Below are 131,701 nucleotides of genomic sequence, written 5' to 3'. Positions count from 1 at the left end.
GTTTCCCTCTCTGGGGTTGCTGTACAAATGGGGTTTGCAGCCTGCTGGGAGGAACAGGATGACTGGACAGAAGAAGAAAGAAGAAAGTTTCGTTCAGGAATGCCGTCCCTCCTCTGCTGCCAGCTTACAGGGCCAGCCAAGGGAGACACCCATGCTCCCAGGCACAGCAGCTTGGCAGGTTCCCCAAAGGAAATGACCTACATGCACCTTCCTCCCTGCACGAGAGGAGCCTCTCTCAGGGGCTGGTTTGAAGGCAGCCACACTCCCCACCTTTGCAACCTCCCCAGAAGACTGCGTAGGGGATGGCTTCCACTTCACGTGTGCTTGCAGGCAGCTGTACTGATTAACCGGGTGAGCAAATAAGAGGCAAGCCTGGAAACAGGAACCTAGTGCAGGGTGGGTCTGCAAAAACAACAAGACTGGGTGAATAAATCAGGTCTGGCTGTTGGCTTCCCTGCAAGAAACCTTTCATTAAGGCTCCACTGGATATTTTTGGACCACACCTGTCTATTTTTAGGAGGGATAATTAATGCTGAAAGAAATAAGGAAAAAAGTCAAGTTTTAATTCTAGGAACGAGAAATTTGTTATTCTCCACAAAATCACTGTGATTAAGGAGATCTAAAATGGAAGGGCTGTACTTCAGAAGTAAAAATATGCTCCCAGTCACTGTAAAAGTTGCGTGTTATGTGGTGTTTGCTAAGAGAGGGGGAGCTTTTCAAGGAGACAGCACTTCACCACTTAACTACTATTAAATAGGAGTAAAGGCACAGCTGAATGGCTGAATGGCCAGCCTTAAATCACAGCTGTGCTGTGGCTGTGTTTTTGGCTAAGTCTGTACTGTGCTTAGGCTCCCTCTTCTGTGGGTGTTGTGATCTGGCTTTGGGAGGGCCAGCTGGGACCTGAGAACATGCCCAGGCCTGTACATAAAGTTACACAGTGAAAGAAAAATCACAGTTAAGCTATGCAGCACCCTCACCAGGTCCTTCAAATAATCTGCCTGAAGTACAGAACAATTATAAGGCCAGAAAAGTGGTTTTGTGGCCTGAGATAAGAGATTCTTAGGAAAAACATCGGTATTTTCCTCCATAGCTACATTCTGCTCCACAGAAAGGATCTGGATGCTGTAGCAGAAACAGCAGATGAGCACAGCCCTGCTTAAAAACCATCTTCCTTCTTGGATGTGTCCTGTTCTCTCAACCGCGCAAATTCTTTAGCTCTAATGGCAAATGTATAACACACTTGGTAACACAGTAGCCAGCCTTGTGGACAGTGTTTGTTACTGTATTCAAACTCAGCTAGCACACAGAAATTCTGGAAAATTATCAGAACAAGGTATGTGTCACCTTGGTTTTTTACCTTCTAATTGAAATGTATTAATAGCTGAGTCCTTCACTAGTCACTGCCACTTTTTTTTTGTCTTAGATTCACAGCACTTTGTGAGTTTTGATTAGCTGTTCAGTAGTTCTGTAACCATTATTATCAGGTGCTAGTGTAGCCCTCTAAGTCCTTGAAGCAGCCTTCATCATCCCTCCTCAGAGGCACATGGCTGGCACGTCAACCACAGCCTCTACTTCCATTTCAGATTCCTTTTGCTGCTTTAAATTGTTCACTCAAGCTAACCTTGGTATTTTTCTTTTTCCTTCATTTATTTCCCTCAAGGGGCAGCCCCTGTAATGCCTTCTTCATTTCCAGTGTGTCCCTGACCTGAGTAACTGTGACACAGACGTTTTTCAATGGTGCAATTCCATTGTCACCATTTCTGATGTACACTTGTCATCGTATTGCAAAAGCTCCAAACCTTCTTGGTGATTTCTCATGGGCAACTCTTTGCAGCACTGACTCCTTCTTCCTCACAGCACAGCAACAAACTCCAGTTCCCTTCTCACCCAGCTACCCCACTCTTGTACAGCACTCATCCTTATTGGACACAGCTGTGGCCTGTTGAGGGCAGGCCTGTTCCTAATCTTTGGTGATTAGTGCAGCTGCACCTCCTCAGGCATGAGATTACCTTTGGCACTGTCTTTATTTTCTTACATTCTATCCCCCCACATACACTGAAATTAGATAACAGAGAATTAGCCCCTACAACAGGCAAGAGAAATGAAATCTTTCCCACAGGACTTATACTTGCTCCTGATCTGGGGTTTATAGCAATGTTAGGCTGCTTGAACTAGATTCATTTTGTTTCCTCTGAGGTAACAGAATTAACAGCTTGATTTCAGCAAGGTATCCAGGCTAGATGGAGTTTTGGGAAAGGGACTCAATTTGTTATTTAAATGCACTTTATGGCAGCAGCACACAAGGTTGTGCTGAGCCAATTGCCCTCACAAATTGCAGCAGCCCCTTACCCTTGTCCCTGCTTCTTCCCTGGGTCTGTCCAGCATCACCCTGAGAGAGCACAGAGAAAGCACAAACAAGAATTCAAGCAAACAGGTACTTTAGAAATAAGTTAATTTTATTGAATAGGCATCATAGCTTCTCTCAGATTCAAATAATGGAGAAGCCAATTCACACAGATTACAGAGCTATCAGTTACTTTGAGTAATCTTTCATAAAAGAAAGAAATTAAATACAGTTCTGCTATAAAAAGTGCAACAGTTATAACTGGAAGTTTTTCAAAACAAAAGCAAGTTTTACTACCTATTGCAAAAATTGGTTTAGTGCTTTAATACTTTACAAAGTAACAATCCAACTGCTAAAAACAGCTCTTACACATCATCTTTGTCAAAGTATGGATCAGATTAAAAATGACATTTAACTTGAATGAAAACTGTATGTAGAAAAGGTTCTCAAGAACTCACATTTTTCACAACAAGAAATATTTCTTATTCTTGAATGTTAATTAATGCTCCTGTTTCTTTTTAACAGTGGATTCAAACAATATGGCAGTCAGCTTAAAAATGATCAACTGTTTTCTTTTGCAGAGAAAGGTGACTGCAACCAAGTGTGTTTTGAAATTATAAATATGGAGGGGAAATGGGAAAAGAAAAATTCATTCATTTTTGCATGAAAATGATCAAACAAAAAACCTGAAGAGTAATTTCAGCTATAAATAAATTTCTGTAATTTCTATTACATAGTTTATTGAAAGCCTAAGTCAATATTTGCTAAAAGAGTATAAACTTATAGAAGGCAACAAGAAACTCAGACTCTGAAAAATGAGAAGAGTGGTAAGACTATGAAGAAGTTGAATTCTCAGCCAACCAAAGTCAATGAGACTTACTTTATTCTTTGTTAACATTTTCTTAAGCCCCAGTGAGAGCCAACTACTTTCTTTGAAATAGACTTCAAATACAAATACATTTATTGTACATTTCTATGGGTTAAAAATGCTGAGTTGGTCAGGTTATTAGATAGAGTCACATTACCAGTCCTGACACTTTATATAATTAGCTTTGGTTATAATTGAACAGAGACTCTCAGTTAATGAGTAAAAGTACTTTTTTAAGCCAAGGGTGCAACATCTGTTACCTTAATTCTTGTTTGGGAGACAAGCCACTCTATATGCAACCTGAACTGCAAAACCAAATCTTTACTGGAAAATCTATCACAGGCTTTAAGGACAAAGAGCTTTAGAATTTGTCTAAGAAAACACAAGATTAAACAAAAGTTAACAATAGGAAAAAAGATGTACAAACAATTGGGGGGGGGCATATTCTATAATAGCAACAGTGGAGTTTTGATGAATTAACTACATATACCTTTTGCATCTAGTACTTCAGACTGTCCTTCAAGGTTTGCCCATGCCTGAGAGGCACTGGGTTTTAACAACACAATGTGTACCAAATGGCAGAAGTACATGTAAACAGCAGAGATACTTTCAATGGTTCATTCAACTTTTTCCATACAAAAGTGTTAGTCACAAGACTCAATGAAGAAGAACAAGGCCTCCCAAGGAGAACAAAGTCTTTCAGCCCCACAAGAGACAAATTCAAGGCATTATGAAAAGTTCATAATATTTTATGTCTTAAAATTAAATGCAAAGTAAAACTCGAGATGGATTCCAAAAAGAAAACAAACGCTCTATGGAGATTCTAAAAACTGCTTCCTAGCTGAATCATGCTAAGCCTGGCACACTACAAACACAGGAGTTAGAGACTAAGAGCAATGGGCTTGGAAAAGACACAGAAGTAATTGCTCCTCCCCAGGAAAGAGCACAAACCTAATCTCAGTCATTGGGATGGAGTTTTGTACAAAGTTGTCAAAGCTGGCCTAGAACATTTCGGTTGGGAACTCGCAGCTGTTTAGGTCTATGTGGCTAATTTCATCCATTATTTAGTCTAGGCCTAAATCCTGTTTGTTCCCCTTGGTTAGGGTGAGTGGGCAGAGTTGGGCACCGTGTGCATGCAAAACTCTCCGGTGGCTCTGAGGGAAAAGCACTTCTGGACTGTACACACACTGTGCATTATACAAAGACTGTATTTACACTACTCAGAATCTTGAGCAAATAAACAATAAAACCATTGCTCCATTTTTGTTAGTATTTAAAGTGCACACAATTTTCAAAGTTGAGAGATGAGAGCGCTTCTGTGACGCCCACATGGCTGTGTTTCAATTCATACCTGATTGCAAAGCCCATTTAAAGGAGATGTGGGGCATTCTCTGAGCGTGAGATGCCACATTCTGCTGTTGCATCTCCTGCATATTTTAACCAAAAGCATGGGGAAGAGGCTTTTTGTTACTCAAACCTGGAAGCAAATGGCAGCAAGGCAGTGTTTCACTTCATCTTTACTACAAAGATACTGTTCAGACACCGTGGGCCAGAGTGAACTGCACCTGTGTTAAAGGCAAGAATGACCAAGAGCTGCTGTTTCAGCTACGGCAGCCATGGCTCTCAGGCTGCTGACATGCTGTCAGCCTTCATCAGGCAAAGGTTCCATTTTACTCTGTGGCAACGCAATTTCATGGAATTTACCTATTTGGTGGCTTTTACCTCTCAGCAGGGTAAGTGCAACTCTAGTGTAACTCTTCTCATGTTTATATAGATTCCACATGCGAAAGAAGGAAGAACTGGATCATTAACATACAAGCTTAGTCTCTTAACTTCCCCATCCTTCTTTTACTAAAGAAATGGTGTTTGAAAGGGGCAAAATGGAGATTAAATACAGAATGCACGTAAGAGTTAGACACTATTCAGTTCCAACACTGGATCATATTTTTGCAATCTCAGATGATTCTGCCTCTAGAATTTCCTTTAAGAAGGGAAGACTACTTCCTTTTCTCTTGTCTTTCCCAAGAGCAAACCTCTGCAACAAAGTAAGAGGCTCCATTAGATGCAGAGATGAATGGCAAAAACATTTCTCTGTTTTCCCAGAATACAGGAAGATCTACAAAACATACAATGTTGACAGGAAATAGGCTTTGATACATCTTAATAATTTCCCCCTTTTTAGTATTTTGGTGCCCTGGTTCCTCCACTAGCCACGGTAATTTCTCTGGTTTTACTCCATCTCCTCTTTTGACTAAGGTTTCCTAATACATTAACACTCATCAAAGAAGAACAATATTTTAAAGAAAATTTTCTGTTAAGATTACAGGGTATTCAGATAAATGTCTAGAGACACACAGACTACAGCAGGCTTGAAAGTTATACAGTCATGGTTAAATGAGGAAGTAGGACAGAGGCTGCATCCAGTTAAGTGACTCTCAGTCCCCAGAGAGTCATAACTTTAAGGCTGTTTGGAACACGGTGGCTTTAACCCACATGGCCTGTTCCACAGTGCAAATGTGCATCAGCCATTTCAATTCTCTTGGTACAGTACAGGCATTCAGGTAATGGGAGACAAACCATCAGAAAACAGCAATCAGAACAGCATATTCACTTCAGAGGAATAACCCAACCAGACAAAGAACAGGATCATGATACCCAAGGAAAAAATAAGGTCTTATTTCCCCACCCCAGCAGTGGAATACAAGAGCCCCATTAAGAATGCAACAGTTAAACAATTATGTGGTGTTTTGGTACAAGGCAAGTCTCCCCATACTCAAACAATCATTTTATGAATAAGCCCAACTATTTGTTCCCACATGGAAGAACGCTAAAGATAAAATGTAAATTCCACTGACTGAAAAGAAGTGTAGAGCGCTAATAAGGAAAAGACGTGAATATGTGTTTGAGTAACACTCAACTGGTTTTCTGAAACCAAGAGGGAGCTTTTCTTCCTACACAAACTGATACTCAGTACACCTTAAAACCAGTCTACTGATCAGGAGAAACCCAGATGCACAGTCATTAGGTATCCAGGTTTGAAAATTTTGGTTGCAGTAAATACCTTAATAGTAATTCTTAAACAAACAAATCCCAACAAACTAAACCAAAAAAGTTAGGGAATTTTAAAAACTACACAGACTTCTAGTTTAACATAGGCATTAGTTTGTGAAGTCTTTTTCTTTGCACAGTTCATCAGTAATTAATATGTACAGTAAAAAGAACTATGAAGAAATAAAATCTGAACACTTCAATCTGCAAGAAGCTAATGCCTACTTGATACATATTAAGAGGATGTACCTGCCAGTTAGGGATGACATTTCCATGATCTAGAGTGACTTTTTTATTCCAGATGCTAAATGGTTGCATTCATTCTTGACTTTCATTCTGAAGGAATAATAAGTAGCTGATTCTCTTTAAAAAAACCCCAAACAAATCCTACTCCAATGGGTTCAGGGTGTATTATGAATGTCCCAAGTCAATCAATACCTGTGCAGAAATGTTTCACTTGGTAAGGAAATTTTCCAGATGCATGTTATTCAGAAGCTGCTTATAAAAGTGGCTATTGGCTAGGGTTGGAAGAGAATTAAATAGAGAGGAACAGTGTTGTACCAAAATATGTAAAGAAAAATTTAAAGCTTTTCAATTGAAAAAAAAATGTATATTCAACTCATATTAGATACAATGTGCACAACAGACAGAGCAGTTAAAAACAAGTACATTTACAAAGCTTTCTTTTCATGGTTAATTTCTACCAGCATTTCTGAAAGTAACCCACTAAAATGATGACCCTGTTTATAATAAAGGCGCAAAATATTGCTCTGTAGCGTATTTTGAAAATAATATAAAAATAATTTCTATATTACAATTTAAACTTGGCTTGTAGAATTCCAATATAATACAGCCTTAAGTCTAGAAATAGAACATACTTACAAACACCTTTGTGTTGTTTTCCTCTCATTTTTAACAATATAACATTTTAGTCATATACATTGGAAATCCATGTGCAAATTAAAGTAGATATTAGTGTCTGTTACTGAAATAATTTAATTTCTATGCCATAGTTTGGTGATCCTCCACATAAGCTGCCATTCCCTAAAACAAACACTCTTCAAATACACTGACAGAGACTTAAAATACACTAAGCTAAAATGCCATCTACAATCAGCATCAGTTATTTTGCCTCTCTGGACTTAAGTTTATTTGAGATCATTGTGGTTTCTATGAACATATGGGTTTTCACCTGTGCAAAACACTCACAGTGCTATGAAGACCGTATTCTCTTACTAGCTAGTTTGCAATGTTTTACATGTCAATGAAGCACCTGGTTTAAGGCCCCCACTGCTAATGGGATTCTGTCCACACACTGCAGAGGACAGCAAAGGTAGCCCAAACAGACCTAAGGCTTCTCTCTACTCCTCAGGCAGAATTCTCATCCACTGTCTCCTTGGAAGAGGAAGGTAGGCAGCCTGTGGGGAGCAGGCACTGCCAAAGGCTCAGGCCTCCATCAAAAACATTTCTTGTGTAACCCTTGGTGAGAGTTTCTGAAGAGAAGCAGTCTGCTCGCTGTCAGGGAGAGCAGTCCCATTGGTGAAGGTGAGCACCAGTGTGGCTGTGTCAGAGAGGGGAGGTGGAGGGCAGTGTTTGCCAGCTCTGTGCTGGGTTTTGATACCTGCACGTTCACCACCCCAGCAGATGAGGAGCAGCCCTCCGGGCCCTGCACCGGCTGTGACAGGTCCTGGGCAGCGTGCTCAGCGCCCTCTGGGCCGCGCTGCACTGCTCACACCTCAGCTCCCAGCCCCACTAACACCCTGAACGCTCCGCTTGGCCTGCTTAGACTTCTAGGATACCAGCAACACAAAGCTTTTCAAGTACAGCACCTTTCTTTTACTCATGCTCCTCATGTTACTTTTGATTCAGGAAGAAGCAACTAATTGCTAAAGAAAGCTGGGACAATATTGCCATTGTATTTATAGAACAAAAGGTTCACCAATTGCTTCAAAATCCAAAATCTGAAGTTACTTTTGATAATCTACAAAATCTTCTTCTGAATGAGCTGCTTGTTAGCCATATGCTACAACTGACACCCACCTCTAAAAATATATTAGTAAACTCTAACAGTGGTTTATTAACTCTGTATTAATAATTTAAAATGAAACTTTAATATAAAGCATGACTGAAACCCATTATGTATCACAGGTATCCTCTGTTACAAACCAACATTTGCATCAGAGTTTAGAACAAAGGAAAAAAAAATTGCATAATAGGTTTAAGCCTTTTTTAAATTAGAAAAATTGCACATTCACACTTTAAAAGAATTCCAGTTTCCTCCAACCTAAATATTTCCTGGTGATCCATCTGGGAAGGTGTAGCCTCCCCAGTATTTACTCTGTACTTCCGAAATCTGGACTGCAGTGACAAATGCTGAATCAATATCAAGAAGAGAGGGGGGGAAAAGCACATACACATGCAAAAATACATGTGTGCATTGCAGCCAGTCGGGCTAACAGAAGGAATGAGTAGGATCCCTCCAAAGCAAAGCTGATTTCTCCATATCTGGGACTATGTGGGAACTCTACAGCTCTGGAGGGTGTAGGGAGAGCAGTTCAGGCACAGGGCTGGCTGGTCTGTGGGCTGCAAACACTTCCAATTGTCAGGAAAAATAATGCAAAAGAGCGCTCAGAGGTTAGCATACAGTACAACAGAAAACTGCATCCAAAGATAATTACCTCTAGCATGTAGCTAAGGAATGGCACAATGTCTTTCAGCCCTGGTGAATGCAACTCACAAGCAATTGAGAATTCTCTCTAAAAAAATAGGTAGAAAATTTTCTTCTATAGTTACAGTCTTCTTTTCATTGAACAACACTTCTTCAGGAGGAGGGCACAGTTTCTGCATGTTTGGTCTGTTTAATGACAGCTATGGCACAGCTGCCACAAGTAGCCCAGAAACAATGTTTGAAGAGAATTCTAAAAGAAAACAGCAATTAGAAAATTATTCAAAGATATCCCAACAAAAAGATTCTAAGGAAATAGGTGCAACTAAAAAGGGTTCTGTCAGTATTTCATACAACAGATATTTTAAAGTGAGCAATCCTGTAGAGGTAAATAGTTATTGAAATATCTGAGTGTCCTAAGGATGATAATGAACACTCAGGTTTGGTATTCCACACAGACAAGACCGACTAACTTTTCAAAATAATCTAACACACAAGAACAATGTACTAAATAATTCAGAACAGAGTAAATTATACCTAAATGCTGACCAGTTGTAAATCTCTTTCTTTTATGAGAAGATCTTAAAAACATACTATAGAAACAAGTCCTGTGAAAATGGGAAACAGCAAAATCTTACGGTAATTGCTTATTTTTACACATGTACTGCTTTTTTCCTCATTCAGAACAGATGTAACTGGCTTAAGCACATGGGCTGGTGTGGTTTGCTGCTAATGTAATATTTCTTAAGGACAACTTTACACAGAAATTATTCTTAGAGTTATCACACAGTTCTGCTACTCTAATGCCCTAAGAATTTTTAAATATTTCTGTTTTTCTTGAAGTCTTATCCTGCCAGTTTTCTCAGTCTCAGCAGCAAATACAATCAGGTATAATACTGAATTTCTTTTAACATGGTCTGGCTTGTTTTAGAATAATTTGCAATCCCAGTTTTCTTTGACAATTAGAACTTAAATGTAATAATCACAACAGCAAAGCAAAACAGGACACTGCTTACCAGTGTATGCAACAGGAGACATGGGATTTGGAAGGTGCTTATCTCAAGGACAGAAGTCACATGGAGCTTTAACAAATACCACTATTTCCCTTTCATGAAGGAATGCAAGTTCAGTAAGATTCAGTGTATGCTTAGTATACAGTAAGAAGTACAAAGTACAGGTCTGGATTCATGGAACAGCTAACATGGCAAAGACCCTAACTTTTTATACAAGGGATCAAGGGACTTATTTTGAAAACTCCCATTCAGCAGAAAACCTAAAAATATGGTCAATTTTAAGTATGTTCTCAGTTCTACCAGTCTGGGAGACTGGAAAAGCTCACATGCTTTTTCTGAAAGCCAGGACACAGCAGCAGAAGTTTGTGCATCTTGTTTCACAGGGGACTTGGTTTCAGGGTTAATTTGGATTAACTGTATGCAACGGTGCCACCGTTGTCAAGAATTAAAATTGGGTTGCAACAAGCAAATAATCAGAAATGGAGACTCTTTGGCAAAGAATCTTTCCTGTGTGGGTCAGAAAAGTGTTATTCCCTAATGAGGAGGGCAGAACTCCTGTTCTGCACCTTGAGGTGGCAGAGTCAGCAGCCCTGAAGGCAGTACTTTCACCTGTTATGCAAAATTGGCTCTTAAAATGAGCCATTGTTCACAAGGGTAACAACACCAAAGAGCTCCTGTTCTGCATTCTGCCAGCTGATGGTGGAGGGGTGCAAACCCAGAGCTGTATCCTAGAAAACTTCCTCATGGCATCCATCTACTTCAACAGTATCTGCAGTGTCTGCTTTGCAGATATGCTTCTGTGAGCAAAGTTTTATTTTCAGAAGTATTGCAAACATGTAAATATTTGGATCTCAGACTTGTGCAAATCTGTGCAAGGAGCTGCCATTCCTGCTGGAGGCATTTTACAGCCATCTGGGAGCCTCCTGGTGGGGGAGATGACTCACTCTAGGAGACTTGAAAAGAGGAGGAGCCAACAGTCTTCAAGAAAGGCTCAAGTAGTTACACTTGCAATAATTATCACTCAATAATGTTCAGAAGGAGTAAGTAAATAATGATTAGGTTCATGCACTAACTAAGGCAATAACTTGATGCATTGCATTGGTTTTGGCAAGCAGTTGGAGTCTAAAATGATCCTAAATTTCCTAGCTGGTCATCAAATTTTCCATACCTAGTAATTTTTAAAAATATTTTATTGTAATATTTTTCTGTATTTTAACATCAACAGAAATACTTCTGAAATTCAGGTGTGCAGAACTATATGGTGTGGGGGCTTGGGGACATGAAGTCATATTGAATTTTCTTATAAAACCTCTTTAAAAACTCAGTGCAAACAAAAGTGGCTCAAATCTACTTTTTTTTTTTCAATGAAAATTTAGAAATAATTGGTAAGAACTGAAAATTAAGATGACCTACAGCCCTCATGAATTCAGACCTTTCACTCCCATTTTTCTCAAATCACTCAATTTCAGACTGAAATATACAAACATTAGTAGCAATGCAATATGCTGCCATGTTAAAAATGTGCAGTATGCAAAGTCACTACCCTCCTAAAAAAAAAGGCTATGAAAAATTTAGGTTTTACTAAGGAAAAAATACTCTATACCTATATAAGTTCAAATGTCTGCAAGGCAGATACTACCCTACTACAACACCACATCTTCACTAGTATGACGTTCCCCTATCATTCTACTACCTGAGTGATGTCAGTGTAAATTCAGGCACCATTAGTAAACTTTTGACCAAACATATACACTGCACTGACAAAGGAGTAAACAACCCTTCAGCTTACCAGTACATGTAAAAAAGACACTGACAAAATGGAAAATAATATTTTTATGATAAATTATTCCTATTATTTCCTCATTGCCCCAGAAAAGCGAAGAGCTAGACACTATTTACTCATCAATCCTTTATTCTTTAAGGATTCCTTTTACTGCAATCCAACACTGTTTACTTTGTAAGTAAGAAAATGGTAAAACTAAGTAGTCATGGAAGAATCCTCAATGCCTGTGTCCCTTGCTGTCCCTCTCCCTGCGCTTTAACTCCTCTTTGTAGCAGTAGGAACAGTAATTTTCAGTCTCAGGACGACCATAAAAGGAACAGTTCTCCTTCTTACAGCGGTTCTGCTGGATGGAATATATTGGGCAAACTGTGCTTCTGCCTTGGTTTTTGTCGTTGTTCAGCCAGCTCTGAGGAGCGTCCTCGTCAGCGTACTCCAAGCAGTCTCTGACGTCCCCGGTGTTGAAGCCATTGGTGTAGGTCTGGGACTTGTGTTCGGCCGGCCTGGCGTAGCTCAGCGACTCTACCGTGTTCACCGTGCGCATCCCGGGCAGCCGTGCGGGGCTGTAGCTCTGCGAGGACAGCGACCTGTTCTGCTGGGGGTAGGTGGCACAGGTTTTCAGGGTGCCAACCACTGGCTTGTAGGTATCATCCTGGAAGCTCGATGGCTTGGAGTTGACGTCATGCAAATGGATGACACTTTGCCTTTGAACGGGGGGGGTATGGCTATAGTGGGCAGACACCGGGATGGGGCCGCTTCTCTTGGCACCGTTGCTGGGTGAAGAAAAGGACCCGGGAGTGGGACTAGTGCGGTCTTTAAACTTTAAAACCAGTTGGGTCGTATGGCTTTGAGGTAAGACGGGTGATGCCCTATCCTGAGGAGATGGTTCTAATTTTTCTTTTGAAAATGCCTCTGGCTCCAGTTTCCTACTAGAGGAGCCATTCAGCACAGCCTTTTTCTCAGCTTCCTTTCTTTTCTGTTCCTGTTCTGCATTGAAGCGCTCCTGGGCACTGGTCAGGTAATAGCCGATCATCTCCTCGTGGAACTGATGCCTGTGACTGGTCAAAAGAAGGCCAGCAAAAATAAACTTTCGTTCACCCTGCATGGCAGCTCTCAAAATATTTAGGCTGAGTTTCACGTCTGTGCTGTACTTCCATGGGTCAGACTGCTTGTCAGAAAAGGGTTTAGTGTTCACCTTTTCAGTGGGGGAGCTGCTGGCTCTGTCAGTCGGAGATGGAGTGGTCTTCTCTGACGGAGACGTGCTCGCAGACTGTCCAGATTCCTCTTTGCTCCCTTTGCGAGACTTGGACTTCTTCTCTTTGACTTTCTCTACTGTGTCACCATTTTTTCCATTCCCTGAATTGGCTCTGCTCATCTTCCCGTGCACCAGACCTCCAAGACCACCCATGTTCTTTTTCAGTTTAATTCCCAGGGTTTTACTGAGGCTTCCTATTTTATTGGCAACTGAATCCGTCCTGGTTTTGTCTTTATCTTTCCTTTGTTTGTCCTTTTCTTTTTCTTTACCGTTTTTGCCGTTATTGCCATTGGAATTACTACAGATGGACTCTCGGTCTGAGTCCATGGAGTCAGCCAGAGACTGCACGTCTTCTCCAGCAGAAGCTGTAGGGGATTCTGGTTGAGCCAAAGGGGCCTGCTATGGAAAAGGAATTATAATTAGATACAGCAAAATCCATTTCATACAGGAGTTGGTGCAAAAATACCTACCCCAAATTCAATACAGATTTTGACACTGATTTTAAATACACTTTTTAATTTATGCACTGACATTTTTGACTGGTTCCATCACTAAATAAAGCTTTTCTAACTGTGCTTACTATGTATTTTGCTTGTTCCTAAGTAGCTTTTGGCTCATTTCAGACACATTTGTAGAACAGAGGTCAGTCACTCAGATGCTCTGTGAAAGTCAGTGCCTGAGTCATGGGGGAAAGCGAGTTCCCTCCTGCCCCAGAGAGCCAGGACAGGGAGGATCAGCAGTGTAGGCTGTCCCTCAGGCCACGGGAAAGGAGCTGGGAAAGATGCAATGGAAGGGGAATGAGCTGCTGCTGAAAGCTCTGAGGGGCATACAGCACACAAACCTGTGTGCAGCAGTATTTCAAAATTGATTATGTTCAAAACCCAGCTTATTTAAATTGACTTTTTATTTATTTAGGTCTCTGGTGCATGAAAATTAAAGGGAGGATGCACCAGACCTAAACATCTCATATGAAATATCAAACATTAAACTCAAGCAAGTAGGCTGAGGAATACAAAGATGTGTATTCATGTTTATTGGAAAGGCAATGCAGATAAAACTGGTCATAAGGCTGAGATCCACTTTATATTTTAAGTTACATGATAAAACACCTTCCTTGAAAATGCAATAACATTAATCCTAGAGTACTTTAAAACAGGACTCTGTTCATGTACTGCTGCAGAACAGTCTTGCTTTCAGGCACCATGAACCTAAAATCTGCTAGAGATAAATCTGAAATATTCAACTGGCTACAAGGACATGGGGAGGGTAAGCTCTGTACTTGTGTATACTTCTGGTATAGAAATACCTGCCATCATTGTCCCTGGGTACTTACATGTCCTCTCTCCCAGGAAACCCTGAGCACCCCAACACTCAGTTGGGAGCAGAGGTGTTATTCCCACAGAGCAGAGGGGAAAGTGCTGCAGTGACCTGACCATGATCATGCAGCAAATGTACCTCTCCAAAGGGAGAGGTACCCCAGGTTCCACAAGGCTCTCCACTTACAAGTGCAGGACCATTTTTGTTGTTATCATATTGTTGTTATCATATTTTTAGAGTTTTATAATTTTCTGGGTGGTTTTCTTACAAGCAGCTTTTCACAGCAGTGTTGTTTTTGCTTCTTTGTCAGGGCTCTTCTAAGGTTCTCTTTGACTGGCTAACTTACTTCTTTTTATTTCAGTTATTTTCATTATCTACAGCTGCTGCTCAATTAAGGATATCACAGCTGCAGCTCATTTAGAACAACTAGGATCGGGACAAGGCTACTTATACAATACACATATTTTACTGAGACTCATAGGCCACTTATACAATACAGATATTTTACTATGGCTCAAAGGCCACTTATACAATACACACTAAGATTCAATGGCCACCTATACATTTTGACTCTCCTTTTTCTGATATGGTAGCTACTACTGTAGAAACTGTAGAAAAATGTTTTTTTTCCTCTCTTACAGCTTGTTAAAATACTTTCTCCTTTTGTGTTCTGTTTCTCTGTTCAAACTCCATCTGTGTAGGCTGTCTAAATCACCTCCATCCTCTCCTAGCAACCTTTTGCTTCCAGCCTAACCCCTCCACCTATTCAATGCAATTTGCAGAGAAATTTCAGTGTCAGCTGGGCATAGTTCTAAAACAGCTCTCTGGAAGAGGCAGGCTACAGTTTAGTGCCAGTCTATGGCCTTTTGTCAGCCACTCCAAACTGGGAGTTGTCCACAAGTGCAAATGCACTCTCAGAAAGAAATTGGTGACCTAACAGTGGCATCAGGAGAGCAATACAAAGTTCTGAGAAAACAGTGGTGAGAAAAGGTTTCTTTAACTTACACAAATGACTGAAATTTATACCAGAAAAAGTAAGCTAGAAGACACATTTCAGCAAAAAATATACAAGCAACAGTGCTATTAAAACAAATAACCAGAAAAATTTGTAAGCCTGATTGGTGTCAGTGAGCCATGAGTGGCTGTCCCTGCTGCCAGGGCACTGAACTGTTTGCAGGCAGCCTATCCTTGTATCTTCCATGCTGTGGGAGCAAGGGGGAAGTTTACCTTACCCGTGTCTCAGAGGGGATGCGGATCCAGGTTACATTCATGTAGCTGTGCAGAAGATTAAGCTTTGCCTCAAGAGACAGAATCAAACTAAAGATAAAAAAAGAAGGGAACAAGCAGTCAAAAAGCTTGAAAGAAAAAGCAATACTTCATAACAGGGGGAGATGCAACAGCAGCCTGATTGTGACTGTCAGCTGAAGAACACCTCCCCCCATGTCTCCTACCATGTAAGCAGAGCACATGAACCAAGCCCTCACTGTCAGCAGTTCTCCCAGTACTGCCACCAGGTACAGCTCAAGACATTTTACTGCTTAACACCAAAGTTACAGAAAGGTCTTACTTGGCCAGTCTGGTGTTATCATTGTCATCTTTTCCCCACTCCCAGTCTTTGCCAGGATCGACCGCAAAGTGCAAAGGCAGTAACTTGTGTTCAGAGTCAGTCAGGGGGATCACCGCTGAAGCAGAGAAGAAACAAGGATTGGAGTGGGGGAAACAAAAATTATGAAAAGAAGAAAAGATTCAGCTGTAAAAAGCAGAATCACTGCTTCAAGAAGAGCAGAATTTGTGCTGCAGAACTGCCTCATTCAGAGCACCACAAATGATTTATACCGGGCTCCATTTGCCTCTTTTCATGTTTGTGCAATAAAAGAGGGAGAGGTTAATACACTGATTGCTCCTGGAGTGAATGATAGTCACCTGTGGAGGAGGGGAGACCTCTGGAGAGAACCACATGGCCATTTGGACTGTACAATCAACATTTCCTGGAGACAGAGCCATTAGAATAGCAGAAAGTAATAAAATGTTGCAATATTCCTGCCTATCGCTCAGAATCAGAGATTAACATGTTTGTTATTTTGCCTTTTTAGTTTACTACCTTTGTACTTTCAAAGAAATAAAAATATATTGATATCAGCATTAAGAAAGAAAACAAGAGGAAGCTACCGTGATTTTGGATTCAAACTAAATTAACATAATTGAAGAGCAGAGATCAACATGTATATGGGTTAAGAGGTCAGCTTGAGGCCTCTGGGTGCAGTGCAAAGGCCATTATTGTCCTTACAGCCCAACACTGCTGCCAGCAGTTTTGCTCTTCTGCTCTTTCCCCTCTCTGCTCAGGCTCTGTCCTAATGACTCTGCCTCTTCTTTATACTCAGCATGCAGGGACCACACTCGGATGTCAGAGTGTCTATCATTCATCACCAGCAAGCGACTAAGAAATAAAGCAATGCCAGTTTTAATTAAAGCTACCAATTCACTTCTATTTGATTAGGAAAACAAGTAAAAGCTGTTGAGGGTCTGGATAGGATCCTCAGCATGGTACAGGTCACTGCTGCTCCTCTGACAGCTAATCAAGGCATTTACCTTTCTGCACTAGAGCTCTTCAGGACTTGCCCTGAGTATTCATTCCAGACAATCCAAGGCCAAAGAAACCTAGAGAAGCCACCCAAACATCGTGGCACTCAGTTATTGAAACCCGACTTCACATGGGACTCTGTGCTGTTTGTGACCCTTTCTGCGGCGCAGCACACACGCGCGGCCAGAGCGGAGGCGCAGCGCTCCGGGCACGCGGCTCGCTCGCCCCCGCAGCGGCTCCGCGGCCCCGGCGCTGCCCGGACAGGCCCGAGGCGGCCCAAATCCCGCGGGGCGGCGCCCCCTGCCGGCCGCGCCGGGAACCGCCGCGCTCTGCCCCGCAGAGCCGGCCCGGGAGCGCCGCTCCCCGAAGGCTCCGCACGGACACAGCGGGACCGGAGCTCCCCAGGCAAACTCCGGGCACACGCGGGGAGCCCAAGTCTGCCGTTCCGAATACACTGCACTGCACCGGAACAGCACAAATGTACAGCAGCTGTGACAGATGAATGCACTTCTAACACTTCCTGGTGTAATATGAGGTCTTATCCTAACGCATTCAATGAAATTATTGCAACCAAGAGGCTGGAATAACTGAGAATACCATTAACTGAACGTGTTTCACAAGGAAAATGCATATTCTGCCAATTAACTGAGTTACCAGCAGGCACTGACTGGACTGACATCTGACCTCAACCATTTAAAGGAAGAAGGCAACTTAGGAAAGAGCAATGTTGTAAGTTTACAACACAGCCGTTCCCTTCTGGTAGCACCTGGTCTTACAGGCACAGCGTGGTAAAAAACTGTGACTGTAATCCTAGGACAGGTGATGATGGAAAGCTTGGAGCAAAGAACCACCAGAGAGTTGAAGCACTTTATTCTTGGGATAGAAACTTCAATGGGTAAATGTGACTTTCTTCTCTATGGGCAGCTTGAAACTAACTAATTTTCACATAGTTAAATAAATATTTGGCGTATAAACAAATTTTTTAAAAATCCTTTTAAAAGCTTGCTACTTCTACTGATACTGAAAATACCTACTAAAAATGCTTAGCAGTACTCCATTTTATTAAAAGACAAATTAAGTAAAAAACAAAGCTTAGAGCTGATTGTCTGTTGCATGACACTGTTGTCTTAAGTCCTGTACACATTCTGAGTGTCAGAAATGTGTTCACTGAGTTGAGTGCTGATTGTATCCTCGTTCTAAGGTATAGTCTTATAGGCTGGTGTGAAGCACTGCTGTTTTCATGGAAAACAAATCTTCTAAAGTGAAGGACTTTGAAAATTCTGTCTTCACTGCAAGAGCATTTCTCTCTCAGGGAATTTTGTTTGATAGTTGGAGTTTAATGTAAGATTTCCCCAAGTTCCTGATAGAAAAGTATTTTTTTGTCACAGCTGCAAGCAGAGTCCACCCCATTCATTTCTAAAGCAAACCCCACAGACTGCAGCACCTACCTGACACCCAGCAGGGTCTGCAGCTTTGGCTGGCGCTGGCCCCACTTGGCTGTGGCTCTCTAGATGGAACTGCACTTCTCCAAGCACAGCCTACCAGCCCTAACTCCAACAGATGGGATAAGTGACAAGCAACAGCTGCTGGCTGGTCCATGGCAGCGTGACACACACAGTGAGGACTCTGCTGCCATTCCCTAGCTGGGTGTGCTGCCTCCTGTGCTGTGAAAGAAGTCACAGCACTTCCCAGCTCTCATCCTCATGCCTCAAGTGCCACTATTCATCTAAAAAGAACAGCACTTTAACTCTTTCTGAGCATGCCAGTACAATAAAAGGCTGGCACAGAAACTGCCATGGTGCTGTTCAAGACCCACTGCCACACCTCTCACAGTGTTACTTGGCCTGAGCACGGCAGCATGGAAAGCTCCACTACCAAGGGAGCAATCCCAGGGACAGTTGAGACCTCGTCTGTGTTTTCTATAAACAAAGACACAAAAGACCTGCATCAGTAGAGCCTGCATTAATATAAAAGTATTTACCCGTTTTTAATCAGACACTGGATTTCAAAGAGGGCCCCTGGTGACCATCAGAATGCCAGGGACTCTGTGTAATAAGTAGTGTCAAAATGTGTCTTAAATCCTCTCCAGACAAGGGGATATTAGCATGTTTTCCCTTTATGTGTATTTATAGTAGTGTTCTGTAACAGGACTCTATGCCAAAGCAGAACTTAAAGCATTGACATCAGTATTTCAGTGACCACACATACTTCTCAAATGCAGACATAACTGTCTCCTCCACTAGAGAGCTCAGCAGCTGCTTAAATGTGTGTATGTACCTGCAGTAGTTCAGACACCTTCAGATGCTGCCCCTGACACTTGGTGAGAGCATAAATACTACAAGTTATGAATGGCCTGGATCTCCAGGATGCTATTTTTAAGAAGGTGCAGCTCTAAGTTGCATTCTGATAGCTCAAAATCTGCCCTTGTGCTGAGGCCCCTGTGCCATTGCTGCTGACACTTGACAATGGTGGCTGCCCCTTGCCATGTGCCAAAGCTGCCAGAGCTGCTCTGCTGACAAGGTACAAGCCCCAGGCACTGCTGGAGCATCCCTGTGCCCATTTCCCTCCTGTCACAGCACATAGAGGACAACAGCAATGCTGTGGCTGCTGCTGGACTGCTGCAGTCTCCAACAGCAACTAGCTTGGCAGCTACAGCATTCCCTTCATCCCAAAATAAATGCCAAATGCTCTCAGCTGCTCTACACAACTGAAGCCTGTGCATTTAAGGCCCTGAAGTAAGAGGGGTACAATCAGGTCACGCAAAACAAACACCACTTTGATTCACTGACCCTTGTAATTAACCTGTATGAACTTGTACATGAAAGTTAGTAGTTAATGTTTCTGAGGCTGTGCTGGATATCTGGCAGGAGCTTCTTTCCCAGCACCTTTCCTGTGGAAGTATAGGAAGATCCTACAAAAAAGCAGTTGCTAACCTCAAGAAGGACATTTAACATTACTGCTCTTGTAGGACCTGAGGTACTGAAGGCAGAGAGATGTGCCTGAGATAAATGAGGCTCCCGTCTGCTGATATTATTCCAGCTGTTTGAAAGGAAGAAATGGACTGTGCCATTGTCTTGTGATTGAGCCACTCAGATTCCTAAACATGCAGCAATAAAATTTAGTGAGTATTGTTTCCTTTCTGTCAGATAAATACATCTACAGGTAAAAGAAAGTACTGTGTGCACTGTATTCAATATATATGCTAGTGTTGCTGTGTTTAAAGCATACCTTGTTCTCTCTGTTGGTCTTTTTGTTCCATGGAGACAAGAGCAGAGAAATGGGCCTGATCATAGGCCAGGACAAGAGGTGAGCAATGGCATCTGTTTGGCAGAACTTCAAGTGGCAAATAAATTCCTCCAAATGGTATCGGTGCAAATGCTGCAGAGAATAAGGAGATTTGTACAACTATGTGAAAGAACAGATGAGTTGTATAAACAATTGTGCTGCAGTATCATCAGAGCTCCAGGAGAGCAGCTTAAAGTGGGGTAATCAATGCAGAAAACAGTCACAACAACAGGTAAAATTTCATTATAAAATGTCAGGAAATATACAAAGAACCATAAGGAAGATCTTCCAGGCTTACATAATTTTTCTTGCTCTAACTGTTTATTGGTAAAGGTATTATGGTCTTATAATAAAATCTTGATGATTCTCACACATATAAGCAGAGTTGTACCTTCCTGTAATGCTTCTAGGCAGAATTATTTTCTAATAATCATCAGTAAATACACTGTCAGGTCTTTTGGTAACATACTCTGCTTGTACCTTCCATTAACAGATATCCATAAGAAACATTACAAACATGTTTATAGTCCACACGTTGTATATATCTGAATGCACACACACATGTATGTATGATAAAGTTAAGGAAGGACTCAAAAGATCCTACAAGTAGAATTTTAATGGAATGTTCCATCTGGAAGGGCACAATTTTCCTTTGAAAGATTCTACACTTGTTTATGCATATTATTATGGGAAAGAGCAAGTTTGGCCAGGAAAACTCTCTCACTGTTTTTGCTTCCAACCAATTATTTTTCCTTTTGCTACAAAAATATGAGACTTTATTGTTGAAATATTTGCAAGATGAGTTCCCCTCATGAATCCCTCGTTCTGCACTGTCTTTCATGTGTGTTTCTCAATAGCCTACAGAATAATCTACAACCCTTACTTGTAGTTCATGATTTGCAATGGAAACTGAAATTATGCAGTATTTTCTTGTGGAAGTAAATTTCTGTAAACTCCATCACCTGCTGAACATCCTCTTTTAATCAGCCAAACATCCCCCTTAAATTAAGTAACACCCCATCATGAATTAGAATTCTGTTATTCATGGTAGAGAGTGACCTGAATTTAATGCTCTGAGTCCTGCTCCGATAGGTTTGACCTGGCTCCACATATGGATCTAACATTTCTGTGCTCACATGTGCAAACTGAATAAAACATTCTGTAAACTTCTGAATGAGAAGATGCAGAGGAGTCATTAAAAACAAAAATCCAAGATACACACATTTAAAATTCAAAATTTCAAAGTCAGATTATATTGATTTCTGCAGAGTTTTAAGGGGCAACTAAATAACATGGCAAAATTAGAGCATTGCTCACTTAGACCAGTCAGAAATTGTGTTCTGTAATTTGGTGGTTATTTAAGTTAATGGGGAATATCTAGGATAACGAGATTCTCAGCAAGGGTTGTATAATTATCCTGTATGTTTTTACTTTTATCTAATAGAAATGGATTGAGTATCTGTCTGTGTTTTCCTTTTTTTTTTCCTTCCTTTCAGAAAAAGGCAGCAGCTCTGCCATGAACACTGGTGTGTTACAGCTGGGTCCTTTGCTGGTATCAGGTTACAATTGATTCAATTTACAGAGGTGCATGGATCTCTAATTACAGCTCTTACCTTCTCCCCCCGAGTCTCGTAACATTGTGTCTGCTACTACAACAATCGGTCTTCTCAAGATGTGGGCTAAGACAAAAACATGGAATTCTTCCAAGCTCTCATACACTGGATCTTCTGCATTGTCCACCCTGCAACACACAGCATTGAGACTTTATGAACCAGCTTGAACAAACCATGAGACTTTGCTGGATCAACACACCCCAGCAGCTATTTCTTCTTCACTGTACCTTATATCCCCACTCCTCTGAAACCCATATTTCAGTCATTGAAGTAGATAAAAAGAAATGGAAAGGATAATGCACTTCTGTAAATAAAATAATAGCAGCATTAAAAAAAAAAATTCCAGGTAGTATCACTATGCTTTAGATCTGCCTCACAATCTTCCAGGAGATGGAAATGCCCAGCACCTTTAGAAACCAACCTAGAAAGTTAATTTTCTACCAAAGAGATCATTCTTTTACCTGGACTGCAAGAATAAATCTGGTAAAGTCTCCACTTCTCTAGGTGACCATTACCAAGCCCTTCTATGACTCCATAAACAAAACAATTTAATGAATTTTTGGTTTCAGTTATTCCCTTTCTGTTTTCCCAGTTTAATGTCATTAATGTCAGTACCACATTTCAAAGCTTTTCCTTTGCCTGGAAAACAAAAACAAACTAGATGAAAGAAGACTGAAAAATGGGAGGGTTGTGGGAAGCAGACAAAAGTGAAAATGATAATTCACTGCTGAGTGCAACTTCACAATATAATACACCCAGAGGCCAGCTTTCGTGAGCCCTGACAAATGAAGGGAGGCAAGGTGACACAGGGACACTCTTAAATGGAGGCAGCGCCTGTCCTCTTCCTGCCAGCTGTGCAGGGAACCTCCAGAACTGACCACTGTTAATTTTCTGTGCATGTGAAGAACAGTAACAGAGCAGAAGTGCCTGGACACTGCTCCAGAGTGTGTGGAACAAACACAGCAACCTCTCAGAGGTCTCACAGCATCCAGCCCCTCCCTGGAGCATCACTTGAAAATCCTTCATCCCAGCCTAGGAGCACTGCAGGGTGGAAATGATCCTGGTGCAGGACATTCACTGGTCAATGAATGTCTCCTTCTCTGGATCCCTCCTCCCACTACCCACACTCATCAGGAAATGTTTCCTGATGTTCAAACCAAAGCCCCTGTTTTGCAATTTCTTCCCCTTTTCCTTACTGAACTCTTCTCCACAGCTGGCTGCAACAGCTTTTCAGCATTTGCAGTCCATTCTGTCACCTCAAAGTAAGCTGTCAGCCAAAAGCAACTCGGGGGAATCATGTTATTGGCAAGACAATATGCCAGAAAGATTTCCAGCTATCTTCTCACATTAGTATTTCCAGCCTATCAGTCCTAATTTTTTCCTTCAAATCCTCTAATTATTCCTCATCTCCTAGTTAATGAGGTTTCTAGAAGTGAAAGGCATATTCCATCCACAGCTGTTATCAGAGGGATCTCTATCCCTTTGATCAGCTGATGCCATGCCTGACTGCACAAACTCCAAAATTCCACTGGGCTTTTTCTCCTCCTCAGTATCGCATCCCCATGCTGCTTGATTCACTGTCTCTGATCATATTCACACATTTCAAACCCTTCTCTGCTATTACACATCCCACTGCTCACTGCCACAGGATCAGTGTGTCTGGGGTCATAAGGGAGCTCTAGGGAACCCCTTATTCAGCCCCTGCTCCATCAGGGCCACCCAAAGCCCGGGATTGTGTCCAGACAGCCTTTGGGTGCCTCCAAGGAGGGAGAGTCCACAGCCTCGCTGGGAAACCTCCTCAATGCTCAATTTTCCACCATCACTGACAGTAATTCATGTGGCCTGTTTTATATTATTTCAGTGCCACTTGCTGAGGATTCAGTATGAATTTTCCTAAAGATTAATGAGAATGAAAAATCATCATTAACAAGTATCCATAGCAACCTGCCACATCCTTTGATCCAATGATCATTCTGCTTTTTTTCAGATATTTTTATGTATGCTGGCTACATGACCACGAAAATTGTGGTCAGAGTAATTTTGTCAATAAAATATAGAGCCAAAGAAAATTTAAGAAACTGAAATTAATTCCTCTATTCATGTAAAGCTAACTTTAAACAATGAAATCCACTTATATAAGAGTATGTAAATCTGCATTGCAGAATCTTGCTCAACCAGAGCACTGACTAAATAAATTATTTTTATTCTAAGAGCAAATTACTAATAAAAAGAAAAGCAAATAAAAATCTCAGTCTGACCTACAGGTCCACTAGCACCTCCAGTTCAAACATGGGAGACACAGTCTCAGCAACCCAAAGAGATTCCCTCTCTTATGGAAAATCCAATTTGTACTGCAGCCAGGAATGAAAGAAAGCCTCTTTCAAAAAGCTGGAAGGGAAAAGTCACCTACCCTGCTGTTCTACCTGGCTGGCTGCTGCTCTCTCACCTGTAAATTCTGAGCAAGATCTGTCCTTGGATTTCCTTCTAACAGCTCCCTACGGTAACATTGCTTTCCTTCCCCACACACAGCTCCAGACTTTCAGTCCAACAGACTCTAACAGCTATTCTGAGTTTAGGACTCATTTTGGGATTCACACAGAGCAAGAGACCAATGCCCTCAGACAGCTGAGATGCACTGAAATAACATGACAGGGATAAAGTTCTCCAACCTGGTGATTTGCCAGAAGCAGGAGATCAGAATGATATCTGAGTTCTGGGTTCTGCATCCATTCCTTTCTGACACTTTTCTTTTCCTGCTTAACAATCCCCAAATGAAAACCAGCACAAACCACAGCTGTAGGTATAGGAACCTCTCCTTTGATTTCCTTACAGTGTTTGTCAGCAATGGGCTTCAATTCAAACACAGGAAATTGCACAGTAGTGGACCATTCTCTTTCATTCTTCAAGGAAAAAAGGTATATTGAATTGACTAAAGGAAAAGAAACACAGAATGTGAATGCTTTGGGTTCCATATTTGAACCACCACAGCAATTTGGCTGTGCTTGGCTTCAGTACTTTATGTGAACTGAAAATAGGCCAGATAAAAAGAGGTATTAGCCTTTAGAAACTACAGCTAATAATCAATAAATATGTTATAAAGAACCATTTCTATCTGCACCCTACAATAGCTGCATATGCTGAACATTTTAAAAGAAATAGCACTCCTGTAACAGATGCCAGATCAAATAAAATCATTTTAGTGCAATGTCTTGTTAAATGGTCTAAACTACATTCTGTACAAGGTGAGGGTCTTGCATGGCTGCAGGAGTTGTGTATGAAGAGCTGTTTGTTGAAGCACTCTGAATACCAAGCCAAGTCCAAAACCTCAGAGGACACTTGCATTTGAGAGGTACTTCCTGTTTAAATGTTCTGGGTTTCCGCCTCAAACTCAATTCCAATGACATACACGAAGACTACAGCAGTATTCCCTCCCTGCTTCCCCATTTTAAGTCCCTTGAACTTATTAAATAAGATAATGCCAACAGCACAGGGACAGCTGGGAGGTGACAATAAGTACAAATACCATCCACTTCCAGGGTCTGCATGAGCTCAAAGCACAACAGCACCTGGGTTTTCAACAGTGAATAACAACAGTGATACTCACTCTCACATGAGAACAGGCTCTGACTGATAGTTGCACAGTGAAGGATGGGGTTGGAATTTTCTTTTGAGCAGGACAGCAATAGTTAGGTTCTTAACAAAAAACAGGGTACCAGACATTTTCCTTTTTTCACTGCAGTTCCTTCAATTCAGTGCCCCTACTTTTGCTTGTAAATGGAGATAAATGAAGCAATTATGTTAATCTAGAATTCATTTTTTACATTTACGGGAAGATGTGCAAATCTGTTTCAAAACAAGAATCTGCTTCATAAGTTTGCTTTGCTTTACATGCTGGAAACAAGAACTTAAGAACCAGGTTTTTCTGTGCTTCCTTTTTCTCTTTTTCCAACTTCCAGCCTCAGAATGAGAGTGTCTCAAAGGAGAAATCTTTAGAAATTTAGCGACAATTGCTGATCTCCTTTGCACATAGCTCACTCTGAAAAATAACTAAAATAAGTTTGCAGGTGAATGAGGCAGCACAATTCCAGCCTTAGGTTTGTCACTGAATTCTTTTGAAGCAAATACAACTTCTGATGCTTTAGCTAATTCTGACACCAAAGGAAAACGTCTCATCTACAGTTCAAAGACTGATGTGCAAGCTTGCTTAATATAGCAACTAACTAGGGGACATAATATACCCCATCTCAAAAATACTATTTTGATATTCCTTTTCCTTGTCAAGGGCCCTGCTTTGAACATGGGCTCATTAAACTGAAAAAATAATTCATTCTGCCACATTCATTCTGTCTTTGGAATGAATGCAAAGAGAAGTATACATTCAAATCTTTAACAGGATAAAGATTTCTTGCCTGATCCATCTTTCACTATTTCAAAGGAAAAATTAACTGTTGGCTATTTGTATTTACTTTATTTTGATTGAAAAAAAAGATAAGTGCAAACCATAATGAGAAGGTTATTTATGTACTACCTATACTCCCCATGTAGGTACCTGGGAACTGAAGGTTGACTGCCTGGCAAAGATAACATTTGAGAGCATCTCTGACTAAAAGCTACTGAAAATATGTGGTACATGGAACATAAGAATGAAATGGAACAAGTCAGAGAAAACTGGGGCTGAATGACCAGATTTAATAGAAATATGAACTGAACTGCCTTAGAAAACTGAAACGTATCAACAGGAAAATATCTACAAACATAAGAAACAAACTAGAGATTAAAATAATTTATTTTTTTTCACTTCAGAATAGAAGAAAAGGAGACACACTGTGGCTGACAATTTTCTAAGCAAAGTCCTCCTGAATTCCTAGAATTACCTATCCTTAATATCACAAGGTTAAAGGGAAAATAAAATATTCTTTCAGAGTCCAAAGAATATTTTCTACAAACTTTGTTACTCTCATTGTGCTGTATCCCTTATTTTGTCAATTTATTTATCACCACACATTATTTTCTCCAGGGGAAACAGTAGGTAGAGAAAATTATGCACTGAACAAACACTAAATATTTTTAGTGATAAACACTAGACACAAAAACTAAAGCTTCTGCATTCTGAAGGCTGGTAAATAATCCCGTCCTTTGGGGATAACTGCACTGAAAGCAAGGGATGGTTTATAATAGTGGCTATTTAAAGCAGATACTCTATGTGGGTCAGGGGTATTTAAATGTTGTAGATACTGTTTCATCCCAAATCTTTTCACAAATATACTCCTGAAAAAAAGCTAAATGATACTGCCAACATGCTTGTTCCATGTCACTGTAGGACACAAAACAACACGAGCGCACACACCGCTGCTTTCAAGGTGAAGAAAAGGGAAGTTTATTTTCTGACTTTAACATTTATAGTTTTTTAAAAGTGACAGTGGATTGGAGGGTGAAAGAGCCACCTCTCCAATGACACTGGACAAACTAATAGTCTATCAAATTTCTCTTCTTCTATAAAAGAATACAAAACAATAAGTTATTTACAGAAAGTGTGTGAGAAAGTTCTTTACAAGAATGTAAACATCTGAAGGTTTAAAAAAATCTTAAAAAATCAAAACAATTAGGATTTATTACATGCAGACTCTTTTGGATACAACATAACCTCAAGTTAGCGTGGTAACTATACAAGAAAGCATGACCAAAATGCTAAATATTATAATGGGATATTTCGATAATTCTGCCATGCCAAAAGAGTACAACAGCTGCAAAGGCAGTTTGGTGGTGCTATGAACACCTTCCCTCAGTTGTGCTGCGCTGTTTTCCTACTGAGAGCCAGCCTGGGGCAGTGTCAGTGTGAACTTACCCGCCACCAGTGCCCCCATTCTTGCTGAAGTGCGTGCGCGGCTCGCTCGACGCCAGCTTGAGCAGCTCGTTCCACTCGCGCTCCCACTCCTCCTCTGTGTATACCAAACCTGACTATGGGGCACAAGGAAACACTGTCACCACTCTGCTGACACACAGTGCAAGCTGAGCTCTGTACCAGTGTTTGCAACTCACCTGAGTTTCACACATGACTCAGTTCAGTATCTTGGGCCATTAATAGTTCAACATTTCTACTCAAGTGAAAGAACATTAACTTATTAAAAAGATCTAAAATACCAACTGTAGAGTTAGCACATTCACTTGTTTGCCGTCAGGATTACTCCTGAAACTGGCTTATCTAGACACTGCACAGACATCTTCAGGAAATAGTAACATGCTGAAGGTACAGCCTTTAATCAAAAATAAAATCAGATTTAAAGACTATTTTAGTTAGTTAGAACACTTCCACTCAATATTTGGCCACATCTCTAAAAATCCAATTCAAGATTCTGGGAAATCATTCCTAAATGGGGTTCTCTCTGTTTTGTGGATTTCATCTACTCATTTTTAAATGCTTTTGATAGCTAAATTACACATTTATTTTTCTACATATTCCAAATGCACCTCAGACCTTTTAGGCACAAAACTCTGCATACTTATACCCATAAAGCTACAAACACATTTGCATTCTGGTATGAAAATTTCAAATAAAGGTGTCTCTTTCCCCAAACAAAATGGCAGCACAAGGAATTTGACAGCAATTAAAACTTTCATAGCAAACTTACGAAGAATATTTGTAACCCTAAAAGATATTAACAAGGCTGTCTTTGGGCCATACAGACCTCCTTATTTTGCTGAGTCTGTTGCCATCTCCATCTTCTTTTCAGTGCTTCCCTTTCAGCTCCACTCCTCATCATAGTATAGAGAGCTTTCCGTAACACAAGGTCCCGGTCGTGAAATCCCCACATCCCTAAGGCAGCACAAGATGAAATCCAGTTTTAAAGAAGCTACAGTGAAATAGAAATAGCTAATACATAATTGAAGATTCTCTCTAGCAAATAATTCACTCACTATTTTTAAGATTTCCAAAAGAAAGAGTTACCACAAATAAGCTAATGAGCAACAAGAGTTCTAACACATTTTAAACTTTGATTAGGAACAACCAAGGATATGAGCTGGTTCAGTTGCTTGCAGGCAACTCCAGCTTTGCTGCAAGCCATGGAATATTCAGTCCTCAGGTTGGTTTTAGCTGCAGGTGCCAGCAGGCACAAGGATGTTAATGAGCACTGCAGGCACTCCTTGGAATCACAGACCGGCTCTTACACAGCAGGAAATTTCCTCTGGCTTCAAAATGAAGAGAAAAGCATTCAAGATGACAGAAAGTTTAAAACTACCACCAGCCACAGGCTTTCAAGTTCATTCTAAGATAATGAAACATCTTTATATGGTTGGGAATAGTAACCTACACCAAAAGAAAGCAGAGCTGTCCCCAGTCCTGTGCCTACAGACAGCCATGTTTCAGTCACTCCATTGTCAGCTACTGGGTTCAGGCCAAAATACTCCAAACATTTACAGTAATTAACATATAAAATTAAGTAGATAAAGATAAAAAGATACTTGGAAACACCAAAAACTCTTTTCTTACTGCATCTTTCAACAAGAGGAGTCTCTTCAAAATATTAAAAATCCCAGTGTTTTTAAACAGCCACTCTTTGGAGTACTTTTGGTGGAAGATTTTAGCAGGTTAGGATGTAGAAAGCCCATCAAAGACCTTCAGCTTCACAGCTTTCTACTGATTTGCAGAAAGGCTTAAAAAATCTTGCAGAAACAATTAATTTATCAATTGGAGATTATTTTAATTCACCCCAAATGCTGTTTCACATATGCTTAAACACTACAAGGAACTAACAGATTGACACTGCATCCTTGAAACAGCAAAGAACTGTTTGAAGAAAATCAAGAGAATTAATGAATTTCCTTGCACATAAAGTGGACAACCCTGTGGAAGCCCCCAGAATTTGCCTGTTGACCTGTTAGAACACAAAAAGTACAAGGAATATACAGATCACTGGAATTTGTGATACATGGGTTTGGATACTGTTCCAGTTATACTTTTATATCCTGAGAAACCTTTTCCTTTCCTGCTTTAGGTATGCTTGAGGTAAACAACACTACAGTGAAATGTGAAGGACATATTGCTCCAGAATCAGACTTTTAATGCAAATCTTTGCATCTCATGTGTTTCTGAGCTTTGGCTGGGGCTAGAGGAGAGCAGTGAATATTTCTGGCAGAAGGTTTCCTGCCCAGACTGCCCCTTACCTAGAGAGGCAGCATGCAGGAGGCAGTTTCCATCACCCGTGGTGGCCAGGGGCAGCAGGCGCTTGCAGCTGGTGCACACTGTGGACCACCAATTGAGGCGTCCTGGAAGGGAAACAGCAGTTACAGGTGAGAGGAATCTGCAACAGGAGCAGTGCTCTGTGCAGCTAAACACAGAGCAGGGGGCGTAACCATCAACACCCTCCTTGCCAAATAACCTTAAATGTAATGTTAGAAGTCAAAACTGAGAAGATTAGAAATGAGGCAGATAAACTATTCTGTACATGGATCTAGAAAAGAAAAGAGCACCTTGAATTAATTTGCATCTTCCAGTCTCATATGCTGCATCCAGTAATGGATTTCCAAGGAGTTTATTGCCTTAATACCATTATGAGCCTTGCTGCCAGTTCCCAAACATAATCGACATTGGCCTCCCACACGCACATGACGGATTACATTAAGGTAATAAAGGAATTTTTGTCTACAGACAAAAGCAATATGTGTGTGGTAATCAAGATAGATTACTATAAAGGTAAGTTTATTAGGTAAATTATTTCAATCAGATGGATTGTTTCAACAGGTGATTCTCCTCTCATTTCCCATAGTGTAAATCATTATTAGATCTACTAAAACCAACAGCTACACTACCAGAGAATTAAAATGACACGAAAGCATAGCCTGAGGTGTAGTATAGAATGTGGCCTTTCTCTTTAGGGAATACTTACAGTACCACTTATACATCATTGCTATGTGGAGCATGTTTTACAGATTATAAACCAGAGACAGGCTCCGGAAAAGCCTGGCAAAAGGGCACCTATTCAGTGAAGAAATAAGTCATGAAGACTATCACTGCCCAAGCCCACACTAAAAGTGGGTAATTCCTGGCACACAGGCTGCCATGTGCTGGCAAACTGGAGTGTTAAGTCTTGGTTAAAAGATCATGGGAGCACTCCTAATAGAAAGAAAGCAAATGGGGGTAATTGTGTAGCATCTCTGGGGATAAGGAAGAGCAGATGATTAACAAGGATGAGTAGAGCCGGTACATTTACCAAGACTTGGCAGGTCTGTGGATAATGCACAAGTGAATAATTGAATGAATAATGCAATAAGCAGACCTTTTCTCCCCCAGTTTCTTGACTGGGAAGCTGGGAAGAAATTGCATCTATATATTTGTACAGGCAGTCTTGCACTTAAGGTTAAACCCCAAAACAGAAGGAAGTCCAAACAACAAATAAATGCCTCTCCATTAATAAGTTCTCATTACAAAATTATAGTGAAGCTTATTTATAACTACAGGTAATATACACTAGGGGGAAAAATAGTGTAGCAACATTTATTATGTATCCCAGTTATACTGGGTATACTAAGAACAATGAAATCAAAATGCAATTAGTCCAAATGTGTTAAGAGTACCACACTGTCAAGATGCATAGCAGATCAATAAGCACATCTGGTAATCCTCAAATGACCTTAGCAGCTGGTTTGTAAATGCACTACACCTCAAACTAGGCTTATTGAGTTCTAAATTAAATATGCAATAAAGAAGCTTAATTTAAAGCATTATTAAACAGCCTTTGGAAAGAACAAGATAATTTTTAGCAACTCCTGCATCTGTGAAATAACAATTTGCCACCTGGTTTTAGCAGAATGTTTTGGTGGGATCATATTCAGCAATAAGCTATAGCAAGGTGCTGTGTAAAGCCTAGTTAGAATATCTAAAAACAGACAGACCTTAGGTAGGACTTAAGGAAATAATGAGTGTCATTGCTTTGCAGATTAACTAACATCTATTGGTAAGAAATGTCAAAGTCTGGTGTTTGTGAATCTTTTCAGTAACAGGAGGTTTCTATAAAAGTGATCTTCTGTCAAGTGCACCCTGCAGAAAGCGTTTGGGACTTGGTTAACACCGCAAAGCTTATGGCTGACTGAAAAAATAGCAGGTATGGGTTTATAATTGGATTATAACAAAAATATGGTGCATTTTCATTTTTCAAATGTAGCAGTTATAGTGGGCCCCGTTAGGGAAAAACCAGGAAAATTAAGCTTAGATGAAAACTGAGATCAAACATTTCCACAGTTTTGGTGGACTGGTTTGGGGGACACAAAGCCCAGGCTTAACAGCATATTACTGTTTACTTTGGCTGTAGCTTTCTAGAAAACACAAACATGAGCACAGAAAGAAAAGTGTAGGGAAACAGCTCTTGGGCTTTCATACAGTATACTTGTACCATTTGTATTGAATTATACTTCAGCGCTGCAATAGAATTGGTTTTTCTTTCAGTTAAAAATACTGTGTAAGTCCAGCCATTCCTCTGCCGGTACTGTTTTTTAAAACCCACTACTTCATTATAGCAGAAGTTTTCATAACATCTCTTTGTGTCAACCCACACATTAAAAACACACAGGGGAGCATGTGTCTATAATGAAAATCAACTTGCTGAAGCAAAATATTACAAATTATAAAATTGCTTCCACCTAGACTTCATTTAATATTATCAGTACCTCGAGTCATCCTCTGTTGAAGAACCACAGCAATTCTTGCCAGAGCTCACAGAGATCAGCCTGTTACTCAGAAGCTGACCTCATTCCAATTCTGGCAATAATCAACAGCTGAGTTTACAAGATGGACAAAACCTCAAAATGTTTTTATGAATGTGATGCATTCTATCCTTTCAGAGGAATATTTGGAAAGCAATCATATTAAGGAGTAAACAATACATTACAGCAGGGGGGAGTAAGTAAATCACACTGCCTTTGTCTGGGCCTTTCCTTTATCATCTCACACAGCACTCTGCAGTAAATTGGGAATTTTCTTCTGAGTTTCCATACAGATAGGATGTAACCAGGACATGCTGTCACATATAGATGTCAAGCTAGCAAGAGTTTAAGATAAAAGAAAAAAAAAAACCTTAGAGGCTTTTACAGACACCCAGCTCATATGGCCACTTCAGAACCCATGTGTGACACTCTTAGTGGCAATTCTGCTCTCCCACTCCAGGTTTTGGGAGTAGTAAGCTGTTAGTTCCTAGCAAATGCCCTCTTCCTTTGCCTAATCAGCTTCTTTTTTATTTTTTTTCTCTTTAAATTCGTGGTATTATACCCAAGCACACGCCCCCTTCCTTTAACAACATCCCCAACCTCACCTATAAAAGCTACTGTCCTTCATAGGTTGGTTTGAAATATACTTTAGGCCCTTTGCAGGGAATACACCTCATCTTTTAGAATTTTTTTTATGTCATTGACCAAACCATAGTCAAACTGTTGGTAGGAGACAATAAAATGTCTAATACTACGTGGCTTTCCTATTAATTCATTATCTTCATTTTGTACAACAAATAAAATAAAATAGGCAGGAAACTGTATATCTTTACATCTAAAACAAAGACAAAAGGTTCATTTCTATGAAGTCTTACATGATTTTCTTAAGCAAACTATTTGATCTTTTTAACTTACTTGAAATACAGAAGTGTTTCTCAGAAAGTTCCAGGTTATCTGAATGAAATGCTCACAAAGTAAACTAAGTCACTAAGTCTATGCAGGCTACAAGGACACCAGTGATCAAAACCCTGAGGACTTCAAATGGTCAAACCCTCTCCTTTCCAGGGTGCAAGAGGCTCTGGGGATGAAGGCACTTTTCCAGTGTGTGTCAAGTTACTGCCCTAATTAATGTGAAGAAAAGAATAAATGATTTGTTCTAATTTTCAGAGAGGTTTGAGAGAGGAATGCTAGCAGCAAATTCGGTAGTTTCTGCAGCCATTTCCAGTTCAAAGCCAGCCAGCTCTGCATGGATTAGAGGATGTCAGCTCGAAATTCACATATTCTCTGATTTTAAGGTCAGAAAGCCTCTCTGATCTTCTAGATCATACTAGACTCTAAAGGCTGTAATTGCACTGAAGTAGGTAGGTCAACAATGGTGCTGTACCAAGGTATCTTCTGTTATCCTTATGGAATTTGGAGGGTTAGGCAGAACTGCCAGAGGAAGAATCATTCAATTTTTCCCTGTCCTCCTTGGGTTAGTTGGTTCTGAAAGAAACTGGATATATTTTCTTTGTAGGTGACTTGCAGTTCTCATGCTTCATAGTTACCTGGTAGCATTCCTACCTTATTTTACACTGCTATTTCTCCCAGAAAAAGGCCTAAAGGCCTTCTGAACACTGCTTGGGGTTCTTTTGGCTGCTCACAGGTTTTTTTTCTATTTCCTTAAGTATGTACTGTTTGGGGCTATTATCTAAGTATGTCTGGCTTTTCAATTACCAAAGCCAAAAAAGAGCACATGACAATATCTCCCAAGTACTCAGTGGGACACCAGATTAGCAGAGCTCCTGCCTCAAACAGGAGCTGCACTTCATCAGTTTGGGCTCACACAGGGCACAAGGGTTAGAGAATGAATCTCAGATCAACTCAGTGTTACACAAGTCAGTAGAACAATCCACACACAAAAAAGGTAACTGTCTGTTCCATATCCCACAAGCAACCATGAAATCTGATTTTACAACTCTTTTATATCACCAAGGTTGGGCATTTCACTCTACAGATGTGTTCATTTCATGGTTCATTAGCACTCCTGCTGTTTCATAAAGCACCAATACTAATTTTAAATAGATTTCTCCATATCCTTCAAAATTGGCTTAAAACTTAAAACTACTAATAGATGTGAATTAACATTAATTTTAAATATCTAAACTTTTTTTCCCATGGCAATACTGAAGTATTGCTTTCAAGTTATGTAGTTTCTCATTATAAAAAATAATAAATACATAAAATACATATCTATTTTCTCAAGCTACAACACAACTTGAAGATGTTTCCTTTCACAGTCACTGCAATGTAATTTCCTCACAAGAACTGGAAGTACCAACTCCCTCTGACCATACAGACTTATGTCCTTGTCTATTGCATGACTTCCCCACCGGTCCCTTCCTTCCTCTCTCAATTTCTTTGTTTTATTAATGAAATTTGACCATTTTTTCTATAATGTTTTAAAAGAAACAGAGGACTGGGATATGAGTCATTTGGCAAAGAACACAGTAACTCTCTGGCTTTTATTTCCCAGGCAGGACGTGCAAGCTCCGGACACGAAGCAGGATTAGAAATGCCAACCCAAACGCTGGATTGGCCACCTACTGACACCCACGGTGTCACCCAGCTGCTGACAGACACCTGAGGTGTCACCCACCTGCTTGCTCCAATGCCACCATGGTGGCCTGCTCAATTAGGTCCCTCTCAATGAAGCTCCTGAAGTCCTCGCTGTACACGCTCAGGTCTGGCAGCTGGAATGTGTAGATGGGCATCTCCAAAGGGAACTGCTCATTGCTGCAGTCATTGGCTACATGGGAGCGAGCAAGGGACACTATGGCTGAGCTGGCATGGGAAATCCCTCTGGAGAGACGCTTTTCTGTGGAGAAACCAAAGAGCAGTTACAGCCTGTACCACTGCCTAAAAGGCCAGCAATGCCAAGGCTGGTGAATGCACTTTCTTTTCACTAGGAATTTATTCCATATCTTGTTTGCTACCTTTTCCAGGTTATTTTCCTACTGTAAAAGATTGCTTGATCCTATTACAGGTCCCTTTGGCAAGCCAGAGGAACTTGACTCTCCTTCTAGCAAAAAAGACCAGTAGTAAAAGTAACAAAATATGAAAGATAAATATTCCTATAAAATTCTTCCTTGATCTATCTTAAGTTTTCAAAGATTCATTGGAAGAAATATTTATTGACAGACAGATGATAATCAGTTAATGCTTTGAACTCCTAATTAAAGCTCACTTTAACATAACTTATCGCTAATAGTGTTTTTAAGACATCACAAACTGACTAATGGTAATTTAAAATTAACTTTCTTGCAGTTTGTGAACTTTTATTTCTCCAGTGGATCAAATGGAGAGTTAAATTGCACTCCCTAAATTGTCCTAAATGGAGGGAGAGGGCAGAAGGTTTGATTTTGCATTGGTTTCTTCTCCCTCTACATCTCAGGTAAATCCCCTGAGAAGGGGCACTGAAGTGCAGGGCAGCACCTCCATGTGACATCCCATCTCTGCCACTCCACCACCCCTCCCAGCACAGCACAGCCCAGCCCTCCCCTGCTGGCTGCATTCTCCACTCCTTGCTGCAAACCAAGGTGCTCCTTTCCCTTCTCTGCTCCTCCCTGAACACCCCTAGGTCCAGGGGTTCCCTGTCAGTCAGAGGTGGCTCTCTGGTCAGGAGATCCTCAGCTACACACTGAGTTGGCAGCCAAATTCCTGTCAGTCCAGGTGGTCAAAGCCAGATGTACCTCACACTACCTACTGCACCCACTAAACATCAGATGGACATTTCAGTGCAAACTGTATCCCAAAGAGACTGAAGGGACATGGTTTTATCAACTGTGCTGCTCTTGCTCTCTTTATTTGTATTCAGTGCTTTAAGGAGACTTAAGAAGCACCACAGTTCCTTTTCTTCTGATGGAAGTCAGCAATTTTTAAAAAGCTTTACTGAAACTCCTAAGAACTGATGCTATTTCCTGTTTAATAGCAGAGAAGAGCCAGCAGGAGAAGGGAAGCCCTTCTGTTCCTTTTAATGGCTGCACAGAAAGCCATCACCAGGCTACTGCTATTACCTGCCTACATGACAAGCTGCCAGACCTGCAGATTTATTCTGGTGCAAACTCCAGCTTCTTGAGAAATTCATAGAAAAAAATTGCAACTCAACTGTCAGAGAGAGGGAGAGATCTGAAATAAAACCCCTAAGAGCTCTGAAAACAAAAAAACAAATTCTAATGCTTATCATCTTGTACTGGAAATTAACTGTTAGAGACAGCTGATTAATTTTACTTAAGGTTTCAATTTCTATTCAGCAGGGGATAGGAGGCAGTTTCTGTGGTACCATAAAAGAATGACATTTTAAAGCTGAAAGTTATTCATAGTCTGCATACACCCTTTTCACACACTGTGAGTAAGAATGCAAAGAGTGAAATACGGATTTTTAGACCTTTTGGTTTGTTTGTTTCAATAAGCATAGAAAACTATATACAAGAGTGGTCTGTGACACCCTCTAATTAACTCCTTTCATGAGTACCACAGGACTGCTTGGAGACAACATATTTTGCTTTAATCACCCATTAAAAAAATAACTTGCAGAACTGACGCAGAGCTCACAACCACCAAAACATGAAAAATAGGGTCTAGCAGCAGCTCTGAGCCCCGTGACAGTGACACAGCTCACACGCTGCTGGCACATGGCCTCCCACTCTCTGCAGCCAAGCACAGCTCCCAGGCAGACAGGCTGGAGACCCTCCAGTCCCCTGAAACCCCACAGAGGAGCTCTTACCTTGGGCAATGTCATCCTGCCTTTGCAGGCAGGGCCTCTCAGCCTTGGTCACCTGGGGAGGCTGCTCTGGCTCCTGCTGCTTGTAAAACCTGCCCTCGTTGAACGCCTGGGGCAGGTTGGCCGTGTGCACCTGCCGCAGCTGCTCATAGTCGTTCAAAGCTGCTGTCAGGTCCCAGTTCTTGCCTGCAAAACAGCAAAGGAACCCTCAGCTCAGCTCTGTCTGGGGAGCAGCTATCCCCACCACCCTCCTGGGACCCCCCCAGCCTGTGGCATCCAAACACAGCAGCACTGTGAGAAGAAGTGTCAAAGCCAGCTACCATTGACTAAAAGGCATCATCCACTGCTCTCCTCTCATCCATAAACCCAAAATCTATTACATTTATCACAGGAGGTGATCAAGGCCAGGACCTCCCTTGCTCAGATTTCAATCAAATGGCTCCAGAAATTAGCAATTTACGATGAAATCTAAATCCCACTGAGAGGGAGCAATAATTTGTAATTGTGTGGTCGTATTAATAATAAATAATAATTAGGAGCAATGATGGAAAGACAATAGTGATAGTGTCATAGCCCAAAAGAGTGAGAAACTTTCTTATCTTTCATTTGCAGAACAGCTAAAATGCAAACACAAACCCTTTATCTCATACATGAAAGAGAAGTCATTCTCTTAGAGATTTTAAAAACCTTTTAGAAAGCTGGTAATAAAGGACAGAGTTCTGTAACAAAACCTGCAGCGAGAGACTCAGCCAGTGTGGCTCCATGTCTGTGGGAGCTGCTCATGGAACCTGTCAGCACAGACTCTTCTAAAGGATTTGCTTCCACCTTCCCCTTCAGTATGCTCTGACCAGTAACCACAGAATGCAGCCAACATCCAGAGATGCACAAATCTGTTTAGTACAGGTGTTGAAACAGGACTTGGCATTCTCAAAAAATACCATGAAAAACACGTTGAGGTGTCTTCCTGCTATTTTCAAAATAATCCTGCTAAATTAAGATACAGAGAATGTCTACCATTCTCCAAGTATGTGTTTCTAATTGGAAAATTAAAAATAATAAATAACAAGAAAGAGAGACCCTACAAGCTACATGAGACTTTCAGAGCATTCCACAAGCACTTTTGCTGGCAATTCAAAAGTAACCTGATTCTGACTAATACATGATTTATTACACCATAGAAGGTTGTCATTTTATGTACTTTGAGAAGCTACATTACCTGAGTAGCAGTTAAAGATAACTTACTTGCTTACACCAAGGAGGTAAGCTAAATATAGTACAAAGCAGTTTTAAACAGATAGAAGAAAGCCTTTTCCTGCTACAGTGATATCTGTGAAGAAAAAAATTTTAACCAAAGAAGGAAAAAACCAGCACAAACAGCTGGTACCTACAGGATTGGGCTAAACTACCTCAGGTTTTGAAGTACTTAAAAACCTCTGAAAGGAGAATTGGTATCACTGAGCAAGAATGTTATCTAGCTCCTGAGCAGACTATAATATAAACCACCACATGAGCCACACAGAATTGTTCTGTAATGCTGTAATTGCCTATTAGAAAGTCTGTAGGAAAAAATGTAAGTTCAGTGAAAATTGTCAGAGATACTGGAACAAGAACTTCAGCTATTGCCAGCATTTGTTCTCTAAAAAGCCCACGTAGAGTGAATGGCTGTTATCCAGTCAGGGCTCTGCTCTAACTTTACACACATCCCAACCAAGTTACACAACCCAAAAAGAGCTATGAGTGCATTCCCAAAACCAATCAGTGTTTGGAGTAAGAACTGCTTTTCTTTGGTTCTGGTTTTAAGAGGCACTTTACACACATTTTTAAATTATTCTTCTCAACCACAAAAACAATAAAGTAAATTAAAAAAAAAAAAAGTAAGTATAATTCTAGGAAATGTAGCTTTAAACAAAACATTATTATTCTAGTATTGGCAATGCTACAAACCCAGGGCTATGTGACCCCCAGGAACATCCTGGATTCACTGAGTACAGATCCCTGAGCACCAGACCTGCAGCAGTGGAACACAAACAGCATTTCTCAGGGCATTCCCTGCGGTTCCCCTGCTCAAGATTTTTTCATGTTTAAATTCTGAAGCTAACAAAAATCCCAGTGCATGTGCTGTAAGTGGCTGCAGTGTGTCAGGGCTTTGATGTACATAAGACGAAAGCAGAAAATCAGCAGACTCACAGAAATCCCACTGGCCTCAGTTTTAAACCAAATGCAATCATCTTATATAAAAGCTCTGTCATAAAAATTAAATTGAGCCTTCAGAAAGCAGGCTCACAGTGTGTTGCATTTAAAACTGGATTTGCACAGTGGCTCTTGAGTTACGTTCCATGGTACATTGTAGCAACTCAACTTCTAATATAGACTTGAAACCTTACAAAAATTAAAATTTCTATACCTAACACAGAAATATTTGATTTTCAAATCTCTTCATATCCCTGGAGTTCTCCCCATCTCCTGAACAGAAGCACCAATTCAGCACCAAAGCCCTGAACTTCAGAAAACCAACACAGGAAATTATTATTGGACTCATTCTCCCTAAATTTGCTGGAGCCTCCAAGCATTGAAATGCAAGAAAAACATTCAACTAAATTAAAGAACATTCAGCACCTTTCCATCTCCATGAAATAGTGTTTTTGAAAATTAGCCACCCTCACTAACCAGCATAAGTGTTCCCAGCTACCCTCTCCACTGGAAAGATGGAAGGTTTCCCCCTTTGCCCCTCTCCATTTGGTTTACACTTTCACAAGTAAATACAAATGACAAATCTCTTGTTTTTCCCACCGCCCATAAAAAAAGATGAGAATTCATCAGTTTGGGAGAATTAGCAAAGAAAAATTCTAAGCAAAAATAAAGAAAACTGAAGGCAGCAAAGACAAATAGAGAAAAGAAAGAGAGAACAAAAGTAAGGGGTTTATGAAAGACTCTGAGAGAAGAAATACAAATAAGTACAAAAATTTATTGCAGTGCAAAAAAATTTTAAAAATTTAACAAATCTAATAAAAAATATGATGTAATTTGTACCACAGGAATAGACTGCAGAAACAAGAGGCAAGCTGAGAACCAATCAAGAAAATTATTAAATTCAGAAATGTCCAGAGTAGATGATCTGAACAAGGATTTCTACCAGTGTGACAAGTAGGTGAGAAAGTTTCAGCTACAAAGTACTGAGGAAATTAGTGGGGCTTGTGGTTGTGGAGCCTATCTTTCCTCCTTTAAACATTGCATACTAAAAGCTTTTGAATTTCTAAAACTGTATCTTATTACATCACAAACCAAGTTTTGAGAGACAAAAGCTGCCTGAGTTATGCTAGGTTGGAAATGACAAAAATAAATTCATATAATAGGGCAAACAAACACATCCTCCCTCCCAAAGCCTACAGGGCAGGTCCCTCCTTCCAGTCTTGCTCCTTGTCCAACAAGTGGCATTGGCCCCCTGGTTTGGGGCAGACTGCACAGAGTCTCTCTGGGCCCCTAGAGAAGGGAAAGAGGAAGTCTTCTCCTAAGTTTGTTTGTGTGTGTCTCCCATGCTCTTCTCTGACATCTTCCAGACCCTGCTCCTCACACAACCCCCCCTGCTCTGTCACATCTCTCATTTTCTTTGCCATCTCCTGCAAAGGCACCCAAGAGAAAGGGCCAGTCTTTCCTACCCCCACAGAGGTTATGCCTGAAGGACAAGTAACAGGCAATTAATTTATTTTTCATAATTTCATTAATTAAGTCAAGTAAAAGCTTTTGTTGCAATTTGACAGACAAAACCAACACAAGTCTATTTTTTAGATTGTCTGCAATTTTTGTTTCACTGTTACTTATCTGATGCATGCTGTTCACTGGCTGCTTCTTTGTTTATATGACATATTATTGTATTTTAGAAGGCATTTCAGAGGCATAACAACGTTATTTCAGTGCACACAATTACATCAGATAAGCCACTAGCAGCTCTGGATCAGTAACAATTTGATTGCTCCAAACCAGCCCCAACACATTAGGTTTGCAGCAAAGGCTTCCAGTTTCAAACGGCCAGAGAACATGAGTCAGCAAAAAAAGCTGGAGGAGCACAAAGTTGGTTGGAAAACACAGGTAGTTTATCATTATCAGGGTGCTGGAACCAAATAAACTCACTGACTGAATACAAAGAACACACTTACTGAGCAATTGCTTCCTGAACAGCTATATGTGCTATGCGAGTCAGCAGGTGTGGAATTTAACAACACTCAAAGGTCTCTGCTTTGAAACAAAGTCCTTCTTGTTCAGAGGAAAAACAACAAAACACAACACACATACACACACCAAAAAAAAAAAAAAAAAAACACCAAACAAAAAACCCACAAACAAAAAAACCCAAACAAAACCAAAACAAACAAAAAAGTGCTGCTGAGTAGGGAATAGAAGATACACTGTGGCTGAAGGCTGGTACAGATGCTAGTGTCAGAGATAGCAGACACCTACATAAAAGGGAAATTCAAGAATAAACACAGCTACACTGTGAAGTTTCTGCCCTAAATAATGGTTCCTTGAATAGCAACAGGAGGTATTATAAGCCTGAAGAAAAAACAAAGATTTAGATAAAACAATATATGGTCTAAATAGCCACTTCCCCTCAAACTAGATTAGCAGAGGGTTAATAAACAAGGTACTAAAGGACAGCACAACTAGGATTCACCTTAGAAGCATTGATAAAAACATAGACTCCAAGAATGGTTTAGGTTGGAAGGGACCCCAAACATCATTCCATTCCAAGCCCCTGACATGGGCAGGGACACCTTCCACTGTCCCAGGGTGCTCCAAGCCTTGTCCAACCTTGCCTTGGACTCTTCCAGGGATTTGGTCAGCCACAGCTCATCTGAACAACCTGTGCCAGGGCCTCACCACCCTCACAGGGAAGAGTTTCTTCCCCATATCTAATTTAACCCTGTCCTCTTTAGTTTGAAGCCATTCCCTTGTGTTATCACTCAGGCTCCTGTCAAAAGCTCCTCTCCAGCTCTCTTGGAGCCCTTTTAGGTATTGGAAGGTGCTCCAAGGTCTTCCCAGAAACTTCTCCAACAGCCCAAGGGTGTCACAGCAAAGGTGCTCCAGTCCTTTGAGCATCTTCATGGCCTCCTCTGGACATGTCCTAAGAGGTCCATTGGGGGAGCACAGCTGGATGCAGCACTCCAGGTGGGGTGTCACAAGGGCATTCTCCAGTGCTGTAACCCCAGAGCAACATGGTATTATTTAGTCTTTTGGGTTTTTTGCTTTGTACTGTTTTGGCTAAAACATTATAGCTTAGTGGGGTTATAATACTTAATAAATCTGTTGTCTTTCACTTCTTAAATCAGGTATATTGAAAACCAAGAGGATTTTATCATTAATTAGTAGGAAAAGCAAACATGCAACTATTAAATAGTTCCCTCCCCCCTCTAAGCTTTCAAAAATCTACCTACTCCAATATGTTAAAAGAATATTTGAAAGATCACTGAAATTCCTGATTTAATGATAAATAAAATACTGGAAAGGATGCAATTTGAGATGTGGAACTAGGAAAGATCTGAATAGTGGGAACCACAAAGAAAGGCAACTTGCAGCAACATGTATAGACAGGACTTCAGCAGAGGAAATGTTCAAAGGGACATGAAACACTGCCTGTAGTGAAACAGGACCAATACAAGGACACAGCCACTATGGGACAGCATCAACTGAGAGGGCAACAAATTAACTTTCAGTTAGAGAAGAATCATCTGAAGAAGGCACTGAGCATCAAGTAAGCATCTATAAGATGCACTCTAAGTGCAACTTGAAGGCAACACAGAAACACCCCAGGCTAATGCAAAGAAGTCTGTTCTTACAAACCAACTGTTAACAAAGCAATCCTCAAGTTCCATTTAAATGCAGACACTGCTTCCTGTTTGGCATGAAGTAGATTAACAAATATTTAGAGGCAAAAGGTAAGAACTTCAGATCAGCTCTTTTTCCTTCTGAAAAACTAATACACAAAATTAGGATAAAATTAGACCATATGCTTTAAAACAAGATTTTATTTTGGTCCATGTTCTCAAAGGACAACAATACAGCAAGGCCATTTTGTTAACACATGCCTCATTTTCTGCTAGAATGCAAAGTCAGTCCAAACTGAACAGGCAGCTGGAAATGACAGTTTTGCTCCCTGTTTAATGAGACATTGGTAGCAGCTCAGCTTCCCCTTCCCATTGCCAAGCCTTCCACAAGAGAACTAAAAAAGGAACCATCTGAGGGAGAGGAGAATATTTTTGGGGAGTTAGTTTTGTACACTCAGTCACATGACAGCACTGTAAATGTCTCTCTCTCTATAAATTACATGCTTTTCTTTGAATTCTGCTTGTATACATTGTTCTTTGAGGAGATGTCTCTGTACTGCAACTCTGTCTTATTCCATGGGGTCAGTCACCTTTGCTGCTCACATTTCATGACTGGAAAGCCAATGCCCCAGTTCCTGAGTTCATGTTCAGCTATATATCCCTCAATTAAGTGTTGTTTGAAGCTGGAAATAGCAGTTGTTTTTATATAATGATGAAATGCCACATCATTTATATAAATAAATGAAACCATTTATACAAGTCAAAGGGCAAGTCTTCAGCTAAATACGTTATTTCACAAATCCTCCAGTCCCTGATGATTGCCCTACACTGTTGGCATTTTAAAATATTTCATCCTATGCCTTCTGCCTCTGTTCCAGGGGACACTGCCTGCACACCTACTGCTCCCTGAAAACTGAGCTGCTTTCTCCTGATTTATCAGTGATGTCTGAGTTCATCCACACCTACAGCCCTGCCACTGTGAGCCACATACAGTACAACTTGTTTTAAAGATTAAACTATTTTCTTTAATGGTTTTCTTTCTGTCTTAGGCCACATTGTAAGTACATTATACATAAACACACCAGCATTACTGTTACTCTATGTATGAGAGAATCAAGATGCCAGCTCAGACTATCCAGGAGGGAAAGGGATGTGCCCTCCTTATTCCTGAACCTTCCTTATTCCTTATTATTGGGGAAGCTGGAGCTCACACAGCTGAAGAGAAATCAATTCCCCACCATGCAGAGTTCTCAGTTTATGCTTAAGAACATTCCCAAAGCTGAGTGAGCCAAAGGAGTTTTCCCAGTGACTAGAAGGTGCCTTGCACACACAGAGGTGACATCTGGGGAGTCCTGCAGCTGATTTCCTGTTTCCCTGCGACATGAGGCTGATCCACTTCTGAATTCACTCCTGCCCAGAGCAGGGATACACATGGCTACCAGCACAGGCTTTTTTCAAACTGTTTTGCTGAGATTGTTGTTTCTGTCACTTGGGTCACATTTATTGTCAAATTGCTCTGTCAATATTAATAACTCAGTTGCGGGTTTTTTTAGGCTGTTTTTTAAATAGAAATCAGCAAAGGCTGAGAATGAAAGGCTGAAAAGGCAGACCCAGTGAAGGTTCAAAAGACATAATTTCTACTCTTCATCACCTTACATACACAAGAATGCTTTTAGTTCTTGACAGCACATAAACAAGGTAAAAACCTCTGGAAGTGGCAAAACAACATCTCAGAGACAGGAAATGAAACATGAAAGACTCAGTAAGTAATCATCCAAAAATGAAAGCAAAGCTAGAAAATAACATTTCTAAGTAACAAATGGTTTAGAGCATGTGTGTATAATCCAGTAATACAGAATTGGTACAGCTAATGATACATAATTGAAATTTAGGAATATTAATTTATAATTGATCTGAAATAGCTGTAAGCAGCTTAATAAATATGGAAATCCAATATTAGACTTTGATACTAGATACTAGCCATGAAAATGTTATATAACTAATATTTTTTTAAATCTCTTTGCGTCTTCATTTCAAAAGTAGAATGGACACTTTCCGAAAGATTCATGTCAAGCACAACCAGCAGAATGTTTTCTGAGATAAAGGGACAAGCAGCTGCACTCAGTATAAAGCCCCACAAAAGAAAACTGCAGGGATTTTACCAGCAGGATAGGCAAAGTATAGAAACATCAAGTGAGCCAACATTTAGGACAGCTTCTGGCAATGTAGAAAATATATATGCAATGTATAGATTTTCTAGCTATTTGCACAACAGTCAGAATGTGTTGCTGCTGGGATGAACAACACATACTGTGCACAATTGTGCTGGGGATGTAGCAGGACATAACCAAAGCAAAACAATTAATATGTTAAAATGATTGGATAAGGAAGCAGAAATTGGTATCCTTGATTATCTACAGTATAGTGAAATTGAAGAAATTTCCCCAGGGATGAACAAAAGAAACAGCATTAGCTCTGAAAAGGAGGTGTTACTCCATAGGAGCACACTATGAAAATTCAGTCTGAACAAGTCATAAAGAGCAAAGGGCCATGAGGTCATACTGGATCTGACCAAAACTTGCAATTTCATGGAAATGAGGCTCTACACAAGCCCTTTTTTGGCTCCAAGTTCACTGTGACCATAATTTTTAGGGCTATCAACAACCAAACCTTGAAAATTTTGGGAACTATTTGTGCACACCTGTTTTTGAAGTTTGATGATATGGACATCGTCATTCCAAGGCCAGGTACAAGGCATTGGCATCACAGGGGGGTGGGATGCTCTTCTGAATATTGTTTATATTATTGTTAAGAAGCTACTCCAGGGGTTTCAATGCTGTGAGGGCAGCAGTCTCTGTCATGCTTTTTTTAAACAAATGAAAAACCACTCCATCAATTAATGCCTCCCAGCACAAGATTAGACCAGTGTTAGAAGCTGTTACACCAAATGTAGCTGCAGCCACAAGTGCTGAAATGGTTGTCTGAGCACATGTTGTTCAGAACTAGCAACAATCCCTTTTACTTTGAGAAATTCCTGTGTAGGAGGAAATTACTTGGGGCAGATGCATATGTCTATTAGCCTGTCAGAATAATTAGATTGTTTATGACTTATTTCTTTGTTAGTATGCTCGATGTGGATCTATTCATCTACAGAAATGAGAAGTACAACACAGAGAAACTCTATTCGATATTTATTTGAAAGCATTGCTCTTTATAGAAAGGAAAAAAGGTAAGTAACTCTTCTGAAAGACCTCTGATATGTAGGAACCCTTTGAAATTTTGGCAATGCTCTATCAGCACAATATCTGACAATCTGTCCTGATGTAGCTGAGAAAAAACTTCTCATGTTCTTTTTCTAAAAGACCATCAGACTAAGACAGACTCTAGGCGAGAATGACAGGTTGATCAAATCAGTCAGACAAAACAGAGGGCTCTTAAATATAGCAAGCCTATGCTAATATTCCTTGCTAGGCATTCCATACATTATTTCATGTACCAGATGACTTGGGAAATGCTGCAGAATTGTGTGCATCTCTGTGTTAATAATCTATCATGTCTTATTACTAAAAAGCCCAGAGTAAAGGAACAACTTACCACAAAATGAAAAACTTTCAGCATAAAGTGAAGGAGCTCTTGCAAAAAGGAGATACATAAAACAAGGTATACTTTCACATCTGCTGTAGCTGTTCAGTTACTTTAACACAATTTCTTAGAGCACATTAAAATAAAAAAAAATAAAGTAAACCCCAAATCTCTCAGGGGCAAGTTCAGTACGGAAGTTTAAAGCCCACAGAACCACCTTGCAATTTGCAGATATCATCTACTCCTTTCTAACTTTCCCATCTTCACAATTATTATTAGCCCAACAAGAGAAGAAATGAACAAACCCAACTATTATGAAATGCTCTCAAATATCAATGATGTCTTTCCACTTTTAAGCCTATAAACCTAAAACAACTAAAACAAAATTAATAAATAGACAGTTATTTTTCTGATACAGCTTCTTAGTTGTTTTTTAACCTATCCGTTTGGCTCCCATGCTGTAAAGCTCAGGTAGGCATATTAACCACTGGGACTCAAAAATACCTCTGGTATCTCTATCACTGTACAGTAAATCCATTTCAGACTAAATACAGTGACCGGAGAAACTTTTACAATTACTTTCAGGCAGCTGAATATGAAAATTCAGCTAAAGTCTCCTCCCTTCTCTCACTGGCACATAAACATATAGGGCTTGATTCTTAGTAACTTAAAACACAGCAATCTAATACTAAGAAGTTTTTAAGAGTTTTGTTAAAACACCTGCCTTAGTATAATCTATGGTCAGTTTATTACAAGAGCTGTCTTGGTAAAACTACCAAGAAATATCTGTTTCCTTGGACCAGAGCTCTCTTGTTATGACTGGGTCTTGATTTAAGCAAGCAGTGAGCACAGGAAATGGTTGGGTCCAAAAAGTTTACCTTCTAGTAAGTCTCTGGCCAGACCTGGTTCTGCCCCTGTGGACCGAACAAAGTCTGACAGGACTGCATCCATATCAAGAGTCATGTGATCATTCAGAGGTGCTGCCAGACATGCAGCAGTAGTTGGACTCACTGGCTGGCTAAAAGGTCTCCATCTGCCAAGGAGAAAAAGAAACAGGGTTTAGAATATACTCCTAGGTGACATAAACCACATTTTTCCTCTATTCCCTAAACAAGACTATTAAAAAGCTTGCAGCATATTAAAATATACAGCATTTGTCATCCATCTCTGCCTTAGCCTGGAGCTGCTGGTCACTCACACTGGAAGGTTTTCTCTATCCTAATATTTCACATTCTTATTTATTTTTCTTATGTGCATCTCATAAATAGCTTTGCAACTTGACTCCAATTCAGCTAAACATAAGATTGGTTTATTAAAAGCACAATCACCAGATCATTGTCGCTGCCCATAAACTGAGGTTTAGCAAGGATTTAAATGTCTAGAGCTCTTCTGCCTTACTAATACTAACACACACACAAGCAGGGCTTAGGATTTGTTCCTTTATTTGCCTTGCAAATACAGCTTCTGTAATTTACAGATTCTCTGCTGTGCTGAGTCTGGCTAGGATGGAGTTAATTTTCTTCTTTCATTTTCTAGAACTGTGGCTAAACCAATGTTCATAGTAGCTAATAATACAGTAATTTATAAGGTTTCTTTGTTTTATTTCCTTTTATTGGTGACCATGGCTGTAGCTGCTGAACAATTTTTATGATGTTTATGAGCAGTCTGTGGGGGACAATCTTACCAGGGTGCTCTCCTGATGGCACAATCACCCAGGGAGCTGTTAGGAAGCAGATCATACTTTGCCCCAAGTGAAATGTGACAATGTCTCACATGGGAATTCCTCCTGCCAAATCCACAGCCAACAAAAAATATGCCTGCTCTACTGCATTTTGCATCTTCTTTTCATTTCTGAAAACAGAAACTTTTCCTTCTAGGCAATGCTCTTTACAAACATAAAATAGAAATTAAAGCAGTCACCACAAGAGGAGTTCATGCTAGGCAAGCTATTAAAACAGCTGGAATTTAAAACACAGTCATCCTAAGCATATTTCCATACTTCAACCCTGCCTGCTGCTGAAACAGTGCAAAGCAAAGAAAACAGGAGGAAATTAAACAATACACAAGGTAAGGAAAAGCATATGTTTTACTTTCATGCTTGTTATGCACTGCCAAAGTTTACCTCTGAGCATGAATTGGATTTTTCCCATTGATTCCTCCTCACAGCCTCAGTTGCAACTTTACCTCATGCCCAGGGTAAGGTCTGGCATGGAGATTTTCTATTGGCAGCAGATGATGTTGGTTGGCTCTTGCTTGCACCACAGCTACAGGGAAATAAACTGTGAAGGAAATTGGAATCCAATTAATTTCACTGTCCCCCACATGAAACAGTCCTTTCCTACTTCATTGTAATTACCTGGTTAGACTTAGCCTGAAAAATGGAATGCCTTTGCTCTCTCAGACATTGCCTTTTTCTGCAAATACATTTCCCTGCTACAATGCAAACACCATTTACCTTCTGCCTCAGGAGGGTGGGGTCCTTCTCAGCCTCATCAATGGGGACTGGCACTAAACCCAACTTAGTCCAAGAAACTAAAAGTTTGTGGGATATAAAGTCACAGAATCATAGAATTGTTACAGTTGGAAGATACATTTAAGATCACAGAATCAATGAGGCTTGAAAAGACTTCTGAGATGATCAAATCCAACCCATGACCTGACACCACTTTATCAACTAGACCATGGCAATAAGCACCGTGTCCAGTCTTTCCTTAAATATCTCCAGGAACTGTGACTCCACCACCTCCCTGAGCAGCCCATTCCAATTTTCATCAAGAAATTCCTCCTGATGTCCAACCAGAACCCGCCCTGGAGCACCTTAAAGCCATGTGCTCTTATCCTGTCACCATTGCCTGGGAAAAGAGAGTAACACCTGTCTCTCCACAGCCTTCTTTCAGGCTAGAGCAATCAGGTGCTCCTCAGCCCCTTTTTCTCCAGGCTAAACAACTCGAACTCCCTCACAGCTCCTCACCAGACCTGTGCTGCTGGATACCAATTCCATGTTTTCCAGGACAAAGGTAGATTACACTGCTGCTAATTCTACCTCCTTCACATTCTTTAGGCCTTTACACTGTTCCACCACATGTTTCACATCTTTTATACTATTTATACGAGTCTATCATTATTTTTGGGCCGCATGAGGATAGCAGGGGAGGTGATCTTTTCCCCTCTATTCAGTCCTGGCGAGGCTTATCTGGAGTATTATGTCCATTTCTGGATCTGAAACAAACATGGACGTGTTGGAGTGAGTTCAGTGAAGGACCACAAACTGCAGTGGATCACCCCTGTACAAGGAAAACATTTCTAAAGGGTAATCCTAATGAAAGTATAGTAACAGAAGGAAAGCTGGCAATATTGAGGAGACTAGTTAAAAAGGAATGCAGATATTTTGGAAAGAGAACTACCTTAATGGATTATGGCCAAATTTGACATCTAAGCTCTGTCTCAACTGAATCTGTTCCAATGCAAATGCAGGACAAAAATGCTACATTTATTTTTAACAAACACTCATACGTAGACGCACTGTACTCAACAGCACTAATTTGTACAAAAAGATTACCAGAAACTGAACACAACTAATTTCTTTAGTGACTACAAGAAAGATTGAAATTAATCTTAGCCAGCAGGATGGAAACATATGGATCAAACTAAAGGAACCTGCCAGAGATGATACAAAGCATTGGTGCATTTCAGACCACCACCAGAAGTGACTCAGTAGTATAATGAGTGTTAATTTAAATGCACCAGCTGGGCCCTCAAGTACAGTCACTGTGTGGGGGCTGGAGTGCTCATAAGTTTGGGGAGCTGAAGTTATATCAGCTTGGAGAAGCCAATTCACGAGTTGTCTCAGAATCAGCATTACTTCAGTATTTTAAACAGTAAAATAGACATCCTTCTCAGAGCAAAGAATAACACCAATCTCTGCAATTATGATGTCACCATCACCTCAAAATTACCGCTTAGAATCTACACTCCAGAAGCAGCAGAGTTAGCAGGATCCTCTCTGCATGCATTTAAACTAACACTGGTTTCTTCCCTATGGAAGTTTGCTCAGCCCTCTAGAATTTAGATTTTAAAAAAACAAACAAAACAACAAGAAAAAACCCAACAGAAAATGTCTTAAAATATTATCTTTGCCAGTAAACTACTATCAGCTGTGAAAACCCACTGAGATGGAAGTGTAATAAGTAAGCAAAAAAGAAAATAAATTATAAATTCCAGCGGAGGCAGTGACTCAGAAGGCAGGTGGCTCTCAGACCCATTTCTCCCCAGATGGATTTGGTCTCTCCTCACCTAAGGAACCATCAGCAGCACCTTTGCTCTCAATGGCTTGTCAGAGCATTAACACAACTAACACTTCAAATACACACACGGAGCAGATCTTCCACAATCATTCAACTCACACCCCTCCTGTGGGTAACACTACAGACACACACACAGACACCTGCAGTTTTCATTTCTAATGTGTCACACACGACACACAAATGTCAATTGGAACTGAATGGATATTGACACATCTTGGCCATCAAAACACAGAAAGACCTTGGTTTTCACTCACTTTCTGGCCAAATTTCTTTGCTAAAACATTTCTAAACAGCACAAATACAAGAGGCAGTGAAATCAGATAATTTGTTTTATATTATAAGAAAAATAATTTTAAAAGTATTTAAAGAGGAGACACTGATTAATTTGAAATGTTAAGATGAGCTAATAGGACTTGAAATCAATTTAGTACAATCTCAGTTATATTTGATCTTTTCTTCTCCTTGAAGTACCTCTCTCTCAAAGCTGAGCCATACTTGGAGGTGAACAGTCTTCACCTGAACCTAAATTTAACTTCTTCAAAAGCAAACAGCTTTACCCAGTTAAATGATATGAAGGGTTTTTTCTCTAAAGAAGCTTAAAGAGATGCACAGGGCTAAATAATGAAGCAAAAGCAATCATGTTAAAACAAATCCCATCCCATGCATCCAGAACAGACACAGCTAACAAAACCTAAGTGAGGAAACAGAGAAAGAGAATACAGCACCCACTGGACAAAGCCTCAGGAAGACAGAATGACTAAGCTGCAACTAAGATTTTTCACTTTCCTAATTTTCAAAGAAAGGATGAAATAAGCACGATCAGTAAGAGGCACAGTCTCGGTGCTCTGGGAAACCAATGGAGAGAGACACCCAGCACTTGCATTAAACCAGCTCCCCCAGGCTCTTTTTATGGCCCTGCAGTGTGACAGAGCTCAGGGCCTGCTGAACATCCCTGCTGGCTCTCAGCAGCTCCAGCAATGCACAAAGGTGCAGCCAGCTCCCAGGTGCAATGTTCCTGCTGCCTGATTGCCTGGGAAGGCAGAAAGATCCTCTTTGTGCACAGTTTGAGGTTCTGAAAGTAATTCTTTCTGAAAGGCCACAATTGATAGGAAATGCCATAATTCTACAATCTTAACAGTATTATGGAATTAAACCACCCTTTATTAGGTTAAACTATTAAGCAGAAATCTATAACTAAACAATCAAATTCAGTGGAGAAGATTTGTTTAGGAGAACAGCAGCTTTAAGGGAAGTGGTAGTTAATGCAGGCCACATAAGAAAGTGGAGATGGTATTTTTTCTGCTAACTGGATTAAAAGGCATTAGTTGAAGAAGTCAAATCGATGGTAATTACCTAAAGAAAAGGTTACTGTGAACTAGACCAGATAGCAAAGTGGGGCGTTTATAGGTTAAAATGTGGACTCTCAAAACACAGTAAAACTACAAGACAGCATTTGGTGAGGGATATGTACCGTCTCAAGTCTAAAATATCAGTTTGGAACAAAAGGAGACTAACAAAAAAGACAAAAAGTAAAAGCTCAAATCAGACATCATTACTAAGGTTTTATCTACACAATGGAACTCAGGAAAATTAACCCAATTAATTTAATTGGATTTGTCTATATCCATTCCTTTGCAAACACCTTCATTTGTGAATAAAATGCTGGCCTTAATTTGGTTTGGCTCATCTTGCCTTCAAAGTGAGTTAAACTGAATTCAGTGGAGACCATTTTAATTATGAATGGATAGTGCACACAGGGACTTGGTTCCACTTAAGCTGCCCTCTTTAAATTCCTGCATTTAGTTGATTTGCATCAATTTTCCCTGGTATCTTGTGTAGACAAGTCCTGAACATTAGACACAGAGGTGGAAAAAACAAAGAAAGAAGCTTTGCTGAAGAATCCTCAGCTCTGTGGGAACCATCAAAGAACAGCTGTCCAAGAGAACTGGTCAAGTACATCAAGTCTAGTTCTAGGATAAATACCATCAAGGTTCAGGGACCAACTAGGAACTATTTTAAAAATGCAGGTACATTGCAATTTTCAGAAATGCTACCTAAAGTGTCTACTATTTGCTTACATATTTGAATTATTTCAAGATAGAGCTATAATGAAGGACACAACTAAAGTATCTTTAGATGTGATTTTTACAACTGTATTTTCATGGACCTTCAGAGGTTTTCATAACACCATTTTTCTTACTTAAGAGTGATTACATTCTCAGAAGGAAAAAATGTCACAGATAAACAAGAAGTCCATAGAAACAGGAGTCCTGAACTGGAATAAACCAAGCAAGAGACAGTCTTTTCAGGTAAGGATCTCCTACACCCCCACTTCAGTATTTTTTCAGGACAAAACACCACCATTGCTATAGTATTTTTTTCCAAACAGGAAAACATGATATAGATAACAAGATAAAACAAGATATGAATGAATGTAAGTCAATTACTATGTTGCTCTTATTTTATTCACAAGGGCCCTCATAGTGTGGTAATTGTATTCTAACAGAAAGCAGCTGTGCAAAGGATAAATATAATGCCACTGATAAAGCCAGAATTTCTCTGAAACAAATACCTTGATTTTAAAACCAATTCAAGTATTAATTATTCTTTCATCTATGAGAGTGATAAAGAAGTAGGCAGTATTATACTGCACTGGAAAAATGACAATTAGGCTTTCAGATGATAATCTGAGCCTCTTATTAAACACAGTTTCATTAAGTAACATACATGTCCTTTAGCAGAATATATCTCCAAAGAAGCAACATGAACAAACTAGATTGCTGCCTCATTTGGATTTTTTTCCTTTTTTTTTTCCCATCATTTTCCTTGTTTATGAATTGGTCCTGATACAGCAAGAAGATCTTCTACCTAAATACTGAATATTTTTCTCCAAATGCCATCCTTTTTTAACAGAGAAGCTATGCTGGCCAAAACTCTAATCTGAACACAGCCTTCTCTCTCAAAACATCTATCATGTACTCTGCCTGCATAAAATTAACTTTGGTGCATGAAAAGCAAGCATTCTGAGCAGCCATTTTTGGATATCTAAAACGTGGAGTTTCATTACTTTTTTCCAAGTCGGCCTTGCATGAGGAGTGACCCACTCGGGCCTGTGGGCACCGCGAGCAGCCTTCAGCTCCACAGCCACCACCACCAGCTGAACCCCTCGCAGTTCTGCTTTTTGAGCTCTTTACCCCCCCGTTTTTCCACTGCGACGTCTGAAATCAATCGTCATAGCAACAGGAGGCTGAGACTTCATTTGCACGGCAGATCAGCGTCCCGATCAGCCGCTGCCACCGGGGCCTGACCCCGCTGCGCGGAGCCCGCTCCTGAGGGGACAGCCGGGTCACACCGGAGCGGCGGGCTCGGCCCAAGCCCTGCCCTGAGGGGACAGCCGGGTCACACCGGAGCGGCGGGCTCAGCCCAAGCCCTGCCCTGAGGGGACAGCCGTGTGGCACCGGAGCCGCGAGCTCAGCCCAAGCCCGCTCCTGAGGGGACAACCGGGTCACACCGGAGCGGCGGGCTCGGCCCAAGCCCTGCCCTGAGGGGACAGCCGGGTCACGCCGGAGCGGCGGGCTCGGCCCAAGCCCGCTCCTGAGGGGACAGCCGTGTGGCACCGGAGCGGCGGGCTCAGCCCAAGCCCGCTCCTGAGGGGACAGCCGTGTGGCACCGGAGCCGCGAGCTCAGCCCAAGCCCGCTCCTGAGGGGACAGCCGGGTCACACCGGAGCGGCGGGCTCGGCCCAAGCCCTGCCCTGAGGGGACAGCCGGGTCACACCGGAGCGGCGGGCTCGGCCCAAGCCCGCTCCTGAGGGGACAGCCGTGTGGCACCGGAGCCGCGAGCTCAGCCCAAGCCCGCTCCTGAGGGGACAGCCGGGTCACACCGGAGCGGCGGGCTCGGCCCAAGCCCTGCCCTGAGGGGACAGCCGGGTCACACCGGAGCGGCGGGCTCGGCCCAAGCCCTGCCCTGAGGGGACAGCCGGGTCACACCGGAGCGGCGGGCTCGGCCCAAGCCCGCTCCTGAGGGGACAGCCGTGTGGCACCGGAGCGGCGGGCTCAGCCCAAGCCCGCTCCTGAGGGGACAGCCGTGTGGCACCGGAGCCGCGAGCTCAGCCCAAGCCCGCTCCTGAGGGGACAGCCGGGTCACACCGGAGCGGCGGGCTCGGCCCAAGCCCTGCCCTGAGGGGACAGCCGGGTCACACCGGAGCGGCGGGCTCGGCCCAAGCCCGCTCCTGAGGGGACAGCCGTGTGGCACCGGAGCCGCGAGCTCAGCCCAAGCCCGCTCCTGAGGGGACAGCCGGGTCACACCGGAGCGGCGGGCTCGGCCCAAGCCCTGCCCTGAGGGGACAGCCGGGTCACACCGGAGCGGCGGGCTCGGCCCAAGCCCTGCCCTGAGGGGACAGCCGGGTCACACCGGAGCGGCGGGCTCGGCCCAAGCCCGCTCCTGAGGGGACAGCCGTGTGGCACCGGAGCGGCGGGCTCAGCCCAAGCCCTGCCGGCGCTCCCCCTCTGCTCTGGTGCCGCTCAAGAACCACGAGCGCCTGCAGCAAAGCTGCCCTGCCCAGTTTAGCGCTCCTGGGTCCCGAGCTGTAAATAGACACACACAGCTGATTAAAGCTACCATTAAGCAAGTGGTTAATTTGACTTACAATGGACTTTAAATAAGAGTTCCTTGAGGCAGGTGTTGGATGGGTGTTATGCTGCTGGGTTTTGGTGAGGAAAAGAATCCATTTTTGCCACAGTAAAAGGTATGAATAAGCAAAATTTTGTCCCCTGAGAAATCTGGAAGAAAAAAGAACAGTAGTATATTAATTATTACACTTCTGCTATTTGAATAATAATAACTGCCAAAATAGTCTTTACCTTTGACCTTAGAAGCCTAATGGATATTTCTCTTAATACAGAAAAATTACCACATACAGTAATCTGCATTAAGAATGCAAAATTCTTGGGCACAACCCAGACAATTAATAAAAAAAGAATTATGAATGTACAAAAATACTATTACGGCTCTCCTACATGAAAATGGCAACTTGCACTTGGAATTTCTTTTAAGACTTCTTTGTCCTAAGACTCATCAAATACAGCTTTGAAAGTTTTCTTCTCTTAAGCTTCCAAAATCTGAAGCAATGAACTAATGAAGAGATATCCGGAAGACTCAAGCAGGATAGCCACTCTTTTTGATGAAAATAAAGAGACAAGCACATGAAGAACAAAGGAATACCATTTGATAGGGTCTATTTATTTTTAAAAGATACAGCAGTTCCCTTTCCATATAATCTACTCCCATCTCCCAAGAATAAATCCTTCGGCTTGCAAATGCAGAATCCAATTACTATAAGCTTCCCCTTATTATTCTAAAAGGCATTTACAATCAGTTTTATTGCTTCTGTTTTTTTAATCCATTCACAAAACTCATAGAGTTGTAACTGGGCTCAACCCCACTAAAATCAGGATTTAACAGCCCAAATCTTTTTATGATGGAAAACATTCCTTCTGATAATGCTTTTAAAACAGGCAAAACTATAACTAGGTCCACAATGTTATGAGTTTTGAGTTTTTGAGAAAACAGAACATAACATTATTTCTTGCTATTTCCTAAAATACATACACAAGTAACCAAATCTCAGTAGATAATAGTTCCTATGCAAAAACTCCCAAATGTCTGTGTGACAGCTCAGCTGTAACATGAGTTAAGTACCTCAATTAGCAAGTATTAACTTACCCAGCTCTTAACTCAGGTGCATGTGAACTAACATACAGGAGTTAATAATAGTCCTACCTTTTTTTTTTTTTTTCTTCACTATGGCATATTTTCATGTAAGAACCATAAATATGACCAAAGTATTATCTTCAATTCTTTTTTGGAAATCACTTATGGATGTAGCACACCACAGATACCCTCACACTGAAGCAGATTATTTCAAAGTTTGTAACATCATAAAAAGCTTAATTCCATACATTGCAAAGGAAATGCAGTCAAACCACATTCGCCTGTGACCCACTCTTTATCACCCTCAGGGAACTTAAAAATAACTGTAAAACCCTCAACTTATAGAAGCAACTTTAAACAACTCTTAACACTTTCAAGGGTACTTGGTCTGCAGGGGATAGAAATAATCATCAAGTGTGAATATGCCTCCACATTTCCAGCTATACAATATTCACAAACTGAAATATCCACACTAAGAAACTCCCCTTAGCTTCAGGAAATAGCTAAAAACTCTGATATCCAGCCCTCAAAACTGAACGATGATGCTTCTGCTAAGGGGTTTGTAATTTTTATCATTGCCCCGGAAATAAACAAGCAAAGTCGATTCCTTTTTTTCAACACATATTAACAAACAACGATCAAAACATTTTTATAGCTTTGTTCAACACATCTGCTGCACAGGGTAATAAACACTTTCCAACGCTCAGACTACTTCCGTTCAAAGAGGACTCAACTTATGTGCTTGCAGTTATTTTTTTTTTATTATATCACAATTTACCATTTAAAATAAGATAAAAATTATTTTATTTAGCTTGCAGTTGTAAGGTATCTAAAATATTACCCTGGATACTGTAATGATCAGGACACAAGGACATAGCATACATACTCAAAACCCTTTTCAGCCTTTCTCACACGTGCATTGGAGCTTCAGCAGTTTAAGATCAACCCTAAGTACTGCTTACTCTGCTGTATTCCCCTGTAAAGTGGGCCAAGAAACCAAAGAATTCTCCCTATATGACCCCAACTTGGTCTGCAACAAACTACATGTAGATATAAAAGCTCAGAATAAAATTATCATGAGATACGAAAAGGTTTAGGATGGAATTTCAATTGCAATTATTTCATCATTCTGAGCACAAATTTTGAATTTATCTTTTTACCTTTGCATGGTCCCTGCAACAGCTTCTGTGTGAAGTTAGCACAGAAAATGAAACACAGACTGAAGATGCTACATATGTATTGCGAACCAAACAACTCCATCTCCAACAGGTGTTTTGAAGGTAAGAGTCTGAGACAGAATCAACTGAGGCCAGAAATCAGAGATGTTCTCTGTTAAGAATGAATATCCACATTGACTCTCATTTTCTCCCTTTTTATCTGACATTTCAAAGCAGTCACTAACAAAGAGCTGAAGAAGCTTCCTCCACTCAGTTTCTAGAAATACCTCAATTCTCTCCCAAGACTCTCATGCACTGCTTGCTCTGAACTCAAAAGGGGTTCCATTTTCCACTTCTGACACAGGATTCAGATACTTCCTACAATTTTCTTGGCAGCTTAGGATCAGCAGCACAGTGCTGAAAACCTCTGGCCATACTCTGTTAATGTGGATGAGCATCTCCCCAAGCATGAGCACATCTCAAGTGTGTGCTTGCTTCCATTATTTCTGTTACCTACATGAACACTGAACTAGCTGTAAGTCCAGACATAAATCATCCCCTTCTGTAGCATCAGCTTTGTGCTTTGGTTCTGTCAAGACTTGGCTTCTTCAGTGCAACTTCTCCATTCAGTACAAGGCCTTGCCCACTGCTCATTGGTTCTTTGCAATTATTTAATTTAGCTCAAGCAACACATGAAGGAAATTTATCTCTAATAAGAGGGAAGTAATAACATTCAAGAAATAATAACAAGACCACCAAGGGGCTTCCATGACAAAGATGGCCACTATTGGTACTGGTCTTCTTAAGGACAAAGGACAAGTACCAAAGAAATTATAATTCTATTCTAGTCATGGAACTGTGTCTATCTGTGTCCTGCAGATGTCTGTGTTGAAAACTATGGGGGGGAAGGATACAAAATTTGACACACAGCATCTGTCTACAGCTCAGCTACAGAAGATTCATGACTAGCTAATGTTTCATGTTCTTGCAGATCTGTGACAGTTGTCATTCCCCAGAGTAAGGCAGCACCTCAACGATCTAACTTTTCAAAGACAAGTTCTTGAACACAGTCTGAAGTGCCGGCACACATTCAGTTTCTTTTTTTTCCTGAACCTTCATCACTTGAAATCTCTTCATAATCACTGCATGAGGAACACTTATTGTTTTATCTATGTCCCAAGTATGTAGAGTCCGTCACAAGTTACTGATGAAGGAAAGGATTCCTCCTCCTGCTAGAAAAGTTTTACTGTGACCAGTGTTCTTGCATGTGAACACATTTCTCCCCTTCCCAGCTTATGCCAGTTTGACTCAGAAAATGTGTGCAGTGGATTGAGCTGACAAGGATATGAAGGCAGAAGCTTAAAGGACATCAAAAGTGTTAGCAAAATGAGCTCTGTATAAATAGTCTTACTGATACAAGACTCCAAGCATCCTTTATCTTCTTGTACACAGAGATTAGAGAAAAGCTCAAATGCTTAATTGTATGTCAAGTGCACTGTCAGTGATTGAGGGTTCAGTATAGTCTTTAAAAATGGAGTCCGGAGCACATCCCTGCCTTTATGGAGACAATTCAGCTGCTGTTTTAAACACAAGGCTTGACTGTCTGTTACTCTGCACGTGACATTGTTCCTTACATCAAGGCAAAACACATACTGGTGATTTTTTCACATTCCTCTTAAAAATACTGATCCTCTCAATCAGTAAATCCCACAGCTTCAGTGACAGACTGGTGAGAAAGTTCTCTCTCTTACAGGTTCCCTAAAAAATAGCAGCAGGATTGAACTTCTGAAATTCAGATTATGTGCAAAAGTCAAGTCCTTATAAGTCCTTAGGTGCACGTAAGTTAGAAAGAATAGCAAGCTATGAGCAGGCATTTGTGTAATGTGCTGGGATTCAGCAGAAGCTGGAATATCAGCTCAGTGTGTGCTGAGCTAAATCATCTCCAGCAGGGAAGAACATACACACCATGCAGCAAAACAGAACTGGGGAATTTCCCCCCAACCCTGAAACTGCCACCCTTGTTTCTGTGAAACAGGATGTTCCTCAGTCACTGCATTCAGTTTAGATAATGAAACTAAGAAGAATAGAACACTTAATTCCCTTTTACCCTAAAAAAACCCTATCATTTAATATAATCTCCAAGATTTTAAAACAGATAGAGATGAGGAAACAAATGAGGAAATAAAGATATGAGACATAGCATCTAGAATGATTCATTTCACAACATTTTGAAGATTTAGAATATAAGTATAGCAACTGTATGTTTCACTTAGACTACATAAGTAATTGAAAAGTCCTGAAGTAGGAAACTCATTTGGTGAAATGAGTGTAAAATTACCTAGTATTAAGAATGGTTGTTCATCAAAAATTAATGCCCTAAACAGTAAAAAAAAAAAAAAAATCCCTTTCATTTAGTCAAATCAATTTGGTTACACAGACTTAGCTTTCTCCAGCCATAAATAAGTTGTAACTATCTCTACAGTTATGATTTTTCCTGTAATTCAGGCAATATGAAAAAAAAAAATTAATAGGAAATACTCAGGCTAAACAAGGAGAACTAAAAGCTGATTAAACAAGGGAAGTGTTATAAGGAAACACGTACCAGAACTGTACACACAAGAGAAAGCAAAAGCAACTAACAGATATTCCAAATTTGATGTTAAAATAGCCTAATTTCTGACCAAGTTCAACAGGATGGATATTCAGCATCTCTAAGAAGTAGCCCATTAGTTCTAATTGCCACTGTCATCATCATCTATTATTGCATTCTATGGAAAAGCAGGACATGGAATTAAATAGCACAGTACCAACTAGGAAATTCATAATGCCAGGAAAACACATATGGAAAAGGCTATTGATTGCAAAATAGAGCCAGGGGTGGGGGAATAAAACCCTTCACTACATTGAATATTAATGTCTACAGGCAACAGCTAAAAAAAACCCAAAAAATTAGTGGCTGCATTTTTCAACTTACGTACCAAATACAAATATGAAAAGAACACCTGTAAAACTAAATGAAGAACAATCTCTTCTGAAACAAACAGCTCATCATGAACTCCCAGACAGGAAAAAGAGAGGAAAATACAAAAAAACTTGCAGTCTCCTTGAGCCTTAGCTGGCAAATGTGATGACAACCTCACTCTAAGGAATTAGGATATATTTGTAAAGCTTACTGCAAGCTTCAGCATATAAATATCTTTCAATTTAATCTGCTGCAGAGAAAAATATTGATATCTTTTTTAAAACATCTGAAATTGGATTCTGAAAGGATTTCAGAAATACCTGTATTTTCCCCTGAACTTTGTCATAAAAGCCATGGAAAGTTGACAGATATATTTTTTAAAGTCCTTTAAGCTATCAAAAAAACTATTCTCTTTCATACATTTAATTTTTTTTCTTTTTAATTTTAAAGACATTGATCAAACTCTCCTGCTTTGCTGCTGATCAGAAGCCAGATGCATAGCAGAGCTGATTGGGAGTTGTTACTGATTATTTTTAGAAACAAATGTTTCAGCACTTTGGACAATACCCACTGTCAGTTTATTAGAAATTATTCAAAAACTCATGGCAGAAAATGGCTCTGCCTGACTAGCAGAGCTGCTTATTAGCCAGAAATTCAAGGAGGAGAGAGAGAATTCTGTTACTGTTGGTTCAGAATAAAAAGTTGTGCATGTGGAACAGGAACAAGAATTCAATGAAGATCTTTAAGTTCATTTAGGTTTTATATGAAACAGAAATAGCTGTGTGGGAGGGAGGAAAAGAGAGAAAATTACAATTATATGCAGGGAGTTGGTCCTGCAACAACAGATCAGTAGTGTTTGGAAGACACATGCTCAACAGACAGACAAGACTATAAAGCACACAAAAGGAATTTTAAAAAACCCCAACAAACCCCACCAAAAACAAATAAGCAAAACAAAGCCCCCAAAAACAAAACAAACCCCTCCAGCCCCCCAAAACAAAAAACCCAATCAAGAAAAAAAAACAAAAACCAAAAGAGCTGGCTTGAAACCATGTTCTTCCATCACCTGCAAAAACCCCAACTATGTGAGCTTTTCAGATTGGTGGCTTAAGGAGTGACCAACCACAGTGTAAGAAGCAAAACTCCCATTTCCCCTGCTTAGCTTTGCAGAAAGCCATTTGAAAAAATGATGGCTTCATTTTTTATGTCAGTCACTTTGCACTACACCAGTCAGGCAGGCAGTGTGTGCTGCTGTGATGGTTTAACCCCAGCCAGCAGCCCAGCCCCAAGCAGCTCCTCAGCCACTCCCCCTCCAGCAGGACCAGCATGAGAACTGGTCAAGGTGAAAGCTGGAAAACTCCTGGGTTGAGATGAAGATAGTTTGGCAGGAAGAGCAAAGCAAACCAAGGAATCAATTCAGTGCTTCCCATGGTTGGGCAGGTGTTCAGCCATCCCCAGGAGAGCAGGGCCCCAGCACACAGAATGGTGGCTGGGGGAAACAAACACTGCCACTCCAAATGTCCCCTCTTCCTTCTTCTTCCCTTCTGTCACAGGGTCTGGAACATCCCTGTGGTCAGAGGGGGTCACCTGTCCTGGCTGTGTCTCCTCACTACCTCCTGTGCACTCTCAGATCCCTCCCCAGCCTAGAAGCAGGAAAAGCAGTAAAGGCTCCACTCAGCAATGATGAAAACATCTCTATATCATCAACCCTGTGTTCAGCATGAATCCAAGACACAGCCCCATACCCAACAGTGTGAAAAAAATTAACTCTAGCCCAGCCAAAACCAGCAGACACACAATGTTGACTCACTTAAGTCAGCTTTTCTCTTATGTACAAATGTTTGGGAAAAGCCTCTTGCTTTTCCGTTTGCTGAAGCAGTGAATTACCCAGCAGTGCTCTCCATTTCGTGACAGACAGAATGAGCTCATTTCTTGGAGCTGCAGTCAGTACACACTGAAAAGCAGACTATCTGTGGGGAGTTCATGATACTTGAAATGTAAAATGGTACAAGCTGAACTTTACCCAGTTGATAATAATTTGATTTTTTCAAGCACTAGTTTCAAAGTAAAAGTGGTATGTCCAGAAAAGAGGATGGTCACTGCCATCTAACAGTCAAATATTTAAACTTGGATCAGAACTAAACTCATGCCACTAGTATATGTGTTTTAATTCATATAGAAACAGATCTGCTTATGATCATTGTAATATATGCAACTCAGAAACCACACAGCAACTACTATTTTCTTCTGTATAACAAAAATATTTTCTGCGATGATGATCTCTATAGATTGGAGACTTTAAATAAAAGGAAGAAAAAAAATACCACTTCCATAAATAGATTTCATCCAAAAGAAATTTAGTTGCAAAGAACTTCTTGGACAACTTCAAATAGTCCTGAATCTGACCTGTTAATTTTTACACAGCTTATGTGACTGAATAGCTACTCCACATATACAAATCCACATCTGCTTGATTAAATTAGTCAGTCTCCTGAAGTAAAGCCACAGCCAAATGGCCCAAAGTTATACAAACCATCTCCAGTAGGAGGTTGAAAATCTGGCTCTATACCTTCTCTGTAATTCAAATGATAGAACTTAAGCTCTCAAACAGAAAGACATTCAGAAAATTTATATTATAATGCAATTGGTACTTAGAGATAAGCAGTAAATGTTCCCATAATACTCTACCTCTGGAAAGTCAGACACTTAATAGAATATCACTCCAGCCAGTGTCACCCCTGAAAGCTGACCTTGGAAATCTTCCTGTCCTATCAGGCATTCTACAAACCATTACAAGAATTTACCAAGGGACAGATTTGCTCACATTGTTCCCAATTCTTTCCATGAACTAATCCATCTGTTAAACACTGAAATGAAGGCAGACACATCTATGGGACCAAAGGTTTCAGCAAGAGCCTTTTTTTCCATGTGGAGACAAAAAGGTAAGGACTGAAGCTGTAGTGTATCAGGTTTCTTACTGGAGAAACCTGGCTGAGAAAATACCTGAACTGCTGGAACTATGTCACTTTGGCTTGCTAATATGGAACAGCTGCAGTGAAGGAATGTTTGCAATGGAAAGATTGTAGAAAGGTCAATAGATTCACCATGCCTTGGCTGAGCAGGAAAAATGGCCAGCATGGACAGCATGTGTTGCTCTAAAGAGTGCTGATATGCTAAGGAAGAGCAGGGAGGAACTGCTCTTCCTTCTCCTGCATCTGTATTTTAAACAGCCTGAAAAAAAAACCACTGAAAACTTTTTCAGCTCCCTGCTCATTGTAGGTAGAGGCATAAAGAAGAGTTTAGCTTTTATAGTACTTTTGCTCTCCCTTCTAGGCCTTGGAAACTTTCTTCTGGGCGTTACTAAGCTGGCTATGATGTCAAACAGCGCAATGTGTACCTTATACTCTGAAGAGAAATAAAGAGAAACACTAAAGCTTTATACATCATTTGCAATGTGCCACAGTGCTCCAGTGAAGATAAAATATCCAGTATTCTTGCAGAAGGACTTAAAAATAGAAAAAAATAGTCTTGTGATTGTGAAAGCTAGGAATAAAATTAATTACAATACTACATCAGAAGCTTAACTAACAAGCATAAGCATGATAAGCCACATACAGTCCTGTGATGTTCCAAATTTATAAATAGCTCCAATATTTTTCAGAAATAGAAGGCAGATCTCGCTGCTGAAAGTGCCAATCTCTTCAGTTTTATCTGGACCCTTTTATCTACTTTTGGTTAACACACAAGGATCAGCATGCTTTAAGGCACACATAAAATCTGTGAATTCACAGAATAAATAATCCAGCTCCACGTGTAGAAAATTTATTTGGGAAATCCTATAAGCTTTGCAGGAAATTGTTCTGCAAGCAGCAGAGAGAAAGAAGCTTCATTTTCTTTGGATTTTTGTCCTTTAATACCCTAAAGTTGTTCAGCCACCAGCACACCCCAGAGTTAGCCCAGACATGTGCATGCACTTCTGTCAAACAGTGTAAAAAAGAAGTACCATGCTAATTTCAGGCATTTTTCTCCTTCACTGGTCAAACTTTGCCAAAAGAGACAATTGGCTTCCTCTTGGGGGGCACCTCCTCTCAGTGATGCTTTAATTGTCACAAGAATGAAAATTGTATCTAATTGTCTCATCAGAGTATTGAGCAATCCAGCAGATGCTTTCGGAATTAATGAAAAAATATTAAAATGATTTCTTGAATGCAGTAAAATCTCTTAACAATTGCTGAAAAGAGTGTAAATCTCTCTTAATTTCTGCATAAAGGGAAAGATCATTCTCTCACAAAATAAAATACTTCACCATAAAAATTTATCCAATTACTCACAGAACTTTTCAACCAAGACATTTTAATAAGACATCCTTTTAATCCCTGCCCATTTGATAAGACATTTGGTAGTTTATTATACCAGCAGTGCACAATTCATTTTTGTAACACAGCAATAATAAATAACACAAATTGAACAGTCAAATCTCAGCCTCCAGTGAAACAATATTTGGAATATAATTACATGCAGTACAAATTTTGCAAAGGATGTAGACTCAGTTTCAAATTTAGCAAAATGTGACCAGGAAATAAGAATCTGGAACTTCACCACAGTGTTTGTTTGACCCTTTTCAGCCTTGAAATTTACTATTTCCCAAATGTCATTTCAGTTTATAAGAGTGTTAAGGCTCCTCTAGTCCTCTGTAAAGAAGGACAGCTCCAAGAAGAGATGCTTTTAGAATCTTGCTGGTCTAATTTATGCTGTAACTTATTTTAGTTACTCAAAATTTTATTCTCTCTGGGTAAAGTTTCCAAATATTCTAAACATCCTTGAGAAACAAATTATGTCAGTTTTTCATGCTTTAAATATACAGAGGTAGCTCAGAAGAAATGTGAGAGGAGATGACTTGGAAACAAGGTATTCCCTGTCTTCTCTATGAACTGGCTCTTCCTTCTTTTAGCATTACAAACAGTGCCAGCTTCCCCAGCCATGTGTTCTCTGCCCTTATTTACATTAAAAAAAACACTGAGAGATCAGGTATGGATAGCTTTTCTCTAATTTACTGAAATACTTTCTGGCTTTGCAGGAGAGATAATTCAAAATCACACAAATCTACTGATAGAATGACTCTGAACTTAGGCTGGACCATAATTTAGTTGTGCAATGCTTAAAGTCTACTACAGAACACATGCAGCATGTGATTATAAAGGTTTAACACATTAGAAATTAAAGAGTTTCTAATCACCTTCTCAAAATTAGTAATACCTCAAGAGAGACAAAGATCATGCTTTCATCATGCAGCCACTGTCTCTATTTTTGTCTGCAGACACCCTGCTAATATGCACATCATATTATTAACAGCAAAACCAATGAAATAGAAATTCCCATGGCCTTCATGCCAAATAACTATAAAAAGAGTGTATAAACACTATCAAAGTACCAAATACTTAAACTGTATCCTTCTACTCTCTATATTGGTAATTTTCATGGATTATGATTCTTAGATTGAGATATATTTCTATAGAATGACAGGATCTTGCTCTGAACTGAACCAGTCCATATTTTTTAATTAAATGGTTAGATTGTCCAGTGAGGACATATTTTTTAAAGGACACATTTAATTCTTTTCACCCAGGTCTAGAACTACCTGCCTTGGAAAAACAGGTTTACTGTGAAAAAGAGATCTTCAAGACAAACAAAAACTTCCTGAAATTCCAAGAGAAACTACCTTGGACAGTACTGACTAAGAGAAGAAATACACTGGCCTGAAAGGCTTTGTGAAGTTTGTGCTTTAGAGACATGGATTCAGTGGTAAAAAACAGGATTTAAACAGTTTGTGCAAAGGAGAATGAATCTAACTTCTCACTGTGGAATAGGACTTAGAAGTATTTTACTCTACTTCTAAAATATAGCAAAAGTATTTTGATTTCATGAGAACTGAGTAATTTAATTTAGTTCACACTGACAAAATAAGCAATGAAAGCTGTACAGGCATGTAGAAGAGCACTAACTGGAATGTTTATGTTTTCTGCATCTCCATGTTTGCACTCAGTCACAGTATGTACCTCATGCCATAACAATATTGTTGCTATTATGTAATATAACATCTGATTATAGACAGTTATTAAAATAACCAATCCAACTAGAAATTAAATCTCAAATGACAGAGCATTGTCTGTAATTACAACACAGTTCTACTTCCACCCACGTTAGGCAGAGTTGCCCAAGTATCCTAATGCAGCAGTTAATCTTTATTAATTGTATCTTAATGAAGATTCCTAGGACAAATTCAATATTGAAATTCAGACTATAATCAAACGGTACATCATCTTAAATCAGCCTAAAATGAACAGTAACTGCCAAATGATGAATTCAAGAGTAAGCTGCCTGTAGTGACAGGTAATGTGTCCCAGTTACTTGCAAAATCAAATGCCACTGCTCTATAATAAGCCAACTTCTGTAAAAATACTACCACAGCACCCACCAAGATGGAACTTAAATAAAATGGAATAACATTTGTGTCTTATCACTCTGACTACAAGTTATAGTAACTGCATCAGAAAATTAAAAGTGATAACCACCTCCTCACTACAGGAGAGTTCTGGGACATGGCCTACATCCCAAAGAAGGCAGTTTGCTGACAACTCGTAGGCAGGAGTTGGTTGTGCTTTGGGTGATGCTGTCCCCAGTCCTGCTGGAAAAAGCAGCTGCCTGATGCAGATGTGTAAATCAAAGTAGAACCTGGAAATTCCTTTGCAAAGGAGAAGCACCCAGGAGGCTCAGAGAGGAAGGGTGAGAGATACTTGGGCTTATTTACAAGCCAGACCACCACCTTGCTCTAGTAGACACTGAGCTCAGTAGGACCTGAAGGGCTCCCACAGCTCAAGACAGCAACAAACAGCACCTGTGACTTGAGGATTTAGCCATCTAAACCAGGGCATCAGGGGTTTAGAGAAGTAAGTTCTGTGAAGTTGGTAAAAGAAATATTCAAGAAGGATCGATTTTTACAAAAACAATCAGTAGCTTAAAAGAGACTTAGACTGTTAAAAAAACCTTATGCAAGGTGGAATAACAGATAATTGAATTTCCTCCTCTTCAAGTCTGCAGGTTCCTTGGTCTGCTCTAATTTTTCCCTCTTCTGGACCTTAAAATCCAAAATCTAACATAAGTTTACAGTAGAATTAGACAATTCAGATGCACAAACAAAATACATTGAATAAATCTGGTTTAGATGAGATACATAAGACTTAATGGTACATAGAGGGCTAACCAGTATTACCTGAAATCAAGGTTGGAGAAGGTAAACCACATAAGCCATCCAATGTTATGACTTCTGAGAACCAAGTTCAGAATTTTTTTTCAGATAAATTAGGCACAAAATGAGGCAAGATTAGAGTCTGACCTGTCTTATTCAGGCACTGCTTATCTCTATTTGACTACTATCCCTAGCAAGAGAATGGAATTGGCTGGAACCACTGCCCCAAATAAAATAATCACTTTTAAAAGATTAAAGAAGCCATTAACATGGATTGACTTTGTCCCAGCAGAACAGAGCAATGCAATCTGCTCAGTGCTGGTGATTCTGGCAAGGACAAATCAAAGTAGTCTGACACCAAAGCAGAAAGACAGGGACTCACAGATGCTGAGTGCAGTGTCCAAACTCACAAGGACTTCTGAAGTGACAATGGTTCCAAAGGAAAAATTCTGTATTCAAAACATGGATACTGCTGCTTCTCCATGGTCAAAATGGATACTTGTACAATTCTCAGCAAGAATCCCAAAGGTTTTACTAATACCATACTTAATCCTCAAAAGCTTAAATAAAATCCAGTATGCACAGAGGAGGGTAGAGCTTAGAAAAAATTTGTGCATCAGCTATAGAGAGAACTGATGAGCTCAGCAATAGTTCAAGAGCCTTAAGACAGTTTGGAACATCAAGTCCCACTCCTGAAAGGAAGAGACAAAGAATCTGTGTTCATGCAGAGACAGACATGGAAACTATGTTCAAGCAGAGACCTCTGGCAGTCAGAGACCAGAAAAAAAAAAAAACAAAACCAATAAGGAAAACCCCATAAAAAACTCCAAAAAAACCAAATCCACCAAAAAAAAAAAAAAACAAAACCAAAACCAAATAACAACAACAAAAAAAGTGCCCCCAAAACAACACAGGAACTGGACAAATTAATGCTTGAAAGTAGGAAAGAAACATTTGTGAACTCTAACTTTGGTTTTCTGCTTATCCATGCACGATCCAGTCTGTTTACACATATTTGGTATGAAGGTTTGCTTGAAAGTAAACATTTTTCAGAAGATATTGCATTTGTTTTTGTTTAAATTAATCCTGAATTAACTCAAAACTGTCACATTTGTAGACACACAAGTGCTTAGGCCTGTCTGAGTGCAGTATGTGGGAACCCTCTGTCCAGAAGCTTGACCTGACATATCCATACAACGTACTGAGATGATGTGAAAACTGAGATAACACAGAAGTGGGAGGCTGGGAAAACCTGGAAAAATGAAGGCAATAAAGAAGGCAAGACAGGAGACAGAATTATCACCATGAGAAGGAGGGAGAAAAGCAATGCTTCTATAACAAACCATGTTTCATTACTCCCTGTTGCTGGTGAGAAAGTTCTTTGCAGTGAATTTCAAACCTAAGGCTAAGCTTCAAAATTAGAAACAAATTCATTAAATGAAGATACCAGGGGAAATACAATGTCCATGCTGCAGTGCTAGGGACTGGGACTGCACTCTTGGGATTCCTTCACAATCACAGTGTACAATGCCAGAAAACTTAATCTATAGTCATGCAGAATGAGTATTAATCTCTATGAGTATTAGTATGAGGTATTTTAGAGGGTATTTAGCAACTCAAAATTAAAAATACTGTTTGCATGTACTTAATTTTAGGATAATGTTCAAGACAGATGCTGTGGTTCCAAACCAAAGCTACAGACCAGTTTCTCATACTTTTCATGCATACATGGTAGAGAGTAATTATTTTCAGCTCCATTCAATTTGCTGCTTTAATTTGCTGAAGGTCCCCCCAAGCATTTTTGTGGACCTCACAGGGCAGGGGAGGCAAAAGCAGTAGGGAAGAACCTCTCAATCCAGAACTGCTACCAAGGAAGTGTTATGTGTAACATACTTCCAGGGGAGAGAGAATTCTGTGTAAACAGTTTGGTTTAAGCAATGTAGGGACAGTGAGAAGCTCTACAGCAAAAGCAGGGACAAAATCTGACTCACCATGATAGGTTCTGCTTGCAAAAGTCTCCCTTCTCTCCTGCATGCCCTAATTCATTTTGGTGAAGCAAACGAGGCAGGCATCCACAGCAGCAAACCCACCTTCTCCCTGGAGAAAGGACAGAGAAGTCAGCAAGGAAAAGGGAGTTCAGAGCATGAATATCAGCCACACAGCAGCAATTCAGCAAACATTGTTCTGCTCACTGCCCTGACCAAGGGGGTCACTGGGGATCTTCTGTTCAAGCCTTGCAATGGGTGACACCATGTTATTACAGAATGAACTGCTAACAAATACAAAAGCAAAGAACTGAGCCCCAGACAGCTTCTGCAGTGACACAGCAACGGCAGCATCAGTTTAACATGGCAATGATATGGATGGTTTTAGGAACTTATGCAGCATGCAAGCTCTAGGAAGCACAGGAAAAGGTTGATTTAATGAGTAACAACACATCATCCATCAGCTCTTTGTAGTCACAGGCAATAGGCATGTTGGTAGCATATTAATAATTTTAGTTGGTTTCTTTGGTTGGCTACACTTAATTGTTGCCAATAAGAAAACAAATTAAAATTTTTGTTTTCTTCAACACATCCTTATGCTCAGCTTTTCAAAACAACTACCTGGCAGATGCTGATTTGAGGGGTGGAGGGGATGTTTATAGCTACTCACAGGAATGAGGTAGGTAGGCCCCTTCTTCTGTTGCTAATATGTTTGCCTATTTAGGAAGGCAGGAGGCAACTGTCCAGTTGATTTACTTCTGACTTTGAATCTCTGCAGTATCATGTGCCTGTGAGGATGGAGAGAAGAGCAGAACAAGTTTTACTGTTTTATTCCAAAAGTGACACTAATTTGCTGTTCTGCATCCATTTGTCATACCCACTACACACTCTGACCCTGGAATAATTTTCTGTAGCATTATTATGGAAAAAAATAATTCTGTCCTATCTACATCAGCTGGCAGCTTCTTAGGAATCCAGCCCCCTTCCTGTTTGGCTTAGATAAACAGAGGAAACACACCTCAAAATCAGTTTAGAGGGCTGGTTTTCTACCAGTTTGACCAGTTCTGTCTGTGGCAGAACTGAGTAAAATACTCCAGTAGATCCAACAGATTTAGTCAGTTTCTACTTATGAAAAATTTACCTGCAGATTGAAAACTACTCATTTTGTTAAAAAGAAAAATAATATGATTTTAAAAAAACAGTAACCCCAAGACCAACAAGCACTGCAGACTGATCTAAAAGAATCCTCAATATTAATTAAATTAACCATTAAGCATAGACCTACATGGTTTAATGAGCTTTATCTCAAGTGTTTTGCATCCTGACTGGATATATTTTAGTTTATATAGCTTTGATCTGCTTGACCTGCTAAGAGAGCAAAAATGACCTGCACATACTCTTCTTTTACAGTCTGTTTAGCAATGCTGTGACCAAATAACATTTTTTTCTTTGACACTGATTGCTTCTCTATTAGTCTATGCATCATTCATCAAAGTCTTAAAAGATAATCTAAAGTGTTTGGAGCTTTCATTCTTATAATTTTTACATACTAAGAATATTAATTGTGACATCACACAATTCTTTCAAGTTATGCCCCTCCTAGTTACACTTTCTCCTTTATTAAAAAGAAAATCCAATCCACTCTTTTCTATTTTATTTTTCCACTCTTTTAGCTGTGTTTTTTCCAAGTATATGCAGTTGCACAAATTGATTTCAACATAACACACCTTTGCTGGACATTTTAAAAGCCCTTAGACACTTCCTGCTCCACAGGCTGAGCTGAGCTCCCCTGGTGAACTCATGTCAGCCACCTAGAGTATTAAGTCCACTGTTCTTTGGAATTGCACTGAAAAGGGAGAACAACCATCATTACCCAGCCAGAAAGAGCTGAATAGTCTCCATATTCATATACAGAGTGTTTCCAGCTCATGGTGGTGGTCACAAAAACCAACATATTGAAGATTTAGAAAATGAAGATACAACTCCATGCTGTTGGGAACTTGCATGTACATTTTAACAAATTTCTACTGGTAGAAATTTGTTAAAACTTTACTAACATTTTTTACTAAAGATAACACATCTTTAATTCTCAGCATTATAGGAAACAATCCTGTCATGGTTTAGCCAAACCAGCACAAATCCAAAATGCCAAATTTAGTCATTTTAAAGAGATTTAAAATCCAGATACTTTTTTCATTCTTGCCAAAGTCTTTACTTCAAACTTCTAGACTGAAACATTACCCAAACTTCACCTCAGTTTCACTGTAGTGCTCTTATTGTTATGAGCAGATTGTACAAATACACACAATCATAAATGAAAAACGGTGCTCAGTATCTGTGAGTTCATCTGATTCCTTTGCAACAGCAGCATGTCCTTCACACACACATTACAGCCACAGCCACAAATCACTGAGAGCAAGTGGTGCATCAGTAATGCTCCTGTCTGTCCTGGTGCCCTCTCATCCTGCCCAGCTGCTGCACACTCACAGCTCAGTTAGAAACAGCACACAAGGAAGGACTTCTCAGAGTGTCACTGGCCATCAAAGTGCCCCTTGGTCTCTCTGAAGGCCCAATATAAACAGCTGTTCCAATTGCAGAAGTTAAAAGGTAGCCAGAACAAATATCTCTTTAGATAGTAAAAACCTGAAGGAAAAAACTTAATACATAAGGGGCTGCAGAGAAAAGTCCCTTGTGGTTTCTCTGCCTCCTGTTAACACCATCCCTGGATGTTTAAATGCATCCACTGGGTAATAAAACAGAGGTTAGGAAAATGAGAGAAAGAATATTGGTGTCATCCTAATTGGGTTTAATTCCTATGACAGCACAAATAATGTGCATGGAGATGCAAAATGTGTCTTTCAGTGAAGAGGCTAGAGCAAAAGCCACAGCTTCTTACAAGTGTGAACTACAGATTTAAATGAAATTGTAATTGCCAATACAAGCAATGAATTTGACTGCAGTCAAATTCAATTCTACATTCAGCTATTTGATGATTCATCCATAATGAAAGAAAAACAAATGGCACTGGAGTCAAACTGAAACAACCACAAGAAATTTTTTCTGGAAAGAACATGAAACATTTACAGTAAGTTCCTATAAAGGTTATTAATACTTTCAAAATTCAACCTGAGTCTTGTTTATGGCAGAACCAAAATGTGACAATCTCTGATGACTCATGAAGGGTTTGGTGACAGAAGCAGTATCACCAAGATACTGGGAAGCTTTCTGTACCTTTAGCACATGTCACTTTGAGGCAGATGTTTGGTTATGTGTCAGCATCTGTAGTAACAGCATGAAGTCACAGAAAACACAGCAAATGTTTGACTGGTCAAAAGCTAGAGACCTTTTCACAAGGGAAAACTCTCTTTTTAATCAAGACCTTACACATAGATCTTTATCACAAAAAACAAAGGCACTTCTCCAGACCCATGCTAGAAAGATACCAAATCTCAGCTCTCAAGCTGATCAATTATCTACGTTCTACATTCATCTTCTGAAATAAGATAGATACAATCTGAATTGAACCAACAGTGGATGTTATCCCCAATCTCCACCTATCTGCCTTACAGCACTTGCCCAGCAAAAGCAGTCTGCACTGACTCAAAGGTGATGCTGAACCCCAGAAGGCCAGAACAGGTGGATTCCTTCCTTCTCTGCACCACTGGCTTTGGGCCACCTGGTGACACCTGCTCTGCTGACTGTCTGAGCGGTCTATAAACATGACTGAGAAGTAAATACAAGACCATAAAGCTTGTTTTTGCCTCCCCAATACTGTGAACACCCACACTTTATTAAACATATTCATCTTTTAAAAACACTATTAAATAAGTAGCTCTTTTTTCCCCCTAGCCACTAAAAGCTCAGAATTCTTAATTAAATGAGAATGTATGTCCTTCATTCATTCATTCCTAGGTGGCAGAACATTAATGACTTTTGGCATGTACATTCCTAATTTCTGATGATTTCTAGTTAACTTATCTGCCCCAAATTTCAGAGAAAAAGCTATTTCTGAACCTCATACACATGCAACCCCCCCCCAACAGTAACTGAAAGCCAACAGCAAAGCAAGTTCCAGTCATACAGACACTTCAGTGGTGGGCTGCAGTAGGAAAACCTATTGCTAGAGAGCTGCACAAACTTTAGTGGAGTGCACTGCTGCTAACAGAGCTACCCCTTCTGAAAGAATACAGAAGTCGAATTAAAGTTACTCTCCTACACTCTGCACCGACCACACAGTTTGATGACTCCACAGGAAAACACAGCCACAGCTTCACCCTTCAAGGGCAACACTTCATCAACTTCATAGGGACAGCTCCACCTTTACCAATAATAAATGCAATTTAACTTTAAAAAGAATAATATTTTCTTAACTGCAAAGCCACCTCTGGATACAAAACCTGACAAGCTCCTAACCCAAAACTAGACCACACAGTACATATGTAGTCTTAAAGACTCACAGCATAAAGTGCAATCTCCTATTGATTTTAGCTTCATCTCGTGAGACCCATTTTCCTTTAAATCCTATTTCACCTAATAAAGCCATTTTCCAGTTGCCGTTCTCCTGATAATGCTAAAAAAAAAAAAAAAAAAAAAAACAAAACACTGACTTAGAGGTTAGTGAGAGCTTCCTATAAAAACTGGGAACCTGCTACTGCTTTACATAATCACAGAACCATTGCTTCTCCTTGAACAGCTTCTTGGGACTGAGGACTGAGGGAGAAGAAGGGGGCACAATGGCCTGGCTCCCCACCACTGTACAGCTGAGCCATGGGGAGGGCAGGGGGCTGCCCTCAAAGCCACTCAGCTGATCCATCTGTGCCCATGTAGGATTCCTCTGGCAGCTCCTCAGGGGTGAGACGTGGGCAGGAGGAAGAATGGTGCATCAAAGACACCAAAACATGCACAAATCCCTGCTTTCCTCAGTGATTGCTTCTACACCATGAAATGCCAGCAGAGCCAACCTGACCTCTGTGCAAGAGAAGGCAATTAAGGAAAAAGAAAAATGACTATGGGAAATTCTCCTATGATCTAATGAGGGGTGTCTGAGTGTGAGAATATATTTTGAACCACAGGCAATAACTCTTCTATCACTCAAAATATGTACCTATAGCCCAGAAGTCAATGAAGGTTTTCCAAAAAACAATTATTCAAAATCTCTTTTTAGAGGAAAAGCAGAAAGAATTAAACCATCTTTCTTGTTTTTCAGAGATGCTCTAAGTGGAAAACATGATGATTATATGATGAGCTGTCACTTGGCTACAGCCCACTCATTTCTATTACTGCTTGCTCCAGCTCCTTTAACATTCAGTCATCTCAGTTACCTTTTATACTCATGGCACCCAGGAATTATCAAATGCCCCTTACAACACAGGGCAATCCTTGCCCTCAGAGTCCAAGCTGATTTGATCTCTTTGTGCTTTACTGGAATTTAGAACTGCATTGTGAAAGGGAGTAGGAACCCTGTCTCCATATCATTTGAATTCCTGCACCACACAGATTTTTCTCTGCCCTTCCTTTTGCTCTCTAGAAGACTGAGGTTACAAAGTATAGTGCACTATTTGCATATCAAAAGCAGTAGCACTTTACATAAAAACAAAAAGCAGGCACTTTTCTGGTTTCAGTGACTGAGAGCTCAAGATTTTTTTCCTCTGAACATGTAACTTCAAATCCAGGTGTAACTCAATTCATCAAGATAAATTCAGATAAATATTTTTAAAATTAAGAATTTCCCCACTACCAGTGTTACCTGATACTTCTTTGCCAGAGACATTTTCCTTCCAGATCCTCTTCTTCTGGAGCAGTTAAAGACTTCACTGTTTTATCTGAAAGAACAAATAAGAAACATGCAAACAAGTTCAAAGATCATAAAGAAACAACTCTTATTTATCTCAAGTTATATATAACTTGTTTGAATGCTACATGATGCTACCTCACTTACTGGGGGGTTTCAATATCTTCTTCCAGCTGGCCCCCTTGGCTCAGGTGTGTCAGAATTTATTGTTAAAGAAGCAGGATGACTCTCTGCTCTACCTTACACCAGCTAACAAAAGAACACATACACAAAATACTATTCCAGGTTACTGCAGCCTCATGCTGAGGTAGCAACCTTGCCCTAAGTTTCTACATGGAGGTGCCTTTTCTGAAGCAAAATGTCCAGCCCTGATGTCAACAGACACAAGTTGTAAGTGCAGGCCAGTGAGCACACCATGAACTCTGACTTGTGACCTTCCTCAAGCTCCAAGACACCCAGCCCTGACACTTTATTATTGCACCAGTTTTTCTCAGCAGGAGGCAGAATTAATCCAAGCACAAGCCATGCTACCTGCTGAAGTTAACGTGTCCCCAGTTGTATCACTCCTAACTTTTTACCCTTGATCAAATCAACTGCTGTCGACCTAAAACCACCATCCACCCCCAGAAAGCAGATGGGCAGGTGAATACAAGAAGATATTCACAGTTGTGTTTCTGAACAAGACCCTTCCTGCACCTTAACAGGGATGTGCAGCCTAGTGCCTGGCGTATCACAGACAGGTGAGAATAAAGATACAAGCTGTTGGTCCCCTGCCCTTTTTACTGATGGTCACATACAGCACTCACTTTGTGAGTGCACAAAGGCTCCAAAACAGGTAACAAAAAGATGCAATCGTGTCCCCTCTCCCCCCTAACATGACTGTGAGATGTGACATCAATTTTAATTACTTCCTTGCCTAGAAACGCACCTGGCCACCCACGCAGGTAGACAGAGCCACGAGGTGGGAAGAGAGAATGAATGACTCAGAGAAACCCCAGCTGTTTACCACCACAGTGTCTCACTACTCCCAACACCCACAGCAGTGGGTGGTGCTCAAACTGCCCTTGACCCTGCCAGATCCCTCTTCCACTACTTCCACTTCCCACCATCAGAAATGTTGATGTGTTTCCAAGTCCTACCATGAGCACATTACCAATTTCATGAGGAAGATCTGCTTCAGATGGTTTAAAAGAAAGGTATGCAATTGTCATGCTCAGGAGAATCATGCTGTAGTGTGACTGCACTGATTACACATTCCTTTGACCTGTTTATCATTCACTACTCACCCAAAACCCTTGTTAATGCTCAGAGATATCTGATCTGTTCCCCTACACGTCTTCAATTAGATCATTTAGAGAAACTGCATTGGATCAGATACAAGATCAGTATTTACAATCAATCAATCTCAGCAAATGTCCTTCCATTTTCCATGTTTTTTACTTAAAGCACACAGCATAATGCAAGCTTATTAAACACAACACAAAAGTGTTTACGAGTACATTGTTTTTTGCATAGGAATCTTAATCCCCTTGCCTTTTTAAAAAAAAGTTTCCAAATTCTCACACACATTTCTGTACTAATGCTCTGTGCCTCACACAAAACCAGTCCTGTCAGGACCATGTTTGAAGAGAGAAGGAACACAATAGTGGATGCATAAAGATACCATTGCCATCACTCCTTAACCCGTACAGGATTGCCACTCACATGAAGTGCCACGTCCTTTTATTGCCCTTTCAGCAATAAAAGGGAAAACCTCCTACAAGTGCAAGTTTGCCTTGGCTGCTGAAGTCACACATCTTACAGTGAATGGCTGTCAAAGCAGAGCCTGGATTTGCTAATTATTTGGAGGAAACAACACTCATCTTTCTGTAAGGACTCGCTTTTGTGGGTTCTAGATCTGTGCTGATTCTTCCAAGACCCTGAAAAGCTGACATGCTGCACATCAGGTGTTCAGGAACTCAGGTTCTAGTCTGACTGCACCTGCCTGGCTGGAGACAAGTGTGAAGAAAGCAGCCACATTTCAGTACATTAGTCCTGCTCTCTGGCAGTCTGCACCAAACACTGATGAAGGAAAAGGATTTTGCTATAAAATTGCATTAACCAGTAAGAGATAAAAGGCACAAAGAACATAAATAAGTACAGACACCTGGCAAAGACCAATGTGACCTAAGGTAGGTTGAAAACTGCTGGCAGGTTGACAAGAGCAATCCCATTCAGACCAAGGCTGACTGGATGCATGTGTTAGGAGTGAGCATTTCTCACAGCTCTATTTCTCAAGAAGCATGGAGAAGCAAATTAAAATTCTCAATTCCAACAACCTATACAAACCTCTTAAAAAAATATCCTAATTCAGCTGTCAAAACTGTCTTTTATGTCGAGCAGTATCATCAGTGCAGTCCTGCCTTTCTGTCTGCCTGATGTATTCAGAGGTTGTTGCTGGAGTCCCTTCCTCTTGTCTGTCCTATTTAACTAATGCAATTCAAGAGAATAAAATAAACTATTTCTGCAATAGCAGGAAGGCACATAGTGAACTGTGGAATACCAAATCTACCAATTCACTTTACTCCCATAATACTTCTCTGTAACTGACTGACACTAAAACAGAACAAATAATTCAGTAATCACACCTGCACCCAGAACAGTCTGTCTTGTTCAGAACTGAGGTCATCCAGAGAGGGGAATTTGCAGTGCAGCTGCTGTACTTTACATAAACACAGAGCTTCCATGGAAATTTGAATGCTTGCTTCACACCCCTCCTCCCTTTTTTTTTTAATATAATTTTCCTATGTCCTTTGGAAAATTGTAAATTTTATGGGCAGATGTGGGTTTTTTCCTAATATGAGAGGGAAATACGTCACAAAATTGTTTTCTCTTGTAAGCAACAGAATTGTCTGATGATTTTAGTATGATATTAACAGAAAGTCCTTACATATTGCATATCATAGGAAACAAAATTTTAAACTGCTTAACTCTACTTTTTCAAAAGTAGGCAAGACAGAACTTTAAAGGAGAAATGCCCAACATTTTAGATTAAGCGTTTCAAGCTGATGTTTTATGTTTACATGGTTATAGAGTTTCATTGGCAAAATGACCCAGGATGCCCTCACTTCACAATGCTAAGTTTTGCTCCAAAAATTACCCTCCTCCTACTCCACATTTTTTAGTATGCTAAATAAAATAGTTACTGTTATTTCTTATGTGCTAAGTCAATATTATTTTCACAACACCCTTAATGGTTCCCTTTTATTAAGGGCATTCCCCAGTACGCATCATCTCAGTCCCTGTGAAAACCACATTCTAACCATTTCTCAAACCATGCTGGTATAAAGTATGAAATTCAGATGTGATGTACAGGATAAGCAATTTAACACTGATAGCTATTATTTAACAAAGATAGTAGAGTTCTGCAACACAGCTACATGTTTCCTAAACCCCAAGATAAGTTCATTACAGTATCTATGTGTCTGTGTATCAATAACCTACCTCAAAACACAATTAAGCTCCCATTTTGCAAAAAGCTAGGTAAGGGTGCAGAGCCTTATTTACCCATGTTCCTGGAACAAGTTGCAAAGGCAGCTGTTTCAATATTGGCCAGTCTAGGTGTTCTACCTGAGCCCAAGTCCCCCTCTGCAGCAAGCTGGGAACCCTGCTTCAATAAGCATTCTTAGTAGGAGCCATTCAAATTCTCATATTCATTGGCAGAACAAGCAGAAAGTTCAACAACAAAAAAAAGGAAGTGTATTTGCATATTTCAATGCATTAAAATGATGCAGAACTTCCATTCTTCTCTATTCAAGTTACTGTGTATGTGTAAAAGAAGATGAAGAAGTAAAATTTTCCATTTCAACCAGGACTCTTAGCAATGGCATGAAAGGATGAAAATGTGTCTCTGACAGTCCAGCTGAATGTCATCTGTTATAAAAGGTACTTACTAAAATGAGTGGCACAATCACCATTCCCTCAATAACAAAGAATCCTCTCTGAAGCTAAAAAAATTACAACATGGTTGTTTTGCACTTCTACTAAGAGTTCTTGCATTACCTCAGCATTTGCATCAAAGCTGGTAGTGCAAAGAGGAAAGCAAAGCCCATTTTATGAACTGATGTAATCAAGCCCAGCATCTCTCTGGGGTTTTTTTGTTCCTATGGTGGCAATGATATCAGCCTACTCTGCCTATTCAGTACAGTATGACAGTTCTTCACCTCTGCTCACACATTTCTCTATTCTTTTCCTCCTGCTTGTACCTCCTGACACATTAAGAGCCACTTGCATTTCAATGGGACACAGAACAACACTTGCCTCAAATCCCTCTCCTCACTCTTTTCCTCAGTGTTACCAGCTGTCGAGGACAACATCAAAACTTGTCCAGAAAGTGGAAAGAGAGAAAAGAGAAAAATCTCAGGCACATCTAAACACTGTAAAGGGGCCATGAATTTACAGTGGGGATCCCACACTGTTCAATAACAGCCTGATGTTAAGTGCAGCAGACAGTGCCACACACAGAGCTGATCTGCAAAGGTTCTGGTTCTGTCCAGCCCATGGCAAGGGAGATGTTTCCCTACATGTCTTCTTTAGGGTCAGATGTCAGACAGACACCCAGGCTGCAGTTCCAGCAGCAACTCAGTGCTGTATCCGCCTTCCCACGGCCCCAGATGTGCTGCACAGAGCTCCCGCAAACCCAGTGGGTAACTCTGCTCTTCCAAATCAGTTTCTACACCTGTAAAATCAGACTAATTACATTAATCTTAAAAAGAATTTAACATCAACTGAAGAGAAGTCGATTTACTTGCCACTGACATAATCCAGCCCTGGAATTCCCCATCTAATTAATTCTCTCATCTGAGACACAACATGTAGACCAGAATACATAAAGAAAATATATTTACACATGGCAAGTACTGTAAAGCTTAGTGACAAATGTAATCTGTTACTAAAGCCTACCAGCAAGCACACTGTACATTTTGTAAATTTTCTTACCAAGAATTTTCTTGGATCTGCTCTGCTGTATAGCACACAAACATGTAACTGCACAGTAGAAGGTATCAAAACTCATTGAAAAAGATGAAAAAATATCCACCATCAAACCAACCAACCAACCAACCAATTAACCAAACAATCCCCCAATCTCTGCTTCTTTCATCTTTTAAAATACTAGGAGAAACTAATAAATAGAAAATAATTTTTTTTTTTACTTTTTCACCAAATTAGATTTTTTACAAGGTTTAAGGAAGACATTATGGAACACCTAATGCAAACTGCAAGAAACATAACCTTCCCATACACTAAAAAAATGAAATGTCATGTTAGAGAGTTGTGTACACAAGATTATCACAGATTTCTTAAGTTATCCGCTTCATATATTCTTCAGCTGAAGGCAGAGAAATGATTTCCATATCTTCCCTTACAAATGTAGACAATAAGAAAAACATGATTCTCTGTAGATGAACTTCCCACTTCAATCCCTAGAACTGATTTTAATTTCCCAACTGTCCTACCCATAAAAGAAGGAGCATAATCCCCCCACATCTGCTATAATTTTTGAGCAGCTTACCAAGTAACATGCAAAGAAATGAGAAAATATTTTAATAAATAGAAGTCAAATGCATTAGAATAAAAGCATTATAAATATAAAAAATAAAAGGGACTTTTTATGGACAGAAAGAAAATGCTATGCACACATTAAAATGTATAGAGACATTACATGTTTATAGAATCTATATCCAATATATAGGTAGATTACAACTATACTGCATCTACATGCCTGTGTATTATTGATATATTTATACAGATAGAAATATACATACTTTCATCTCTAGATAATATACATCTCTTCACTAACATCACTACCACCAAATTTTTTTCCCATTTGGGAGAAGCTGTCATTTTAAAACAGAGAACTTGATACACATTTATCCCTAACCCTATGGTAAGACATGCAGTTAGAGCCTAAAGGATTTATTTAATATTCTTCTTACCAGCAGCTGACAGACATCTGACAACACAGAAATGTAACAGTTCATTTAATTTCTCCACAGGCTGCTTTCATTGAGCCCCAGATGTTTTAGCAGAAGAAAGAGAAAGATATTCCACATTTTTTACAGTGGGAAATGGGAAATTTGTTTATAACAAATGGCTTTTGCTTTAATAATTTCTATGGAAAAGTAAGAGGCATTAATTAAAAAAAAAATATCCTAAGTAGTACTCCATTAGTTTGCTTGTCTCTTTTTTCTTTTTTTTTAATTATTTTGTGTGTTAAGGCATCATGTGTGGCAGAAGCCAGTATGAAATTTTCTAGAGGATATTCCATATTATCCCCCTAAACTTATCATCTATGTATTCTTCTCCCTCTAGCAGAAAGAAGGTAAATTACAACAGAAGACAAATAGCTCTTTTTAGTGTCATATCCCATGCATGAAGCAGTATACAACAAAATGCAATGAGAAAAAACTACAATAAACCCTAAAATGACTGTAAGGTGATTGAGTTCCATTTCACTTCCCAAGCCTTCCAGAAGGATTGACTTTGTGCCTTTATTTAACCTGCAGTATCTTAAGCAACTCCTCAGGGGCATTTTCTCAGACAGGACACACACACCCTGTGACAGAGGTGGAAATGGCAAAAGGCAGAGCCTGAACAGCCACAGCTCCCCCACTCCTGCCAGCAGGGCAGGTGAACCTGACACACGTCCCTTGGCACGGGGAGAAAGGTGGCACTGCCAGGTGTCTGGAACTCCATCCCGCTCGGCTTTGTTCCTTTGCCAGTTGCATCCAAAGTGTGTGTAATCGCTGTCAGGGGAACCAGCCGTTTACAGAAGCACTTTGGAAGCACCTGAGACTATACGCATGAAGTCTGTCAAAAAATTCAAGGCAACGTTTCAAAATACACTCGCTGTAGTGTTTGACAAAGTAAAGAGCTCTGAAGTGCAGCACAAAGGTCAAAGTAGAGAACAAAATCCTCAGTAGAACTACAGATCAAAGTGATTCCAACACAGCGACAAGATGTAAGTAACATGTAATTTAAGGAAGCTCAACATTTAAACATAACAGCTTGGCCAATAGCAGAAATCCATCAAAAACTACACTGAGTATGATGGTTATTATTACCCCTAAAGGTAAGTATTTAAGCTCTTTTTGCACTTCTTTGTTAGATTGTATTTTGTCTGAAATGCATATTGTGACCAAGACAGTTGGAGAATGACGAATTATGGGTTTAGAAAGAACAGATAGTGCAATATAGAACCACTATTGCCTCATAATGTTGCCATTTTATTGCAGGGGTTCCATGCTGTTGTCTCCTTATCACAAAAGCTCCAAACCTTCTTGGTGTTTCTCGTGGGCAGCTCCTCAGAGCACTGACTCTCTCCCCTTCACAAAGGAGCCAGCTGACTCCAGTTCCCTTCCCACTGTTTTATAGCATCTTCTTCTCATTGGTTCAGCTGTGGCCTGTAAAAGTCAGGCCTGTTTCTAAGCTTTGATAATTGGCCCAGCTGCAACTCCTTAGGGGTAAGATTATTTCTACACTACCTTTATTTTCTTATATTCTATCCCCTTACACATAATATAGATATTACTGTAGCCTATTAAAGAAAAAAGTATCTTTACCCTCACTACAAGTGACTGAACACTGCTCAAGGATAAAACATCTCCAAGGTTGACCTGGCAAAATGTCATAAACACTACCTTTCACTGAAAGAAAAAGAATCTTTTTGTAAATTAAAAGACTAAAACTTTGTGTTGTTAGCTGGCTGAGGAAGAATCACATATACGGCAACTTAAATATCATTTGTAAACCTCAGCAAAATATGCCATTCTTCCAGAAAAAAATCAACACGTTCCACAGTGATACTGGCAGAGCATCTTTACATATGAATAAAATAGAAATGCATCCAGCATGCACACAGGCCAATGTTCAATAGAAAGATTATCATCCTGCACTAGTAGAAACCTGTTCAAGTCATGAACAGAACTGTGCCTGCCTGAATCTCCAATTGAGCAACTGTGTCACTGACTGGAAGGACACTGGGCAGCAGGAGAAAACCAGCCCCAGTTTGAGCAGTCAGAAAATACAACGGGGTTTTACAGCTGGAAGGGAATTGAGCAATAGGCTGGAGACAAAACAGTGCAACTGACCATAAACAGACTTTCAAGTACTACAGAGTTCCAGCATTATTATACTAAATTGTAAAAAGAGAGGGCATTGCCTTTTTAAAAAAATTTCCACGTAACAAAACTGTAGCAGTGCCTGGGAAAATGAGCTGTGATCTTCAACAAGGTACATCTGTGACGTAAGTTAATTGGAATATTTCCTGCTGAGACACAAACTGAAACAGAAAAACCCACCATAAGAGGAGAGTGATATGCCTAATACAGAAGATGAGAAAACAAAATCTCTTTGTCATCTTTCACTCTCTTTTCAGACACTCATCTACCAAAGATGTCAAACAGATAATATGCCAAGGCAGCAACCCAGCAGGAAAGGGATACCACATCCTAACCTCCTGCTCTGTAACTCTGCCTTACCTGTGGGGCATCACTGAATTACAGTTCAAACTTCAAATGGAACAGAAAACCTTTTAACACACTACATAAAACAATAAACTAATTACCACTCGAGCAGACGTGAGGACACACTGTAGATTATCACTGCAATAACATTTACAAAAGTCACAAATAGCTTCAGCAAAGAGCCAGCTGAGATACACTTTGAATAGGGTAGCCAGATTTTCCTGATGCTCAGGGCAGACCAAGTATTTCAGAAAAAAAAACCCGGAACAGGAATCCCAAATTGTCCTCATGATTTGCAATGTGCTTCTCAAGAATCTGTGGAGGTTTTTCCAGACAAAAAGGGTTTCTAGATTAACATGCACATTTTTCCATCTCTAAATCAGAGCTCTGCAATTACTCATGTAACAGGGTAAAGACTGGCTTGGTCCATCTGCTGCCTACTGCAGTGTGGTCCCTTCCCCACCCCCTTTATCTCTACTTAGGTTCCCCAGAACTGATGCACTGGAAATTGAATATGGGAAGAAAGCTTTAATTATGTCTTATATTGCCATTTATGATTTTCTGTCAGAAACCAAACAGTACTTAGGTCAGACAGGATGCCAAGCTCTCTGTCTTAGGCAAGCTGGATTTCTCTGCCATGTGCAAATCTGTTCTGCACACTCGTGGTACATCTGAGCCGAACACAATTCTAGGATTTCTCTGCATCTCAGAGGAACTGTGACTCCCACTGAATGTCCCATGGCTTGATTAGAGTCACTACTGGAATTCCCAGGCAATCCTCCAAAGGCCCGGGCAAGAACCAGCCTCACACAAGTTCCAGACACAGAAACCCAGAGAGAACAAATCACTGGAGCAGGACAGAACACCCTTCTTTGTTAGAGGCTGAACTTCCTAAGAACTGGTCATTCTCACACTGCCTCCAGGAGGGAAGAATTATCATTCTAGGGATATCAAAATCTTCAGAACACAGATGAAAAAATTCACTATACTAAAATGCTAATTTACTGGTTTTAATTTCCCTAAACTTTAGAAGCTTTTGTGTATCCTTACCAAGAGAAGAAAATAAAACAAATTTTTCTCTATAGCTTCATCCTCAAAAATAAATAATGCAAGGCTGTCAATATTCTCCAGACCCTTTGGAAATTCTCATTCTAGCTAAATGTCATTTTATTGCTGAAGCAGATATTGATCAATATTCCAAGACAGAGTGAGCTCCCTATTCAGATTATCCCTATCTCCCTTATAAAAACATTTCCCAACCACAGGAAGGCAATTCTTGTGGGAGAAGGGAAAAAACCCTACCATCTTTCATAAGGGATTTGTTGTCTAGATCAGCTTAAGGGTCTACATCTGTGTACCACAGACTTTCATGAATACTGTCAATGTCACAGTAAAAAACAAAATTCTGCTTCTATAACTGCATGTTCCTCTGAGACATCAAGAAGAAATCATAATTTTAACTCTATGACTTGCTTACAGAGACAGAACAAACATTATAAATAGTGTTAGCCAAAGACACTGAACTACTGACTCCCTGTGTTTACGACCTGAACAGAGGGATGTCATCTAAGGAATAAACCCCAAAGAGATGTCTTGGGAAAAGCTGAACTATACTGCAACCAGTTCTTCCCTGAAATATTTTAATGTCTCCAGAGGACCAAGGAAATATCTTTTAAACTATAACCTGAAACAAGATTTTTGCTGAATTTGTGTAAATTCTTATGGACTTCCACCAGAGCAGCTGTCTAAGCAGAGCTTTACAACCCACCCCAGTATCGGCACCCTCATGGTTTTATCTACATTTCCTGTCTCAGTTTTCTTTCCTAACAAAGGTTTGCAAATTATTTCCAAACAAAATAGCAAAGAAGTGTCCGTGAGCTCAATGAAGACATTTGTCCCTGAATGAATGAAGCAAGCAAAGAGTAATAACACAGAAATTTGTACCTGAATGAATGAAGCAAGTAAAGAGTAATAACACAGAAATTTGTACTTGTACCAATTTACTCCATTGGTAATCCTGTCCCCCATGGACATGAATATTCCAAATGCACAGACAATTAGAGCCAAATGGAACAGCTTGCAGAATCAAAATCTACCTGAGCAAGGCTTCCCTTGACCTTGCAGGCACTTGTCAGACTCAGCTGAGGGCTGTAAGCACTCCCATCCTAAAATGCTGCAGTGCTGCCTGACTAGGACAGGTCACGTAGAACAGGTTACTGACAACTGCAGATAATGTGCAATTCAGCAGGCTGATTGTAAGCACATAAAGTTTCCTATGGAAGAGCCCTGCTGGAGTGAGGTTTTCAGCAATGATCACTGCTGAACCCTTGAACTACTGTAGAAAAACAGATAGTTAGCATAATGTAGATTCTCTCTCTCTCTCTCTCTGTCAATATATATATTAAAAGTAATACATTTGTCATATTTTACATTATTTTCTCAACATTTCAGTCTAGATTTCTTAAATTCAGTTTAAAACAATGTTTAGTTATTGCAACATATTTTAGAACTAATACAATATCATATGAAGAAAAGGTAGAAAGATTTTTAGGAAGTCTTTAAGTCAAGGAGCACTTGATGTTGTTCCATGGATCAGAAATCCACCAATATCTGCTGTGTGCTGCTCACAGTTAACTGGAATTTTCCCCTATTATTCTATCCCTGCAGTGTGCCAATGGACAGATGGCAGCAAGGTACAAAGTACGTAATGGACACAGATCAGCTGCATGACAGGGAACCTGTACCTTTTTCCAGTGTTTCCAGGTTTTTGTCAAGAATGAGCTCTTAGAAAAGGCAAGTACATTTACAAGCATGTATAAATAAAAGAAGCATGTATTAGCATATTCCCATATACTTTCATAACTTAATTTTTTTCATACACAGAAGGGGAAGGAATTTTTCTTCTTTCTTGGTTTTCTTCAATTGCAGCCATAATCTGGCACATTGAAAAAGGAAGGTGAAACATGCAAGTGGAGAAACATTCATACAGTGCTGTGCAAAACTGAAGAAGAAAAGAAAAGGGGTCAACAATCACAGAGCTGCACATTGTCTTGCAAGAGGCTTACAGTGGTCACAGGCTTTTATGCCTGTGGGCTGCCTTGAAGGGCAGTAGCTTGTGATTTACAACATGAACAAACTCATGCCATAAGACACTTCCTCTGAAAATAACATCCACAAATTTCCTTACTCATCCAATTAGGCACATGGAATGATGTAGACACTGAGAAAGCTTTTGCCTTAATTTTTCCATTAAGTGCAATGACCACAGGAATACTAAGTTTCTAGAAAACAGCAAAACTCTTCTTCCAGTTGTCGAGATCTGTAACTCAAAAAATCGTAAGCAGGTAACTGCAGTCAACCCACTCTGAAAACTTGGTCAAGCATTGCTTTTTTAACCTGATCTAACACTGAATTGTTATGAATTGAAATTTCACCAAACACAAACCAGAACAATTAAAGTTACAGCTGGACTCATATTAAAAGTAAACTGAAATATTTATTGCTTTGATCTCCAACACTCTGGACATCTAAAAAGACGTAACAGAAAGGTGTTTACTGGGATTTTTTCCTCCCCTTTCACTGCATTTTTCTCAAAATTGAGCAGATTCTGTCATTTGCTAGAGATATAAAGATATAACATTTTAAGGAAAATTATTAATAAAAGGTTAATCAGAATTTTGTAATGAACAAATGGGAAAAAAATTAAACAAGACATTTTTAAAATTAGAGTTTTGACCAATTACATTTGTTCCAAATATATCATTTAAAAAATTGCCATTTTATCCTCATAAATTTAAGAATGGAATTGAAGTCAAAGTAGTAATTTAGAGGACAGTAGTGTAATTCAGGGGCTCTGACTGCCTAGCTCTTGTGTAAGGCAAGCCAAAGAAATTGTGTCATCTTTGTATGAAGCCAGTGACTTCATTGGAGTGGGGCTAAATCCAGTTGGTCAGTCACTAGAGGTGTCCCCAAGGGCTCAGCTTTGGGCACAGTCCAGCTGCAGGTGACACCAGCTTGCGCGGGAGTGTCACAATAAGGACAATGAGGTGCTGGAGCAAGTCAGCCTCTTCTCTTAATTAGAACCAACAGGGTAAGGGGAAATGGCTTCAGGTTGTGCCAGTGGAGGTTCAGGGTGGACATGAGGAAGAATTGCTTCACTGAAAGAGTGGCTAAGCACTGGGAGAGGCTCCCTGGAGGAGTGGTGGAGTCACCATCCCTGCAAGAGCTCAGAAGATGAGTAGATGTGGCACTTCACAGGACAATTAGTGAGCGTGGTGGTGTCTGGTCAAAGGCTGGACTTGATTAACTTGGAGGTCTTCTCCAACATTAATACTTCTATGATTCTATTCATTTAAGCTACAAGACTGATTTTAGAAAGACAACCAGCACTGATTGAAAGACTTCAGCTGGTGGAAAACCCCTCAGATTCCAGATGGTTAATTAAACTTGCCACTGAAAATTTGGTCATCTGCTTCCATTCTGCTTTATTTAGCCCCGTTTTCTAAGTCATAGAGCTCATTATACCATGTCTATGCTTAAAAAGATATACCTACTATCATTTGTCTTCTTCTCTGTTCTGGTAATTTTAGGCTACAACTAAACCTCCTCTTACCCTTCTCCCCCCCGCCAAAGTAAATAGTTAATTTTTATTTTTGGAAAGCTTGTGTTATAAGAAGATATTGTAGAAATTTCAGATCTCATCTCACATATAGGCAGATCAGTGCTCCTACAGTACTGGAAACTCACCTTCAAAAAATGAATGAGTTGAGATTTACCCTTAGGTTTTAAAAAGACACTTTTACAGCTCAATAAAGCCGCATTTTGGTGCTGCAAGCACCCAGCAGGATTCTACGTGACAGGACAGGACACTTGGGCTGTCAGGACAGGGACCCTGGTAGTCACACCTGCCAGTCACTGCCACTCCTTTTCCATTCCCAAGTGTCCACTGGCAGTTTGCACCCTGACAGCTGAGGACACCATTAAATGCAGTTACACATTCACCTTGCCTGTTTTAGCCTGTGGACTGTCAGGCATGGCAATAGATTTTTAGCTTAAGACATTTTCTTTGTCTGGAAGTAGTTAGAGCATCTCATAAGACGAGAAATTTCCTTTTAATTCATAAAGGGCTGACTAGAAAGCATCCTAGTTATAAATACAGAGCTCTCTCAACTGCAGAGTGTTGCAACTCACACTTGAGTGGGTGGGCTATGAGCCTTCACAGATCTCTGACCTCACTGAAACCTTTATAAAAAACCCTCAACAAGCTTGTGAAAGGCCTTCCTATTTAAACCAGCACCAGGCAAAACTTTCAAAGAGTATCTGCAAAACAGAAAAAAACACATCTATTGATATGGAAGAGGAACTGATGATCGAAGCCAGTTAATCTTTAAAAAACATTGTTCTACTTTGAAAAACCTTCTGTGGTGACTCTTTCAGATATGTTGGAAATGCTCAAGTTACAATCTTGAAATTGAGACCTAATAAACGACTTTATTACAAGGTTGCATTGTAATAAGTAAACATAAGACACTGATTCTAGATAAATCTTCTTTTATCACTTCCTAACTTCTTAGTCATTGGATTTTTCAAGCATAGTCATCTGCTAAGGTAGCTCTTGCAGTATGGATTTTTGTATTGTTTGCTTGTTGTACAAATAAATAAACTGCAGACTTTCAGAACAGTTTTTATTGTGCTCTGTGGACACCAGGCAATGCAGTTTTCAGTCAAACTGCTGGAAATAGAAGGTGAATTTTCATTATCACTTAAGTTCTGAAAATATGCAATATCTTTGTGTTATTGAAATAAAACCCAACAAAACTTCTTGAAAAATCTGTATCTCAAAAAGGATTCTACCAAGCCCCTAGAAATTTGGTCTTATGTAGAATTATATATGTATAGGAACTATTGATAGAAGCAGGTAACCAAACATGGAGGCACAATTTTGGTTTTAAGTCCAAAAAGGAATCTTATGGTCACTGGCATCCAGCAAGCAGTGAAATGGATCCTAGTCTATTTTTTTCTCTCTGAAGTCAAAATGGCAACAAAACCCCCTGCTATGTTCTATTTGTTGGCAGAGCTGTACCTCAGCAGACACACATCTTCCCATCTCAAAATCAGCCTACATATTTTGTCTACCATCCACTGCAAAAAAGGAAGAGAAATGCTGATTCCTTTTACAAAAATCTATTTATTTCCTGGCCACTCCTCTGAAGAACTGGAGGACTCATTAGATGAGATACTTCAAAGTCAGAAGCAAAGCTCTTTGGACACCTGCACAAGTTCTGCCGTACTGATTCTGCAAAGAAAAACTCTGGCACCCAGAGGAGGTGAGTGAGACCCCAGGCTCTGCAAGTTACTTGGCTTTCAAATATTAACAAATGACAAGAACAGGGGGAGGATTTTGCTCACTGATGATGCTGACACCGTATTTACACCCAATAGTGAGTCCCTATCACAGCCAGTCCAACCATTCTTCAAAGCATCAGCCTCTCTGAAAAAAAAAAAAGGCAAAAAAAGCAAAAGAACACCCCAGAACCTCCCAACACACACAAGTATTGACAAAGTGAAAGGCACAGCAGCTTATGTCTCTTTTGCAGAGGTCTTTTTACTCAATGACTGGTGGGGCAAAATAACTGCAACTTTAAGTGATGCCACAGACACTGTGGAAATGATGAGGATTTTTGCAAGTAGGCATCCTTCTAGTAAACTTAGGAAAGTTTAACAGGAGTTTTCCAGTGTCTAAATAACGAAATAATAAACATACTGTACTGTATCTGGGAGATTCAGCTGCCTCTCTAGCAGTGGACAAGACTGTCTGGAAAAGCTGCGAAGTCAATTGTTCCTAAACCTGCAGGGAAACTTATATTTTAGTGTAAAATTAATAGCGCACAGGAGGAATTATTTGAATTATTTTCCTTTAAATTGTAATAGGACCATGTGACAAATATTCCACAAATAGGAATATACTGATGCAAGGAAAACCAGCTCTGTTAAAATTTGCACTAAATAAAGTCCCTCTCCCCAGCCTGTAGATACAGGCTGGGGAGAGGGACTTTATTTAGTGCAAATTTTAACTTCTGTGAGTAGCCAGAAGACTCCTTGTTAATCCCTGCAGGAAAGGGATTAACAAGGAGTCTTCTGGCTACTCACATACTTAATGTGCTCCTTTGCTGAAAACCTTGGAGATACACAGCATTCATTTCTTTAGGCCCTTACCAGAAGTCTTTTCCCCCCCAACTTCAGCAAGAAAACGTGTCAAAAGCTGCTAGTAGGACTTCTGATATTCCAAAAATTTACACACTGTGCTACAGCTATGCTGTTTGCCATGTTCCAATTTTTCCTGCTTTCTCATTTAGAGTGATATTAGCTGCCAAAATATGTTTCAAGCTTGAAGACAAGAAAACACCTTGTAAAATTACAGTAAAATAGAAATAAAGTTGCTGCCTTGGTGAACCAGTAACACGTACAGAATCAGGGAATATATTGCCAGAGGTGAAAATATTACTTGAAGATAAGCTGGCAAACCAAGTTACCAATGTACAGTCACAAAAGCTTGATGGCCTTTGTTCCATCAACCAAATTATTGGGAAAATCCTTCTGAGACACAGAAAACAAAAGAATGGGAAGGGGAGATTATGCCAAATTATGAAAGTTAACAGAAATATCATTTTTATAGGAAATCCTCCCTCCCATTCCTAGAGAGAAAAACTAATCATAAAAACTTCCTGAAACACAACAGTTACTAAATCAAAGCCATTGCAGCAATGTGAGTATTTTATTAGGTAGTAAGTTGCTCAATTCCCTTTCCTACTAAAAGATCCCATTTTAGAGTCCCCAGAGCTCAGAATTATTACTTCTGCATTCCATCCATCATTCACTGACCGCAGCCTGGCTCAGCTTTTGGAAGAGACAACCCTGAGCAGGCGTTTTCCCCATGGCAGCTCCCAGAGAAAGCCAAGGCTGTGGCAGGAGCAGGAGCACTGTGGGAGCAGCTCCCCTCCCCTCTCTTTGGGAGCTGCACTTTCTGCAGTGCTGCATCCAAAGTTATTTGCTGCAGTACCTGAAGAAACAGCTTAGCTCATCAATCAAAGGCACATTCTCAGACACCCACAGCAAAACCACCCCCACACACTGTAGGCAAAATGTGTATGTGTACCAAGAAAAAGAAAATAATGATTTCTGACAGATGAGCAAGCTTTTTAGAAAAATAAGTCTGTTATCATTTAATTATTGAATTTGCACGGCATCTTTAACTACCCAGTTGCACAGATTGCTGTAGTACACTAGATAGAAAATTCAGTAAATTCTGTCTCAAACTCTCAGTCTAAGCTGTTGCATTACAAAATGATTCTTGTTTGAATAATAAAATTAATTTTAAAATTAACTGGATGACATACCAAACCAGAATTTATTTTCAAAACCTATGGAAGGTTTTGAAACCCACAGAAAAGGGGATGGTGAAGTATTCAGTCATAAACTTATACTTGCTTATTTGAAATATTTGTTTTCCACTGCTACAAATACATTTCACAACTATTTTTGCACAGCATCCTTTCAGAAAGCTACAGTACTAGGGCTTGCATTCTGTAGCTGCTTTGATTTACAGATTTTTCCCTTGGATATCTGTTGAATTCAGTTCTCACTTAGCCTTAACTATCACATTTCATTCTCCAATACATGGAATCTCCTATACCAAATCTGATTGCCTTTCAGAAAGGGATCTCATCAAACTCAGCTCTTTCTAAAGGAAAAACACAACAGAATTAGAAAACCTTTTGTTCTCAGTATTTGAAATTCTTTTGGATTGTATAATCCAGCCTATTGAAAAAGATAAACTATTCAAATTGAGTCTTCATGTATCCACCCAAACCATGGAACATCTATGAAACACACACCAATCTTGTCCTAAACAATTTTCTACATAATCTGTTTCTTCTGTTATCTAGAACACAACCCAAACTGGATATTACATCTGCATCCAATAGCTGTAGACCATTAATAGCATTTCTGATTAGACAGGAGTACATATTCCTCAGATAAAGCTGTATCCAATCATCCAAGTCAAGCTACTTTGGGCTTTCTAAAATGTAGAAAAGTGAAATATTGCTACCAAAAAAAAATTTTCATCAGAACTATGACAAAAGAATTGTGTGAAAGGCAGCATGCTGGAAATTTTAACAATCCTACTGCTTCTCATCATTTGGAAGAAATGAAAATTGTACCAGTGATTCAAGGGAAAAAGCAAGCTTTTACTCCTGATGAACTGTAAGCATATTTTTCACTGTCTTACTTCTCTTAATCTGGGAAATGTGTAGTGACTGAGCTCATCAGCACATGCCTGCAGGCCTCAAGTGATACCCTGGCTATGCTTCCTTACCCTTTCACTCTTCTGACACAAGACTGCTGCTTTCTTCTGGGGCCTTGCTCAGGAGAGGGCTCATGAAAGGCACAGGCTTTTATCTCTGTACCTTGTGCCTTAATGACTATGCAGAATTATTGTACAGCTGTTGATATGTGTAATTTAAAAAGAAAAAAGACTGTATTAGTAACAAATCTCAGAGAATTGGCACTGCTGAGGTTGTTTATGGCTTTGGAAAGGTGGGGGATGAGAGATTTTGCTGACATTTGCACTTGGATAGCATTGAAACATGAAACAAAAATGGTTCATAAAATATATATTAGTTTCTTGACACCACCGGAAAATAACACTACTCTCTTCCCAAATTACACATAAAAATAAAGAACTCTTCATGATGGCTGCTTTCTGCAGAGCTCACATAAATGGCTTCTAGCTGCCACTGTCTGGCCCAAAGCTTAATTTCACTGAGCTGCTGAGAATAAAAGAGAGTGATTAAAGGAATTCAGTGTCACTTCCAGTACTGGTTTTGCAGTATACTGGGACACTATAATGGATCTGCATCCCTAATGCACTTTGGAACTCCAGCATGTGCCTGCTGCACACCCCAACTCAGAAATCTCTCTGATAAAGACTTTAGGCCACATTTTCTATATAGCTGGAGACCACTGGTTTCATGTAAAGCTGCATTGATCTGATTTTAATACTCCCAGCACAGAATGTGCTGGATCTGACTTCCAAAGCTGAACTGCAGTAACAGCATCCTCAGCAATTGTGCTGAGGATATCAAAGACTATTTTCCCTTCTAAAACACAAACATCTGTCAAGCTCTCCTCTATACAGATGTAGTAACTTTTTTTACTTGAAGATGTATTCTTGACTATGAAATCCTAAAGATTCACTGTCTATTGTAACTTTTACTTTACAATCCAGGCAATGATGGGAACACATTTGTTAACTCTAAAAAAACCATAATAAGTAACCTTTCTTTGGGTAATCTATTAATTCATTTTATGACAGAACACATAGCACAGCTATTTGAAGAGCTCCATGGTAAGCTTCACCTAAAGCAGACAGTTGTACATTTCTAATTAAAGTCAAAAAACTCTCTGCATTCCATATCTGCTTCAAATTTTTGCTTTTAATAAAAGGAACTGCAACATATATACCTTCTGAAGCAAAATTAGTGAAAAAAATCATTAAAGTAATTTGAGGAGGTCTCAAGAAAGAAAGAGGTGCTATTAATTTTAGTATTAGGGAGAGGTTCAGAGAGATGACACTAATGTCAGTAGGGACAGGGTGAAGCTCTTGGGTTCCAGTCCAAATCTCTCAAATCCAATGCTCTAAATGAGAGTCCAAACTCTAAATTTAGGTGTCTAAAATTAAAATGGCCTAAGGGGTCAACAGTCTATCTTCCAGTTTATTTAAGAAACCGTATAGCTACTCAACTGTGTGAAGAAAAAAACCAACCCGAATCACAAAGCTCATGCCCTAAAGTTCACGTGCCCAGGTTTAACATAAAACGTGTTTTCCTGTGTTCTATGCACTGATTTTCCCTAAAGTTAAAATGTTTGCCTCAGCCACAGGGGTCTCTCTGCTCATAGTATTCTGAATATCCAAAGCCCTCTTCACATGCCATGGGCAGCAATACAGCTGATTAACACATGTATTAAGCAGCTGTTCCCTTCAGTTTTTACAAATTTGGCAACTGCTTTCTAAACACTCCTTCACTCCCCCCTTGCCCCTTAAGTGATTTATCAAGGGAAGAAGTACAATCAGAATCTGAGTGTTAATCCTCCAAATATTTAGTAAACTACAGTTGAGAATGATTGGAAGTTATAGAATTGCACTGCCAGAAGATGTAATGACAGGTTAATAGGAGTTGAGGAGTTCAACTCCTGATTTTAAAGGGACATATATAAAATTTTTTTTACTCTCTTTTTTTTTTTTTTTTTTTGCATCTTTGAGAAGTTTTTAAGACAACCACAAAATATGTACACTTTTGAGTGGACTATTACATCTCCTGGTGACAGCACCTGACTCTAACTCAGACTGAGGACCGATGTGCTGTAAATATTCCAAGTCTGCACTTCAGCACCTGATGTATCCATCAAGATGGTGATTATCATAACATCATTTTGCAAATGCTCTTCATGGTGCAGGAAATGTTCTAATAACAAGAGATCTTAGTCGATGAGCCAATAACCACAGAGACCCTCAGCAGGAACCCAACTGCCCTTTCAGTGCCAGGTTCTTGTACATAACATTCACTGTCCTGTAGAAACAGAGACTGTGACAGTTCAACCATGTCTTGCACCTGTGAGGTTATTTTCATCCCAGGTCATGTAAGAATGAAGTAATAAGGTGGCATTGCAAATCCTTGCTGATAATGATCTTTATATTAAACCACATATGTGAGAGAAGGAAAAAAAACACCAAACCAAATAAAAAATGCCCACCCCCAGTACAAGATTAGAACAAACCCAAATTCAAAGAAAACCCATACTGAAGAGCATTAAAAAAATCCTGCATCATTCACTCCCTAATAATCTCACTGGCTCCCAAATCAGCTCCTTGGGATGCCAGCATGGCCAGAGCTCCACTACACACCTCAGCATTCCCTGCTGCAAGCCTAGGACACACAGGTGAAGGGCCTCTGGAAAAATCTTGCACTGCCCAGCAGGAACAGAAACCACTGTGTTCCAGATGTTATTGTGTCCTAGATGCACATGCACACAGAAATGCATGCATATACACACATATGTATCGATATTTATTCCACCCTAACAGTCCATAAACCCCTGTGGCAAACATCTTTCTCCACCACAAATACAGGGAAGGCTTACCATCTGGAATGTGTTTTGTCTTTGCATGAAGGTTGATATTTTACATCCCCAAGTGCTCCTGACCCCTTTTCTCTAATTGATTAAATGAAAAATAAATTCAAAAAGCACTAAGACATCTCCTACAGTTCTGCCACAGAAGTAGAGCAAACTGCCCAAGCAGTACTTTGTAATTTCCTTCTGAGTTAAACCACAGAAGTGCTTTTGATTAGAACTGTGGCAAACACACATTTTGCTACTATTCCTTTGGCTTCAGTCAGCAGCACAGCTCTTGGAGTGGTTGAAACCTTCCCATTAAATTTGACACTCTGCAGCAGAAAGGATGCTAAACCAACAGAAGAAACCATCAGGCTCCATATTGTTTTCTCTTGGGAACATTGGACATGCCAATAAACCCTCTGATTAAAACAGATCAGCAGAACCAAAAGCTGCAGAAACACTAAAAGGAAAGAACATGAGATGAGTATCTGCTCCTTAAAAGGCCTATGGCATGAGAAAATAAGTTTCCTCATCTCTGAAACTGTTCTTCATATTCCAAATGCTTTCTCCCCAACATATCCTGAAGCATAAAAATAACAGACAAAGAAAGTGCTCTGCTGCTTCTACAGTGCAATTTCTTTCTCATTTATAAGCACCTTAGTAACTGAAAAAAATTTTGGGCAGCGAACAGTGAGATGGACAAGTGATGCTTTTGGACCTTGATTGCCCCCAAACACTTTCTATTTCTGGGTCAACTGCCTCCAAGCATGAAAGAGCATCCAGCTGGACTTCCCCAATCCACAAAGAGACACTCTCATATTAACTATGACATAAGCACCAGAGAAAAAGGCCATCAACACAAATGAAAATACATAAAGGAACAATCAAAATCTGCAATAAGAACAAAGACATCTTCTTGCTACTGTTAAGTCACCTTCGTTTTTTTTTTTAATTTTACCTGTATGTTTCTACACTCACAGTCAACAGGGGAGTCTTTTGCATCGTTAAAGGACTACAACACTACCTGAAATTTATCATCATGTCAAGTACTGCAGCATGTGAAAGTTCTCACATTAGAGTTCTCACATTTCACACAGAGTAAACCTTGAAATTGTCATGTGAGGTGCAAAGTGACAGTCACATGTCGTCCCTCCTGTTCTAGCACCAATCCACATTTGAATTCCTTTCAAACCAAGTAAACTTAGAAATTCTGTGTGGAAGTATGCTGCAAAGGCAAGATGCTCAGGTTAGTGAAGATCAGAGGCCATGACAAGGTGAATGAAGGTTTTCCTAATGGCAACAAGCATAGCATTTGGCCTAAGTGCATCAGGGAAAAGAACAGCTCCACTGCAAACGCTAACAGGCAGCAGAGGTGGGGATGTGGGGGGCTCTGTGGGTGAGTGGAGCTGCATTCTGAACTCTCAGGCAGAAGCCTGGAAATTGCTCCCTGCAGTCTGTACGGGCGGCTTGGAACCCTCAGTGACACCTGGGCTAAACACCACGGTCACATTCTGAGTCCTCCAACTAGCACAGAGGCAGAACATGCAGTTAAAAAGGCTGCTCACACATGGTATTCCTGCACATTACCTGGAGAAAAACAGGAGTTGAAGTGTTGAAAATAAGGGTTCCCTGAAAGCAGAAGCAGTCTCAGAATGAAGAGGCCAAGGAAAGAAGGCAGCAAACATCATGACTGGCAACGAGAGAAAATCCTAGAGATGAGAGATTAGTGGAGACGAATGCCAGGGGATGCCCAGGAACCCTGGCCAGTGTTTTCCAATATTGGTAACTTCGAGGAGAGGCACAGCACAAATCAATGTAACTTTCTACCCAACCTTCCCAACCTAGCAGTGCTCACCCTGCTGGGAAAGGAAAAGCCACTGAAGGTAGTGGGGGCAGCAGAGCAGCTGAGTGATATCCCAAATGGGACCAATGGAAGAAAGCCTAACCCTTGCTGGTTCTACAATAAACCCACTTGATGCTGGTTTCAGCTCTGCCTCACCTTTGACAGCAGCAACACTCAATTTCCTCTTAGTTCTCCTCAGCAAGCTGTGGCCTACCTTTGGAATAATACTGCCTGTTTATAGATGTTTAAGCACATTTGAGTCACCATTTACAAAATAAAAACAGTATATACATCTAACACACATCTATATATACATCTAACTCCCTCAAATCAAAGAATAATTAATGTTATACTGATAGCTGCTGCTACCTCATGGAAAACACAGCCTAACAGATTTAAAAAAATAAACACTAATCTAAAACTGAAGTTCACAATTAATAATAAAATGTTAGGAATCCATTGAAGGATCTCAAAGAATTAATTTTCATTTCAAGATTTCTATTTCATGTATCATGGAAAGAAGCAGGCAGGAGTATAAAAGCTTGAACAAAGAGCATCTTATTCTCCAGGGAGTTCATTTTATGCTGTAACTGGTGAAAAGCCTCTTTAAAAAGGTTATAAATACCATATTAATTTCATTAGGAAAGCTCCCATGGCATATTAATTTAATTTCTGGCACTGCTAGTGCATCTTTTTAGATGCATAAAATCTTAGAGGTAATTTCATTAACAGTAAAGATCTGAAAAAGGCAACTAAAATATTTTAAATAGATTGGTGACAATTCAGCTAGAAAGCATGCAAGTTTACTCTAATTCTCTTCCAATTAACACCACCCTGACACACAAGAGCTAGCAGGCGCTGCCACTGAAGTTATGTTATCCCCAATGCCTCTGTATTTGCAAAGACTGCATGCACAGCTCTCAAAAGATTAATGACCTGCTCATTTATTTAAGGCAGATACTCATCTTCAGTGATCACATATGAGCTCTGCAGCTAAGCATGAAATTTAACAGCTGTCTTAGCTTATTCTGCCAAGAAAGAAGATTTTTTTTCCCCCAAACACTTACTGCACTGGAGTATTCTGGACACATAAATTACCCTAAGTGCCAACATGTGCAATAGCAGCAGCAGCTTCTCCATCCTGGCCTTGATTCTGTAGCCTGACTCTGCATACAGGACCCTGAACCTGGGCTCAGCAAAGCCAACAGGAGCTTCTATCATAGGACAGATTTATAGAATGCAAGTAGATAGAAAGCAAGTCCTAGCAAAGAACATTTCAGACTCTGAGATCACTTCTACAAATACAGGATGTTTATTTTGTATGTTTTAAGTCATGACAGCTCTAAAACCCTCATACACTTGCTGCTTAACTGAAACACGAGCTCAGCTACTACACAAAAATAAATCCTTTTTTTTCAGTCATTTTAAACCCAAACTCTCCACTCAACTTCACTCTTAGTCACAAGAAAGGTGATACAAAAGGGCTTCTTTGAACAACAAAGACACAGCCTGTGTGTCCAAGGCTGCTACTTTTTATTGATTCATTATATTAATCTAATGAGTTAAGAGTCTATAAATCAGGAGTGGGAGTATTTTCTGAAAAGGATGCTAGGCCTTTACAAGATCCATAGAATTTTAAGAAGAAATTCCACCCCTGAGTTCTACAGCTAGAGTGATTTCAGGAGATCAGACCATGAAATCTCATCAATGTCCCACCAGCCTCAGCAAACTAAAGAGACACGTCCCAGATCTCTCCATCAAGTATCTCCATTTAGGATCTCTCCATCAAGATACTAAATCCCCACAGCAGAGGCAAAGTCTCTGAAGAATTTACCCTTTGATACATAGAAACTACATTCTGAAATAAAAAAGATAACTTTTAAGCCTAGTCCCCTTAAAACTAAGGCAAATTTGGATAGTAAATTTTCCCATTCTTTGGGCATTTCATTTGAAGGACTTTTTTAATAGGTAGTGAAAATGAATTTTAGAAACTTTGTTTCATGACTGATCATCATTCACAAAGCAATATAAGATTGACAAGCACGGGATTCCTAGGAAAATATGGATTTGGAGCAGTTCTGGAGGATTCCAGAAAGGGAAAGGTTGGAAGGGAATGCTGAAAAAGCTGCCATAGCTTCCCAAAGACTACACCCTTGCAGGTTCAGTTTTAAACAGGCATATCTAAGAGCCAGGAAAACGTTTGTTTTAAGCACAGTACTGAAGAACAGACAGCACACAAGGGTTTGGGACTTAGGTGCAACTCTATCAGATACAGAATCAGTGTTTCATATCAGGGTTTTACAGATTGGCTATTAATGAAATTACAACTTCATCTGGAAGTTTAATCATCAGGACAATAATGAATTTTTCCAAAGTACTTCATTGGACCTAGAAGCTTAAATCCAATTAAAAGAAGTCAAGTCATCTCTTAAGCACCTGTAGTCAGCATTGGAAACTTTTGAAAAAATCTTCTCTGTATGGCTGCTAATGTAAAATAATTCATTTTAACCTGTCTCTGAAAAAAAAAAAAAAAAACCCAAATCAGATTAATCTAAGCTATTCACACACAAAACTTGAATGTGCTATTGCAAAACATAAACAAAAGAGCTATCAAGCCACTGGATGTTAGAGCTACAGTCTGCTTTTTGCTACATTTGGTCAACTTTATTGAATCCTGAGCCATTTACATACAGAGGAAAATTCCTGAGGAATACACTTTGTGAATGGCTAGTAATTTATTTAAAGGAAATGTGCTTATTTTTAACCAAAATATGTTTCCTGTAAATACTTTGAGATCCTGCTGCTAACTTTTTCTGTAAATACAAGAAACCCTCTTGTCTTATTTAACATGCATTATATGCAGTGACCCAATTTTACACTGCAAGGCTTGAAGAAGAGCTGTTGGATCTACAAATATGTAACACCACTACATTCCAGCCAAGCAAACAGTGGGAACGTGAAAAAGCAACACAGAAGGAGAACTGCATATTATTAGCAGTTCTCTCCATCCAGATATTTTATTAAACAGACCATAAGTTTTGTTTACCTGGCTGCTTAGGAATTTCTAAAAATTAAAATAAAAAAACCCAACCAATCATCTAACAAAAAAAAAAAAAAAAAAAAAAAACCCACACAACTTCCCTGGAAAATTACTGGAGGATTAGCTTATTTCCTACTTCAAAATAATTTTACAAGGTTTAAAGATTTCTACAGGTTTTGAGCAAAGATTTTTGCAACTTGACAGTAACTCATGCTTCCAGAACACATCCCTAAGTCTTCAACTACCTTTTCCACATCCTTTTCATTCAAAAGTAGTGAAAGCTCCTTATAACTCTGTACATAAAGTTTTATATCTACAGCTACTGCATTTCATTGGCTTTGTAACTTAAGCTAGAAGATCAAACAAAGGTCACACTTTGCATAAACAGCTGTGCAGACAGGGAAGTTCTGCTTTGGCATTTCCACCTTCACAGCACCTGGTGAACCCCCGTCTGCACTGCTCATTATCTCAAATTACAAAACTACAACTAACACTAGGTTAAATTTATCATGGTGTAGCAATAAAAACAAATAAGATAACCACAAGATACTGTAATTAGAGTTTAACTTACTAGACATTTTTGCATCTAGATCTCAGGATTTTACTCTACTGCATTGAATCACTTTTAAAATTAGCTGCTTTTAAGACTGCAAAATACACAGTAGTGATGAAGTTACAGGTTTCATGAAAATCTATTTTTTTTTCCTTCCTCTCTAAACATAATGTATTTTCCATAGCCATATCCAAGAAAGATATGCCTTGGAGATAAAATATCTCCAGAAATCACACCTATGTGGCAAACTATTTTATACAGTTACATTTCGCCCCACTTTAAAAGTGAATATACTGACATGGCATCATTTCAAACAGCTCAAAATAGACTTTTTTCATAGATATTAGTCATGAGACATGTTTTAAAATATCTGGGTCTTAATCTGCAGCTCTCTGACAGTAAAAGACAATTTTATGGGTTTGAACAGAGTAATGGTAATAGCAGTGAACTAAACCCACTTGTTGTCCATCCCCTCTTTTGGTATTTCAGCTCAAAATGTATTTTATTGCCACAGTGATTCCCTCTAAGGAAACTTTCTGCCAGAGATACTCAGAACTCCACAACTTAAAGGCTATTTTTTGGTCTTATTCTACTAGAAGAGAAGGTCCACTTCAGTGGCCTGGAGGGAGTGGATGGATTTTGCATTTTTAAAGCCCCCAACCTCTTTTTCTCCAGTTCCCAAGGACCATGGCAGCTTGACTCTCAAGGAATTTGTTACAGAATCATTTTCTCCTCCACTGATAAGTCTCAGATATAGAAGAAAAATGATGCACAGAAAACATACATACACATGTTACTATAACCTCTGTAAGAAAATAATTGGGGTAATGCCAGTCATAGGACTGTTTCTACCCAAAATATACAGTAAAATTATGTGCTCTCCCAATCTTTACCTCACAAAAATAAACCAACTTCTTCTGGAAGTAAACTTAATTATGAAATCCAAAGAAGGATATTTCACATTTTTCATTCTGTAAAGATACATTCAATGACAACCAAAAGGTTTCAGAGATACCTTTTCTCATAAGTACATATCTCTCTATTTATACTGGATAGGAAAATATTTAATCTTAAATATGAGAGGCATGTGGAATGAAAACTAACAACTGAATAGCTCTTGAAGGGGCCATTTCTCATGTAAAGCATATTTTAGGACACAAAACTGGAGGAAGGAAAATTATAACAGCTCTGTTTCTCAAATTCTTTATCAAAGAAAGTCAAGAGATTATCATCTAGATGCAAACATGTCATCAACTCCAGACACTTAGAACTGAGCTGCTCAGGTTGAGTGAGCATTCATCTCTGGTGGTAGCAGAAGATAATGATTTGTATTTCCATGCTTATTGAGGTCTTAGCAGCCTTGTGTGCTCATAATCAAGCACCTGATCTGCATTAGCACTGAGAGGAGCAGCCAGCAATGCTTCACCTGGAAGCCCATGCATCAGGTTTTCCAGGGCGAGTGCACCGTGCTTATCTGCAGACATGGGAATTTCATCTTGTTGAAGTCAGAGTGCTGCCCAGCCTCATGAGCAGCACACCAGAGCAGCGAGGGGCGTGTGCCAGTGAGTGCCACAGCCTTGCTTTAAAGATTCCCTCATGTGGAATAAGTAATTAAAAGTTTGTAGCATGTGTTTTTAACCACAAAACCAGTTCAAATACACTTGGACCCTACTACAAAATTCTTATTAATTCTCCCAGTCACAAGGATTGAGATTCAGTTGCCAACTACTAGCCACTGTTTGACACATCCTGCTCTGCCAATCACAGAGAATTCCTTTTGAAAGGTAAAGGAACAGAGAACAGTATTTGGGATGGATTAAGGGACAGGAAACAGGTATCTCCTGTTACAAAGATGATGTAGCCCAGTGAGAGACAATGTAGTGATTATTGTTACAAAAAACACAGCTCTAGATTTATGATGCTGCTCTTTCTTCTGCATGGGCTTTTATCTGACAATGTCAGAAGAAATTTTGAACAATGCAGAATTATAAAAACGTAAACTGTGTTGCCCAGGAGACAATACAGATCTCTACATAAGGTTTCTTAAGAGAACCTTCATATAACATTTTTTCACAGCCTCGTTTCCTCCTATTCTTGCCAAGAAAAGACATCCTTTTAATAATCCTGGTTAAAATCTGATTTGGGTATTTACAGCCTGACTATACACTAATAATAACAATAGCTACCTTTGTATTTCCTGCCCAAAACTGTTATACAGCCCTTATCTAATAGGCATGCTGAGGTTGGAATGCCAGAGCAGAGATACAACTGCAACTACACACAGTGAAAGAAATATGAGAGAAAGAGCAAACCAGCAAAGCACTTCTGGGTAACTCAGAAAAGGAGCCTTACTCATATGAGTGCAAGCACCTTTTCCTAGTTTATTTGAAATTCTGTCTTGAGGAATTGAACAGTGAACTGTACCACAACACAAACATCTAAGAAAACTTCAATTATAAACACAGATATGAGTTCTGTATAGCTGAGATTCATATGCATCCATATAAAGAAGCCTGAAGGCATAAACTGTCTATTGCTAAGAAACACTTTGCTTCTACAGTTGTCATCAGCCACTGAGACAGTCCCAGCTAAAAGGCTCAAAAATTCATTCCTTCACACAGGTCTTCTTTCAATACAGAAGTACTACTGCAAAAAGTCCAGAAGTAGAATATCTGATTTTCCTTCACCTGCATCCTGAGGTATCAAAACTGTACACGATAAGAAGCTGTGGGAGCAGCTCATGGGGCCTCAAATCTCTGTGGAAAACTTGGAAATGCCATCCTAAATGGCTTCATATTGGTATGTCGTCCCATACCTTTATTTTGAACCTTGCTTTTTATGATTGTTAGAAAACCAAACATGAAACACCAACATTGATATAAAACATTTCAGCTCTCGTGATTTTTCATTGAAATTCTGAATTTTCAGGTTAACTTCACAATCTCCAATTTTAATCCCCTCCTTGTAAATGCATGGTACTCAGGGGTAATGAAAAAGGATACCACTTTTCAATGGCAATTTCCTACCAGCCAACAGCTTCAATTTAGCAAAGTGCAAATAGTGTATCAACCTGGTTTTACTTAACCTTATCCTTCTGGCTTTCTCCATTATATGTTCTTCTGTTAATTTGTTCTGAAGGGAAGCTTGTCTCCAGCTCTTAACTCAGCTGTACTTGGCAGAACAGATGAACACACCATACCAAGTGAATCTTTCCCACATGTGAATTTTACAGGTTGTATACTTTGTCATTCTTTCTGCTGAAACTACATAAATCTGCCTTCCCTTTATACTCTGCCTTTCCCTTAAACCAGTTGTACTCTTCCAGAGACAAATATGCAAAGGGTTATTTAGAGGGACGTGGAGGTGATTTCATTGCTTCACACTTAATTATTGTTTGTTAAATCAAATGCTTTATTTATACTAAAACAATCCTGTCTCATTACCATAATCTTATTTAGTACACCTGTATGTCCTCCTCTTCATCAGAATTGACAATGTAACAGCTCTAAGACTTGAAATAGAAGCTACTGGGGTATTATGTATTCTCAGGTAAGAGATGGGCAGATGTTAAGGGATGGTAGATCTGAAACTGTTTCTGACACATCCATCTGCAATGCTTTGGTCTGGGTTCTGTTCTCAGGTAAGTATGTTGCTCTGATTAGAGAAAGAGTGTTATCATCTCTGTATCTAAGGGTACAGCTTGATAGTCTGCATTTTCTTCTACTGTCTGCTGCTTAGTACAGAGTAAATCTAAGTAATAACTCAAGTTCACCACCATCAAGCAACTGTCCTTTACATTGATCTCAGCTCGAAGAGGGAAAACTATTTAACACAGGATAAAAGCTCCTTTGCACTACCTCAGAAACTCTGCAGGCAATATAAGTGTTTGCACAGAAATTTAATCAGTGTATAGCTAGACAGATACATCTGGGTTCATCCCCCCATGTCCTTGCTGAGCAATTTCTAACGGGGTGTGAGTACCCCACAGAGTCACTAATTAGTAACAGTGAAATGACTCAGCCCAACCAGAGACAGAGCAATGCAAGCCAGGCATTGTTTCTTGCTCTTTGTTTCTTGTTGCAATAGACCTCAAAAGAGATGAGAAAAGCTAAACCAGTAAAGATATTAGTGTTATATGATGTTATTGGGCATTCTTGTACTCAAGATTTGCATAGTTTGAGTCAGATAAGACCCTTTACAAAGTCAGGCTCCCAAATTAAAGATCTTCCGCTGCTGTGCCATGTCTGTGCACACACTGTGTATGGGACACAGTCCTTCTTTGCTTGAAGAGTGCTTTTGAAGGAAATTATACTTCTTGTACTATTTAGAAAGTAACTACAATGGAAAAAAGTGAAGTGACTTGACCACAAATATCAGCCCTGTAACAAAAGTCTCCTACCCCAGTGCCCTGGTTCTTGGGGCTAGAAGTCATCTGAGGGATGACTGAATTGTCAGTCACTCATGCATTTAGTGTTTCAGCAGTACCAATACAACAACCTGAGCCCAGTCTGCTCTGCAATACAAAGGAATTCATTCACTATGTTTTTCAATCAGAAATACAACATCAGCAGAGTTTCATTCCTGTTTAGGTGCTGAAATATAAAAGACAGAAAATAGAAAAGAATTTTTCATTCAGATTTCTAATAGGCACTGATTATTTTACCAGTTTCTATGGCACTATCACCATGGCAGCTAGCCATTTTAATCAAAGGCATTCGCACACATTTCTGATAACATCACACTATTACATCTCCTGGGCACATGCAGCAGAAACCACTTTGTACATTTCCATAGGACAGAGGCCACTAATGTCAGCAGACATCAGGATTAGAAATGTGATATTTCAAGCATCTAATTAAAGAACAAGATCTCAGTGTTCCTTACTCTAATTCTGAAAACAATGGTGGAAATATAACCATTGTGACCAAAATGAGAATCAAAATTCTTCCACAGCTTGCTCAGTTTCTACATGGGTTTTGCCCCTTCCTTGATTAACTACTCAATGCAAATGATTACTCAGCATATCCTAAGAGAATGTGCAAATGGGGGAAAAAAAAATCACTGTAGAGAACTGAGTATCTGCAAAACACTGACAGATAAAAATAGCTATTTACCCTTTGTACAAAACCCCCATAGTTTGCTCTGTGTGCAGGCTAAACTGAAGCATTGCATACAAAACTGAAATCATGAGCAGACAGCAGCAAAACTCAGGGTTCTGACCAAAGGAATTTTCAATGTAGAACAGGAAGCATTCTAATTTTACTAAATATATCATGAAGAATTTACAAATATACTCAGCCTGAAAAATGCCTGGCAAGTACTGAAAAATACTTGCTGGAAGCAACAGCACTCCTTCATGTCATCTATGAAATACTTAAGAAAATAATTTTTCAAACTAACTTATAGCAAATTCATACTTTTTTCCTGAGATTTCTGGATTTTTTTTTTACTAAAAGTGTATTTCAAAAGGCTGAGATACTCTAAATAAATGAACTTATAAACCCTTTTAATAAAAGCTAATAAGCAAGCTGAACAAATTCTCTGTTTCAAGCCTAAAGCTTTTCAAAATGTCCATCCAAGAGATATTAAATAAACACAGATAATGTGAATAATGCAAATAATGCCAATACAGATATTGTGTTGATATCTATATTGTGTCAGCTAAAAATCACTGGCATAACAACATCCTAAAATAGACAACACTGACCTCAAATAGAGGAATAAGAAACTTAAGTAAACTGAGAATGAGACTTACAATGCATCACAATTAGCTTTGCCTTTTCAAACTGCTTAAATTCAGAAATAATCATGAAAAGTCATGCTAGGAGAACAATATGACAACAGAACAAGTAAGTCAAGTCTCTCGCATCTCCAGTACCTCCATGCTTGGCAGATTTATAGTTTTTCCTCCCTTGGGTCAGTAGCTGGGGAAGGACAACAAAAAAAGTCTAGAAAATATGACGGTGAAAGTGTTGTACTGTTACATTTACATGTATATACTAATTAATCTGCCCTTAAAATAAAGCAAATCAATTACCACCTAGGATTTTAGAAGAGTTCTGCCATCTTACTCAACTTCTCTGTTTTGTGTCATGCTTTGCCTTAGGAAAACAATAAAAAAGAAATACAGGAAAATGCAATATAATATCCATGCAATATTTCTACCACACCTCAACTGGCAAACTACTTTTTTATAAGTCTATACAGCTGAATTTTCAGACCATCTAAGCAGCCAGGTTAATCTCCCAGTTTTTTCATTAGGGCAACCTGATTTATTTGTTTAGAAGGTCCACATACCATTTAGCTCCATGCTTTAGTCTAAATATCTATGAATGCTTGTATAGTCATGTCAGTGATAAATGAACCAGTATAATACAAAATCTTCAATAACAACAAAGCCTTTTCTGTTTTCCGTCCTCAATTTAATAACAGTTGCACCTGGTATTTTAAGCCTACCATTTGCTTAACTAAAATTTATGTTTAATTTTATGTTTAATTTTTGCTTAGTATGAATCCCAAGATATGTTACGAAATTTGAGTCAAAAGGAGCTTCAGATTTCATTATGTTTTTGAAATGCAGAAAATATTAAAGAAGGAGGCTTCATTAAAAACTGCAAGATATGACGTGTAGACTATCTGGACACAAACATTCTGCTAGTTCCCTTGGTCTTTTCCTTCTCTCAGGTCCAACATTCTCTCCTGTATAACTCAATACATAATTACGCTTTGCAAGTGTTCTTCTCCTCCCATGAAGACTACAGAGGGTTACTGGGTCCAAAGGCAAGAACAGGCAAAATAACAGTATGTGACAGCACAATGATTTACACATCTTTTTAATTCTTGAGTTTATGCAGTATATAATAAATTCAATAAAAACATTCCCCCCCCCCCCTCCCCCCCCCAAATAACACAGATATAATGAATTCATCCAAGACTCTAAATCATCTGAAAATGCCACAGGGATTATATTTAAATTAGATGCTCCATGTATACTGCTGGTTAAAACACAGATTCCCTAATTTTTAAATAAGTAACACAAACTATGACAACAATTAGCACAATGGTTGCACCAGTAACATCAGTGTTCACAGCCTGCCTGTGCACAGCTCTATGAAATGCCTTACCTGGAGTCCCATTCACTGAATGGCCTTTTTGCTGAGTCTGCCAACGCGACAATAAGAGAGATGTGCCAGGGCACTGCAAGATGCAGAGTGAGGCTTAGTAGGGAAGGACTCAGTACCTTTCTACCTGCTCATTACACAGTTCTTTGGAGCCTGTAACATCCAGCCAGCATCACCTCTACGTGAAAACGTATTGATTAAACCAAGACTAAAATCTTCTAGAATCCACTGGCAAAAAACCCAAACCAACCTTTTCCAAAACCAGATACATTATTATTAAGCAATCAATCAGTTACATTTGCACTATACACGCACAAAAATATGACTCTATAAGACCTGATCCCTACCCAGTCTAATTCCCTTAACATTGTTATATTATACCTGAATTAAGCTGTCCTGGAGATGACTGAGTTTCTTGTAAAAACTACAGACATGAAAATGTAGTACCACAGAAGAACCAGACTCACAAAGGTGCCATTGCTACCCCACGTCATACCACGACTGCTGCTGTGTGGGCACACACAGCCCACAGAGGTTCTGTACTCCACACCAACGTTACAGCTTTAGCAAAAGCAGCCTTGCAATAAAAGGGTTCCAGAGGCTGGTAGGCACTGATATTCATCTCTATTCCAGATTCAAATGGAAGTCTAGCTTGCCCCTGCGTGAGCAGCACAGTCATACCAGGGAAAAATCTGGCCTCCATCCATAGAAAGGGACCATTTAGTCAATTCACACCAACAGCAGAAAACAGCCAGATCCAGCCCTAACAGCTAACACACTCATATTTTAATAACAGATTGTAAATAATAAAACAATACTTTTCCTATCAACAGCAGTTTCAATTCCAGAAGCTTAATACAATTTGCTTTAAATCCGTGCCATAGCAACCTTTATTAAAGTCAATGTCATCTGTAAGGACTGAGTTAAAATAAAATGTGGGCCAAATTTATCAGACATTAGTTCCCTTTGATACAGAGCTCAGAACTGACTGTATGTCATCCTAGATATGGTATGAGTTGCATACGTTGCATCCAGCAACATATTTTAAACCAGGCCTCTCCAAAATACTTTCCCTGATCATCTGTTTTGAGTATTTGTCTGAGATGGTGAAGGTCAAATGAAAAGTGTGAAAGGTTTCTTTCGGCTTACATCAAATTTATATCCATATGCTAGAAAATGAGCACTATTCAGGCCCAGGGAGAGAAGCCTCAAGAGTTTATTAAAATATGACAGTGTTTTAGCTGGTCAGTTTAAAGGCACATTCAAGGGACAACAGAAGAGACCATTCCCTCTGGCTGTGGAAGCTGTGTATGCCCACGTAGCCATGAATATCACTGTGCGTGAGAGACACTGACCAGCACTGAGGAACTTACTGTGACAGAACTACAGCAAAAGTAGTCAACAATTTATCCTTTTATTTTCAGAACAGGCTCAGAGGGCACAGTGCATCTTTATGTGAGACAGGTACCGAACGAGTCTCCAGACTTAGAACAGACATATTCCTACAACCTCCAGGGTAAGCGTAGGGGTAGTGAGCTTCTTAAATTTAGATTATGTAAGGTCGTGTGCCTCACTGCGTTATGTTTTATATACACGTTATATCTCACTGCACTATATTGCACCCTGTGAACTCCTAATGAGCATTACTCCCGCAAATCCAGGCAGCACCCCCTTTTGTAGCTGTTTCAGAAGGAGAACAAATATCATATGTACATCTAATAGTTATCGAATGAGGTCAATCCTGCCAAACGTCCTGACATGGTCTGAGAAACACAGAAGGACATCCCACCTGCCCGAATCGGCCTCTTGCCCGAGCAGCACCGAACCACCCGGCCAGGGAACGCGCTCCTTGTAGAGGCTGAAGCCGCGAACGCAGGAGCGAAGCGAGTCTGCAATGCAGAAGCGCTTCCCGGAGCTCATCAATGAGCCGGGGGAGACGGGGCGGGGGCAGAGCCGGCAGCCCTGCCCGCATCCCCGGCACGACCCCCGCGGCGCGGGGCGGGCGGGGTTCCGAGCGCCGGCCGTGCCCTGACGGGCTGCGGCCGAGGGCGCTGCCCGCCCGCGGCTCCGCGCAGCGACGGCTCCTGCGGCCGGGGCCCGCGGGCAGGGCAGGGCAGGGCAAGGGCACGGCAGCGCCGACGGCACCGGCCCGGCCGCCCGCGGCAGGAGGAGTGGCAGCGCTTACCTGCTCCCGCCGCTCCTCCCGCGAGCCCTCGCTAACCCAGCTCCATCTTCCTCCGGCCGGGAGGGGGAAGGGGGGCAGGGAGCCAACCCAGCGCTGCCGTCCCCCCCCAGCTGCCGCTTTCCGTCACCGCCGTCCCCCGCCCGCGCTGCCCGGCGCAGCGGCCGCCTCTCGCCCGCCCTGCAGACGGCACCGGGAGACGGAAAGCCAGACCCACCTCCCGCCGCCGCCTCCTTCTCATGAAGTCACCGGCCGCAGGGCCCTCCCTCCCCCGGCTGCCCGCAGCGGCCCGGGGAGCCGCGCTCCGCCCCGCCCCGCCCCGCGGCACGGCCCTGCCCGCGCCGCCTCCCTCCCTCCCTCCCTCCCTCCGTGCTCGGCCTCCCGGACGATGCCGGCGGCAGAGCACGGCCCGGAGCGGCCCCGGCCCCCCGCACCACGAGCGCTCCTCCGCCCCCCGTGGATGTCCCGCGGCACGGGGAGATGGGGAGCGTTGCTTCCTTTCCGTGCCCATGCTCGTTGTGGAAATCGCCATGCCCGGTTTGGCCCACTGCAGAGTGGGTACGCTACAGTAAGTTACTGCTGTAGATGTGCCTGCTATCTCGACATGAAAGTCTAATTCAGGTTACAGTAACTTCTCAACTAACCTGGTTCCAGCTATTCCAGTGTGCACACAGGTGTGTTCTGTCTCACTAGGTTAAATCTACCTCCCCAACGCCAAAGCAGTCTTTCGCTGCTACTCTTCCCGTAACATTACAGTTGAAAAGGAAATGGATTAAGGAATACACCTCTAGAACTGAGCACTCCATTTTTTCACTTACTATGACAAAACCAGAAACATGCAAGACTAAGAAAAAGGCAAAATATGTGGAATAGAAGGAAAAAATGACAGGTGTACCTGTCCCTTGTCTAGAAACACAAAGAATTCTCACCTAAAATCAGCCTACTACAGATGATGTGCAATCAGTGACATACACAGCAACCCCGAATCAGTAAGAAACACCAGCTGTAAACAATGTAATACATTTTGCACCAACACACCCAAAGAAGTACATTTGGTGACACATGAAGGCAGTTTTGCAGATATGCATTTTCATATAAGCAAGTGAAGGTTCATGGTTAGGGAAAAAAAAAACAGATCTATTTCTCTGATAGAGCCTCAACATCAGTTTAGAATATTGTTGAAAGCCCCAAAATAATCTCATCTTACCTTTGAAAAAATATTTCCTTCTGCAGCTAATGTGAAAAAAACAGGACAGGAAAAAAACATTTGAAAAAGTTCCCAACAGTTGTACACATAAACTTTTGCTGTAAATGCACTGAACTATTAGCTTTTGGCAAACCATGACAGGCAAAAACCAAAACAGTTTTGGTCCAACAGGGCCTGCACAAAATGAACTCTGATTGTTTGCCCCTCACATTCTCTATTTTCCTTAGAGGAATTCTTTATGCTCATGATTGAAGATTACTTCACTCCAAAACAAAAAAAAACCCATGAGCAGAACAGTTCCTTGGTTTCTTCACCAGTGCAAAGTCCAGCATTCTTTAAATGCAGCAAAGAAAAATGAATTGTGAAATGTATGGATAACACACTCAAAAAGAACTATAATTACAGAAAGACATACTTTTTTTCTTTAGGTGCCTGTCTGTACAGATTGTCCTACAGGTGATTCCCAGCCAGGAAGAGTTCTCTCCGTAAAAGAAAGAACAGTTAAACAGAGTTTTGCCAAAATCTCTAGTCCGTTTGCCTTGCAAAGGAAATTAATTAGTGAATATGTGACCCTCAGGTGGCTGCTCTAGATCTCCCAGGATTGAAAATACTCTAAAAGTAGTCAGAGAAGCTATGCAGTGCCAGATATTTAAACAGAGAGAGATGTGAAGGCTCTAGCTAGCGACACAGAGCGGGGACTCATTTAGATGGTCGCTGCACAGGAAGGGGCCAGTTGTCTGCCAAGCAAAGCCAGAGATGCCAGCAAAAGTCTGAAGGGCTTAGCAAAGGAAAGGGTGGCCAGGTACATGCAAGAAGAGGCTTTCCTTTGAGGCCTGAAAGTACCTCATTCTTCATCTTTTCTTCCTACAAGCAAAACTTTCTGTTATGCCACCATTATGGGAAAACAGACATGTTTCTAAGAAAGTCCCAGTGAAGTGTGAGAATGCAGAGATGCTGGATTTGGATCAAGTATACTTTGGGGCTATTATATTCAACCTCCATGGAAGTGGTAGTATCTCTCAGTATTTCACAGGAAAGAGTTATTTTGTAGAAAATTATAAAACCACAGAATTCATAACATTTAGCAGAAAAAATGAGCTTAAATGAAAATCTGCTGAATCCTCAGCTTGGGGAATGAGGTTTCCTCCATAGCATTTGCTGTATATCTCCTTGACATACTTCGAGGTTTTCTTCAGCCATCATACTTTTTTTCTTCAGCCTATCCACATTTCTACACCTAACTGAATGCAGGAAGTTCTTTAGAGGACCACAGATGTGCTGCAGCTAAAAAAAATTATATAAATACATATATCTATGACAAAAACAAAGGTGGAATAAGGTACCTAATCAGGCTTCATTGGTCTGTAAGGTATTTTGCCTTTATAAAACAACTTTGTTTCTATTCCATGTCTTTTGTCTTTAATATAATGAAGCATCCACTTTCATCTTCCCCTTCAGAACACACAGAAACTGAGGCAAAGCTGTTAAAGACAAGGTATAGACTACAATTTAAACTGTATCCAACAGAAATGCAAATTGGATCCCTTTCCATTGCAAGTGGTACTAAATACAAATAGTAAGCACAACACACAGTCCTCTTATTTCTGCTAATACCTATCACAGCTGAGATGGCCACAATGCACAGAGGATCATCATACAAGTTCAGAAAGCTTCTGCCCACACAGAGTAACACCTCACTGCTGCAGAAGGCTGCCAGCCTCTGCTCCTCTTGTTCTCCAGCCCAGCCTTTTACACCCCTGATGTTGATGCATTGCCCTGTGTGCCCTCTGCTCCCTTGGGTGGTTGCTCAGTGCCCCTGGGCACCCCATGGCTCATTGCTGCCAGTGCTGCTCACAGCTGTGCCCATCCCCAATCACCACAACCTGGGTACCCACACGTACCCATCTGCAAGACCATTAGAGACTAGATGCAAATGGACAGACAAAAGTTTAATCTTGCATCCTAAGATAAAGAGATGTTTATGCGTAGAGTCCAACAGAAAGTGGTTCAGAAACTGTAGCTCTGTCTAATACAGCAAAGACACAGTCAACTATCCCCAAGAAGAGGAACTCTAGTCATCTTTTATGGCTGCTACATGAGAAATAGCTCTTAGTGATGGTAGGTCTGGAGCACCTGGAAAGTTTCTAATGAAATACCTCTTAATAAGAAGTATTATTCTATTTCAACACACAATATCCACAGAAAAATATTTCCTTGAAGGTTTAAGAAGAGTCTTCTTTAACTATAGATATAAATTAAATTAGAGCTTTAAATAAATAAAACCACAGACACAAGGAGGCCTGTTAAAAAAGCAAGAAGAACATGCGTTATGAATATTTAACTTGAACTAGAAAGGAGGGGTATAACTATTTTTTAGCTGGTTTTGAGTAGTTGTAGCTAGTAGTACATAAAATTAGGATTACTATGCGTTGCTGCTTTCCCTCCTTATGGTTATAGAAATCAAATCATCAAAATCTTTGCTGCTCAGTCCTGCACTGCTTAAAGCACACGCTGCAGGCCAGGACAGAATAGGGCAGGACAAGAAATCAGACTGATTACCTCTTCTTCCTTCTGACCTGTGAGACTGGGACCAAGAAGACATTATTTCCTAATTAATTTGATTTTTAAATCTCGTTATTATTGTCACTGAAATCAGCAGCATTTCTTGCCAGCCAATTGCTTTTACAACTTGTTGACTCTGTAAATATCTACTCAACAAGAACACATTTTTCTGTCAGGTCAGCTGGGAAGTTTATTTCTCCTGTCATTACATCAGATTACTATTTTACAGTTAAAGACAGATTGTTATCAGCCTTCAGAGACTTTAAAAATAATACAATATGGTTCCTGACACTCTCAAGCAGACTGATAAATGCCACCCACACAATTTGCAACATTTTTTATGCAGCATGCAAGAAGATTTGTTCTACAGATGTTTTGGAGTTAATTCTGCAGTGAAACCTGGTACAGAACAGAATCACCATGGCATGACACTTCTGCACTGAAACTTGCAGCAAATCTGCAATGCCTTTGCAGCTTACTGTAGAGAAAAACAGATCTGGAAGTTGTTTGTCACAGACAAAGGTGGCATAACATTCCAATTGAAATTTTTTATTTCTAAATCCAGTTGAGTAGCTAAAAGGTCAGCACTGCATGCATAAGGAACACAGTAAGCATTCCTGATTTATAAATAATATGGGAAAGTTTTGTTTTGTGAGAGTGACCACACTTTTCGCTGATATTTCAGGAATGGAGTAAACTTCCTAATCCACTGGATCTCCACGAACATAGAGGTCTTTCAGTATAAAATTTAGAACTTGTAGAAGATAACTGCCTATGTGCTATGACCGAGTACTTGGAACAGTCAGTTCTGGATATGGACAATAATCCAGTAACGAAGATCATCTCAGCTGTCTTTAATAGAGCATTACCATATTGCTGTGAAACAGGGGACTTGTTCATTTACCAGATAAACCAACAGTCTTGGAAGAACATCCCTGAGCCTTCCCAACTCCTCCTGAATTGCAAGCTCCTAATATATTTTTCACATTTATGCAGATTGGCAGAGCAATACTGTTCCAAAAAATCATAGAACCAATTAGCAGACTTGTGGCAATTGGTTTGAAAAGAAAGAAGCTACAAATTTTAGTAACTAAAAGCTTTTATAAAGTCCTAAGAATTAAAAGTGGAAGATAGATTCTGCTCAGTTTGCGGGAGCCTTGGAAAGAGCAGAGAAAACATTGTCTTTCAAAGGTAGTAGCAATGTCAAATATTTTACTACTGAAAGGTAAATTTTCTTTTGGATTATTGTGTTCAGGCTGAAAATGCTATCTAGGAGCAGAAACTGAAGAGAGTCAGAAAGATGTAAAGAAAGAACGACTTCTATGTGAAGAGACAGTACAAATGAAATAGTTAATAGGACAACAGTGGTGGGCTTCTGTTATCCTCAGTGGGGAAATCCAAAGAAGGATGTTATTAAAATGAACCCCAGTGACTGAAATTACAATACTTCCCCTTCCCTTTTAACACCTTAATTGCATGGCTGTAAGAGTAACTTAATGGTCCAAAGACTGCTTCAGGCTTGAAGCAGAAACTATACATTGGTCACACTGAATTAGCAGTTGTCATAGGGATTTTGGGGACCATTATTCCCTGTATGTACATACAGCTCCTACTACATTGATGTGGTACCAAACACACTGAGAGGAAAGCTGGCCCATTATGTGAGCATTGTTGCAAAAAGATTACCTGATTTCTCATCCTAGATGGATGAAATAGAAGTTTTCAACACTGATTCATTGAAGAGCATGAGAGAACACACTGCTATTAAATCAAGGCATGGCACAGACCAAGGGGCTATGGGGAGCAATGCCATTCCCTAGGAATCCTCTGCTTCAGAGCATGGACAGGACTGGCAATGAGGCCATGTGGACTTCATTCATGCCATGGATGGATCCATGGTTAACCACACACACAACTTGATCTCTTCAGAGATCATTAGTGCCATCTAATACAGGAGCCATCTAATACAGGTGTCCAAATTAGAAGCCTGCACTCATTATAGTCACAGAGCCTTTAGAGGACTCCCAAACCTAAACCTACCACTCTCCATTGAGTGTTAAAGAAGGCCAGACTGCTGCTGCAAATACTTAAGTATAAATTTTTATATTTCCACTAGCAGCAAAATACAGTGGGTTTTTTGTAAAACTCTGCAGGAGGGAAAAAGCACTGGCTGAGGAAGTACCAAATGAAAAACCACGGAACACCTCACTTTTGAGGAATGGCACAATGGCACAGTATATACCTGCATCAAGGCTTTACAGGCTCACCCTTCCTGATGAATACAATTGAAAATGAAAGAACAGCTCCCTGGAAACATTACCTGCAGGGATGTCTCATCACCAGATTCTACAGCAGACTTAAAACAAGGTCATGAGATTAAGAAGTGTGAAGGACAGAAAGCCAGAAGACATGGAAATGCTTCATCCCTTCCTGGAGCATCTGCCACCCATCTCACGAGGAGGAGAAGGTGACATTTGGGAACACTGCAGCTCCATGGCAGAGCACAGGAACCCAAGAACACTCTGTGTGATGCATGTAGGTCAGTGGAGCATGGAAGAGAACGGGATTTCTGAAAGAGCCTTCTAAGCAGCAGCTGAGGATCAGCTGTGAAACCAGTCCTGTGCAGGTTTGTGACAACACTAGTGACTGACAATTACTAATGTACAATTAGTCAAGGGCAATGAAATATCACAGCCCCGTGTCACATGAACAGTAGTGGTTTTTACAGGAACTATGAAAACAAGATAATAGGAAAACCCCTGATATTTTAAATAGAGTGGAAATTTGCCCACAGAAAAATGAAAAAGTTAATTACCAACCATTCCAGTCAGAAATTAATCTACTGCAATAGCAGGTTTGCTCTTCTTCCCATCAGTTAGAGAAGGAAGGTAACCTAAGAAGTGCAAAATTAGGTGTACATAGAGCTAGTTTTGCAACTGTTAGCTCAAGATACAGAACCATGGCAGAGTGCTACACATTTCAAGGCCAGCTTGTAACAGAATGTTTCTTGCTTTACCCCACAAAACTCAAAACCACAGAAAAGAGTATTATTCAGATAAGAGATGTTGTAAAACCCCACTTCAGTGGTAACCAGTCCCTAAATCAGTCTTTATGTTCCTGCTCAGTTCTTTCCCCAAATAGAACAGAAAATAAAAATCATCACTTCCTTACTCCTCCCAGACACTTAAAAAAAGAAAATTAAAATATTGCAAACAAATGACTGAGTACTAACAGGCAGTTAATGACCAGTACCTAGTTGCCAACACCTCCTTGATTACAAGTATGTGTTTACCCTTTGGCTCAGCACAGGGGTATTACTTGCCCCTGGAGAGGAAAGGAAGGTTTTATGGACAGAAACAGCAAGCAGGAAGTTCTTTATACCAAAGGAGACAAACCTGTTTCTTAAAAAAACCCTGATGTGCATCTCAAAACACAGAAGGGCAGGATGCTTTCTAAGGCCAGTCATTACTGTGGGGTTTACTCCAGGCTGAAAATGACTCATTTATCCAGTTCTCTGGTGAAGTTCAGAAACTAGACAGTAAGAGAAAATCCTGAGTCTTTATTGCTGCTCTTGCATTTCTCTTATTGCCTTCTCTTCAAGCAGGAACAGGCCATATGCTGACTAAAAGCAATCAGAGAATACATTTGAGCAAAAGATTCTACAGCATTAGCCCCATCCCCTATGTCAGGCCAGTTTTCCACACTGTCCAGTGCTGCCAAATCCAGTAGACCTTAGCCCACGTGTACAGACTATGAAAAGAGGGCAGCTTCTACCAACAGAATTTACTGAAAATGTTACCTAGAAAAAAAAAATCTCACAAAAAAATTCAGCTTTGGCTGAGAGTACAGAAGACCTAATTAAATAGTTGGGGTTTTTTCCTTCTCTCCAGGAAAAGAGCTGAGTTAGGTTCCATCAGAGGTTTGCTGATAGAAAGGATGTTTAATGACAACACCATAGAACTCATCCAGTTTGCTCTTACACATAATGCAGACATTCTTAACTGAGAGAGGGTCTGTGAATCGGAGATAAGATTTTATCCTCTGAAGAAGTGACTTTTCAACAGTTACCCCATTCGTGCTTATTTTGAGTCGTGGGTTTTCAGTTTGAAGGGAGCACAGAGCACACTATATGGCTAGAGTTTACTTCAGGACACTTGGCTATGAGTCACCACAGTAATTTTGTGACACTACTGAGCCAACAAGCACTCCCTGGGCAGATGGGTGGATGCCACACATCAGTACAGGATTTAATGACAGGAGGAATCCCTGGGCAGATGGGTGGACACCACACAGCACTCCAAGGTTTAATGACAGGAGAAGCTCACATGCAGCAGTTTCAGGGTTTGCAATGTGCAGAACTTTGCCAAGCACATGTTCAGGAGGCTGGATGCTTCCTGGAGACACTGCTCTCAAAGCCAGAGGTTTTACTTGCACATGCACATTTGGTATGTGAGATACTCCCAAACAAGCCACAGCTCAGGCCCCAGCTCTAATCAGGGTGCTCAAGCAGAATAAAACAAGAGTACCAAGTCTTCACATTACACCGTTCCAATTTCTGGGAGGAACTCAGGATGTATTCAGGGTGTTTTAGAAGCAGAAAGAAAGGAAGAGGCAGAAGGACAGTTACATATCAAAGTTTTTCCCCTGCTGCAGATCAACTTAAGCTGAAAGGACTACATCTGATCTTCCCACAGCAGCCACTAAAAACATTCCTGTGCCAAAACCAGAACTCATCTCTCTGCAGATGGGAGAGAAGAAAAGCAAGTAGCACAAAGAGAGAAAACAAATAAAAAGAAACATAGTGAAAAATTAATTTCCTAAAAGACAGCATTCAAGATGGATTGCCCTCAGATACAAGGCAGGACCTTTGAGACATGAGTCGCAACTGTACGTGTGACTAAATGCAAGAGGCACATGGATAGGGCTGATGCTGACTGTGGGGAAGTCAGCAGCAAAAGCCTCACATAACACAAGATTAAGTTCTCAAATGAATAGGATTCTTGTACATATAAAATTCAGGGATCTCTAGGTATTACAGAAAAGCACATCTCATGCCTCCATAGATTTTTATGAAAATGGTTCTTGTGTAATTTAAGAGGGTTTTCCCTGAGACACCTCCTGATTGACACTGCTCTAACAGATGACACTTCATGGAAAGTAATTAGACATGTATTCACTTTGGTGATTTCAGTCTGTCAACATCTGTTAAGACTGACTTCATTTAAAATTAAACTTTCTGAGGGCAAATATATTTTTGCCATCAACTAGAATTCTTTCATATAACTACAGCCAGAACTTGCACTGGCAAGCCTGAAAATTTTATAATTAAACCAAAATATGTATACACACAGGTAGAACAGAGAGAGCAGAGTGACAGCAATGTCTGTTGTGTGGTGGTTTTGGGGTGTTTTTTTCCCCTCTATTGTCATGCAAGGATGTTATTTTCTGACACATGTACACAGCAATGTACAGCTATTCACCATGAGCCTGGATTCTACAGTTGCAATAAAATATGATAAGACTAATTTTCACCAATTTTAAATAGAGAGGAATTACTATCAACAAACATTAAACATTTCACATATGCTGGTTTGGCCCTGCACATATGGTGCACATATGGTGCAAGTGTATCACTGTAGTGTACACAGGTCTGGAGATGCAGGTTGGAGCTGTCCACAGGGACACAATTTATTTCCAGAGATCATTATTCTTCTTCAACATACAACTGAATAGAATGAAATCAGCTTGCTGTAGAGTTTGCCTTTCCTAATTTTGGCTTTTCTGTTTCTGGGACTGCTACTGTTACTCCTCTGAGATTTACCAGCACATTGCTCACAGCCTGAAGAGCAGAAAGCACATGGCACAGGATAAACAGTCAAACACACTTCACACATTATTCCAGTAGATGGGTCAGAGGCGCTCTCACCTTGATTTTAAACAAAGAAACACAACACAATGGGGCTTATACCTAGTTTTTACCACAATGTATATGTCATACCAAGTAGGAACCCTGCAGGAAGACTGAAATCAGCCCATGAGACTGATTTCACTACCTTCAACAAGAGTTCTATTTCTGAACTAGCATTCTTTCTTTCCCTGCACTCAGCAAAAAGATTAAGCCTTTATTGTAAGGAAAAAAAGTAGCTTTTAAAATTATAATATGCTCTCATTCTCACAATTGTCTACAGAAAGTGTTCCAGTGGCCTTTGGGACTGAGAAATTTGACCTGCAGTTACAGGTTCTTCTCTTACTTTGATCCCAAGTGCCTCAAATGGCCTAATTAAACGTATCCAGTAAGTGGCATGAAGGCTGCCTTGCTCTGCTGAACCTCAGAGGGTAAAAGAAAGCATGAACATCATCTTCTGTGGAAGGCAATCTACTCCATACAACTGATGCACTGGTCAGAAACTCTGTATTTAATTGTTTTGATGCTGGCAATTAAGTGCAAACTACTTATTATAACAGAAATCTCTTAAGGTTACTAAGGTTAAGAACACCAGAATGTGAAAAAAATATTTTGATCAATTTTGTCTATATTTTGATGTTTATACAATATATGTGCATATTATATATAATTATACCAATAAAGTATATTTAACAGACTTAGAATAGCTATTCCCCTAAATAAGAGAGTTGTTTGGCTTAGGTGAACCATCTCTGTTAAAATGATCATCCGAAACCTACTCAAACACTCCCTAGAGTTGACTTGTATTGATTCTCCGTTCTCCTGCCTCTAAAACAAATTCCAAAAGTCACACTAAAATTAAAACCTAACAGGACATAAATATAAATAATTGCTTCAATCATCCTTAGTCCCTTTTACTCATGTCAGCTCACAGGTAATGTTCTAGAAGTGACAGAAAATCTAGGTTGGAAGGAGGGTAGCTAGTCCAGCTTGCTGATCAAATTCTAATGTTAAATTTACCATAACACATTGTTATTTCATATTAAAATTACCAGGCAACTAAAGCATGTGCTTACACCCAGGCTTTTTATTTCTTGCACAAAATCACGAAATTAGAAATTTTCATTGGTAGTAATTCCTATGAAGTTCATAAGTAACTTCAGGTTTGGGAAAAGGGCTTAAATACAACTCCCTTCCTTCCCAATCCAAAATATTCCCAAATGATAGCTGTCTGTTCTGACACGTGCAGCCTCACCTTGAGTCCTGTGAGCAGCTTTGGGTACCAGGGCATAAGAAAGACATTAAGCTATTTGAGAGTGTCCAAAGGAGGCTGCAAAGATGGTGGAAGGTCTGAGGAGGCCGTGCCAGGAGCGCAGGGACAGCACCGACCTCTGCTCTGAGCAAAGGGCCTGAGGCTGGGTTGGGCAGGTGTAGGTTGGGCATTAGGAAAAGGTCCTTGCCCCAGGAGGTGCTGGGGACCTGGAGCAGCTACCAGGGCAGGGGTGACAGCAGCAACCCCACAGAGCCTGAGGATCTCGGCACAGGGGGGCTCCGAGCAGAGCCAGGAGCTGCACCCCAGTGATTCCTGTGGGTGCCTCCAGCTCCAGAGAGGCAGTGACTGCACCCCAGTGATGCCTGAGGGTGCCTCCAGCTCCAGAGAGGCTGTGACTGCACCCCAGTGATGCCTGAGGGTGCCTCCAGCTCCAGAGAGGCAGTGACTGCACCCCAGTGATGCCTGAGGGTCCCTCCAGCTCCAGAGAGGCAGTGACTGCACCCCAGTGATTCCTGAGGGTCCCTCCAGCTCCAGGGAGGCAGTGACTGCACCCCAGTGATGCCTGAGGGTGCCTCCAGCTCCAGGGAGGCAGTGACTGCACCCCAGTGATGCCTGAGGGTCCCTCCAGCTCCAGAGAGGCTGTGACTGCACCCCAGTGATGCCTGAGGGTCCCTCCAGCTCCAGAGAGGCTGTGACTCTACAAACTGACACTCACTGTCAGGAATGCCGTGGTCAAGATAGATTCAAACCCAGATGTTATTTACAAAAGGAGAAGTAGCTTAAGACAGACATCCAAGAGAATGCACTCTTAAGAAAGAGAGGCGTAGAGAATATATTCTTTGGGATGGGAAACAGAGCTCTGAGCTTTCTCTGTTCTGAAAATACATTCAGTATTAAAACATCAAAAGCTTTTTCAAAACCACATTTTAAACTTAGATAAAGTAGTGGGTAAATCTTAATTGACTAGACTTAGTTCTCTAGAATTTAATGATACTAAGAAGACAAAATTGAAATGGCTGTAACACTCTTATCAGATGACAGTGAAGGTCAAAGTAGTACATTTCACTCTCAGTTTTCATGGACATTATGTAACTTATCTGAAATTCTACTCTTAAAGCAAGAAGTGTTTTATAAAATTTTCCTCCTCCTCCTCTTTGACAGTTAGAAAAAGAGCAAGGGAGAAATCAGATGTGCATGGAATTGTTTCTGACTCATTAAATGAAAGTTTTTAAGAGTCAGTGAAACAGTATTCACCTAATACTCATGAGGTAATACAGCTCCTCATATAAAAAAATCAACCTCCCAGGTATGGCAGCTGCACTGTTTCTCAAGAAGCTCCCTGTGCACTCACAGGGGCCAGCACTCCTAACTCCACATTTTATAAGCCTTCTTTCAGGACAATTCATTAGGAAGAAACAGTATTTCATAGCAATCTGTTTCCTGCTATCCACATTGCATTTCTCAATGTAACCTGAATTTACCTGTCTGAATGAGGAAGACTGAACCTTTCATTAGTCAAATAACCTTCCTCACAATTATCAAGCAAAACAGAATCATCAGCTAGTTTAGTACCACGGATGAATTTGGGAAAACAGATGCAGTAATTATCTCTAGCAGATCCCCTGTGAGCCTCCTATGGGCCACTGCCATTTGCTGTGTGTCTTATGCCCATAAACCAGAAGCAGTGCAATGTCCCTGCAGGGAGTTTGTTCTCTGCAGTAAATCATGAAGGAATAGAATTTAGATAATAGTTCCTTTCATCACTATTCCAATCTGAAATAGAGCCTAATAATGAATTAATTCCAGCAATTTATGGTATTTTTGTATTTTTAGACATAACTTCCCAGTGAGATATTCAAATTGTGGAAAGACAAACAGTTACTTCAGCAGGCCTACACTTGCACTGTGTGCAAAAAACCCCTACAGATCATACTGAGGTGAGCATTATGCTTTAAAAGATCTGCAATTTCCTTCTTTTTTACTGTGGTAAAGGTAGAAATAGAAAAGAAACCTCATTCATCTACATATGTATATGCACAATAAACCTACTGTTAAACCAAAGGCACTCATTTTGCAAGAACTGTACAGAAGCCAAAGTCCAGGTACAAGAAGAACAACTCCAACATTTATCCAAGTGAATCAGTGGTCTTAAAATTTCAATAAAACACATTTATCCTATTCCCTGTTATCAGCAAAGGTGGCCACCTCTTGGTGTTCAAACTAAAGAAAAATAGGAGAAATCATAAAGCTACCTCACCAAAATGTTTAAAAGCAGATAATTAGACCCATGTATATAACCATTAGAGAGACAAAACCCTGCCAATAGCAGGCAATTCCGATCAGATTTCAAAACAACTGCTTCAAGGTAAATTTTGTTATAAGCATCACCAAGAGAAAAGATAAACAATAACACAAAACCCCTTGTAAACATTCCAGAAAAAAGAATTCAGCTGAAGCCAAAGGAATTGAGCTGCCTGGAACTCATTTTAAATCAGAATTCCCCCTCATTCCTTTTCTGTTTTTATATCTTAGCTTCAAATTAAAATAATAATAAAAAGAAAATATAGCCTTCAGATGTATACTGAATGCACAGCTGAATGCACAGCTCTGCTTTGGACAGGTAGCACTTTAAGGTCTCTTCAGCCTCTTTATTGAGACATTAATAGCAAATTAAACAGACAGTAAATTGCTTTTATTTCCACTTATCTCATCAGCAATAGCATACTCTCTACTCTTCCTAGAAGATAGTTTTCTGCTGTTTATGTTGCTCCATTTGCCCCTGGAGTGGGGACCACCCAGGTCTCTTGACCTGGGAACTCTTTGTTGGGTCTTTGCACTGACTTGAATTTGGCACGGTCAAGTTCTTCCCCTAGCTCTTTACCACTACAAATCCAACCCAAGCTTACCAGAGCTGCAGCCTGATCACAGTCTCAATCTAGCATTTCAGAGATTTACTGTCACCTATGGAACAATTCCACAATTTGCTACGTCTTCAATTCTGTGATTAAGTAATCCTGACTTTGCAGGCCATCCTTAAGGAAGGTCTCTAGTCAATGCTTTTGAGGCAGCACTCTTCAATCTCCTTTTTCCTATAACGTTCTAGGGGTGCACTGTGAGGCCCCTCACAGAAACGGAACATTTCAGCCCAAAGTGTGCCAAAGGTATTTCTCAGTGGCAATCACAGCAGGTAAATTCTTCCTCTCCCACAGGCTGCAGTGCTTGTGCCACCAGCCCTGTCTGTGCTTAGTGAAAAGTAATTCAGGAGGACTTCACTGAAGAGACCTGAGGAAATGCTCTGACTGGGGAGGGTCTCACTGTAACAGCTGCCTTGACCAGGACCACAATCATCACAAACATGCACTTCTGAAGGGAGCAGAGGCCATTTTGTAGGGCTGTGCAATGGGAGGAAACCATACTGGGCCACAAAGGGAAGACATCTACCTGCTTCTGCATAAGAAAGCAGCAAAAAGAAACAGACTCTTGCATTGGTTGTGTGCTTTCTCCCACTATTATGTGGGGTAAGATTCAGCTCTCTGAAGCAGCACCATCCAGGACATTTTATGTTCCCCAAGGATAGTTACTAGGGCTTTGAGAATGACTTATCAGAATTACAGCTCTCTGCCAGGATTAAGGACTCCCATAAAGGAGAACTAAGGAAGAAGGAAGAAAGGTGTTCTGTCAGTTTGGATTGCTTCAGGCACACGCTGCTCCAACAAGGCAGGAAAAGTCCTGTGCAATCTCTAAGCATGGCTCAGCTGAAAATGCTGTGAGGGAACCTAACAGAAGCAAATGCGAAGTAAACAAGCTACTGGTGTTGAAGAAAAATATTAAAATATTTTAAAAGGTAACTGGCCTGTGACTATTATATAGACCTTTCTGGGATACTATGCTAGCTGCTTAAGCACATTTTGTAAGAGAGTAACAACTGGCAAGTAAAACTGTATTTGAAGAAAAGTAGATGGAAGAGAACTTTATCCAAACCAAGTTGTTAAAATGGTCTTTTCCTTATTTCATGTGAAAAGCCTGTGTTAGAACTTCTAACTCGATCTGAGGCAATCCATGATAGAATTTCTGCATTTCTAAATGTATTTTCTTTTTTTAAAAGTAGCTTGAAGTAGCAAAAAAACCAAAAAAAACCAGAAACCCCAAGACTTAGAGTCAACTATTTCAACATTGGGGATAGGGGGGAGGAGTAAATCCATTTCTCAACTTAAAAGTTTTCAGGTTTGACAGTTTTATTCCCCATCCCCCACCCAATTCTAGTTCTAATAAAGTTGCTAATAAATAGATAGTTACTTATTTAAAAGCACTATCAGATTATGACTGCATGAATCTCAGCTATAGCACAGTCTTCCTGTATAAACATCAGTCTTGTTTCTCCCTTAGGAAATTTTTCTCAAAATTATACTTTATTATTTAAATGAGAGGAATAAAAATGTGACACAAAATGTAAAGTGGTATTGGGAAGTGGCTGGAGAACAGTTGCTTTGCTCTTTAGCTTCTACCTTCAGAATGGAAATTCGGAAGCAAAGAAAGATTGACTCATAATAGCAGTTAATGAATATATAAGTAGGCTGCAATTAATTAAGCAGATATGCTGCTTTTTAAAACTTCCCTTCTGTATTACAGTCTTCCTTCTTATCTCAGTTTGCTCAGTCCAACTCTTCTGGCAGCTATTGACAGCAACAGCCAAAAATACCCCAGGTCTTCCTACAGAAACCCTACCAATACTGACTGCTAAATCCAGTGGTGCATGTCAATTTGATGACTCATGCCTCTTATTTCATTTTAATCTCCTTTCCTTTCATGTTGATGAGCTGAAGTTGTACAGTTTCATTTCAGCCTTCTCCCTGCTCTCCCCATGTACCTAGGACTAAGTAGGACAAGCAGGAAAGCCCCACTGGCTGTCACTGGCAGCGCTTGTGCTGCTGTGATAGCAGCCTTTAACAATTTATAGTGTCTCTAAAGCTTCAACAGAAGGAACAGAGGCAGGAACAGCTCTCAGTAATGCCACTCTGCTTGCCACAGAGTAGTAGGATTTAAGATAGCAAAAGGAAAGAGAAAACAGGGTAATTCTTTCTTCCCTACAATGCTGAAGTCTGTAGAAATGAGAAGAACGGCCACATTTCCATTTTGAGTAGTGCACTAAACAGAACCAAACCAGACATTCAAATAAGACTGAAGAGGCTTGATATTTGTGATATTTTTACTTTCCTGCTCAAACAGAGTAACTGCACTTGTGGCTATGATTAAGGCTCTTAAGTCATTTATTCTAGGTGACCATACCAGATTGTTTGTTCATTAATAATTTAAATGTTATACCAGTTTATCTTACCATGAGTTTTGGCAGAGACTGGAGCTCTGCTTGGACAGATATTTCTATTACACATTTCTATTAAGCATCTGCAGCTGCCTCCAATTTAAATTGGGTTTGGATACTTAAACAGAGGGATTGGAACTCTGTGTGCAAGCAGGCCTCTGAAAGACACAGTATTCTTAAAGAAGGGAAAAAAAACCCCAAACAAAACAGTCAACCACAAAGTTCCTAGAAATTACGGTACCTCTTTCAAGACTAGTAGTGCTAAACCAACTCCTATGCACAGCTCTAATTTAAGACGTGGTGGGATCTAAAAATTTACTCTCACGCTGATTGATATTCCTTGACATTTGTGAACTTACACCTACAAATGGGCAAAGCTACAACTGTAACATGAACAGAGTTCTCATTCACCCAAACAAACGTGAGAGGGTCACACTGAGTCCGTGACATACTAGGCTGTGGTATGTGTTTCCCAAAGCTAACCAAAGCTGGTCTAGGCACTTTGACATTTATGAATTTATACTTCCCACTCTCAGTCCTTACTCAATTATCTGGATAAACAGCCACCTACACTAAGCAAGTCATGGGTGAATGGGTGAATGTGAGAGATAAGAGCATTTCTTCAGAGAAAATTGGGGTATCTGGTTTAGTGAAATACTATTTACAATACAGTTAGTGTCTGAAAACCAAATTAATTCCAGTTTTGCTTTTTTACTATGCCGCAATGAAAAACAACTAAATTCTGAAAATGTCAGGTAATTGTCAAGTTATATTTAACTACCACATTTCACTTGTAAGGAAACATCAATTTGAATAAACAGATGGTGTTGCTATGGGATTGCCATCACAAGTAAAAGCACACATTTAACTCTGAAAACGGCAGATACAAAGGACAAGAAAATTATAGGCAGTGTTGGGCACTTCTAAAAGCAAAACCATGGTTATACTAAATCTTTGCTTCATTTCTGCACTCAGTAACAGTGTCTTACTGTTATGATGACTTGATTCCTAAGAACTAAATAAGAATCCATAATATTAATAATATTAATCCTCAAATAATATCACAAGTACTTGCAACTCTAGTCCCATTGCTCCCTGCCCTGAAATCCCTGGGAAAGCAAATCTACAATTTTGGTTACTTCCTCAAAGCATTTAGGTAGCTGGGAGTCTATTGAAAATAGATTGTTGTGCTATTTCAGGATCGAGGATGCCACTGGCCAGCTAATGGATTTAGTCAATGTTACTTCAGAGTTGGAAGAGAGATTGTTTAAAAGCTCTCAAAATAAAGAAATGTGCAGAGTATTTGAGTTCCTCCAAAGAAATGCAAAGAGAAGGCCTGTTTAGATATTTATGATGCCTGACATTACTTGTATGAGGAGTTGAACTTTACTAAAACTGGACATCATGTTAGGAGAGAGGCACTGTTTTATTTCCAATAATTGCTTTAAAACTACAACAACTAGACATTTTTCCAGGGGACTTTTCCAATGGGGCTTTCATCTGTTTAAACACTCAAATAACATGAAATGATATAATTTAAACATTCAAATTCCAAGTTAGAACCAAGAGGAATGAAAAGGGAAGCATGGACAATTTTATCGGCTGCTTATGTAAGTTAATAATTGCTCAAGAACATTGAAGATAATGTTGACACTATACTTGTGGATTACTTTGAGATTTAGAAAGTGGCTGGTTGTTAGATTTCATTTTGGCCTTGGTATTTCACTCAAATACACATAATAAAAAATCAGGTATAACCAATCTATTCAGCAATATATAATAGAGCATTTTCACAAACTACTTCTGATATGCAGAAAGGACTGTGATTATTATTTACTTCATAATTTCCCAGTGCACTAACACAAGGATGGACCTGCAGGAAAAGTTTCTCCCTTGAAAACATTACCACCAGCATATCACTGCACTACTGTCTAGGAAAGACTAAAATATAGCAAACAGGAAAATTCCATTACTGACACAATGGCCTCTTCATATTTCAATGTCAGAATCTTAGTGAAATTTAAGACAATTTATAGCATTTTATGTACAACCACAAATGAGTCAACAGAAGTGTGGAATCACTGAGCAAAATGAGAGCACAAAAGAAAACTGTAACAAATTAAACTGAATTTTAAAAACGCTACTGAAGTATTGATGGGGACCACATTTAAAGTGTGATACAGTAAAATCAAAAATGTTGTGTATTACACTGGACAGAGGTAAATATGCTTTCCCTGTTTACAACAAATATACAGTGAGAAAAATTACCTACCTTCCTACAGATACCTGTAGGATATATTCTTACAGATACCACACAAATCACTATTCAAAAGCTTAAATTCTGTGTTTGTTCAGGAGCAGAAGTTTCTATTGATTAAAACCAGAAAACTGTCGTTCTGCATTTACTAAACATCCAGTGCTAATGTAAAGATGGGACATTTTTCCTTCAGTACCAAGTATCACAAGCTTGGCAACAGCCATTCCCACTTTCAAGGGTATTTCCTTTCTAAGGTATGATTGTTAGATTCATACCACCTGAGAGAGAAGGTACCATAAACCATTGCAATTCACAGCTAGGAAGGACCTGGCTCAGTCCTTAGTCTGTCTAAGGACCCCGGGCAGAACAAATCCCCAGAGCAAGCTGCCCATCATGTTTGTTTTCATTCCTCCTTTCACGCTCTTTTGTAGAATTATGAGCTGCCCTGTGGCCTCCTTCCTTCAAAGTGAGATGTAATGCACTTGATTTGCATTACACCTGGCAGCAATTACACAGCTTTTATATTTAAATTATAATTAAAAGAGTGTGAGCATAAATAGCTGCATGTAAGCAGAACCTTGCGGGATACAGATTTATCTCTGTGCAGAAGTACTAATGCAGCATCTTTTGAAGCCATAAGTATTACAATGGAGATCAAGCAGCACAATCACCAGTTCCAGTGAGTTCATTGTGCCCACTATGTAATTACTTTTCCAACATACTGCAGATCATTACCATTAACTAGAGGTTAGCACCCATGACATTTTATCCAAAAAAATTAAGCATGCACACAGCTTCAGTCTATCTGCAAAATCAAAGCTGTCCAGGAAATTATAAATAAACTGATTTATGTGTTGTATCTATGATAATGTAAATAGCATGTTATTGTAGTAGGTATAAACTACCTTAGAGCATTCAGCCAGGAGTTGGTTTGTGAAGTTTTTAAAATTCTTACAGCAAAGAAAGAAGCAGCACCCTAGAAAAAGCAGCTTAACTTCAGTCACCAAGTTAATGAATGCATGCAAATTGAGATTCCTCCCCACTCCTCTCAGAGGCAACACTTCCTGCTCTTGCAATTTTATCATGACTCTCACTATTTTTAGTGCTTTGCTTAGAGTCTGCTACTGGAATCATGTCTGAGACTCAGCATCAATTTTAAAATAAAACATTTCCACTCCCCTGCATCCTGAGAAAAGCTTGAAAGTGTGAAACGACTGCAGCCTACAGGCTAAAACACTAGAAATAATACAAGAAATTCAGGGTGGGTTTTGTTTTGTTCTTTAAAAAGCTCACAATATCTAAGCTGATTGCCTGAGTGGCAGGAGCTAGATAATGCATTGATTCCTCATGGCTGACTGTTCCTCAGAATCTTCCCAGAGCAGATGTAAGGCACATCAGCAATTTTACATGGAAAAAATATTCAGTGCCACTGTCACTGCTCTTTCTATGCAGGGGATATTCTTACTCTTAAGAGTACGAGTACAGCTTCTCTTAAAACTCATACTTTGAAAGAGAACATTTGGCCTTTTTGAACTAAAAAGAAATATTATTTTGTACACAAAGTGCTCTTGATTTCTCTTCTCTGAAAGCTAACTCTTCTGCAACTAAGAGCATTTTTCTTAAGACAATAAACCAAACAGTTTTCTGCAAGAAACATGTAAACACATGTTAAGGAATATAACATCACGCCTCTTAGGGGAGAGATGATGCTTAATATTCACTTTTACACAGCTACTTGCTTTTAATTATACATGCAGTTGGCATCTAAAATAGAAATCTAAACAGATCATCTGCTTTTATCTCAGGTGATTGAGAGGCTTTTTTGAAAAGGTACCGCTAGATGGTGCAAGAGTTTAAATAATTCATAAATGCACAGCTAGTGCCGGGCCTCCTCCCTGTCCCAGCCACAGCCAGAGACAACTTAGCGCTGCCAAGCAAACAGAGCTTCTGTGATTTGTATTTGGCAAAATT

The 131,701-nt window shown here is 40.0% G+C and overlaps 1 protein-coding gene across 3 annotated transcripts; it reads right to left on the bottom strand.

Annotated features, from left to right (window-relative positions):
* Positions 1-10,171: 10,171 nt before the first annotated feature.
* OTUD7A (OTU deubiquitinase 7A) lies at positions 10,172-110,881 on the bottom strand. Of its 3 annotated transcripts, none has more exons than XM_054272642.1 (17): positions 110,814-110,881; positions 75,742-75,817; positions 70,666-70,783; positions 70,002-70,107; positions 55,582-55,714; positions 48,815-48,909; positions 47,509-47,663; positions 37,233-37,415; positions 35,106-35,324; positions 29,933-30,034; positions 28,456-28,583; positions 27,615-27,727; positions 21,770-21,897; positions 20,100-20,249; positions 15,858-15,972; positions 15,523-15,607; positions 10,172-13,372 (listed from the first exon to the last, which is right to left on the bottom strand). In XM_054272642.1, exons 6-17 carry the CDS (start codon positions 48,838-48,840, stop codon positions 11,939-11,941), a joined length of 2,838 nt encoding a protein of 945 aa, XP_054128617.1. In that variant the 5' UTR covers positions 48,841-48,909; positions 55,582-55,714; positions 70,002-70,107; positions 70,666-70,783; positions 75,742-75,817; positions 110,814-110,881; the 3' UTR covers positions 10,172-11,938. The 3 variants fall into 3 exon arrangements, with proteins under 3 accessions (XP_054128617.1, XP_054128618.1, XP_054128619.1); XM_054272643.1 differs by having other exon boundaries at positions 10,172-13,369; XM_054272644.1 differs by lacking the exons at positions 55,582-55,714; positions 70,002-70,107; positions 70,666-70,783; positions 75,742-75,817; positions 110,814-110,881 and having other exon boundaries at positions 48,753-48,903.
* Positions 110,882-131,701: the final 20,820 nt, after the last annotated feature.

This window comes from Melozone crissalis, unplaced genomic scaffold (genome assembly GCF_028551555.1).
Source record: "Melozone crissalis strain CALT ecotype California unplaced genomic scaffold, PUWL_Pcris_2 ptg000014l_1, whole genome shotgun sequence".
NCBI classification, from domain to species: domain Eukaryota; kingdom Metazoa; phylum Chordata; class Aves; order Passeriformes; family Passerellidae; genus Melozone; species Melozone crissalis.
The sequence above is the reverse complement of the archived record's forward strand: the minus strand, read 5'-3'. Positions and strand labels throughout refer to the sequence as shown.

What these genes read in the sequence shown, in the direction of transcription:
- OTUD7A (XM_054272642.1), bottom strand. Translation starts at nt 48,840, where the DNA reads ATGCCAGACCTTACCCTGGGCATGAG. An exon ending in AATGGGGGCACTGGTGGCGG is followed by an intron (nt 21,898 to 27,614) that starts GTAAGTTCACAC and finishes TGTGTGTTGCAG; the next exon opens with GGTGGACAATGCAGAAGATC. An exon ending in ACGAGACTCGGGGGGAGAAG is followed by an intron (nt 20,250 to 21,769) that starts GTAAGAGCTGTA and finishes TATTCTCTGCAG; the next exon opens with CATTTGCACCGATACCATTT.